At 42.1% G+C, this 144,179-nt stretch overlaps 4 protein-coding genes across 4 annotated transcripts in view; 2 read left to right on the forward strand and 2 right to left on the reverse strand.

Annotated features, from left to right (window-relative positions):
* urod (uroporphyrinogen decarboxylase) overlaps positions 1–6,945 on the forward strand; it is a 10,340-nt gene extending 3,395 nt beyond the window's left edge. The window contains exons 4-10 of the mRNA XM_079648074.1: positions 1,157–1,219; positions 3,391–3,588; positions 3,704–3,865; positions 4,051–4,185; positions 4,613–4,713; positions 5,540–5,606; positions 6,322–6,945. Coding sequence (XP_079504200.1) covers positions 1,157–1,219; positions 3,391–3,588; positions 3,704–3,865; positions 4,051–4,185; positions 4,613–4,713; positions 5,540–5,606; positions 6,322–6,486 — 891 coding nt within the window. The 3' untranslated portion in view covers positions 6,487–6,945. The remainder of the gene's footprint in view (positions 1–1,156; positions 1,220–3,390; positions 3,589–3,703; positions 3,866–4,050; positions 4,186–4,612; positions 4,714–5,539; positions 5,607–6,321) is intronic.
* An 8,407-nt stretch (positions 6,946–15,352) lies between these two features.
* Positions 15,353–81,629, reverse strand: zswim5 (zinc finger, SWIM-type containing 5). Its single transcript, XM_079652085.1, has 17 exons — positions 80,654–81,629; positions 75,242–77,105; positions 33,897–34,084; positions 33,152–33,320; positions 31,972–32,120; positions 30,778–30,928; positions 28,817–28,993; positions 28,526–28,702; positions 27,689–27,835; positions 27,457–27,594; positions 24,619–24,770; positions 23,650–23,752; positions 23,430–23,565; positions 22,432–22,589; positions 22,165–22,328; positions 21,226–21,307; positions 15,353–20,727 (listed from the first exon to the last, which is right to left on the reverse strand). The coding sequence occupies exons 2-17, from the start codon at positions 75,765–75,767 to the stop codon at positions 19,865–19,867; spliced, it is 3,480 nt and encodes a 1,159-aa protein (XP_079508211.1). The 5' UTR covers positions 75,768–77,105; positions 80,654–81,629; the 3' UTR covers positions 15,353–19,864.
* LOC307019914 (general transcription factor II-I repeat domain-containing protein 2-like) lies at positions 77,895–82,017 on the forward strand (the record flags this gene model as incomplete). The annotated part of the gene is made up of 2 exons (XM_079651014.1): positions 77,895–79,540; positions 82,014–82,017. The coding sequence occupies 2 exons, from the start codon at positions 77,895–77,897 to the stop codon at positions 82,015–82,017; spliced, it is 1,650 nt and encodes a 549-aa protein (XP_079507140.1).
* Positions 82,018–128,142: 46,125 nt separating this feature from the next.
* Positions 128,143–129,535, reverse strand: LOC307017547 (gastrotropin-like). The gene is given in 5 exon segments (XM_079647143.1): positions 128,143–128,289; positions 128,814–128,903; positions 129,052–129,227; positions 129,327–129,427; positions 129,429–129,535. Coding segments are annotated over 5 exon segments (510 nt in total). The 5' UTR covers positions 129,521–129,535; the 3' UTR covers positions 128,143–128,238.
* Positions 129,536–144,179: the final 14,644 nt, after the last annotated feature.

A 144,179-nucleotide genomic window follows, 5' to 3' on the forward strand; every position in this document is an offset into this window, starting at 1 on the left:
TTGCCCTTTAAATAAACAGAGAACTGCTTACATTCTTCTGTTGTGCTACATTTCTGCCCATGAACACATTAGGGATGCACGATATTGGGGGAAATATTCTGGGCAATATATGGAAATACGAAAAAAGGACATGTGGCCTGTTTGTTTAAAATCAGTGCATCAATCTAGACAAACGACAAGCGTAAATTGCTACGTTGTTGGCAAACGCATCATCGCCTATTTGGAAAATAAAACGCTGTGCTTTTTAAATCCCAGAGAATGCACCATCCTTACTGAAATACCACCTGGAGAGACATGGCTTTTCACACACCTACTCACAATTTTACACATCATGTGCAAAAATGGGGTCCATCTGTCTTATCGAGCCTAAAACGCTTTAACAGACACATTGGTGTTTTGAAATTGATCAAGTAGTTCTTTAACCAGAAGAATTCACAACAGATGGCTAGCAACAGGAGGGAGCACACTGTTTCTACCGTGTGCAAAACAGGGGTATTTTTGTTGACACATTTGAAAGCCTGATTGTCAATGCAGACCTGCCTCGTGAAACTATTTAACAAACTTTATATCTAGTATCCAAAGTATGTTTGTGTCCATTTTTGTAGCATTTTAAATAGAGACTTTTCCCAGTGAAGTGGACTAACTGACTCTGCCACTGGAGAGACACGGCTATCCACACACATTCTCACCACTGAAATAATTGTCAAACAAGTTGATTTTGTATCCGTATTAAAATCTAAGATTCTACAAAAGTTAAATTTGAGTTTCCAAAAAATGTGATCACTTTACACACATGTGGTAAACACAGAACAACAATATACTGAATTTCAATTAGGACATTTTATTTTCCTGTATCCAAATACTTTTGGTAGTATTTGACAGACTTCTGGAGATATAGATGTTAATTGATTTTGCATATCTAAAAGAATATAGTGACGAATTTCCGAATCAATCATAGGCTGCAGTTATGCAAACTAAGCAATACAATTAACACCCATATTGTTTTTAACTATAGTCCCTGAAAATATACAATCGAAAAACAAAAAAGCAATTCCAGAGGGACAATTATTTTTTTTTTGAAGTCCTTTAGGCAATAAACAACCACATTCTATTGTTTTTTAAATTTAAAACTGTCTTTCTTTTATTCCACTTTCAGCCTCTGAGACGTTTCCCCTTCGATGCTGCCATCATCTTTTCTGACATCCTGGTTATCCCACAGGTAAGGTTATCAGGACTCATTAATTAACATGTTGACATTACATCTATTTCCGTGATGTCAAGAGTAAGTGGCATAATAACATTGAACATTATATTAAGGGGTTATTGCCTTTTGAGAGGTTTTAGCTTTTCTCGTAGACATCAGTGTCTTATATATATATATACATAAATTCCGCCTGTGTGTGTATGTATATATATATATATATATATATATATATATATATATATATATATATATATATATATATATATATACGCTTACATTAAAACGTTTTTAAACATCTTTAAAGATATCCCCCTCAGTAGCACAAGAACAACTCAGGGCAATAGAGGACATTTTAAAGTGGAAAGGCTTCATGAATTTGTGTGTCATCCATGCTAATCTTCTCTATCGATTCCAATTTGTCATATGAGCTGCCTGAGCGAGCACATTGATCCTGAGGCTCTGCCCCTTGCTGGGGGAATGGCCCCTTTACTGCGGTATAGGCTAATAGTCAGGGGTGCACATAACTGGTGCGCAGGTATGCATGCGCGGCAAAAATCTGAATTGCGTAACGTCACTTGTGTCACTACGCGCCTTTGCGTACCTCAAAACAAAACACATATTTCGTCTACACGTGTTTCTTGTCAACACTCAAAGGAGTAAACTACGAGACATTTACAGAAAAAACCAAAGACATTAAGCAGCTACGTTGTTCTTTCCCTCCCTGCAAAAAATCTTCGAACTTTCTGTGACTGACTGAACTGGTGCTGGCCGAGCCGCGCAGGACATAGCCAACGGACCTGTGAAGCTTTACAGGAGGCAGAGGCTTAGATCACTGGACGACAGAGTTGTTCACCGTGTGCACAGACAGGGTTAACGTCGGTATGAACAACATAATTGTGCCAAAACTCCGCCAACTGACTGCAGTGGGAGACTCCCCTGTGCACCGCACACACACTGGAGAACTGCGCAAAATCAGCTGATCACAACGTTCACGCTCTGTGGTCAAGCTGCTGCAGTTTTATTTACACCAAAGTGGAGTGAAACACACAGCTGCAAACTTCCTCAGGCTGTTAATGGAAGAGTTTGAAATCAGACAGAGGTGGAAGAAGTACTCAGATCTTGTACTTGAGTATAAGTAGAAGTACCAGAGTGTTACTCTGTTACAGTAAAAGTCCTGCATTCAAAATGTTACTCAAGTAAAATTAGAAAAGTATTATAATGAAAATATAGTTAAAGTACCAAAAGTAAAAGTAGTCATTGTGCAGATTGGTCCATTTCAGAATAATATATGTGATATGTTTTATTTAGTATTTGATCCTTCAACTTGGCCTCATGAAATGCAAGGACTTCACAGTTTTAGCAACAAGTTTTGGAAAAAAGCTAATCAGAGGCTTAAAAAGAGACAGGGAGGTGCATCTTCATCATCTAGCATGCAAGAAGTGTAAATAGAGGACAGTGAAGGAGACACTGAGGAGGACCACGCTTCGTGTGGGGTGAGTACCAATCGCTGTCTGCTGGTACTCATCTGGGTAACTCACTCAAAAAGTGGGGGGGGGGGGGGGTTCGTGAATTGTTGTTACGGAAACAGAGGGTTTTTAGGTTGCCATAAGGCTGTTGACGGTCTTATTATAGGCTACATCCATTGGTTGGTTTTGTGGCACATTTGTAACGTTGTGCCAACTTGGGCAAGCACGCAGGCAAACTTGAGGAGCGCACACAGGGTGGAGTGAGGTTGAGCGATGGAGAGAAAGGGAGAAAGAGATTGAGCGAGGCAGAGAGCGTGTACAGCAGTCTGCTTGCACACAGAGCCGGAGTTTGTGAGAAAGCCGGCTTGAGTCAATTTCTCTTCAAAATATAATTGATTGCCAGCCTCCCTTGTCCCTGGCTGGCTTGCTAGCTCGTTGGTCCTGTCCTGATTACTTTTGTCTGCACATTTCTGCAATTTGAATTACAACAACAACAAGAAGGCCAAAACTGCTCTAACAGGATTTAAATCCTCATCAGTTACTCAAACAGTGTTACCTGCTCACCTGTGTGCCATTGGCTTGTATAAAGCTTTAGTATGGAATTAGCTAGGTTCAGTAGAAACCCGTAGATGAGGAATATATTTCCAGAGTTCTACATCCATAAAATAAATAGCAGCCATTACTCAAATATCTCTGTCCCATCCATTTTTCCCCTCCCAGGCCTTAGGTATGGATGTCCAGATGGTGCCAGGTAAAGGTCCAACATTCCCAGACCCTCTGAAGGAGCCAGAGGACCTGCAGCGTCTGCAACCTAAAGTGGACGTGGAGAAGGAACTGGGTTATGTCTTCAAAGCCATCACACTGACCAGACACAAGATTGATGGCAAAGTGCCGCTCATTGGGTTCACCGGAGCGCCGGTTAGTGATCATACAGACAAGTTAAAAGCCGGCATAGGTATTTCTGGATGTAAACATGAAAATTACATCAAAAGTATTGTGGTTCTTACTCTCTCTGTGTGGTGTGCCTACACAGTGGACGCTGATGTCCTACATGATAGAAGGCGGAGGCTCCAACACCCACTCGAAGGCGAAGCGCTGGCTGTACCGACACCCTCAGGCCAGCCACATGCTGCTGAAGATGCTGACGGATGTGATAGTGGAGTATCTGCTGGGGCAGGTGGCGGCTGGAGCGCAGGTTAGACCTCCTACCTCTTTATCTCTGGAGCCGTGTTTACAATATGTGCCACTGCCATTACGCATAACTATTTAGGGTGATAACAAAAGGACGCAAACAGATTTTCTTTGTACTTCGTCCAACAAAATCTGTAAATCTAGATTTTTGTAAAACAATACTTCTGTCGTCTGCTGTTTGTTGTGCAGGCTCTGCAGGTGTTCGAGTCTCACGCCGGCATTTTGGGGCCCGTGGAGTTTAATGAGTTCTCTCTGCCTTACCTTCGAGACATTGCTCGCCGCGTCAAAGAGAAACTCAAGGAGACAGCGAAAGACATTCCCATGGTAAGCTGCAAACATTAGCATTCAAATATATCAATATGCCCAAATCCACACCCACACAGAGTAAGGCTCCTGCTGTAATAATATCTCACACATCTGCATGTATTCCTCTGGACAGTGTCAGTAGATAATGATAATGATAAACGCTATAACTGTGACAACTCTATTCTTATATTTATTTTCCTGCTGTATTATTTAGTCTGTTCTCTTTTCATAATAGCTTTTTATATTAGTTGCAATACTCTGTTCTATTCTTACCATAAGTCTGTTGCTTCAACAACACTGTTTCCCAGGAGGCATCATTAACGATTAATCTGCTCTGTAATAAGTGAAATGTCCTGTTCATTACCAGAAGATGGCAGCATTTCACCAAAAATGGAGAATAACGAGTCCTGCAAAAAGTTGTTAGTTGATAATCTCCTCTTTTCAGATTGTGTTTGCAAAGGATGCTCATTACGGTTTGGAGGATCTGTCTCAATCTCATTATGAAGTGGTCGGGCTGGACTGGACCGTTGACCCAAAAGCAGCACGGTACACACATGCACGCACGCACGCACGCACGCACGCGCATGTACGTACGTTAATCTGCGTCTTTTAACTCCAGTGCCCGTTTGCTTTTTCAAACTTGTAAATTCAATCTGAGTTCCAACCAAATGGACTGGGTTCAACCAGTGTAATGAGAACTGTTTTCATTCTTTGTTAGCTTTGGTAGAGAAATAGAGTTAGAAAGTCTAAAGACATATCGATGGAATGTGATCATGAACACGTGTGTCTATGCATGAAGTCTAAATAAATACAGCTCCTGCCTCAAAGTCCTCTGTCATGGTGAGACAGCAAAACACAATCTTAAAGCTGAGTTCATCTCAGCCAGTCTCTGCAGATATCGTAAACCATGCTGGAGTCTTTCCTGAGGAGCAGGTTAACCATTAGTGACCTCTCGCCCGTCCCTGTTTTGTCACCGGTTGCAGGATTTATGTCAACAAACGTCTGTTTCCTGCTCCGCTCATCAAATACTTAACCTGTTGGTTAAAGAGGTGTGTGTGTGTGTGTGTGTGTGTGTGTGTGTGTGTGTGTGTGTGTGTGTGTGTGTGTGTGTGTGTGTGTGTGTGTGTGTGTGTGTGTGTGTGTGTGTGTGTGTGTGTGTGTGTGTGTGTGTGTGTGTGTGTGTGTGTGTGTGTGTGTGTGTGTGTGTGTGTGTGTGTGTGTGTGTGGACCTAAATCTGTTTACACAGTCATGTATGGGGACAAAATGGAGGTAATCATTAATGTTAGGGTTAGGCATGTGTTGGTTAGGATAAGTCTCCAGGAAATGCATGTAAGTCAATGTGATGTATACATGGTGTGTGTGTTCATTCAGGGAGCGCACAGGAGGGAAGGTCAGCCTGCAGGGAAACATGGACCCTTGTGCTCTCTACGCTCCCAAGGTAACCCCCACTCGGTGTCTCATAGACAGAGACCTAACTGTTTTATGACTTTATTTTGAAAAGACAAAACACAGTAACACTGCAGTCACTCTGAAAGGAGATACTTAAAAGGCATTGCATTAAATGAATGTAAGAAATAACAGAGTTAAACACAGATATAAGACATACAGTAAATATACAAATATTACAGTGAATGAATTAGTATAACATATATATTTCAGTAGCAACCCAGAAAAAAAGGGTCAGGTGGTCATCATCCGGCTCTTTCTCCTAATGAATGTATCGTGTTACTCTGGCAAAACACCAATCTTTGGTCCTTATGCAAATACATTTTTAGTTTTTTATAATATGTCATAAAACATGCATAACTGAGGTCTGTCTGTATAGGGTTCAGCGTTAATTGCCCATTTATGGGTCCAGAGTAGAATCATATTGTTTTGTGATAAAACATGAAAATAACAAAACCCTGTTGTCTTCTAAACTTTTCTCCAGTTTCATCTGCTGCTATTGTCAGCACCTGCCAACATGCTGTGAATCCTATTTATATTCACACATAAATGCTGTTATTCATCCTGAAAAACTTCTGTCAACAAATAACTTGTCGCTAGAAGTTCCTAAACTTGCTCCTCTTCCAAAGAATATCTCAACTATTACAGATATTCTCCAGCTGGGGTTGAATAACGCCTGATTTTAAAATCCCCCTTCTCTTCATCAGGAGCACATTTCAAAGATTGTGAAGAAGATGCTGGAGGGTTTCGGGACGAGGGGCTACATCGCCAACCTGGGCCACGGCCTCTACCCCGACATGGACCCCGAGAACGTGGGGGCCTTCGTGGAAGCTGTGCACACACACTCTAAACAGATAAACAAACGGATGTAAAGGTGGATGTGTGTGTGACGAAGTGTGTAAGCCAATACCGCATTACTTCATTAAAAACTGTTTCAGCTTTATCTGTTGAATAATCCATCCCGAGAGACTTTCATGGAGGGGAAATAAAAACAACGATAACCTCAAATGAATAAAATAAACGGGATGTTGGTTTCCTAAAACAAGATGTTCTGTTCTATGTTGATCTGACCAGGAGTGGATTATGTTTTTCTATTTGAAATGGCGGCAATCCATTTTGCAAGTGCATGTACGTTACACATGTCAGTTGTTTGGGATTTGAACTCATATATGATTTATTTAAACATGTTCAAAACGGATTTATGTCCTATATGAAAGCTATTTCTTTGATATGTTTTTTTTACATAATGTCACTCATACAATTTGAGGCTACCCTTTATAACCTTTTTAAAAGCTGTAAACATCTTTAATAAAAAACTGAGTTCTTCATCAGTAACAGTAGCTTCTTTGTCCTTAAAGAAACAAAAAGGGTCCAAACTGAATTTAAAAACAGGAAAGGATTTGGAAGAGTTGTTTCAGCAGGAGATGCTTTATTTCAGTCCTACCATATTTTGTGGGGAGAATGTCAGCGCACAGCGGGTTGATCGTTCCAACATCGAACATCTTAACATTAAACAAAGTGCCCCGCTGGATCCCAGCATGAAAAGCTTTATATTTGCTCCCGCAGATCTTTTAAGAAATGCAAGTTGTGTAAGAAAATGCCTTGCGCTGTCTTTGTTTTTCAGCCAAATCAGTTTTTTTCTCAACTTTTGTCTTCGAAGCCCAGAGGCTGCATGTGATTGTATTTCTCCAGATTATTGAAACCCATAAATGTGTGTCTGGCTGTTTTTCGTTCTGTCCACTTTAATAGAGACTGACGTACATTTTGAGAAATGTATTGTCCTTTTTAAAAGTGATTAGATTTTCTTTCCCCCAGGCTTTGAGAAGGATGGCTGTCGACTCATCTTCCTGAGCTTAAACGGGGACAGATTGATTATGAGGTTTAAATGCTCTGAGTACAACAAGGGTGATGAGTAACATTTGCAAGGACTTTTACTTGTAACAGAGTATTCCTACACTCTGTTACTTCTAATTTTACTCAAGGACAAGATCTGAGTACTTCATCCACCTCTGGTCTGAAATCCTTCAAATGCTTTGTAGTGAAGGTCTTAATAAGTAAAAGCACAAGGTGACAACATTAAATATAGTAACTTGGATTTAAAACGTATTTTCTTTCAAAAACAAAGATTGGAGGTTACTCTGTTACCAACAACAGTGAACTGAACGTTTGTGAGTTGCATTACAGGTTTTGAAAAAAGAAGAATGTATTGAATAATTAAAAAAAAAACACTGTCGGCCATTTCCATTTTTTATCTTTTTTTAACTGTCCATTGTATGTCTGCCTTTAGAGGACTCTCTCAAAAAGATTGTGTGCCCCTTGGAATCAGAGCCGGCCCGACCCATTAAGCGACATAAGCGGCCGCTTAGGGCCCCGCAGCCACTAAGGGGCCCCCTAGCAACAAAAAAAAAAAATTACATTTTTTAATTTTTTTAATTTAAAAAATACAAAAATCTCAGTACATCGTCGCCGTGATAAGTATGTTTAATTAATTGTGTTAATATGCCTAGATTGCCTACTCTCAAAGTCATGTATTATATTATTGAGTCAATAATATAATACATTAACCGTGCTTTACCTGAACCTCATCATGACACAAGAGAGGACGGCAGTATTGTAATTTCCCGTGTTCAGTGAATGCAACAGAGGCAAGACACCAGACCAACCAGAGAGTTGAATGGAAATAAACATCTGTCTTATTGGCTGACAGGTACCTATCATGTGAGCTGTGACAATGTTTAAAATAAACTGTCAGTCAGACTCAGAGTTTTTGAAGATGGACATATGAAAACATTTTCTTAAAAAATACGACAATTCTCAAGTGGTGGCTCACACTTCCCAGAGCCACCACTTGAGCCAGGTAAACAAGGTATGTAAATGTCAGTAAACTTCCAAGTTATGCGAACATGTAAGCAAAGCATAAATTACAGCTACGTTGACGTTACTTTGAATCGCGGGGGTAAGCTAAACCGTTAGCAAGTAGCTATAGCTAGCCAGGTATATTAAATACAGACTTTGTCATACAATCTGAATGTAATGTTTTTTAGCGTTACCTGGTGATTTCAAAGAAAGCTCTCTGGGAAATGTTGACTTACTGTTCGACATGAAGCTAGAAGCTACCTTACAGTAGGCCTACACAGTTGATCCGGAGTCCTGTCAGTTAACGTGTTTCACAGTTAGCTTAGCTAAGCATCAACCTAGCACTGAAATATATGGATGTTATGTGAAAAGGTCAGCTGAAATGGTGGCATAGTTGCCACTGCTTTACATGTCAACAGCATCTTTGAACGTATTTGCAGCAGTAAATGTGGCTGTTTGGCCACTGACGTTGCCATAACAACACCTGAATTTAAATGTGCAACCTCTTTTTGTGACAGATTTTTGCAAAAAATTATAATTCTTCTGAATGATATTCCTATTGACAGCTAGTTTCTATGTGAACATTATGAGATGGACAGCCAGAGAGAATAAAGGAAAAACAGTTATGAAATACTATATGACAAAACAAGAATACAGTTTAAAGTGGACCTATCATGCTATATTTGAAAAATATAGTGTAGGACCATACCTATATAAGGCATATTTATACTTTTTATTTTTCAAAATACCAAACAGATCATGCATTTTAGCCATTCCTCATTTCACTCAATTTAACACTGTCTTTGCATGGGCTGATTCTGTGAGAACAGCACCATCTACAGGCCTGGCATATGTACTACAGTGTCTCCAGCGCTTTCGAACGGCAATGTCCGTGGCTGTCTCCTCCTGATTGGTGGAGTTGGCCCAATAGCCGTAGCGCCACTTCTGTGACGTCATAGAAGTGTTCAAATCTGGATCAGTCTGTATCAGATCCGTTGCAGTCCCTTTTTAAGAGATTTGGGTATGGAGGAAAATAGAGAGGGTTGTGTTTTCTGACACTTGGTGAGTTCCCTGGAACACCGGGGACACATATTCATGAATAAAACATGTACAAAAGTGCATTTTGCATGATAGGTCACCTTTAAGTGATTTGTAAGATATCCATAAAGAAAAATCTGTTTACAGTTCTGTTTCATATGGGTGTTGAGAGATGTATCCATAGATCTCTTAATTTTTCTCTCGAAGTGCACCAGATTCATGCTTTTAACTTCAATATTTAAAAAAAAATCTTCCCGGGGGAACATGCCCCCGGACCCCCCTAGAGGAGGTGAGGACCCCCCTAGAGGAGGTTAGGTCCACGGTGTTTACATGCTTATTTATACAATATGTGTGCTTATGCTAACATCATAAGACAAAAGTTGGTTCCGTGTTGTAGTGAGAACACGCTAGAGTGAGGGGGGCCCCCAAGCCAAAGCTCGCTTAGGGCCCCCAAAAGTCTAGGGCCGGCCCTGCTTGGAATACATGTCTTTTTTTGAAAAAATAGTGTTGAATGAGCAACCACCATCATTTCTCAACGATTCAAGCGGCTATAACCTTGGTCTAAAGTATGTTTGGTATTGTTGATTGTAATGCTATTTCTATAACTAAACCGATTCTCATTCAATCACTTATGTGTGAAAAAAATTATATATATTTTCCCTCTCTGATTTGACCTTCCATCTTCTCTACTAAGTCACTGTTTTCAAATCCAAAAACCAACCTTTTACATTTGAAATATCTTTGCTGAATGAATGTGGAAATCTGAGTTTTTTTTCAACTTGATCATCTGACTAAAACCTCTAAAGTGCTACAGCACCAATGGGTAGCCATTACCTTAAAAAAGAATTACCGGTAAGCACTTGTAAATCTTCAAAGGTCATTTCCGCAAAAGCAGGGGAGTTAAAGTCTTGCATCATCTTCACCAATCACAACTCATTTGACCAAACCATTACCCTACAACCACCAATGAGATCAGTGGCGGATTTAGGATTGTAGGAGATCCGGGGCTTAGCCCAGGAGTTGTTGGGGGATGCAGGGGTAAAGTGCTATTTTTTTACAAGTGGGGGGTGGACCGAACATCCTTTAGGGGGGTCGTCGCCTCCTTTAGGGGGGTCCGGGGGCATGCTCCCCCAGGAAGATTTTTTTTTAAATATTGAAGTTAAAAGCATCAATCTGGTGCACTTTGAGAGCAACATTAAACCTACCTTAATAATACCTTAAAGCGGACAAAAGGCACTGGAGAACACTTATTCAAACACCCTTTAATGAAGCAAACTAATGCCTTAACTCACTCAAATACAGTCGTTTACTTATTTCGGTGAAACGAATGTGCGTAGAGTTTTAAAGGATGCGGATTGTCTCACCTTGATTCTGGTGCATTGCTTATCGTTTTATAGATCTATTCTCATCCACCATCTTTGTTTGTGACGTAAAGAGTGTAAGAGTCACGTTTCTGAATCGGACACTGTGTGGATGCAGTCACAGCCAATCGGAGTCTGACTCAGAGGGTTGCCTGTCAGTTCCGTTGCCTGTCAGTTCATTTGCTATGGGTCCGTTGTTAAGTGTACTGAAACGAGAGCCGGTATAATTCCAAAACAATATAAAAATTGGAATTCGCTATTTTAGTGTCTTAAAGGTAGACTGAGCTATGAAGGGTTAACGTTACATCTTAGGATAATTTTTAGTCATGTTCTGTATACATACTAACATATACGGGTATAATTAGTGTGGTTACTCCATGTTTACTAGCTATAACATTAACGTTACATCACTCTTTTTCACTTCTTACTCAGTCAGTCAGAGTGCAGATATCACCATTAGATTCACAAACCTGAAACATCATCCATTTCTTCACTACTGGTTTTGACATTGTTCTCAGCTGCTGATACTACTGCTGCTGCTGCAGCTTGTGGCGCATTTTTCAATGAAAATAACTTTCTAATATCCATAACTTTATAGACTATTAGCTTAAAACTCGTCAGGCACGCGCAGAGCCATATGACGATGGGCACTAGGAAGGATCACTTCTTCTTCAGGGCAGGGAAGGTTACGCAGTACGCAGGCTACTGTCCCGCAGCGGCTGCCTCTCTGGTGGACTCCGGTACTGCACATTACTCCTGAGACGTTTTTAAACGTAAAAACATCCGGGGCTTTTCAGAAAACATCCGGGCCTTTAGACCTAGTAGCCACCCCCTAGCGCCGCCACTGAATGAGATGCTGGACGAAAGCTGGGCCGGCAGAAACAGCCAATCACAAATGTTTTCAGTCTCAAAGTGGATCTAACAATTTAGTCTATATTGGGTAAATACAAAGCTGCAATTTATTACACAGAATTCGGCTGGCATTATTACTGTAATCATGACGGAAGCTCTTTACACGAGGAACTGGGAGAAAGTAATCAGTTAATCCTAAATTGTGTTTTCTCTGTGAGCAGCTAAGAACCTCAGATAAGCAGATTCCGGTAAATCCGGTTGTTGTTGCGGATGTTGTTTTGAAGGATTCTAGCAAAACTCATAACATCATGTGACCAGGCTGGGGTTTCAGGGGATCCCTCCTCTCTATAGTGAGGAGGTCATGTTGTCACTGCAGAGCTGGATACATGATCACTGTCAATGCCGGTATACATTTGATTTCATTATCATCATTATTTATTATTCAATATTTGATCAAACCTTTTTAGTTACTGAAGGTCTCCTTAGATTTATAAATTTCCTTTCAATTTTCAAACTGCAATATATTCATTATTATCCAAAAACAGTGACAAAAAAGAAGATAATATTGTACACTGGATGCAGTTCTCTGGCTATAACAAACACCTTGATTTAGATCATGAAGTGTTTTTCCTTGATAAGTTAAAGATGGACTTCAATAACTGTCCTTACTTGACAAAGGAGTTCTTCCCTTAAAGTAAAGCTGTTTTGATTTCATACTCCATACTTTTTTTCCCATGAAAATACCAACCCCAACAAAGTCTGTCAATACTGTCAGACGTCACTTTTTAAAGGGATGCCTTTTGTTTGCTCGTCAGCACTGCAGGGACTTTTCTTCCCGATAAGAGGGGGTCCCTCCATGGTATATCCAGAGGTGGAATAAGTACTCAGATATTGTACTTGAGTACAAGTATAAATACCAGAGCGTAGGAATACCATGTTAAAAGTAAAAGTACTGCCTTCAAAATGTTACTCAATTCAAGTAAAAGTTCAAAAATATTGGCATCATAATATACTTAAAGTACCACAAGTACTCATTATGCAGATTGGCCCATTTCAGAATAATAGATATGATATGTTTTATAATGATTGACCATTAAAGTGTTCTCAAAGCTGGTAAAGGTGCAGCTAGTTTGAATGACTTTGTATACTGCAGGGTAGCTTGTGGATTTACTCCAGGTGGAACTAAAGTCTGATTTAACACTTGATTATATTTCACATCATTAATCCAAGTCTGTAAAGTAACTAAATGTAAAAAATAAATGTAGTGGAGTAAAAGTACACAATTTACCTCTGATTTGTAGTGAAGTACAAAGTAGCATAACATGGAGATACTAAAGAAAAGTACAAGTAGCTCAAAATGTTACATAAGTACAGTACTTGAGTAAATGTACTTATTTACTTCCCTCCTCTCTCAAACCGAATGGCAGTACCCAATATGCATCGGGGTATCGGTCGGTGCATTCATAGCTTTTAATAGTTTTTGGTCAACAATGGCGCTTTATGGTACAGAGAAATAAGGATTTTGTTATGTTTTAAATTGCTAGCCTACAACCCTTACCCTACAGTAAAGATGTACAAGGCTAGTATTAGCTGAGATATTCCACAACAGCTGAACAGTGTTTATCTTTATTGATTTGCCTGCTGAATATTTCAATCAAAGGCCTCAAAATAATGAAGACTGAGGAGAAGCAGGTGGGCCTGGGTGTTATTAATAAATACAAAATACACAAAGCAGCTGAATTAATGTCGATGATGGGAGAAGCAGTTCTTCCTCAAATGAAAGCGGCTTTCATTCATCTCTATCCTTTGTGTTGTTGTAGTGCCATAAACACAGATGCACAAAGTGCTCACACACTCACGCAGATACACACACACACACACACAGGCTTTTGTTGTGGCCCCCCTATTGCGTAAATGGCGGAGACAAATGGACAAAAATCACAGCTGATTTTCGACAGGTAAGACTGAAGAGGCTGTGGTGGTGTCAGTGGGCCACCTGGGAACTGTGTGTGTGTGTGTGTGTGTGTGTGTGTGTGTGTGTGTGTGTGTGTGTGTGTGTGTGTGTGTGTGTGTGTGTGTGTGTGTGTGTGTGTGTGTGTGTGTGTGTGTGTGTGTGTGTGTGTGTGTGTGTGAAGACAGAGAGATTGTAACAATGAATATATGCTCTTTAGCAATGGAGATCAATTTCCACATGGATGCCTAAAAGGATTTGGCAGGAGATTGATATTTAAGTGTGTGTTTCTGTTTGTGTGTATATGACTTGAGTACATTCATTGTGTGCACTTCTGTGTGTATATGTGCCTGTTTTTATGTCTGGGCTTTTATGTGCTTATTTTGTGCGCAGAGATTGAACAGGTGGGTGTGTGGTGTGTGGTCTGTGTCTGTCTGGGTGTGTGCGTGTGTGTGTGTTTCTGTGATTGTGTGTGCGTGTGTTTGAGGGAGGTCCAATCTCCATCTCTCAGCAAATCAGCAACCCTGAAAATCCAATCTGCCTGGAGAGACAGCAGGCTGTACATCATCTGCCATGGATGGACACTATCAGCGCTCTATCAGTGAACGCCCCCAAACACACACACACACACACACACACACACACACTTTATCTTTAGATGACCACATGCATGAATGAACACACACAGTTCACTGTGACAGAGACTGATAGGCGTTATTACCATGGTGGTTATTGAGGGGAGAACTGAACACTAGCTTCAGTCTGAAGACCTTGAGATGCTCTCTCTGATGCAGATGCTGATAGCTGTGTCAGTCCCTGTTGCTGAAGAAAGCCTCCCACTTTGTTCAGCCCGGCCCTGAGATGGACCTCTGTGACCCAGATCCCTTCATCCCTCGTTTTTTCCAATATTTTGACACACTATAATTATATTTTTATTTTATTTAACGTCGACATACTATACTTTGTCATTTTTTTCAGATATTCTTTGCATACCATACTGAGTATTTTTTTCCTAACTCATTCGACATAATATACCATTTTTTTTTTACGTCGATCCATTCCAACAATAATGTTGAAAGTCAACTTTATTGTCAATCTTCCAGTCTGATGTTTTTGACATAATATACTATGTACATTTTCCTCATGCTGTTGACATACTATACTGATTTCCCCATCTCATTCCAAACAAATAGATTGTTACTTTTCTCATATTTAACGACATTCTTTAGCATGCCGTCTTTTCTGATATTTTCAACATACTATACGAATTTTTTCTGATGTTTTTACACAATATCATTTATTATTTTTGTATTCAACACACAACTTTTTCATCTTCTTCAGCATACTACACTTTTACTTTGTTGACATATTATACCATGACTTTTTGATAGACATTATACAATAATTATTTTTGATTTACTATATTTTTCAACATACTGAGTTTTCCGTGCCATACTATACAATTATTTATATTAACATACTTACTTTTTTTCCGCATATTATTGTGGGACGTTCGAAAATTAGATGGTTCATCTCAAAGGGGCTATCCTTAAATAAAGCTTAAATATTATACTGTGACTATAAGTAACATACTATACTATGTCTTTTTTGACATGGTTGTTTTTCAAAAGTAATGAAATGCATCTGGGTTTTGAGAAAAAGACAAAATAGAAGTCCATGTAACGTGTTTCACACTTTATTTATAGAAAAGCACTGAGATTCCAACACAAATCAATATAAAATGGTAGTAGCGTTACATAAATAGTAATAAATTCTCGCTTTATAGACAGTAGCTCAAGAAGTGGCGCAAAAAAATTACAAAAAAAACAAACAAGTGTTGATGATAAACTATCATACTTCTGTGGCAACAAATACTGGAAATACCTTTTCATAATCAGTAGCACAAAGAGGCAAGAAACACTTTTCCATATTCCCTTAAATTAGAAATAATCCAAAACAAAACAAACTGGGAAACAGTGGGTGAACTAGATTAATAACAGCTAAAGAAAAGAAAGAAAGAAAGAAGGAAAGAAAGAATAAGAACTGGCAGACAAAGTTAACAAAGACTGAAAAACACAGATCAAGTCAGAGGGAAGGACTTATTTGCAGTAATGCTGTCAGTAAATGTATCACAAAGCAGCTGGATGGAACTTTAAAGTTAAGAAAGTAGTAATAATATCCCTCTGATTTAAGAAGATAACCGTCTCATGCTAATGTAGTAACAAGAACATTAAATCAACCTTTTTGTATCCTCATCTATATAACATTTGCAACAGCAGAAGATGGAAACCCACTAACTTGAGTAAATTTTTGACTCAACAGGATAAAAAAAGGAAGTGGTTACCCTGAACGCTGCTCACTGACCATGCATTGCTCCACCCTGTGAGAGGGGGTAAGGAGATGAACAAGTGAAGATGAAATAACAAAATAACTATAGCAATGAGAAAGAAGTCGTGAAAGAAAAAAAAGAAAAACACAAGGTCATCCACAGGCCGTCTTCTTTGTTCAAACAATTGCCGTTTCTGACTCTGACATTTGTGTGTTGTTCCGTCTCACTGCGGCGCCGCCACACGACACCTCCGAGAAGACACTAAAGGCATGAGTCCTGATTAAATAAAACCAACAAAGAAGTAAAGCAAAAATAAACTTTGTACATTGATCCGTCACAAAAGGCATTATTCCACCTTTGTCTTTTTTCCCCTCTCTTTATGTTGCAGCGTATGCAGGCCGGCTACTGCGCATTGTCCAAACACAAGCATGCTGAGTCTTGTCTTAGTCTGTCCCCCCTCTCTTTAATAGTGGTTCAGTCCACTGAGTCTCTTCTTTCACACGTTTTAAGTTTGGAGGGGGGGCATCTTTAAGAGGTGACAAGACCTTCAAAGTGGTTCTGCATAGTCAGGTTTAGAACGTATCTTTACAAATGAATGCCTTCCTCATTATCCTCAACGCTTCCTTTTGGAAAACAGACTTTTTTTTTTGTCTTTGCAAATCAAAGAAAATGACAAATAATAATAGTTATTATAGCAAAACTGAAAGAAATGTACACAGGAGCACCTGAGAAATGCCTTTAAGTGTTTGCTCTTACAAAAAATGCTGTCAAATTCCCAGTCCAAACAATTCAAGTAAACCCCTGCTAAAACTAAAAAACATAAAAGTAAAAACAAACACGTAACATACTTATCATAAATAATTATAACTTTACAATTTTCTGAATTGACACTTTAATATTTACAATATCTTAAATGCTTAATGCTACTACTTTTTTGTTTTGTTTCTTTAAGTGATGTCCCTGAGAACTGAGTTTAGCCTCTCATACGCGTTCTTTTGCTCAGTTTTCCTTTTTTTGTTTCATTCTTCTTTCTTCAGATCGAAAGGCCCAGAGTTGTGACTGACTACGAGGGTAGTGGGTGAAGGTAGCTCTCATGGAATGTAAAAAGCAGACAAGAAAATGTTCCCCTATTCTCCTGCCATCAACAGGCTGAACAACTAGCTGTGTGTGTGTGTGTGTGTGTGTGTGTGTGTGTGTGTGTGTGTGTGTGTGTGTGTGTGTGTGTGTGTGTGTGTGTGTGTGTGTGTGTGTGTGTGTGTGTGTGTGTGTGTGTGTGTGTGTGTGTGTGTGTGTTATATGCAGTCAAACAAAGTGACCAAACAATCAATAAATAAATGCTGAAGCAGGCAGGAACATACTGAAGAGGTATTTGTGTGAAGTGCTTATAAGATGACATTTTCTCCGACCATTAAAGATTCAAACTCTTGCCGTTCTGTATACTGCCATTAACACTTTGCCACTGGGTAAGAAACAGGAGTGTGGGCATCGAATCATTCAGATTTTTTTTTTGCACTGTGTATCTATGTCTCTTTGACAGTTCAGAAAAACTAAATCCAGTAGCATTTACAAGTTAATGGCTTTAGCAAGTTTAGACCCTTTTACATAACAAAACCAGGGAACTGACGGAATTAAATAGAACTTCAGGATCAACCAAAATCGGCATAGTTTGCTTTAGCCATGATGGAACCAGTGTGATTACTGTGTTTTTTGATGTTTTAGATATATCATTTTTTAAATGTATTTAGTAAGCCCAAACAATAATAAAACCAAAATGAACAGATGTTTTAGCCAAGTGGGGGCATTAGAACAAGCGAGCACAACATTATCACCTAACCAAGTTACTCATACGTTAGCAAACAGTTGCTAATGTACTGTTATGCACACTGAGCAGCGATTGAGCGACGTTGGTGTTCGTTTGGATTCATGTTCAGGTGACTGAACCTAATAGTCACTCTCATTTGAGCTCAGTTTTGGTCTCCACCAGCTAGCATGTGTTTGGTATAAGATAGCATTTATGCTAACAACCCGCTGCTGTTGGACACAAGGACGATGTCCCAGCGAGACCAAACATTTAGCTACATGACTACAAGCTAAGGCAAAGGCAAAATAGAAACAAGTAATAATTCTCTGTGGGGTTGTTACTAGAAGCCCATTTTTTTATTACACGGTTGATCTATTTTCACATGACAATATTAATTAGTGCAGAAGTGGTATAAGCCTAATTCTATTTTACATTTTATAAAAAAATATTTTTCTCTAGATACAATTGTTATTATCTGTCCACAATGGTTGAATGGTTTAGCACTGAATCGCTCTAACCTAATTTTAGATAAGTATATTTTTCAAGGATTTCTTTTAATTTCCATTCCATTTATTCTGTCAGTTTGAGAGAAATTACGGAAAACTACTGAGAGGAAATGTTTTGAAACTTGGTGAAAGGAAAGATCCCATTAGCTCCTGGAGGGGTTCCCAATCTTGGGTTGATACAAGCATTACTTCTCATTAATCGGAGGTCTGCACTCTCCGAGTTCCCATTTATTTTAAGATAATAATGGCTATTATATTTTAATAGTGCTTGTTTGACTAACCAGGAATGGGAAGCACCGCACAGGTCAGGCCAAGAACCCAAGAGCATTGGTAAAAAGTACTTTATGGAATGTCGGGGCTTTAGGGGTTGGAAGTAAAAGATCAAACGTTGGAACCAGATTTCCGCTCTTAGTCATGCTCTAGGTTCATGAAAAAAGTCCAGGAAACAACTCTTAAAAGGTTCCTGAGTTCCCGGAAAATGTTTATGAGACGGAAAAGGGGATTTTGGCTTTGGTTAAGTCACTAAAATCAATAAGGTCCAAGCATGTTCCAAAGCTTTCTAACAGAATAGATATGGTCAAATAAACGCTGCAAGCTGATGAGAATGATGCGCAGACTTGACTTATCTTTCTCATTGATGTAAAGGTGGCCTTTTGGGTCTTCTAGGTTTAAAGGTTTTGGCCACAAATAGCTGTACAGCAGTGCAGTGGTGCCTCTAAAGATTGGAATTTGAACCCATTGTTTGTCACAGTTGTGTATTATCACTGTCTATAAGCCTATAGGATGACATATATCTGTATATATATGTGCACGTGGAGCCTCAACTACTCTACCTTAGCTAGAACAGCCTGAATAATGTAACTTTCAGGCTTCTGGATTTGAAACATGCACTCTGGTAAGTAACATGGTTGCTCCTCACACATGTAGCTCTGTTTTCTACCCTTTCTACTCCAACATGCCCTGAAGGAAATGGGCCATTTCTGATAGAGAAGTTAAAGCTGGCAAATAATACAGCCGAGGTATGAGAGTAACACCAAGTGTATTTTTTTTGACCTCAGTATGTTTTCTTTTCTGTTTTGAAATTACTTTCAAAAGTTCCTTCCACTTTGAAAACCACTTCCTCTTCTTTTTCTCCTTGAACCCAGCTGAAAGCATCGTCTGGCTCAAAGTAAGAACCCTATCCAACTAAATCTTTTGGTTTTTGATATCTTCATGTGCCACGGAAAAACTAAAGTTTTCTTTTCACAATCTTTTTAGTTTTTCATACTAAATTTAACATTAGTTGCAGGGGGGGAAAACGCTTTGTTTTTATTTGTTGTTTCTCTGACATTTCAAGTCATTTTCTCCCTTTTTGCACTCTCAATGAAGTAGAGAGTGCAAACACTTTCTGGTTCACATTCAAGAAACAAAACAACAAAACAGGACAAAAACGTAAGACTTAGTCAACAAATGGCTCAACTCAAGAAGTAAAAACACATGGAATTAAAAAAACCTTAAATAGAAAAAAATAAGTTTAACTACTTCTCAAGGAGTGGGGGGGGGGGGGGGGTCAAAGATCAGCCGAAGCGCTCCCTGACCAACATCATCAGTTTCTTCTTGCCCTTGTAGATCTGTTTCAGGTTGTCTATGAACTGGGCTAACTGGATGTGTCCGTCCTGTGCCAGCAGGAAAGTCACCCGTGCTTTGCTCAGGAACTCTATGAACTCTCCGTAGTGCCGCGGGCTGATGTGCGTCAGTCGAGAGTGCGTGGTGTTGATGTACGCCGAGATTGTGGCGTCTAGGAGCTGCCGCAATGGCGCTTTGTCCGTTGACATTAGCTTCCCAGAGTTCCTTCTCCCGGGAATGCCGGCGAGGCCCGGTGCGGTCATGGTGCACCGCCGCAGGATGTCGGACAGCACCGTGGCGCAGTGCACGCTCTTTACCACCAGGGGGATGATGGCGGCGAGTTCGTTTTTACCCAGGGAGTGGCTGAGCGCGCAAGCCCAGAGCACGTCGTTAATGGCTGGGTGCGTGTCCTGGTTGTAGGCTAGGTTGAGGTGGGTCATGGCGAGGGAGGCCAGCTTGAAGGACCGCAAAGGGTACCCCCGGTGCTCCATGTACCTCGCGATGGTGAACAGCTGGGAGTAGGTCATTCCCGTGGACGCCGCGTCGATCACGATCTGGTAGGCCGTCTCGAAGGCGATGTGGTCCTTCTCGCAGAGCGTCAGGGCGGACAGGGCACAGTTCTGGGGGTCTTTCATGGCGCACTGCAGGGCGAGGGTCCTGGCACAGCTGGCCAGCTCCTCGCGCTGGGGGTAGTCCAGGCTGAGGCGCAGGATGGTGTTGTGGGACATGACGGTGGCCGCCACGATGCTGGTGGCCTCGGTCGGCGTGAAGAGAGTGTACCAGCTCTGGAGGATGCTCACTAACGCCCGCAGACCTGAGGAGGAGAGGGGGTCCAGATTAAACATTTGTTGTTGTAAAGATTATACGATACTGGTTTGATTTAGTACTTTTAAGAGCTATTTGAAGTTTATTTCCCAATGGCTCAGTCATTAGGGGCTTGGACTGGGAGCTGTAGGGTCGACGGTTCAAGTTCTCGACCAGACCTAAATATGGAGTGTGGACTGCTACTTGGAGAGGTCCCAGTTCACCTCCTGCCCTGCCGTGGTGCCCTTGAGCAAGGCACTGGAAACCCCCCTTCCCCCCTCACTCCCATTGCTCCCCGGGCGCTGTACAATAGCTGCCCACTGCTCCTAGAACTAGACTCCTGGTACTAGGATGGGTTAAATGCAGAGAACACATTTTGCTGTGTGCTGTGCATGTGTGACCATTAAAGAGGGTTTCATCCCTCCGATTCTATTTCATTCTATTAAAAAAAAAAAGAAGTATTTTTGAATTCAAGTGCCAGTGTGTGTGTAGTAGAGGCATCACTTACCGACTTCAGTAGCACAGGTTACTAGCCATCGAACCATCTCTCTCCTTCTCCAGTTCAGTGTGGACAGAGTCATCCTCATCACCTGCGAGGCAAACATGAAGAACGTTATGTATTTTCAGCTACTTTGTACAGAGGGACAAAAGCATCTATTAAACACATATTAATAAATCCAGTTATTTCCCTCGAATTCATTGAGTTTTTGACAAAACACCTCAAAATATATTTATAATTAAATAATAGTACAACACCACATGTCTTCAGTGATGATAGATGGATCCAAAAAAGTGTTAGGATTACACAGGTGTCTAAATGTGACCCTTCCATTTTCTTTATTACCAGTGTTGCTGTTAGGACTTCAGCTGATACAGTTAAATGCCAGGAGGAGGAGGAAGAGGCGGTTGAAGCCACAGCTATGCCGCAGCCTTGATGATCTGAAGCTTTCTTTTTTCCTATGTTTACCGTAAAACCCAAAAGGCTTAATTATGTGGTTTCTTCTCATCAACAATGGAGAGGCGCTGTGTGATGTTTTTTCTGCTAATTTGTAGTGAGACTGAGGAGGCCTGCACAAATTACAAGTTCAAGGAAGCCGTAGCATGTTTCAACGAGTGACCAAATGATTTATGAAAACCGCTGACTCGCCCTCAAACACTTGCGCTCCACACACACACACACACACACACACACACACACACACACACACACACACACACACACACACACACACACACACACACACACACACACACACACACACACACACACACACACACACACACACACACACACACACACACACACACACACACACACACACACACACACACACACACACACACACACACACACACACACACACACACACACACACACACACACACACACACACACACACACACACACACACACACACACACACACACACACACACACACACAGTACCTGAAGGCCTAGCTCCAGTGCCACGTTGAGCAGAGTTATATCGGGCGGGTTGTCTGCGGGGGTGGCGATTTTAAAGGCATCCTGGGCCAGTTTGAAGATTAAGGAAGAGGAGTGGATGTTCTTTTGGATCGCCTCCAGCACCGTGCGCAACCTCAACATGTCACCTGCGGGGAAATAAAAAGGTTATTAACAGCCACAGTGTTTGAGAGACACCTGACGGGGACATCTCTCCACTGAGACCACAGCTATGGGTGAAGTGATGAGTACCTTTAGCAGCAGTGAGCATGGTGGAGGCCAGCTCACACTGCTGGGACTCCAGGTGACCCAGAGTGAACCAGCGCGGGTATCTACTGGGAACGATGGAGATGCCGTGGTGAGGGTGCCCCCCGTCCCCGGAGCCTGCGGAGGACTCCAGCACCGGCAGCCTGATGGAAACACACAACATTAGGTATTTTTAGTTCAAATTAAACATCTAGGATGGATTTCAGCATTAGAATTTGAAAAACACCCATGTGTAATCTAGTTTATAGATTAAATACATTTACTTATGACCACTACATTCAATGCAGATAAAACAATACACCATCAAAAACACACAGATATACAATGGTGCAAAAGGGCAGGTAGCAGCAAAGAAGTCATATAAATAATAAAAGAGCACATGATATAAAATAATCATGTGCTCAGATGCAGTCATTTTGTATTTGATGCCTGAAAGACTTCTTGTGTATTAGATATATAAATATATATTGATGTATGTTCTACCTTAAAGGTGGCATTTTAACGTACAATAATAAAAGGTGTAGTGCTTTAAATAAAAATGCAGATAGTTGGACATACGTTTGGTCCATCACCACAAATGATTGACAGCACACTAAGCCATAATGAATGAAGTCTGTTTTAGAGCCGTGCTGATAAGTTGATTGGCAGAAAGGAAATATCCAACTACCGTATTTTAATCATTGATTGAAGTATTTCTTAAGCAGAAATTGCCTTTCATAGATCAAACCAATTGATACATCTAGAAAATGATCAGCAAATTAATGCATAATGACACATCCGTATAATGCACTCATAATCCCTTGCTACAGGCTCGAAAATGACCAAAAAGCTGAATCATCTCTGCTCTTAAACAACTTAAATAAAGCGGAATATCTCAACAGGTTTCAGGCTGTGTTTAAACTCCTTTGGACCTCATGAACTCAATATCCTATATAATTCGGTTTGACATTGGCTGAAATTATTCATGGTGTTGGGAAACTGACCTCATGGCGCGCAGAGCCACCTTGTATGCCATGTCTGCGTCGTGTGGCAGCAGGGCGGTGAAGAGGTACTTAGCAAAGGTGTGCATGGGAACACTCTCCCTGTGGATGACCTCACCTAGACCGCTGAACGGACCAGCTGGATCAAGAGAAAGAATGAATTATGTTTAGTTTAGCTTCTCAACAATGGTGAAAGACCAGGTGGCACACAAAGATGTCATACCTTCTAGTAGCTGGACGGACTGTTTCCGAAGAGTCTGAACCAGGAGGTCGTCTAGCTCGAGTTCTTGAAGTTTCAAGACAATCTGCTCCTCGTTACGACACACCTAACATATCAATTCAAGATTTAAGTTTCAAGGCTTTATTGCTACAGTGTAGATATGGCAATGACACACTTAAGTCACAGGATATATAGGACATAAAACAAATAAAACAATAGAATAGAGATAAAACATAGTCACAAATTGCATTTTATTCACTGTGATCAGACAGTAAATGTTCAATTTAAAAATGATGGAAAATGGGCCCAAATGCTCCCTTGAAACATAAATAAAACCTCTGGGAGAGATGCAAAGAGATTGATATTTTCAGAATTCAAGGATGTAGAGTTCAGATTTGTGATTTATAACTGTTAAGCGGGAGGAACCAGTGCAGAGAGGGGATTTTGAGTTTGTGGTATTAAAGCACCAGCAGGGTTCTTTAATACCACTGACTCTCACATCTGTGTGTATCTACAGTCACAGTGAATATGTGATTTAATTTCACTATCAAGAATTCCTTTACGAAATGCGAGTGCTTACATTTTGCAACCCCTATGTGTGTCTTCTTTTCCATGTTTTTCAAAGCACTTTGCCTTGCTGTTAAAATTGTTACACAAATAAACTGACCTTGTCTAAAACATTCATATTTCTGCTGATTGCACCTGACATTAAGAGCCATTTTTGCACTCCAAATCAGATTTACATAAAACAACTTAATAGCGACAACATGACCTTTTCTCCCTTTTTTTGCATAGCAAATGCTTCACACAGATGTTCAATGAAAGTGTTTTTCTAACGTTGTCTACATCATGCAAATTCAAACAGCTTGTTTTAATATGCAACAAACCATTTATGTTTTCTTACATGAGGAGGTACAGTCTGTTTTTGGATTAGGTTAAAATGTATATTGTGTATTTTCAGGATTACTGTACCTTATCCTGAGCGTAGAGACCCTCGGGCATTATCCTCTGCTGGCCCATGCCCATCAGAGCTACCTCTAAGGCCAAAGTCAGGTAGGACTCCCCTCCATCAGAGCTGCCCCACACGGGAACATGGTTGTAGACCGGAGGCCTGAGGTCACCATCTGAGAGGAAGGAAGATAGAAAGAAAGAAAGGTATTTAGTTAACAAAAGGAGATGTGTTTAAATATCAAGATAAATACTAGTGTTATTACAATGAACTGATTGTGTTTCAAGATGAGCCTACTGCTCTCTCAATCTCATACCCAAAAGATCACAACAAAGATAATAGTTCCTGTACTTGAGTGACAGTCATCATTTCTGGAAAGAGACCTTGCTCTACAGTTTTTCAAATGGTTTGTGTTGCTCAAAGTTCCCCAAAATAAATATATGAAAGCCATATAATTCCAATATATTGAAGAAAAGGCACACATCTCTAGTGTTATGTTTACGAAAGACTCAAATGTTGATTTATTGATTAAAAAAAAACAATGGGAAAGAGGGAAAATATGTATTTTTGAATTTGGGCTGAACCTCCCATTACATTTTCAGAGAAAATTATGCTTGGTATGACCGGTGTATATATAGCTATAACGCTTTCTTTACATATGAACACAGTATCCATGTTGAACAGATCACCAATTTACAGTAAATGGACACTAACCCTACAGCAATGCTTGGCTGCTCTAAGTGAGAACAGATGCCACGAGAGTCTCAGCTGTTGATTGGTGCCCATTTGTTCTCTCTGTCTCCCCCACCCCATAATTCTGTTTAAATCCCCTGTGAGCAATAGATCCCCCTCAATCCAGCTTATTCCACGAATGTGTGTGCAAGTGCGTGTGTCAGTGAAGAAATCCAGGGAAAAGTGGAAACTGATTTTACAGGCTTAACCCCAGCGCTATCAGTTTTTGTTGTTTTGTATGTGGGCTGACGTGTGATTGGTTGATTTGAACTGATCAGAGAGTGAAGTGCATTTTCATTGGTCGACACATAGTCGTGTGGCCCAGCCTCTTTTAACAGATGTTCCCAGCTGTCTTCCAGAGGGAAATAAAGCATGGTGACCGGGCTAAGCCAACACTCAGAAAATAGCCATATACATTCTAAAATTCCCAAAACAACATAAGACAATCATTCACTCTATCCCCACAACGCACACACATTCACACACACACACTTGCACCAATGAGTGTGCCAGCATTGTTTGGGTTGACAATAGTTCCCTGTAGCCTGCTAACAATGGGAAAACCCAACCCCTATTCTGCTCTGTTGCATAGCCACTGGTGAAAAAAGGGTGGGAAATGCAAATGGTGATAGATCCTATACATACCCCCCACACACACACACACACACACACACACACACACACACACACACACACACACACACACACACACACACACACACACACACACACACACACACACACACACACACACACACACACACACACACACACACACACACACACACACACACACACACACACACACACACACACACACACACACACACACAACAGGAGTGTGGTCTAAATGATCAGGGTGTTTCAGCACGATCCATTCATGCTCTGCTGGTTTATGGCCTGTCTGCAGCACAATAGCGCCCGCTCCTGATATAAGAACATGGAGTCTGTTGTCTAATGAGTCACTGCTGGTGTACCCGCTCACCTCTGGATTACACCGCATCAGCTGGTGAAGTGGTGAGGAATTATACCCTGTGTTTTGGCAAATTAAGCTCTTTGACCTATGTATTGTGAGGGAGGTCGAGTATGTGTTTGGCTGAAGTACATGTACATGGCTTTCGCTTAGTGGACAGCAGGTTACCATACTAATGGCAGTACAAAAGTGGACATTCAGAGAGGGAATGATTCTGATCTTACTGTGTGCATTAAGGTGGCTATAACTAACAATACTTGGAACATAAAAGGTAATTTGACATGTCTGAATTATATTGAAACCTTTACATCTGGCTGTGTCTACCTTTAATTTCCTGTCTCTAGAAATGGTTAGGTTGCTGCAGCTCTGACTAGCACTCAATACTAATGGCTGCTCATAATGGAGGCGACGTGGGAGGTGAAGCTTATTCTCAGCTCACCAGGTCACCATGGTAAAAATCCCTGTTAAAATGGCTCTTTCAATGTGAAATAAAATATGAACCTAAAGACACACTAAAGATGTATGCACGAGCCTTAAATTATAAAAAGCCTTCTCATAATCTTCTATTAAGATCCGAAGCACATTAGAAAACAACACATCTCAGTTTGACAGACTTATTTTGTGTTTCTGGAATTTAAATGTTCTAAGAAATAAGAATAGAAAAATATAAATAAGAAAACCTAAGCCAATCAATAATAATATAAAGTACAACATTTTTATTTGTTTTGAATAGTTAGAATTCTTGAGCTCACTGAGCATTCAGAAAGTATTAGCGTTTGTCTTTTTATGTAATCAATATTTTATCAGTAGATAATATTTTCAAATATTAAAACTCCAATCTTATTCACACTTTACTTTTACGTTTTCATGCCATCATTTGACACACAGCCCACTGGAGTAGATCCTGACATTTGCATCCCTTATGAATTGAATTGATATCATTTAATAATTTAATTTATATATATTTAATTTATATACATTTAATAAAAATGTAATGGAATATTGAGTTACCGAAAGACCTAAACATGTCCGCCTTTTTCCCTTTTATTATGTTGAATCGAACCGTAGGACGATTCTCTGAGTTGTTATGATTTGCAATAACAAATCCTATAGAGAGAACTATTTCAAAAGTAGAAACCATTTCTTGTTTTCCTACCTCCCGTATCCATGGTGCTGTCGTCGTCCACACGGCAGGTTTCGGTGAGGGTGACGAACAGACAGCCAATCGGGTCTAAGGGATGACCCACCCAGCCCTCCAGGTTGGTGGTGGAGGTCACGCCCCTCTGGAGGAGATCTGAGAGTGGAGGATAAATGTTAAAAAAACATTAAACTAACTCCGGAAAACAAACAACAGCATATATTTAAATACAAATGTGTTTGTGGCGTACCTTTCTTTTGGTGTTTGTAGATGTCCATCTGTCTGTGCTGCTGTAGGCGGAGTGTGTTGATGATGGCGACGGCCAATCGTAATGCCTCCCTGGAGTAGCCGTGGGAACGCAGGGCGTCGACGCGAGCGCAAGCCGTCGGGACGTGGTCTGTGTGTGAGATGAAGGAGAGTCAGCACAGCTTTACACACACACGAACAGAGTCACACACACACGAACAGAGTGACAGACACACGAACAGAGTGACACACACACACACACACACACACAGAGTGACACACACACACACACACACACACAGAGTGACACACACACACACACACACACACACACACAGAGTGACACACACACACACACACACACAGAGTGACACACACACACACACACACACACACAAACACACACACACACACACACAAACAGAGTGACACACACACACAAACAGAGTGACACACACACACACACACACACACACACACACACACACACACACACACACACACACACACACACACACACACACACACACACACACACACACACACACACACACACACACACACACACACACACACACACACACACACACACACACACACACACACACACACACACACACACACACACACACACACACACACACACACAAACACACACACACAAACACACACACACCAGAGTGTGTCTGATAGCTGGCTTAAGTTGCAGAATCCGACAGATCTTAGCTGGAAGCTGCTTACTGCAGATACTGGCCTTAATATCAGCAGAATGTGTGTGTGTGTGTGTGTGTGTGTGTGTGTGGGTGTGGGTGTGGGTGTGTGTGTGGGTGTGGTTGCTCACCGAGCCACAACGGCAGGCCCTGGGGGTTGAACAGCAGGCTCTCCCCCTCCCTCTGGTAGGATGGAGACATGTAGTGGTCGCTGCTGATGATCCTCTGGAGGTGGCTGTCCTGCCAGTGGAGGTCACACGCCTCCACGGCCCGGCTGAACACCGACCTCCTCGGCCTGGTCAGAGAATCTGGGAAAAACAGCACACACACAGGGTCAGTAAAAGCGCCATGTGGTCCATCATATCTGTCCAGGCAGTGTATTCATATTTTGATTACAGAGTAGAATGTGTGTTTGTGCTGACCCTGTGCCAGGCTGCTCTGCGGCAGAGCGTTGGTAATGTTTGGAAGCTCGCTGCCGTAGTTGCCATCCTCCAGCGGGCAGATGTCCATGTCGCCCCATTTCTTCAGCTGCTTCAGCCAGCCGGTCTTCTCCTCGCTCTTACAGTGGGGGTTAAGCACCACACACACCCACAATGCACCTGGGGGGTTAGAGAGGCAGTCAGAGGTTAGGAAGGAAGGTTTTGTAGTACTGTCTAATATTGGACCAGGGAAGTGTCCAAGCTGGCGGAATTCTACTAATACTAAAAAAAACGCTTTTCCTTAATGTTCCTCAAAACTTACAAACATTATGAAGCTTTTTTCTTTTTATGAAAGTAATCAATTTGCCATTACAATTCCTTGATCACAATAGAAACCTCAATGCTGTCACTCCTGACCAACTGATTCCAGTTTTTAAATGTAAGGATAAACGGTTCATTCTTTCTTCATACTAGTTTTTTGCGGTTATAAGACTGAGTCCATACAATAATCTGTATATTTTTGTGGTTTTAAAAAAAAACAAGATTGTACAAGATTGTGTACTATTATTATTTGAAATGAATAAATAAACAAATTAAAAGCATATAGGCATTTTTACTATTTTTCGATATCTCATTGACAAACAATGTATCTATTAATTCAGAAAGCTCGCCAAAGCTAAATCAGAAGCCTTGTGAAATGCAAATAATAAGGCAAAAAACTCAAATAAGTGGTTTTAAAATATTAATTTAGTCATGTTATTATGCCTGAAAAGCTGAAGAATGTGCTGCTTTTTGTTTCTCCCATTGACTCTGCCATGGCCGTTTATTAAAGCTAGAGTCAAAAGCTTGCTGGCCTTCTTCATTAACTTCACTACACTTTAAGTACCTGCTCTCCATACACAGGCCTGGAGCGGGGTCAACTGTCAGATGTCTGCATCTCTGAGGAAAAATTATCAGGCGGCAAACCCTGAGTGTCTGGCTGTTATTTCTGTCTGTGTCATGATCTCCCTCGCTCACCCAGGAAGTGTTCTCATTGACCTCCTAAATGCTGGGATTGATTGCAGAAAAGCTGAGCAGCCCTATTGATCGGCAGCCTTTATTATTCAGTCTGTGAGAGGAGCGAGAGGAGAGCAGGAGGAGAAGCTGCTGACTGGAGGACCTAATAGCTCACTGACTGGATGAACAAGGTGACTGTCCATTTGTCTGAGTACCTGACAGGCCGGACACTTCTGTGGGCCTGGCTGTCTGACCAGCAACATAGCTGAGTGGCCAACTCGTAAACAAACTGGGAAAGCACACTAAGTAGAGTCTAGATCTCTGGTGTGTCCACCTCCTTTATTACATTTAGCTGATGCTTTTACCCAAGCAACTGTTAAGCATTTAAACATGAAGATGCAAACAAAAGAAACTGTTGGTGAGAATATCCTTGTCCAAATGACGGGCCAAACTTGGACTTTCTGACCCCATACACGATTCCCTTGCAGGTAAGATTGTAACAAAGCAAACAAAAACATGGATTTATTTATCCCATGTTGTGCCTAACATAAGTGGATCTGAGCATATCAAGTTTGAAATGAATCAGAAGGTTTTAAATTATATCACATTATCTATGGAGTTTAGTATTAATCAACAAAAAATGTTAATGTGGCGTGTAACAGACTAGGTACCATGTATTAGTTATGGTTAGATTAGTACCCCTAGTAAGGGGTATTTGCTCTTGATTTTGTCTTATGATTGTTCTTGTATTTTATGTGTTTGTAAATTAAATTAATTGAGTAGGTAAAGTCTGTTTTTAGCCTATTGATAGCTGGAAATGCCTTTTGCTACTGAGGAGTAAGAGAAAATTGAGGCTGATGGGTTCATCCGTTTTTGACATTAGCTGTGGACAGACACACACTGGTGAAGATAATAACACATTTTTACAATGTGTTTTCTTTCTGACATTTTTCTACGACTGTTCTTACCAAGTTCATCCCATAGCTGCCGACACTTGTCTGTCATGCCCGTGCCTTGCTGTCTCCATAGCGACAATCGAGGGTCTGCCATAAACTGTTCCGTTATGAGCGTCAGCATTCGGGCTCCGTTGGAGTCTCGCATTCGTAGCATCTCTCTCACCTGTAAAGACCCGGAAAGAGAAATATGTCTGTTTAGCACTGAACTGGAGTCAGTGTGATATGCTTGTAAACAGCCAGAAAAGGATAGCTAACAAAAAGACCCTTTAAATATTGTATATGGTATTGGCTTGCATCTACTTATTTGACTTCAGAGTGAATTGAACATATAAAGCATTATGTCTCGACAGTCCCATCATAGAGGGTCTTTTAGGGTCAACATGAGGTTACACTCCAGATATTATAAACCCCTGTGAATACCACTTAGACATAGATCTTGAGCACTTTCTTATTCTGAGTAAAGTGAGCTTGTTGGACTCAGACAAAGACTAAGAAAAGGACATTTATGAATCCTCAATCAACTTGCAAAACCATATTCAAGACTTGTTAATGCCTTGAGTTTGAATATTACAGTTAAAGAGATCTTAAGATGTTCTTGTGCAATTCTCCCGGTGGGAAACCATACTTTTAAAAAGAGACGCGAAGTTGAATGGATGCCAAGGGAAGAGTGTCTCAATTTAAAAGTCTGTGAATCACTGCATTCTCTGAAAGAAGTGAATAAGTGGTGGGTTCAAGAGGAAGTAAGAAAGAAGTCAGAAGAAATTCTGAAAGAAGGATATAATATGATAGATTGATTTTAAACAACTTCATGAAATGACTTCATTATTTTAAAAGGGGCATTTAACTGATTTAGAGGAAGGTGAAGATATATTTTCATGTATATACGATACATTCATCGTTTTTCAATAGCCACTATGGAGTATGGGAAATGTAGAATTTAGCTAGAGCCATACTAGTGTCTACAAGTCAGGACATAGATTTTGACTACTGTCTTTTCTTAAGTCTCCTGTGAGTCCCCAAAGTTTTAACTAAGTCCAGTACTAAATCACGTAGAAGAAGTAAGAAATGTCAACAAGAAATCCTCAAGACAATATTCTTTAGAGTTAAACAATTATTTTACTCATTTGTGTCATGATTGATGATTTTGACAATAGTAATGAAATAAAAAGATCTATTGTGACAGAGACAGGAAGAGGCGGTGCTTACCTTCGCGAACATGGAGTTGAGTTGCTTCCCAGAGCCATAGTATCCTCCCTGTGACAGAAACTGTTTGACTTGCTCCCTGACTTGATCCTCATCCAGATGCCAGCAGTTGTCATCATCAATGCTGGCGCCTGCAGTCGGGTCCGGAGCGCCTGGAAATACACACACAAATTAAACTACAGGCACAAACAGTGACGCAACAACAGATCTTATAGCAGTCCAATCTAAAGTTGTTACTCGGATAATGTTCTCATACCAATTTGTTTTACATTGAAGTTGCAGTGCGCCTGTATTTGAGAAAAGCTGCTTCTTTTATGCTCATCATGCCCTAAGAAATATTTTAGGGCATATTTATTTTTCTTCAGTTCTGCACTGTGTGCCTGAGTTATACTTCGGGGAAATGCAGATATGCTCAGAAGGGGGAAGCTGCTTTGATCTAGCAGGAAGCGAGCTGAGGAAGGCCCAGAGATGTGTTTCCAACCGGCTAAGAGTACGCAACAGCAAACGGTAACATTATTCCCCCATCAAAGCAAGCCTCGCTCCTGGAACGACTGAACTTCAACCCCCATGATCCCCCTTGTCAAACAGAGACAGGAAACACGGCGTGGGGCTTCCTGGACAGGAGAGCTGGAGAATGTCAACATTTAGCGCGGAGGATGAAATAGAGACGCAGAAGTAAAGTTTTGTTTGGTGAAAGGATGTGTATGCTTTGTCATTTTCCCCGACGCGGGTCTGTTGAGGTTCTCCTGTTTTTCATCTCGGTAAATTTCCCGGTTCTTTCATCTTTCCTCTCCTTCCCGTGTCCCAGAGAGCCATTTCTCCCCGTCTCTTCATCTCAGTGTCCCTTTTCCTTTTCACACATCTATCTCTAACTTCTCCTGCATCCATTTCATCCTTGACCTCTTTTCCCCCCTGCTTTCTTCAATGCCACTGGAAGGAGGTAGTCACGGGAGAGGAGCAACTAAGAAATCAAACAAGTCATTTGAAGCCTGACTTGCTGCTTTCACGAAGAAATCAGGACTCTGACACATAATGTAGCATGTTTAAAGTCTTAAGCTTTTAAGTCTGGCCTGTTGCTGTGAAGATATCACTGCCGTGGGATGGACAGCACATCAACTTTTCAAACGTGGACTTGGTGGATAAAGTTGTCATGAGCTCAGTTTGCCACAATGTTTCCTCTCACCGTGGACCTGGTTGATCTCAGAGTTGGAGGAGAGGATCTCGTCTGCCAGTTTCTGAGCGGTGGGCAGCACCTCGGTGTGGTGCGCCGTGATCAAGTACTGCACCAGCTTCTGCAGCTGATCTCTGTTCATCTGGAACAACGTCTCTGAGATAGGCAACCGCAGCTTCACCTGTATCAGACACACACATGGAGATGTTGATGTATGAAGTTTCAACTAAAAACCTATTGTTATTTTAAGTTGGTCTATGACATTTTCAGAAGAGTAAGTAGCCCTCTCCTGCAGTATGTGACATTTGTGTGACTTTTTATTGAGTGTGTTCACATCAACAGCAAGTTTATGACCAGTTTTTTGGAATATTCTTATATGTGTGTACATGTAAACATCACTTATCCAGTGAATTAAAAAATATATATATGCACTCCAAAGTACCCCAAAAGAAACCTGATTCCGTTTCATGTATAAACCTGAGCCAAGGGCCGTATCACACAAGCATTTAAGATCTGGAGCGTTAAATAAACATAGGTTTGTCTTTTGGTAATAAAAGAGACGTTGTTGTCTCCCACTGTTCTGCGTGGTTGTCATGACAATAGTATAATAAAGGGATAAATATGAATAACCAAATGTATCTACGCTCAAAAACACAATATCCCAAATACAAATTGGAACCAGGATTAGCCTCATAAACAGGTTATTCATATCCTTGCAAATGCACTTGTAGACATATAGATATATTTTGTACATTACCTGTTCAGGCTTGCGAATCCTGTAAAGAGAGAGCGCCACCACATGGGCGCAGTAGAAAATGTCTCTGTTCCCGCAACCACAGGTGACGGAGGTGATCTTGCATCGGTCGAAGCTGATGGCCACCTTGTGGGTGACCTCTGGATCTGATGATGTGGCGGGTTCAGTTACTGTGCCACTGAGGTGAAACCCTGGGGAGGAAGAAGGAGAAGATGAGTGAGCTTCAACATTCAATCACAAAGAAAAGTCTTGTTGGATTCACATTTAATCATCCTGACTTTTTATAGTTGATAATGCAACAGGTAACTGCACAGTTAATGTTTAAGCTAAGTTTAAATGAGTTCCCATCGTTATGAATAATTATTTGCAAGAGCTCAAATGATGATCTCAACACGTATCATGTTCCTTGGTTTCCTAAAGTTAACATCAACGCTTCCCGTTTCCTTTATATTAGCTTCTACCCAGATCTTGTGAATGGACTACCAATAGAATAAGAAACAAAAGAGAAGGAGCATCTGTGGTAATCTGAGCCTCTTCAAACCTACAGAATGAACCTTTGGTACAGAACACACACATCTTAATGAGACATCTCCAGTAAGACACTGTGCCATCTGATACTCCCTCTACCTTTCTCTCCTATGTCTCTATGCATTTGTGTGTATGCAGTGAATGGGGGGTTGCTAGGGTGTGATCATTTCCTTCCTGCCCACACACTCATCCCCGAGGATTGAAGGATAGTAGCCTGGAGAGATGAACTCTGCTTTGCCTAGTTCATATTTAGGGCCTCCGGCGCAAACTGAGCTGACCACTGGCCGTTGGCAGCTGTTGGGCTGTTGTTGAGAGTCTGTGATCAACCATTGCTTGTACATTTAAATGGTACATCAGGCATTACTGGCTTCTGTTTGCCCTAATAAACCACACGTTGGCCTTTTGGCATGTTGAATTGGCTGGATAGACTATTGGCGCATTCAATTCCCTTACGCGTGATTATCTTGGCCATCCGCAGACCAACAGCTGTAGTTTTTGTAGTCGGAAGGGCACTTATGGCCTTTCAAAGGGTTTCCAAATTAAACTCACCAACAGGTCGTTTCAAGTTGCAGGAGAAAATAAATACTCAACTGTGGAGTACCCCATGGCTTTGACCTAGGGCCACAATGCTTTGCTGATGACACGAAACTTAATGATTCTGTAAAATTAGGAGCAATAGAGCAGAAGTCGGATGTCCTTAAAGACATTTAAGAACATCTTAACATTCAGATATCAAATAACTTCTTAAAGCTCAATGGAAAAATAAATCAGCTTGATCCTGTTTGTGTTATACTTATCAGCATTTGACACATTTTATAACCTGGCAGCCTCAATTAAGCCTAGTTCCAGAAATGTGGGGTCATTTATTCTTATCCTACCTTAATTTCCTAACATTTAAATAGTACAGTCCAGTATTTTGTTGGTTGATGCTAACCTGAAATAAAGTCACATTGAGTTTTAACTACATTAAATGAAGCAAACGATTCAAGCCCTTTCATTGCAATCTACTGCAGTGTGTTGTATTGCCAAGACACTAAAATAAATGGTGTGACAAGATAATAATAAAAAAAAAAGGTAAAATCATATTAAAGTGGAACAAAACAAATAGCATAAGTTAAAGAATGGTGAGGAAACGGAGAGTATTGAGGCTGAGATGGGGGAGAAATGAGAGAGGAGAACAGAGAATAGATGAGCGGAGAGTGCATCTGGTCTGTCCTGCCGTCTCACTGTGACAGGTCAATTATTTATGCAGTGAGGTGTGCATGTGTGTATGTGTACACATTGGATTACTGTATCTAACCAAACCATGGCAACCCGACTGCTGCTTTCAAGCCAGAAATGACAGAGGAGAAAGAGAGACATAGAGGAAGGACAGGCCATCTAACAGGGAAGCGATGATATGGTTATTCTGGGCTTGGGCTGAAAAAAAAAAAAAGTACATGTCTGTCTGATGCTAAAGATAACAAACACCAACATACACACACTAGTGTGGTATAGCAGCCCAGATACCCCCATAAAGACACTCACACACACCAACAGGCACACAAAGGTTGAGATCCTATCAACTGCAAACTGCTTTTACTATGATGAACGAAGAAAAATAAAGAGCAGCAGGAGTACAAGGGAGGGAACTGACCAGAACATGGAGGGTTATCCAGGGCTGATGGGTGGGTTTTTCACACACTGTTGAACTAAAATATATTCTGGAACCAGACCAAATATGTTACTTCTCACCAGCACAGTAGCCACCCACTATTTCCACCTAAATACCAGATTGCAAACATGAAAGTACCAAAACGGCATATAGCAGACACTTCAGAAAGACTGAGTTCAGACAAAAATAGCATTGCCTTGAAAAATGGAAGTGCCTATTTTGGTGTGGGTGTGCTGCTACGTGTACAACTTTGGGTGATACTTATTATCAAAACTGGAATTTCAGGATCATATGTATGGTATTTTTCACACTTTGCTGTCAACTATGCCAATGAGGAGGGCATCTGACTATGACATGAGATATGCATCTTCCAGACAGAAAATAAAACATCCAAAATGGTTGAAATCTCCCCCTCCCACTGAGTCAAATAGTCAACCAATCTTTGTGTCTAGCTGTGAGGGGTAATATCAGTAAAAATGTAAAAAAAAAAAAAAGACTTTCCATTCCTTCCCAATGTCTTCATAATGGATATACCTTTAGGAGGCAATTTTCACTAAACACAGCATGGTGTAAAATAGTCCAAATGTGATCTTCCAGAGCTGAAATCATCACAGCGGAGAGCACAGGATTAGGCAAAAATCGGGGGAGCGCAATTCTTAAATGCATCAGGGGAACATTTGAGAGCTACCTTCCCTCCAAGCTGTCTAAATAATGTTTCGCCAGTCATCATTCATCGCTACACTATTCTCCAGAAAAAGTTCTTATGTCAGATGATATTGGGTATAAAGCATTTCCCACAGCTGGGAATGCTGCTCTCTCTTTCTGTCTTGGCTTTGGACCTAGACCACCCCCCCTTCTCTCTCTCTGTCTGCGTCTGTTAGGTTAAAGCCTATTGTTACTCAGACCACAGGGATGAATGTGATGGTGACACCATTGCTCTTTTCACTTTCAATCAAGTCTAAAATGGCGCACACACAAAGTTCGTCTGTCTGGCACCCCTCCCCTTTTTCCTGTTTCACACACAAAATCTGCAACAAAGATGGGTTTCATTATCTGTAAGTTAGCTGTTTTTGGCATTCATGCCTCAGTTAAGTCGTTTCCCACACAAGATGGCCATTCCTAAAAGATTAGGTTAAACTCATGCAAGACTTAATGTCTGACTCATGAGACTAAGTATTTCTGGTATTTTAAACACGTTGAATGAATGAGCCAACATGTTTGATATATGTTGTGATATAGATGGAGACCTAGATAAGAACCTTGAGGTACTCCACAGATGAGTATATTTCAATCGATAATTCATATAGCCCAATATCACAAATTACACATTTGCCTCAGTGGTTTTGCAGATTATACAGCATATGCAACTTTCCATCCCTATTGATATGATATGGATGATAATATTTGATATTCCTTTCCATGAAATCTGTATCCGAAAGCTTAATACTCAATGTATTTTTTAAAAACTAAATCCATTCTTTTTCTTTTTCCACTCTCACATAAAGAGTGCTTCTGCCTGTGTGTATGTGTGTTTATGTAAAGGCTGAGGGAGACAGTGTGTCTTTAGCAGATGGGGATGCAATGGCACTTGATGAAAAAGACACTGCATCAGACAGTCTGCAAGCACACATACACACAGTGAAGAAACAACCTTTTCAGAGCCCATCTGCTTTTCTTCTTAATACCAGTGACGAAACGACACTAACTAGTCAGTGATATTCAAAGCAGATATCACTAATCTCTCTCTTTTCTGTCATACACTCACACACACTCTCCTTGCTGTTCTACTCCAGGCCATTGAACGCATTCGGCAAAACAGATGAATTTCAAACAAAGGTGAATTAGCGTGTGATGTATGTAAACTGGGAGTGTTGCCAAGCACAATGATCTGGTCTGATCCTTAGGGGAAATCACATGGCCATGTGTGTGTCAAGTCTTTTTGTCTGTTCTGATGCAGGTATGTAGGCTGGCCCTGAAAACCAACCCCCACACACATTATGTTGAAGAGATAGCAAATGTATATGTCATTTATGATTATTAACAATGGTACTTTCATTGTGTATGACACAAATTGAGAGATGCATTTAGAGCAATGTGCATAAAAACTCCCAGCTACAATCAATGAACCACATGCTTGCCTACCTCATAAAGAGAATTTAGCTTTTTCTCAAGGATTTGTTTTTATACTGTATAATTTTCATTTCAATACAAATAAATGAGAATGTGGGTAGGAATTGACAGCGTAAAATGTTTATTTATGGAGGCATCAACAAATAAAGTCAGTTGCATTGATGTGTGTGAAAAAACAGAAAAAGCAAGGAGACAATCAAAAGAGGAGAAAAGACGACTGGAGAGACCACCATTGTACATCTCTCTTTTGTAATTAGAGATGGACCCCCCTTGCTCAGATGTAAACACACACACCGCCCTCCCTCCCTGTTGAAGACCATCTGTCACTCGATGGCAACCCCGCCCACACAATCCAGTCGGCCAATGGGGAAGCAGAGAGCTCCCCACACTCATAGGCCATTAACCCCTAATCAGCTGGGGAGATTGAGCTGGGCAGTGAGCCAGAGAGAACGAGAACGAGAACGAGAACGAGAACACACACACACACACACACACACACACACACACACACACACACACACACACACACACACACACACACACACACACACACACACACACACACACACACACACACACACACACACACACACACACACACACACACACACACACACACACACACACACACACACACACACACACACACACACACACACACACACACACAACTAAAGCCTCACCACTGGCATCGCAGACAGACAGGGAGACAGACAAACCCCACCCACCCTTTAGAGTGGATTTTAAAGTTAAAGAAGTGATCATTGGTTCCATTCAACTACTTGTCCCACAGTGCAGCGCCTGCACCGCACACTCTTTGCCAAAAAGCCACTCCTTCCTTTTGCCGCCCACAAGGGATCAGTGCAACCCCAGTTTGGTAAAGCAAGATAGATGGGTGGCAAATTAAAGGAACAACATCAAGCGTCTAAGTGAGATGTAAGATCACCACAAGCTTAGAACAGATTCCTTCAAAACTATGTTCCCTCATTTGTGTTTTAATGATTATACTTCAGAACATGTCTCTCCAAAAATCTCACAGGTTTTCAGTTGGCTAGACATCTGGTATCCGTGACAGCCAAAGCATCTGATTTACGTCATCAGTACACTCATTGAACTCAGGGACCCCTAGTTCTGTGTTAGAAACCATATCCATTTATGATGTTTCTCCACTCATTTATTGGAGACGTTGGATCCAGTCAGCAGTGGTAGTTTGGAGGTATTGACCAGAACTGACAAAAGGGAAGCAAAACACAGAAATGTGTTTGGCATTATAGTTAGTATTTTGTTTCTTTTTTGTAATGCAAAAAACAATGTTCGATTTTAACAGAACTTCCAAAGATAGATTTGAAAGTTACTCTTGTTGGACTTTGTTTGCAGCTACCCTCACTCCCCTCTCGCTTTATCTACGTCAAAGATACATTACTATTTACTTCCATAAAGACAATGCATCTTCAGCAGAAATATAATACAACCCGATTCCCCTTTTTTCCCTCCATGCCCCTTTCATGCAGGACTCATCCTCCTCCAGCAGCCGACACATCCTCGCAGCCTGCGGCCCTTCCCATCTCCCATCTGTTCTGACAGCTCCAAGGTTTGCAGCACCCCCTTGCCCGCTCTCATTCACACACACAGACACCCACATGGCCCTGTATTCAATCAGCCATCTATCCACACACACACACACACACACACACACACACACACACACACACACACACACACACACACACACACACACACACACACACACACACACACACACACACACACACACACACACACACACACACACACACACACACACACACACACACACACACACACACACACACACACACACACACACACACACACACACACACACACACACACACACACACACACACACACACACACACACCAATCTTGTCCTCCCCTCTGAGTATCCATCCATCATTCATCCATCCATCATTCATCCACCCATCATTCATTCATCCATCCCTCCCTCCCTCCCTTCCTCCCTCCCGCGGTGTTTGCTGATGCGATAACAGCTGATTGATTCATTTGTGATTTCCCAGCAGCCCTGTCCCAAACACACACTCGCACACATAAAAAATCCTTGCTAACCACCGGGACTCATTTGTCATGATTACATCAAATTGATTCCCTGATTTTGTTCCATTCTGTTGCGACGGGGGAGGAGAGTCCGAGAAGACAGGAAAGAGGGCGGGGGGGGGGGGGGAAGAAAGATGAGAGAGACAGGTTTGATCAAGTCCTTTTCAGCTGATGTGTCATTGTATAAATGGCGAGAAAGGGGGAAAACTGCAGATCTGACAGAGCTGACACGGGTGAAAATCAGCAAAAGGCTGACGTCTTGGCCCCAACCTGAATGAGCAAAGAGCAACATCAAATAGAAAAATGGAGGAAGTGGAGGGGAGAAATTCAGAAAGAGGGAAGGTAACACTTGACATAAACCAGATTACACTGAAAGGAAGATCGTGTTCAGCTAAATGCCAGTCAGAAAGATAAATAGACGAACAAAGATCGATCAAAATCATCAGAATGAGGAAGAACATAAGGGCCTGTAAGTCCTGTTTCTGACACTCAGACACAGGTAACTTGATTGAAATAAAAGCTATAACCCTCTGAACAGTATTGAATAATGGATGTATTGAGGGTAGCATTCTTTTCCTCGATGGAGTCAGACATTCAAAATGAAGAACTTAATCTGCGTAATCTAAAAGCAATCTATACAACCTGAAGGCCAAAGTGGTCCAATTCAGGACTTGCATACATTCAGCTGTTAATGGAGTGTCGCCTTGTTGATTGATGCCATTTTGAGTTTGTGCGACCCTAGAAGGTTACCAGGTGAGGAGAAAAGCCAAATATATGCTTTCAGTTTGGCAGCAGAATACAGGACTGCAAAAAAACAGAGAAAAACCCGAGAAGTACATTACAAAGCTGAAGCTGGGTGAGGCAGAGTTAAAAGGAGCTTGGTATGTGCATGTGTGTGTGTGTGTGTGTGTGTGTGTGTGTGTGTGTGTGTGTGTGTGTGTGTGTGTGTGTGTGTGTGTGTGTGTGTGTGTGTGTGTGTGTGTGTGTGTGTGTGTGTCATACACAGAAGGTGTACGTGTACACCCTGTTCACCCAAGGCTAAATTAGAGATAAGAAGGCGGTGTTTTCGGTTCCGGCCCGTTGTTTGCGGTGTAGAGGCATTATGTGCTGCGGCCTTGTCTGGCCACATTCACAAAGAAACGAGCAGAAGCAATTTATCAAGCTGCAAACACTCGGAGAAAGACTCCCGTCAATTCCATGCAGGTGATAAAGCCGGCATTCATTTTCTGCTATAAAACGTCCAGTTTTTTCCCTCTTTTTTATGTGGTTAAGACTTGATATTATTTCTCATGCAGTGGTGGGATGAAAGACTGGTTGAGAGAACAATTGGGGGACCTAATTGTTTCGAACAAGCTTATGTGACTATGGAGTAACACTAACCAAATTGCATTGCATCGGCGGCTAATTATACCAAAACACAACGGTTGCTGTACACTTTATGAACTGACAGAAAAATGTCACAAAGATATATGAAATCATCCCACAAAATCCATTTTAAATTGAGGCAACAACTGGTTTGCTATTTGGCTGTATATTAATTTAAACAGGGTTTCTATGGGAAGGCAATATTGTAAAAGCGGATGGAAAAAAACAGTAGCCGAAAAAAAGCTTAAAAGGCTAAGGCTGAGTAACTGTCGGAAAATCATTTGAAATTAAAACACTCTACTGTATAAAACTTTGACTGGCGGAAGAGCACAAGTAAATGTTAAGGAAACATTAACAAAATGAATTGACAGATATTACAGTAACGTTGGTATTGCTTTTGTATTAGTTGAGTTTAACTTTAACCATATATTTATTTGTTGTTCCTTTCTTTTCTCTATATCTGTAAAGTGTCTTTGAGCACCTGTAAAAGCACTAACAAAATACATCTATTATTATTATTATGTCCTATAACTCTGGATGTGTCTTGCATTTTTCTCTTCTCTATGACTGACGGAGAATTGGCATGACATTTGGTTGCCATAGCAGTTTTTATAAGCTAGATGTTACCATAGCAAAGACATAATGTTTGGCTAAAACCTTACAATTGCGCTAAACACAGCAAGATTTTATATGATCACCGTCTTCAACTGTTGTTGGTAGCCCTATACTGTTTTTCATCCTTGCTTTACCACTGAATATTCTCAAATTATATATTTTCGTTCATGGATATGCAATTAACTCTTGCTGTCAAAGCCAGAAGCATAACTGGGCCAAAAGCAGAAGACAAAGTAAAAGGACCCCTGAATGTCGGTGTATCACAACGAGAATACAATGTGGCCGCACTAACAAGGAACCCACCTACATGTAAGCATATGAAAGAAGACGACAGCTGTAAAAAGGTCACCGCGCTGGATTTACCCTCCAATTACCGATACACCAGTTTACCACCGACATGCACACATATTTTCACATGCGACACAATTTTTTTTCACTTAGTGTAACCACCCATACACATGAAAACACACACTCCCTTATTCTGTGCTTTGTATGGATCCTTCCCTGCAGCAGTGCATTCATCTGGAATGTATGTCTACTCTGGTTATCTTTGTGTGTCAATTTAGGAGGATGTGAGTGTCCGTACGCATTTGTGTAAGCAATGCATGCAATGTTAATGTGGTTATTCACACACATATGCACATTTACACACATGGATTTCCTGCTTGCATTTGTGTACGCCAAGCCTGTTGTCCCCGTCTCTCCCTCTGTTGCTCTTTTGTCTCTTCTTTTTGAGTCTCTCTCGCACTTTGCCCTTTCCCTAAACCAGCCGTGGCCTTAGCCATGGTTTTTGTTTAATATGGCGGCATGCAAAGCAAAGGAACAACCATCTGCCACATGCATGCAGCCGCTGTCTTTGGAACAACAAGGGCTGGCATCACAATGCCTCTTTAGTTGGTGTGTGTGTGTGTGTGTGTGTGTGTGTGTGTGTGTGTGTGTGTGTGTGTGTGTGTGTGTGTGCGCACGCACATGCAGCCATGTATGTTTGTTCTTCAAGCGCAGTCTGCAGGGTAAGATAAGTATGCATTTAAGAGGCTTATATTTCATTTCAGGAACTGAAGGAGACAAAATGGCTCCATTCTGAGTTGGCGGACACAACACAAGGAATGGCGAGTTCCATGGAAAAACATAGGAGAAGAAAAAGGCTCGCTCTGACGCCGTTTGTGTACACACACAGAGGAAGGAGGCACAAAGCCGAGCATTTGTAGTTAGTGCACAAACACAATTGGGCACAAAGAGGAACATTTGAAATACAAATCCAGCTTTTATTAATCAGAGGTTTGTTTACTGTACTGCTAAAAAGCGAATATCCGATGAAAGCAGCCAAATCAATGCCTTGAGGCTGAACAAAAGTCACTTCAGAGATATTTTGGGATAAGGGAATATTGACCGAGGCTTGTCAAGCACATGACAAGCTCTCATGGAGCCTCTGAAGGCAGACATTCTGCATACGCACACTCAATTAGCAGAAATACACAATGCGAATAATAAAGCAACGTTTTGATGTTTTGCAGAGACTTATAGTGGAGGAAGTTCAGTATGTCAACAATATTTCATGGTGCACCCTGACGGCTTCAGCTTAATTTCTCATACAAAAAATACTTTCTGACTTGCAACTCATTTTCATATATTATTATTACATTTTAGATCTCCGTTTGGACTCTCAGCGTACCCTGGGACATACATATTGTTCATATTGAAAACACAAGGAGCAGAAATTTCAGACACGGACTAAGGTCAATCCCCGCTGGCACACATCTATGCGATTCTGAAAAATAAGCACTGACTGTAGGCTTTCTGTGATGTTATGGTTTAGCTTCCACAAGATATTTTCTTTTTTTATGTGAAATATGCAAAGGTCGTGACATTTGTGGTTTTGTTGGACCGTCTGCAAGTCTGAGTTTAGAAACCTTTTCCACCCGCTGATTAGCCTCCACCCCTACAGAGCTGATCACTGCTCGCCTTGCACAATCATGCATGAAACATGAATAATGAAATATAATGAAAACAGCTTGCAAGCCAATATACAAGCTGACGATCCACACATGCCCCTTCTCTCTCTCTCACACACGTTTGCACAATAGCTCTGCAAGGGTGACACACACACACACACACACACACACACACACACACACACACACACACACACACACACACACACACACACACACACACACACACACACACACACACACACACACACACACACACACACACACACACACACACACACACACACACACACACACACACACACACACACACACTTCTGGTTGACTTCATCAAGCTCTCATCAAGCCAAGCTACCATATGGGGATGGGGCCCAAAACAGAGGGGATTGGATTGTATATGTGTGAGTGCATGTGTGTATTTTAGAGACCCCCCCCCCCCCGTCACCCAAATGCAACACAAACACAAAGGAACCATGCATCACCAAATCAGCTTTGTCTTGCATGCATTATGATGCTACTGCTGCCCCATTAAGAAGACCCCCCAATAGTCACACACACCCTGAAGGTGTGCTGAGCTCAGAGCAGCTGAAGTAAAGTAATGAAGAGGACCAGACACTGATTACTACCTCCTCCTTCCTCCTATCAACACAAAAATGTCTCCTCACTCCCCCATTGTGTCTTTATTCCTGTGACTCTTATATTTAATTTTGTCTTCCTCTCTCTCACAAGTGAGCAGCAGCAAAGCACCCTGGAAATCCTAAGAATCCCTGGCTAACCCCCCCAGCCCCACCCCCTTCCAAACCCACCGTATACCAAGGCCAGCTTGCTGACGTAGGCAGACAGTGGTACGTGGGGCATACATTGAATTTTAATCTGGGCGTGACCTGCTTTTTCTTGGCTTCCACCTCAGATACCCTCCCCTACTGGCTGCCCCCACAGAGTCAGCCTTTCACACCACTCTTCACCGAGCACTGCCTAACCCGACACCCCCCTGGAAGACCCAGGCTGTAGGCCTCCAGGCTGGGGCCTCGCCTGCCATTGTTAGCCCACAATGGGTGAGAGGCGGCTGGCTGGCAGGCAGCAGCCAGGAGGCCTTGTGGAGGAAGCCAGAGGAGCGGGAAGAGAGTAGATACTGGAGGGGGAGGACGGATAGTGGGGGTCTGGCTGCCCTGCACAGGCAGACACACATGGTAAACCTATTAGTTGAAATGAAAAGACATAAGACTGGAGATTTAATTTCATAAACGGATCTGATCAAATTAGAAAAAAGCAATATAACTAAGAGGAAGGAGTAGCACACTCATCAAAGACACTATAGCATAACAACAGAATGCTGTCTACTCCATCGAATCTGACGAATAGCCACAAAGTGAGCTTTATTTTCTGATGGATGTTTTTTTCCCCAAAGAATTCAGACTGCACTGTAAGCTTTATTTAGCGAAAAGCGTTGCACAGGAACAAACATGTTTAAACTTGGTCAACATTGCTTTAATTCCACATTTTTCGACATCGTAACATAAACGCTGTGTTCATACTCTTCATACTATAATTGCCATGACGTTTGGTAACACTGTTAATAACAACCAAGGGTTAAAGTCATGGATAGTGGTATAGCATCAGATAAGCCTTCAAACTAATAGCATAAACATTATATCAAGTTCAAATATAATACATGTCTTCTGTGTACACATTTAAACATGTTTCTTTCTTTCTTTTTGTTTAGATGGTGCACTGCATGAGTTGAAACCTCTTTAATTCAATTTCCAAACAACAAAAAAGTTGTTGGGAAATTGAATTGTTGAATTACAGGAATCATAATGCTGTGTGGACTGTTTCTCCGTTAAAAATATAAATTAGATTTTTTTCAGAATAGCCACACGTTTTTACCAGTTTTAAAATGGGTAAAAACAAGTCAAGCAGCCTTATCAACAAAGACACACATATTCAAATGTCAATTGTAAAACTAAATTGATTGACCTGCAGTATGAGAATAGGCAAGAGAATATGTTTCGATTATTTAAAAACATGTTGCAAAAGGTAATTTCTGGGAAACAGTTGCTCAGCAATGTTGAGTTGAATAAATTGGAGCATCACAGCCCAGGTATGGAAGACACACACACACACACACACACACACTAATGTCAACTGCCACCCTCACACTCGCAGCAGGGATACACACCCACATACGCAAAAGTTGCAAACCAATAATGTCAGCTGTCGTGTTCACAATCACACACTGGCATGCGTGTGCGCGTGCACACACACAGCGACTAGTCATGGGGGCAATCATCTGATAATGTCAACTGTCACACAAGGACACACATAATGCGTGCACAAACACACACACACACACGGGCAGAACAAAGGAGGGCAGGCTGGTAAACAATGCTCCACAATGCTCTCTGCCAGAGACTTGAGTTTAGAAAAGGAAAAGGTTTCCAATCGCTAGACATTCATTCAGTCTCATACACACACACTGCCGGGGTGAGAAAGAGGGAGAGAGACCTTTACGAAAGGCACTAGGGGACACACAATGCCAAGCAGACCATTCTCTTATTTGCTCTATTCAGTCATTCAATTGCTCTTTTTCCCCCTCTCTCCGCTCATCTTTAAAAAAAAAAAAAAAGATTCTGGATTAATTTTTCTTTCTGTGTGATGCTTTATTTGTCACGAGTATCTGTTTCAATTATCACCGAGTTGGTAATATAGGACGGATAGCGCTGCACTCTTTGCCCCTGCTCAATAACACACACACACACACACACACACACACACACACACACACACACACACACACACACACACACACACACACACACACACACACACACACACACACACACACACACACACACACACACACACACACACACACACACACACACACACACACACACACACACACACACACACACACACACACACACACACACACACACACACACACACACACTAGCCTGGATTCACACAGAGCAGGGATGGCTTGAGATTGAACCAACAGTGATGCAAGCTTCCCAATCCCCTCTGAGTGAACAATGAAAAGCTAGTAACAACAACCCTAGGGCTACAGTTGAATGTGTTTTTGTGTGAGTGTGTGTGTGTTTGCACTATATTTATGTGTGGGGAAGATTTGCAAGGTTTAATCTTATAGCAAACAATTGTGAAACTTGTGTTTCCTGAAAATAAGTTGCACTGATAAGTAAAATGCACAAATCAATATTTTTATGAAACAACTGCTATTTTAAAACCAAGAAAAATCACATGCAAACAAGTTTATATTCGCCTGAAACAAGTATGAACCTGTCTTAATTCCTTAACATGCTCATTTGACCCCAAACAGGGAAACTTCTTGAAGAGTTTCAGAGTAGTTATTTGTCGGTTTTTCTCTACTTCCTGGTATTTTCCTCTGGCACTGAAAACTGCTATTGTGAAGCCTCATTTAAAGAAAAGCAGCATAGACCTGCATTGTTTTACGACCCAGCGAATCCTTTCAGCAAAATTGCTGAAAAACTAGTCTTTAAAATAACTAAGCCATAGCTAAATGTGTACCTGTGCTTTGAATGTTCACCACCCCAACAGGATAGTCCTAGTTAAGGTTGTACAGAAAATGATCTGAATGAGAACATGAATGATAAGAAAACAAAAATAAAAGACGTTTAAAGTTAAAAAGGTGCCATAGATGTTGTTGCTACGAGATCTACTTTGTGACCAACATGTCATGTGGCGTCCACCAGGGCTCCATTGTGGGTCATTTATTGTTTAAGGGGTCCTTGCTTACCATAACACAACAATACGGCCAACTTTAAGAAGTGATAGGCCTGGTGTGTGAAATTGCACAATTAAACCAAATTTGAACCTCAATCTCTTTTTTCATTCTTGATGAAATACATTTTTGTAAATACTAAAAGGCCTTTGAAAAGATGCACCGCCATCCCAGTTTAAGCGTTTATTGCGTCTCGCCCTTGGTTCTCCACGTTCCAAATACATGCTTGATTACATCGACAACACTGTTTGATTTGATTGGACATGATTTCTATCCAACCGCCATGACCCTCATTTATTCACTACTGTTGGTGAATGGGGTCTGATGAGGTATTCAGATCCTCTGGAGGTGTCCCATGGAGCTGTTGGATGACCCCCCATCCAGATCGTTTCTGGCTGTGACATGTTTTTATCAATATGGCTGCAAAAAAAGGAGAGCCAAGGAGAGAGGGGACCAGAAGAATCGGATAACTTAGGAAACATAACAGGGAGTCATATGCTCAAGATTCGTAATTTTTTCAAGAAAAGAGGAAATCAATGAATGATGTTTCACCTTGGCCAGGTTCATTGGCAAAATGGCATGGGTAAGAACATGAACTCTCTACATAGCATCCTGACGAACGTGTAGCTTATTCCAGAGCAGGTTAAGCTTGCAAACTCTCTTTGGCAGCGGTTTAACAGGAACACATGCTTTTATTTCATGGCTGTAGTGAAATAGTCAAACATCTTGTTTTTCTCAACCACTACTGCAGTTTGCTGTTGTGGTTAACCAACATCTCACTATGCCAACTGGCTTTGCTTTTTTAAGCCACAATTGGATTACAGCATGAATTCACCTCATCCCGTTTAGTTTGTTTCATTCCCACATACACTTCCTTTAACTTCCTTATCTTTCTTGCAAAATCTGTCTATCCATCTCATGTTTCTTTTCGGCGGTGGATGTTTCTCTGCAGCCATTTATCTCCGTTTGTCTGTCTCCATCACACACACTGTCCTACTCACAATAAGAGCCTGATTAATAAGTGTGTCTCTGCCTTGTTTCCAGAAAGTGTCAGAAGAGGAAAGGCCATTTGAAAGGCACTTCAACCCAAATTATGTAGATTTAAAAACAGCTTTGGACACATAAGGCAGCAGGAGGTGGTAGAGTGAAGGGGGGCTGAGGGCTTGTACTTTGTTCATGAATATTCATGAATAGACACTTTAAACATCTCCTCTCATGGGTCACCACAGCAGGAGAACCAGCCAATCAACTTCTTTTGAGACATTCTCTGTCTGCTGCTGCTGCCGCCAGTCATGTCGGTATGTATTAAGATGCATTAATGTTGAGAGAGCAGTGCCAAATAATTACAAAACTTTGTGAAAACAATTACGAAGTATGAATGTTACACACACAAAAATACCCAAGGACCGGTTTCTTTTCATTACGTTCCCCTGTCCTGGGAAAGAGATTGCAACTGAATTACATACAAGACTGTCTGTGAGACTATAGTACAGACAAAAAAGACAGAAGTTGAGAGAGCTATTGGGATTGATGTTGTCCCCATTGTCAGGGATACCCTTTCTAGCTAATTTAATCAGTACAGGTGCATCTCCAATTCAAACAGACCAGGAGTTAAAGATGTTCATATACTGGTCCTACAAGGCAGGGCAAGATAACATGTACAAATGGCGATAACCCTAGCATCTTTTGAACAGTTGTACAGGTGTACTCGGGAAAGTCAGGAATCACGCTTACAATCTTGCGTTTGTCGAAAGGTCAGTTAAAGAAAACAGAAAAAATGTTGTGTTCAATAACATCAACTTATTTTGAAAATAAATGGTGCACCATCTGCTTACAAATCATTCTTATAACCAGCTCCTTTCTGTATTCTTACACTGTACACAGTCTCATACGGGATGCCAGGCAACAGTAGTCATAAACAGGATCTGACCACAAAGCCAAGCAGCTGCCCTTCACCTCTACGGTGTAACAACAGGCGAACGCCACAGTTGCGGTAAGTCCAAAGTCCAACACCAGTGAATATTTAGTAGGTAATTACATGCATCCACATTTAATTTCAAATGTTCTCTATTGCTCTCCATAGGCCCACTCGTGTTTCTAGTTTTCTCCCCACATCAAGGTCACTACCATAAAAGACACACACACATACATACAAGGCCGAGGGAGGGATATGGAGTGAATGGCTCTTCACAACAATGTGTGTCGTGGGCTGAATACACAAAACGCACAAAACAAAAGCACGAGCGACAGCCAGCTGGCTTGGTACCACTTGGCACGGGACAAGCCTGCTTGTCCTTGGCATGACAATGAAACACACACAAATGCACAAACAGACGTGAAGACATACAGATATCAACACACACAATGTCTTACTCTCTTCTCAGGTATAAAGAAAACGGAGCTACAGAGAGGCCAGGACACTTAAAACAAGTTGTGTTCGACAGATCCAGTGAAGAGAGGCAGTACAGGGATGCACCACAGAAAAGCAACAGGATCGTCTTTTCATCTTGGAAACAAGATTGGGAAAAGAAACAAAGAGGGAATTGAACGTGACTCAGCTGGCAGCCTTGCATGGCGCTTGAGGAATATCTGGGACAGTCTTATACCTCAAGTGTAGTGCCGGTTAGTAAGTGTTAGAAGACTGATTTGAACTTGTGAATCGAGTCCTGACAAGTTCATACTTCATGAAGATTAAACACCACACAATAAGGCAAACACTTTCTATTATCACCAACCATTATCCAGCATGGTTCCAAGTCTCAAGTGGTATCCTATGAAATAGCTTTAATGTCGTCATCACTTCTAACATCCACAACAGTGTATTTATTAACAAAATGTTGGCTATATCTTGAAAGCATGGCCTTACGTAAAATCGATTGAGGAGAAAGGCTGAACAACTTAATCAGCTTGCTGTACATCTTGACGTACATATTTCCGACAGCAAAACTCCAAACTGCCCCCCATTGTGAAGCGGATAAAGCATTATCAAGGACATTGTTACTGAACAAAAGAACATTGTTCCGTGTGATCAGCTGCTGATTAAAAGTGTTGGCCACAAAGATCAGAAGCCAAGGAGCCACGGACAATCAGAGTGACTGCATAGGGCAGGGGTGGCCAACCAGTCAGAGGTTAAGAGCCACATTTGTTCTATGTTACTGCAAAGAGCCACATCAAACAGTCACTGATACCACTTGTTTTAGTTTTTTGTTTTCTGGAGACAAGATTTCAACCACGTCGCGGATGCATTTTTGTAGCATTGGGATATATATTTTTTAAATCCTCTGGAGCAGAGAGGAGCTGTGGATTATTGTTATTGATTAATGCATCAGTGTTTCTTTGGGTCAAAAACACTAAACTCACAACTTAAAATGAAAGCGTTTAGTTTATTTAATAAAAGAGCACATGTTCAATGTGAAAAGTGACAGTAGTTATAGATTATTTGCAATTTGGTGCTATATATATATTTAAAAAAAAAAATTATATATACAACTTGAATTTTTCGGGGAGGTGCGGGGCTCCGTTGGCCGGGCGCAGCGCCCCTCCAAGACAATGGTAGGGGAAACACTGGATAATGTTTAATCAACGATAGGTTTTCCCCCCCTCAAAGGTGACTGGTTCACTGCATCGCAGGTATTATTGTGATTGGCTCTTGGGCCACATCAAAATTAGACGCGCTGTCATCCTCTCATACTGACACCTGACACCACACATACACACGTAGGGAGTTCCGGGACGAAAGTAACACGGGACGAAAGTAACGGAGCGATTTTATCCGAGCCCAAACAACTTTGACCGGCCAAATTAGTCAGAATTATCAGCATTCAATACTTAACAGACCTACTAAATATCAGGTTTAACTGACAGGAGTAGTGTTGTCACGATACCAACATTTTGGTTTCGATACCAAGTCAAGAATTGCGATTCCGATTCTTTTTCGATACATTTCTTAAAAAAAGGGAAACAGTCTTAAATGTAATTATTGTGCTTTATTTCACACCAGAACCATAACACAAACTTTTAAACAATGAGAACAATAAATAAAATAAATGACAAGAATTCGTATTAAATACTATTAATACATTTTTTACAGACAGGCCTCGTGGTGTCCGTAGGCTTGCCCTCACTGTCAGAGATATAGGTAAAATACATCAAATTTTCGCTTCTGGTGTCTTTTTTGTCAACAAGCCGAGGCGCAGCGGCAGTTGCACTCCCACTTGCAGCCATGCTTCTCGTTTTCTCACATGCTCTGGCAGCTAGCGTGTGCACGAGAGAGGGGAGGGGCTTAGAGCGTGCTTGAGAGGGGAAGGCCTGCAGGCACGGCTGCAGTGCACGGAGTGGAAGCAGAGCGCCGAACACACACGGCTCTTATTAAAACGGCGCTTTCTCACCGGATTACTTTCCCCCGTCATTCTTAAAAGTACCGATACTAATGAAACGGGGGAATTGTAACGTTTTTAACGGCAGGGTATCGCGGTATACCTTTCAAGTATCGGTAAACCGTGCAACACTAGTCAGGAGTCAGTGTCTCTCCCCCGAACTCACACATATAAAATTCGATATGAACTGACGAGCCGCATGAAACTTAAGCAAAGAGCCGCATGCGGCTCGAGAGCCGTGGGTTGGCCACCCCTGGCATAGGGCAAGGAGTCAGCGATGGTATGATTTTGAAATTGCGCCCTAGGGCACCTGGCAGGGTCTATTGATCTGTAGTGTAAATCCCCTTTGGTATTGCAATCTAATTTTCTGCACTTACACAATCAGGAGTTTAGCCTTATTCAACCATGTGCGGCTGCATGTCCATAAGGAAAGAAAAAAAGAAAAAGAAAAAGAACTTGGAAGATCTAAATACCAAAAGGGAGTTAGAGGTGTTAGTTAGCCCATAAATATGAAATACTTCCTCCTCCTTCATTCCAAAATCTGTGTTGAAGAATTAGCCAGAGGGAGTGTGTCCATACTTCTCATACCAAGTGCATCGCCTCACAGAGAATAGGGAAGTAGTAAGGAACTCACTGCCTGTCCCTTTTCACTATGCCTTAAATACTGTTATTATCTATATGGCTTACAGAATAGTAGCCATTGCACGGTTTCAGTAAGCAAACAGCTTAACACCTGTCCAAAGGGACTCAGACGTTATTCAATGTATGTTTCCCTTAATCAACAGCCAGCATGCTTAGGGTGTATGAGTTCGAACAACAGTCAAAGTAGTGAAGCTTAAACAGTAACCAAGCTAAGTCTATGCGTAACACCCTGGTTTATCTACGGTTATACTTTTGTTTGTACAGCCGTCTTCTTCAGTAATTAATATGATTCACTGCGAGGGGATTTGGGCAAGCAATACACTACCCACCATTGTTGAACATCGTCTATATCTCGAGGCTAAATGTAGTTGCTTGAATCCCTGATGCCCCACCTCTCATTCTTAGCTGTTGAAACATTGCTGCCAGCAGGAGAATAAAGACATGACTAATGGCCAAAGGTAAATCTTCACATCCAGTTGCAACGTGTCAATTCAAAAGCAGGCAATGCTGCAATACCGCTGACTGTAAAAACCTTTTGAAGTATTTGATAGGACAGGGACTGGCGTCAAGAAAACGGGTGTAATGGGAGTGCCTTCATTGTACTTATTCTCCGAAGGTTTAGGACGCATTAAATGTGTGAGAAAAAAAGAAATGAGACTACTGTGTGAACCTAAAGGGAACACAGACGGAGAGAAGGCTGTTCTGAAAAGAAACTCGAGGTACAAAAAGAGAGCAAGTCAGAAAAAAAAAAAAAAAGAGAGAGGGCCTCCTTACTCAGCAGGAGCTGTCTGCCAAGGCAGGAGTCAGGCAAGGGACGAGCGTGTGTGTGTGTGTGTGTGTGTGTGTGTGTGTGTGTGTGTGTGTGTGTGTGTGTGTGTGTGTGTGTGTGTGTGTGTGTGTGTGTGTGTGTGTGTGTGTGCTATGTAGGAGAGATAGTGGCCACGTGCCAAATACAATGACCCGCAAAGCTGGCAGGGCACCGGCTGGTTGAGAGTGTGTGTGTGTGCGTAGGAATCTGTGTATGCTCGCATTCCTGGGACGCATGCTGCAGGTTTCTCCACAGTAACAGTGAGAGGAGGCAATAGACATTCTGAACACAGGGAGGGTGGGAGGGAACGCAGGGCGAGTACGACGGGGAGGAGGCACTGCTTTTTAAAGTGGAGCGATGAAGAGCAAGTCGAAGATCAAAAAGGGAGACGGGAAAGTCTTAAGAGCGAAGACTTTTCCACCATTCTTTACACTCTTTATCGAGTACCGCTGTGTCGTATTTAGTTTGACAGCGGATAGCAGGAAGAGGACATGGTTCTAAGAGATTGAGATGTGGCTCAGCAGGTAGAAGGAGTTGTTCACTAATCTCAAGGCTGTCAATCAAAGTGTCCTTGAACAAGACCAGAAGAATAGGTTTGCTAGTGCCTTGCATGGTGGATCACTGCCAGTATACCTATTGGTATTTGCTGAAAGTAGACAATAGAGAGAAGTGGATGATTGGACACCAACCAGAAGCAGGATGAGAGCTGGAAAATGTGTGAGTGTTTTTGCTTTTCTGTGCATGCAAAGAGATTTTCTTAGTTGAAAGAAGCGCTGGCCCCATCTGGCAAGGGATGCAAACACACACCCAGAAAATCACTAAGTCACACAATCACACACACAGCTATTGTCTGCAGGAGGGAAGGGGGTTAAAGGGTCCCCTCCCTCCCTGCTGACTCCTGGATGCTTGGAGCACTAATCCTGTTATCTCCGTCCCAATAAGAAATGAATTAATGAATAGAGCTTGGGAAGACAGGGCAGAGTGCGTGGAGACAGCCCTGCATGGAGGCTAGAGCTCACAGGCCGTCTCGCTCTTGCTTAAAGTAGCAGGAAAAATGTGAAGGATTCTCCATGCGTAGATTTGTCTCGTCTCCTTGACAGCAACATACTAGTTACCCTGTTTTAGATGTTCCCGGATAAGAGCCTCAACTAAATGGTATAAGTAATGTGATGTACGTTAGTGCGGAGGGTAAATCTGTGATCAGACGCACTTTCCCCACATGGCCCATTAAAGTTTCATCCTTTGAGACTCCCAGTGGACATTTTATAGAGAATGTAGAAAGGCAAATGTCCACAGAGAACTAATTTTTTAGAGCAAAACATTTTTCATGGATTTTGTGCAGATGAATATCCTATTTAATTTGTATATGACTTTCATCTTATTGCAACTAACCCGACTAAGACACCTGAGAAATATCAGTAACACGATACAGGTTTCCGTTTCAGAGCTGGTACACCCACAAGATAATATAAACGTAATTTGACATGTCTAAGGCGATGTTCAGACTAAGTCGTCAACAGAATCAATAAGATAGGAGCTGTGCTTCTGCAGTCTCACTACAAATAAAAACGCAATGTCATCTTCAGAGCTAACTTAACTCTCGTTGTAAAACAGTGCACTGGCTTAATGCAAATAGAGGGTTGGCCAATAAGCACATATACCAAGTACATTAACTTGTATCAGTGTGCTAACTGTACAACTATTTTGCCCAAGCTTTTCATTCTACTGAGTGGCATCTCTGTGATAAGCATTCAAACTGGTATTCCTGGTGTACATTTCATTTTCTCACCAGTACTTTGTTACAACACACACCAACACTGCAGGTCTTTGTTGTCACCTCAAGGCATTATTCAAGTTCTTTGTCCATACAATGAGAAAAATAAGAATTGGTAAAGTTTTAATTCAAACGGTTTACACAAAAGGCAGTGTTGTTTTGCATTAAATTACCAATAATGTGATATAAAAGGTATAATGAGGTTTTCGACCTTCAACAGTAAGCCATTGGCTAGCAAAGTAGATATTAACACAAATAGTGACCTACAAGACTTCAGTGTGTTTTCATAAACCTAATACACGTGCATTTTTTTTTATATATCACATAAAAAGCCTGATCTGGCTTAAAACACACAGGAAAGAAATGCCTGGTCATTTATAAGGATACCTTCTAAGTGTTGCTTGAAAGTGTTAGTGTATGTATGTATGTATGTATGTATGTATGTATGTATGTATGTATGTATGTATGTATGTATGTATGTATGTATGTATGTATGTATGTATGTGTGTGTGTGTGTGTGTGTGTGTGTGTGATATGTAGCTCAAATATCTTTTGTTGCATGTTTTAGAGAAAAAAAAGGCCAATGACTGCATCTAGGATAGTAAATCAATGCAGTCATCATTAGCTAGGAATGAAATACCATACAAGGATGGGCCGTTGGGATGAACCACAAAGGAAAGCTCTAAGTTTTCAAGTTCAGGGGTGAGTCAGGTTCACCAAGTGTGTGTGTATGTGTGTGTGAAAGAGTGTCCGACTCAGACACTTAGATCTTAGTTGCTTTCTAGTGTCATAAACACTCCCTCTCTCTCTGCTTTGAACTCAATAGAAATGTCACAGCAGCCTGTCCTTGCACACTCACACACACAGTATTTATGACAAAAGAAGAGGCCCTTTCAGTGTGAGGACCTGAGGGAGAAGAGGCAGACGAATGGAGGGGAACTCCCCCTGAAGTTAGCAGACAATCATGACACAAATCTGCAGAGAGCGGAGAGGGAGAATCAACCACAAAGACGGAAAGAGGCGGAGGAAAGAAAATAAAAATGTCTAATACATTGCATTTAACATTCTGGACGGCTTTCAAATAATCTGACTTGTGCTATGTTTGGATGCAAGGTTAAACTATGGACACATCCAAAAACTGTTTTGATTGATCTAACAAGCAAAGACACCCAGAGATTGGAAATAAGTAAGCAAAACTATGTTAATGCAGATCATGGGATTAAGAAACTAACCGGCAAAGGCATTTCCATAACAATTCCCAATGTCAAGTGTTTTTGTTAATCTGATTACTGTAAAATTATTCAAGGTGGTAAAGTTCTGAATGCGTCTACAAAAAGTTGTAAGAGTCGCAAAAAAATGAGGTCACCCATTGCCTTTAAGCCCTGATGGCTGCGCCTCTGGACTTCCGAGGCTTTGACGTCATTTACGGGATTCATTTTAGTATCTTGTTTCCACGGAACAGGTATCTCCCCATAATGATAAAGTAGCAGGTTTTCACCAAGAGCCAGCAGCATTTAGAGCTGGTCCCAGCATGCCCTGCACGGCCTTTGGAAAAAGCTTGACTCTTTCCATTACTGGCTTTGTGGTGTTTGATATCAGAAGCATTCTCCAGCATTCTCCTCGGCAGTCGGCTACCGTTGTGCCACCGTCTATTGAGCCTATTGAATCGCTCACCTGGCAACACACTTAAACCAGAGCTTGGTTTCACCTCAGAGATCCAATACGAGGAGTCAGACTACCAAGGGTTCTCCTCACTAGCCTACATAGCAACCCCATTTCTAAACCCCACAGTGGGTTGCTTTTTTATATCTATTTGTTGATTCATGTACATTCAGGCAACAGTAACAGCCTTAGCTGTGAGGGGGATACAAGATGGACTCTGCCACAGGCTAAGCTAAAGGGCGCTTTGACTGGAATTAGTTTTGAAGGTGGAGATAGGAATTGGGAATAAAAGAGCAGGAACTGGATAGCTGAGAAAGGTCTGATCATAGTCTTTTGGTTTTCCCACCATGAGACACACAGACCCAGTGACCCCAGGCCTCAGTAACCATTGGCTTCCAACTGAAATGGGCTTTGTAAGTTAAAAGGTGTGCCAGGCTGGGCTATAGACCCCTGCAACAAAAGCAGTGGTTAAATAGCATGGGAACCCCCTAGGGATGTAGGACAGGGTCAGCCAGTACATGCAGTGTGTGGATAAATACTGTTAGTTTAGTCTGCATGGGAACAGTTTTCAGACTGTATCAAATCCACCGAGTAGTGTGTTGTGTGCTCGGTGCATGAGCTGATATCTGGATTGAGTGGCAGCCACAGGGGAAGCAGCCAATAGTCCTGAATGTGAACACGCATCTGTTTACTGTTGTTTTCTTTCACATGACCCCAAAAAAAGGGAACCAAAACAGCCGCGACACATGGTTAATCAGAACAATCCACCATACTTTATATATGTATTCAAAATGATTGGAAATATCTGTTTTCTAGTTTCCCATAATAGCCACATTCAAAGACCAATATGTTGATGATAACAATCTGTCGCTTTTTGCTTTAAAATATATGAATCAGGATAGCATCTGGTCTGTGGGCACTCAAAAAATAGATGTCTATCAATAAATGATGACACGTAGTGAGTGATGAATGAATCTAACTTGCCACATTTGTAAAGGAACTGGTCAAAACAGCAATGCTTCAGAGAAAAAAAGATTTGTAAAAAGGTACGACAGCTGGAGTCAAATTAGATTGAATAACTTCTTTCACCAAAAGCCCATCAGCTGAGGAGCAGCTGGGTCAGGTCAGTGAAACACAATCTGCACGCCCCTAGAGACGCTGCGACTGAAAACACACTGCAGCCTCAACTTAGCTCAGTCATCACATTCAGTCAGATGGAAAATTCTCTCCAAAACACCTTTAAGGAGTTTTTACTCTTTTGAAAAGTACGTACTACCTTACATAAAAGTATTTCTGGATCCAAACTTTAAAGAAAAAGTTTGATAATGCCACGTTTCTCGTTCAGTCAGACACCATCATCCTGGAAATGTTAGCTACATTCTATGATGGACAGAAGCAGGAAAGGAGGGAAGGAGAGGACAGAGGATAAAGAGGCTAAGTCAAGGGTGAGTAGCAGCTCTAGATCTCACTACGACAGAAAGAGGAGACAGAGACTCCAATTGGAGAGAATTATCTTGACAAAACCCTCTTCAGCCCCCTGCCCACTGCTAAATCTCTGTGCTTGTCTCTCTTGACCATTCTGATTAAATGAAAGGGCTGTGAAGATTCTGTTATGGTGAAAGGGAAAAGACAGAATGGAGGAGAGGTGAGGAGTAGTGTTCATTTAGTGCTGGATAATGCAGATTTAAACAGCCATGAAATCAGCTGTGATCTGTTGCATCGCCATCGGAAAAAACTCCTGTAATTAATATGAACAATGTTTCCACTAGATGCAACTATCAGCCAAGTAGAACCATTTTGTTTATTCATTTTACATTAAGGGCGAAACGAGTCATAACTATCTTCTATATTGTAGGTTGGGGTTTTATCTTTGGTGTTATGACTTGACTACATTTCCCAGCATACAACTGTCAATTAAAGTACATTCTTATGCAACGCAAGTGCTGAAAGATACATCTTCTTTCAATAAAATGTTCATAAGCAAAGAAAGACGTGTAAAGTGTAACAGATTCATGTTGAGCCAATCAAAATAAACCAATCAGATGAAAGGACGGTTTAACCATCTACCAATCAGCAGTGTCTTCCGGGAACCTGCCAATGCCTCTAGAGGAAAGGAGGAGGAGGAAAAACTTGACAAAATGAAAGTGCTTTTTGGTGCTAGAAGCAGATGAGATAAGATAGCATTTAATTGCTTCCTTTATAAGCACAGCTTTAATCCCATTGTCACAGCAGTGGTGTTTCATCCCACTGATAACTCAAAACACTTTGAACACATACACACACAGTATATGCACACAAAGATTTCCATTCTGCTGCCATGGCAGAAAAAGTGCTTAGCCCGCCACATGCTCCCTTTTTTTAGGCAAAATGTAACTAGGTGAAAATTTGAAATAAAAATAAAAATATGCAGATCACACATGGCGTGGCTGTTACAGAAAAACAGAGTGTTAAAAAAGGGGAAAAGTGTGCATGTATTTCTACATTCGACTCTAGGGCTGCAACAAACAACTAATTGGATAATCGATTAATGAAGCGATTAATCGACTATTTGGACTATTATGCCTTGCACAATTTCTCAAACGCTCTTATTTAGCCATCAACTTTTAGATGTAGCCTGAGGTTGTTTTAGGCATGTGGAAACTATCAATGAAGACAATAAAGATGAATAGTTGATTCAAAAATACATATATTATAAAATTAACTAAACACATTTTGAACAAAATTACCATTGCTTTTTATTTAAATCTAATAAATAATATTTCACATCAAAAGAAACAACAGTGTTTTAACAAATCGTATTAAATAATGTGATGACAGAACTGTAAAACAGAATAGCTGAAACTTTAACAAAATAAATAACTCAGTTACCTCTAATCATTAACCCATGTTTGTATAATTGAGTTAACTCCGTGTGTTGCTGCTAGCATACTTAACACCTGACGTGGAAACGTTGCTCGTGGACGGGGCTACAGAGCTGCTAGAAAGACAGTCGAACTCGGTGCATTCCTCCGTCTGAATGTGGTGCACTTTTGCTAAATGTTTAGACAAATTGCTAGTCTTACCGCCCTTACATGATAAACTCTTATTGCACTTTTGGCAACGAGCATTGTCCACATCGAGACGGGTAAAGTTTAACCACACCTCGGAGCGCGTTCTCTCCGCCATCTCCTCAGTGTGTTGCTGCATGTAGCAGCTGCGTCTGTGTAAACTGCCCCGCCCCCTCGGTTATGGCTAGAAACGATCCGTCTTGTGTAAATATGACGTCACTTTCTCGTTGTAACTCTCGTTGGAGCGGCTCGGATACACACCTACAGCTGTAACACGATGCAAAATACACATTAATGCAGCAGCAATATTAATAGAGAAACATCAGACATAATAGTAAAACACTGAAAGGGAACATTGTATTGCACCAGGAGCTATATTCGGACTTTTACTGCGACAACGTTGACTTGCCTGTGAATAAAAAATAAACCATAGTGTTGGTGATCTACAGTGTTGTCATTCTTCTTTGAACAGCAAGACCGCTAACACCCTATTTCAACAATCACACTCCCTGTCATTGACATAATTAATAGATAGTTTAGCTTCTCACCATCATTTGAAGTGGCCAACTGATGTTAACGATCGTAACTTAAAGGCTGCCTGCCAAACGTAAACATTCAGCCACGTGACTTGCAAACTCTCCCGAGAGTTTTACACTAGACGGATCCTTTCTAGCCATAACCCGCCCCCTCCCACACAGACGGGGGAGAGAGATCTCGTCTGATCGAAAATACATTATAGACACATTTGTTTGTCTTTTTGCATTTTAGAAACGAGTTGGCGACACTAAGACTGCGATATAATGTTTTTGTAGCACTAATACATGACATATATTTTTTAAATGTCTCCAGTACCGATAAAAAGACCAATAACGTTGGAGCTTAACGGCGCGTAAAACACACGTGATGACGTCACCAACGAATCGACGACTGAATTAGTTGGCAACTAATTTGGTAATTAAGTCGATTAGTTGTTACTACAAAGTTAAGAAAAATCAAAAATAAATGTATTAAAATGCAACTGTAGGTGTAACGCTACATAACATACACAAATGTTCACACACACACACACACCGGGCCCCACTTGGCTTACAGGACAGCGAAATACTCCTAGAGACATATGTTCACCAATGGACCCCAGCACTCACAGACACTCCCAAGCACGCGCACACTCCCAAACACACACACTACAATGGTCCTGTGATGTCAGGCACTAGAGAAAGCATCTAATCCTGTTAAAGCATGACATCTACTAGAAACCCTTAATTCACTGATATATGCCCACCGTGGGTGGACACACACACACACACACACACACACACACACACACACACACACACACACACACACACACACACACACACACACACACACACACACACACACACACACACACACACACACACACACACACACACACACACACACACACACACACACACACACACACACACACACACAAAATAATTCACAGCCTTAAAGTGGACATTTAGTAACCCATTACGTGCTTCCATTGATGGACAGTTTACTGGCCTCAACTGAACTGACAGTTTAAGTGGTTTGGGTTCAAACGTCTTCAGGCCATCTTAGAAAGGTAATGTTTCAAACCGCTGCATTAGCAAGAGGGTTCTTACCCAGGATCCATTTGTTCATCATGTTATCTGTGGACATGTATTTACAGCTGTACACAGTGGTGATTCGGTCTGTCTGCTAATGTGTGCTCAGTATATTGTAGAGTCCAGGAACTGGCAAGAGCATTGTCAATTACAGGAAGTTCTATGGAGACAATTCCCCTAACAATGATACATGAATGCACTTTTAGGTCAGTCACCCTACTTTCTCTTATCTTTGGAGTTTCTACACATTTTACAAATGTAATATTGCAGTTTTTTGTTACTAAAGACTTAACATTTTATGAGTAAAATTGAACATATGGGTATTTAAGATAATCTCTGGTGAGAGGCTGGATAACATGCTAAACCTTCCAACAGAAACAAATATATGTTTTGGAATACAACTTTTTTTAAAGCAGATATTCTGTCGTGTCAAAGCAAGACATTTTTGCTCAGGCTACAGGCTGCATGGTAGGGCTGCTTGATTATGGCAAAAATCATAATCTCGATTATTTGGGTCAATAATTGATATTACGATTATTAAAAACGATTATCCATTTACTTTGAAAACATCAATTTATTGGAGAAAAAAAATGTGAACAGTGTGTTTTTAACAGTCGATTACCCTGAACTGTAGGTATAATTCAACTGAAAACCAATAAAAAATATATATAATTTGAAAAAAAGAAAATAATAATTGAAAAAATAATCACGTTGTTTTTTCGTAATCGTTGCAAGCCATAATCTTAATTGCGATTAAAATATGATTAATTGAGCAGCCCTACTACATAACCCCATTACTTTTTATGTTAGCAATTACGCATTCAGGAAACACTGCAGACCCCGTTTCAGTAGACCCAGAATTGTGTTTTAGTTTTGTTGAGGGGAAATGTAGTTTTTGTAAAATATGAGGGAGCCAACGCTGTGTGGTTACAAATTGCGTCTTAGTCACGACATGTCCTTCGCAGTCTTGTTGCCCCCCCTATCAAGTGACCCTTTTCCAGAAGAGAATAAATGACATCAGCCTCAAGTGTTAGTGGTAATTCCACATGGAAAATTAAATGAATTTCGCTGATGTTCTCTATGCTTGTAGCTGTTGCAGTTTGTTACAGGAGGCAAGCTTTTATTGAAGCGTTGCGACAACTGTGCAGTTGTATTGACAATCTGCTTCCTGTTTACACCAGCAAGAGCATGGAGGTGTATGTCACGTGATGTGTGTTTTCAGACGTGTTGGCATGGGTAGGGATTATTTTTGAAACCTGAAATTATTATTGTTGAGTGCAGTCATCATTAATGCTTGTAATACACCTTTGATTTTCCTATCATGACATATAAAAGATGCTGAACAAAGTTTTTAATGGAACAACTGCTAGACTCCTACCAGTCTAATATAACGCTGGACAAAGACAAAAAAACACCCGCGTCTGTCTGTTTGTCTCCTCCATCTTTGTTTGGGTGCGAGGAGGGAAGAGAGGGCCAGTTGGGGTGGGGTGTGAATAGACGAGCCAAAAAAGGGCATAAGGACATTGAAAGAGGGCAAGGGCAACATTAATGTGTGAGTGTGTGTGTGTATGCATGTGTGCGTGTTAAAGGGTGAGAGGTCTCGACCAGACTGATGCTCACGGCTGTTGACCACATTAATCATGTTGCATTCAAGGGAGCTGTGTGTGCGCGTGTGTGTGTGTGTGTGTGTGTGTGTGTGTGTGTGTGTGTGTGTGTGTGTGGGGTGGGAGCTTGTCCTCATCTGTCCTCTGTGGTGTGTGTGTGTGTGTGTGTGTGTGTGTGTGTGTGTGTGTGTGTGTGTGTGTGTGTGTGTGTGTGTGTGTGTGTGTGTGTGTGTGTGTGTGTGTGTGTGTGTGTGTGTGTGTGTGTGTGTGTGTGTGTGTGTGTGTGTGTTGCTGCACTTGACTGCTCCTATCAATTTAATTTCATTCCTCCCTATGCTCCCTTCTTTTCTCAGGGAATCCCCATCCCCCACTATAGAGCCGAGTGGTCTCTCTCTCTCTTACTGTGTGTGATGGACTGCTGAGAGCCTAATGAGGTCCCACCCTCCCCTTTGGCTTTTTTTTGTGACTGTGCACTGTGTGTGAGAGTGAAGGGGGAAGGGAGAGCCAGAGGTGACAGGTTGGTTATATACTTCTACATTTGCCTTTTAGCTCACCTCTTCCTCCCTCCTTCCTTGCTTGCTTCACACCTCCCCTCACTCTCCCCCCTCCAGTCCTCCTTCCTTTACACCCCAATTCTCCTTCTCTCCCATTCCCATTCTCTAACCCCAGCCTTTTTCTCTACCTCTCCTCCTGTCCTCCTCTACCACCTCCTCTCTCTGCAGTCTCACCATTCATTTGTCGGTGAGACTGCAGCCTAATGGGCCGTGGCAGGCCTTCCACTAAAGAAACCCACACAGAGTGCTGTTATTAGCAGGCAGGGAGATAAAGAGGAGAGGGAGGAAGGCAGACAGGCAGAGAAAGGAGGAGGGGAAATAAAGCAGAATAATGTACAAAAGGTAAAAACGGGTGACTTATATTAACCCAGCATTTAATTAACAAGTGCTGAGAAGGCAGCTTTTCCCCTCCGGCCTGATACAATTATGTATCTGTCCTAACAGTTAGCAGCCTGGTTTGTTCATAGAGGAAAAGGCCAACAATAAATCTGCATCTAAAGCCTCTTCTCGAAGGTGAGAAGCAGTGGGACCAAGGCGTCAGAGATGCTACATGTAACACTTTCTCACGATTTTAATAAAGGGGGTGATGCTTGTTGAACATATACCCGCCCACATTTGTATTTATTTAACCATAACATGTTAAGTACGGCCCTATAAATGGATATGAATTGTCAGGTTTTGACCATTTGACCATCATTTTCATGAATATAATCAGAGAAATAAAGTACTTATTACATTTTTGGGGGTTTTATAATTCTTTATATTATATTTTAATCCCACAGGCTGTTTGAACAGTTGCAGCTGTATGTTAACATAGCTATAGTGTCGGCCTGATAAAGTGGCACCGACTACTTGCTCAAAGGGAAATGGGAGTGGTTGAGACTTTTTTTTTTTTAGGACCTTTAGGGGGTTACTGCTGGTCATGTTTTAGATTCACACAGCACACATCTCAGAATAATTCAGCCACACAGGAGGCCCTGGCCCATTTGCTAATGCACACTGACAGTCTGAATCACCATAATAGGGGACTTGGTCTCTAAGTGATATAATTATAAGTAGTTTAAGCACTAAGTGCTTCCTTTAAAAACCTTATCCACACATTAAGGGGAGAGGAGGACAGTGATGAAAAGCAGATGACCATGGAGACGCAAACGTTGGCAATCAGAAAATATCAAATGACTCGAAAAGGTCATGCTGATGAATCGCAATTGAATTGTTAAATACCAAAACTGTTTGAAGAGCTTCCAAAGACAAAGCACATCTGCAAGCACATGCTAATGTAAAAAGAAAAAAGAATGGCTGTTGATTTCCATTTCCTTAGATCAAAGTCAACCAAATGTATGGAAATAGTTTTGTAATCCAACTATAAGGGTTGTCTCGCACACAATGAGCTCCTATGGGCCCTCGCATGTCTCGTTGGTAGTAATAGCACTATTATGAGGGGGCTTTGAGTGCTGCTGGGATTGGGAAAGCATATAGGATACAGGCACTCACTGCAATACACAACTGTGTGTGTGTGTTCAAAAGAAGAGTGAAGAAAAAGATTGATGACTATCTGTGCCTGATATCTATGATCTACAACTGCCCATTGCAAGTGGAGATGGGCAACACAATAAAGCACCCCATTTCCTGTGTTCAAAGGAAAGATGGAAAGCATAAGAGTGGCTAACACAAAGCAGGGTATTATGGGAACAGAGCTGGAGTGCTGTGCTCAAATGTTGCACATGTGAGAGAAAAAAAAGAAGATAATCCCATTATGTTAAATTATTTCCATTCGGTTCCATCCTGTGTTTTGTGTACATCTGTAACACAAGGCCCGCAGTGTTCTCATCGCAGTATCCCCAAAACTGCTTTAACTTATAGCCGCAAAGCAGATGGACCCCAGAAACCCAGGGCAGAGGATCATATGCGGTGTAAAAAGGTCAAATGAAATCTAATTGGCTTAGAAGATTCCCAATCGTTTCATTGTTATGGTTTAGTCCGTGCTGCAGCTCTTTAAGCGTACAAAGAAAGAGAGACTGAAAGCGCTGTGTAAGGCAGAAAGAAAGAAGAAATTACCATACATTCAAATTAGGTTGGATTTAAGGCTATTACTCTATAGAAAAACGTGTCATGTTTGCTGGCCCATGCTGCTTATTTCTGTCTGGAAAGTGGAGACATTTTGACATAATGCACCTTATGTCAAAAAAAAAAACTATCCCTTTGAGCTTTTTGAACTCTTCCAAAATTGCCTGCAGCTAATAAAAACAAGAGAGGATAGGATACCTATAAACATCTGGAAACACGACGTGAAGGAGAGTTCTGCCTGAATGAGTTCTATCCAACCATCAAGTAATCAATAGCACTGTAGAGATGAAGAGAGTAATGCGGCCTTTCCCCCTTCAACAAGGGAAACGGAGAGGAAGGAAAAGGGTCTGGGGTCAATAAAATGAAGACAGGATTAAAGTTTTAATTTGGGGTAAGAATAAAACTATTGGCAAGAATGTTGAGGCCTTGAGGAACTTCATCGTCTTTCATGTGACTGGTGAAGGGTCCAAATAAAGACAAATCACACCCTCCACAAATAGGTCTACCCTCGAGAGATTCACCTTTAGTTTCTTTCCAAACAATGCTACTTGTCACTGCTTTCCTCCCCCACTTAAATCATCCTGGATTTCCCCTTCTGTTGTGCCACAGGCATTGCTTTTATTTATTTGGATAAGCGTCACTTAACCTCACGTGGGATGAGTTACAAGATGATGGCAAAGTTACATAGAGAATATAGTATTTCTATCCAGCCATATAATTCCCATGCTAACAACCTGGACACAAGGCAGAGTTTAATTTGGGTCTGTTTTGCATTTCAAAAACCCCCTTCCCGTCCATGTTGGTCCATTTTCTCTCCTTTCTCCCCAACATTTGTTAGGCAATTACAACCAAACGAGGACATAATGGTCGAGCCAGCGAGCCTCAGCTTTCTCTTTCAAGTCCAGCCTCTCACTGAGACATGAGCAGGAGCCAAATGTGTACAACGACCACGGTAAACACACTTGCACACACACACAGAAAGCCAATAAAAGGCAGGTGTGGAACAGTGCAATAACTGAATACAGCAGGCTGTCAGCTTCAAAAGCTAAAAGGACAAGGCCAGCATTGATAGCGGTTGATAATTGCACACCCACCAGCCAAGGTAAAAGCACTAAAGGTGGTGGACACACACCGACAAACAGACCGGGGGGTTATAAAAACAGGACAGGAGTAGTAAAAAATGTGTTGTCTCTGTTTTTATCTCATCACATGTGGACATACACACCACCTCCATACACACATGTTGTGCTGACAACTGTAAGAAAGAAGGGAAGGGGCTGAGCAAACAGAACCAAAGGCAAAGAATGTCCTTTTTTTTGCTCTCTTCTGCAAACAAGTCCGGAGTGGAAATGGCATCGTTTGAAATTGCTGCAGAAATGTGGCTGAAACACCCGAGGCCAGCGTTAAACAGAAAGCACATAAGGGAAATAAACACAGGGAGGGAGAACATGGGGGCATTGCTTGAAATACTAAAGCCAGCAGTGAGAAAAGAGATATGATTTATTTTACAGGTGGGAGTGCTGTGTGGGTAGTATTTAGTTACAATCCAAGCGCTTTCACTTGAATCCAATGGTTCTTTGTATTGGTATCAGTAACCGTTCTGATAATGTCCATGCCAAGTCCATACATGAAATCTGTCCCATTTGCTCTTCTGAGAATAATTGAAACGTCGCAGAAGAAATGCTCTTTCGCAAAGTGATGCTATTTACCTCAAAGGTTTAGCATAAGCTATATGATGAATAAAGCCCTACGTTTTGTTGTTTTGATTCCTGGGTTAAGTGAACGTGCTTGAAGCCGGAGGAACTTTTACCAACTTCTGTTCATTTTCTGCTACGAGTTTCGCTTTGATGTGTTGCCTTAATGACAGATCATGTGAGAACACAGCATAATGGTACTCTCAAAACATGGACATTTAAGATTTCAATCCACTTTCAATGGGAACACATGTAAACAGCACTGTGCATCGAAGAAGCCAGTTTAACCCAGGCATTTATTACCAGTCACCTCTACGTACTTTGTCCATTCGAGGACTTAAACAATGGACTCTGGTTCAAAAGCCAAGTTCCCTTGGACTGTGCTACTGCCTACATATCAGAACTTTGTGTTAATCAATGAAAACTAAGAGGAAGTCCTGGGCAAGACGGTGTGCAGATTTCCTATTACTTCATCATGCTTTTTTGTTACTCGTGAGGAACGTAAAAATGGCCGCCTTAGTGTCTGCTAGGTGAAGTCCCCAAACTACAACCTCTGATGAATGATTTTAGATAGTCAGCCCTCATGTGCCGACAGGTGCCTGTTCCTTTGATGAATTCAACAACAGAGCAACTTCCTAATGGCCTCATCTTTCACAAGCCTTTCCCAGAGCTAATAAGAGAGCGGGGACGATTTGTTTTACCGATTTTCTCTTTTTGAGTGTGGCGGGCATGGAATTAATTACACTGATTAAATATTGTCTGTCTGCTTTGCGAGCTGGGGAAAGGGTTGAAGACAGACTATGTGAGTGTTTGTTTGTGTGTTTGTGTGTTAAGTGGCTTAAGTTGTGGCTCAAAATGGGCTCTGCTGTGAATATACATGGATAAATGGATATACAAGAAGAAATGCACTTAAGAAGAAAAAGGAGATGTGGTTTTGCCAATTAATTTTCAAGCATCCAGCTTCAATAGCAGCCGCGTTTAAGGTTAAAGCACTTACGAGTTGAAAATGTACAATTTCTGTACATGAAAGTAATGATGAATATTTAAATAATATAGAGCACTTTTTTAAGCAAAGTCAAAGGGCTTTACGACATACAGCCAGGCACAAGAATAAATTACACTGGTATAATCATAATAGTCTTAGATAATAGAGCATACAGAAAGCATAACATTAAAATCAGGGAATCTGTTTCAATTAAACATGACTTGCAAAAAGTGCAGCAAGCTTTTTGATTTTAAATCTGCAATTAAATCTAAACAAGGGCAACAGTTTGAATAAAAATGCCTAATATGGGAACATAAACTATTGAAAAACATAAGTGTAAGTTGATATTCCCTGACATCACGCAATCGCCAGAACTAAAAAGGTAATGGGCGGCGGCTATAAACTAACTACACCACCATGAGACAAGATGGCCTTTTTTAAGAAACATAAAACGTACAACTTGTGGTATTAACTGGTGTGTTTTATTTCAAAGAAAAGTATGTTAAAATCGTTGAAGCTTGTGTTAACCACAGAACTTATGTCGGGTTCTAACAAGCTCAAATATCCCATTGATTTTGAAACGAGGGAACTGAAAGTACAAAAATGCTAACTCAATGCCGCTTTCAGCACTCATTCCTCTAAACTTCTAGATTAGAACAAGAGAAAGTCAGTGATGAGGATCGATCAAACCCTCCAACACATACAGTATGTGAATGTCGGCCCTAACTCATATACTATCAGTAGTCATACAATAATCTGTTCTCTGTGAAGTTAGTCATGATTACCCAGAAAAGCATGAGCCAATACCCCGACAGGGTGGAAACACTGCAGAGGCACGTGCACTGTCAACTCTCTGACCTCTTTCTCACTCAAAAGTCATGACTGACTCTTTCCAACTTCCCCCAGTCCTCCTGTCAAAACCACCGACACTTGCTCAACCAGCAGCAGCCTCCCGCATCAAAGCGGAGACGGTGAGGGGAAAGTAAAGAAAAAACGTTAAGATCTCGCCTTGGCGGAGTAAAAACCCTTTACTATGCTGGAGTCTACAGACAGAATAAGATTAAAGTGTGAGTCGTCTTTAACTGATGTAAGTTACAGAAATGGGGAGCTTGTGAAGAACATTAAAGACAGAGTTACATATAGTTTTGCTTTGATGAATGGTAGATGGAGAAATATGGAAGGAAAACCGACCGATGAAAACTAAGCTGTGTCAGTGGACTCGGTCCTGAGAGTTGAGTCAGGAAGAGAGATTGCAGATGAAGCAAGCGAGGGTGATCTCACCGCACTCCTTCTGTCTTTAATCGCAACACTCTTGAGCAACCAAAGAGCAGATTTACACCAGAGGCTCAACAGATTTTCCACAACAAGGAAGCCCGCGGCCATTCTGCCAGCAAATTACATCTGAGGAATTACTGGCAAGAACAACCACCAACACCTCCCTCCACACACTGAAAACTGAAAATCATACATGAACTGAAACTGACTTAATACACTGATAACAAGCAGAAACTCAAGAAATCTATTCTAAATGTTTAGAAGTGATACAATACAATCAACAGTTGCTCTTTTACACACTTCAATTTTGGAATGTTGGGTTCATCAGAAAAACTTACATATGCATTCCCCAAGATGTGCCAGAATGGTGTCTGGAGTATATGTACTGCTCAAATTAAATATTGCCCACAATTTTGCTACTTAATTAATCATTTCATGTATGTATCATCATTGCCAAGCATTCACTGTTTTTAGCTTTTTGAATGTGTTGCTTTTCTCAGTTTTACATAATTGCAAAAACTTAATTCAAGGTGAATAATCAAAAAGGTTAATCAACAGAATGATTGATAAGGAAATGACCGATAGTTGTAAATACAATGCAATATACTTGTATTTCCCCTGTAAAGAGATGTGAACTGGATCCTAGTAAACATTACATCAAATGGTTTGGTTGGGCTCTTTCAAATTCCTTCACAGGGGAAATCATTTGCCACTTTTATACATGTTTATCTATTTTTCGCACTGTAGATGAAGTGAAACTTCATATTACGGCAGTTGCTTAAAAGATGATACTAGTGCAATCTGTGCAAATGACTCCTTCCTGGTCCTGATTGAGAAATATGTTGTCTTGGAAAAACAAACGGCAGTTGCTTAAAAGATGATACTAGTGCAATCTGTGCAAATGACTCTTTCCTGGTCCTGATTGAGAAATATGTTGTCTTGGAAAAACCCTTCATTGCATTTAAAAGGAAGCCTATTTGATGGAATGCTAGCTACAGATGTACAGGAGCTTCGATTGAATCAAATCTAAAGTTGGCAAATCTTTTGTGAATGTTATCCAATACTGCATAGCCAAGGATTAAGTTAATTACAGGTGTGAAACTGACCACATATTCTGTAAGTTCCACCATTTTTAGGAGCTTTTAGACATTTCAGGACCTAACATATTTGCAGTTAAGAAGCCCCCCAGTGTTTCCAGCCCACTGACTGACTCTCCCATACAGTTTAATCCTGTTCAATTTTGCTGCCTCGCTTTGTCAGAGTCACCGGTGCTTCAAAAGGCGTCAGGGACCCATTACAGCTTTATGTAACGTTGCGTAGACAGGGACGTGCACACACACACACACATACACAGACAGACAGACCCCCTTCCCTAGCCCCCCCTTTCTGTGAACAAGGGGTTTTTCTACAGCTGGGTAACAAAGCATGACCCAATAATCCCAAAGCTTGACTCAAAGCTTAAGAAACCCCCCCCTCCCTCCTCTAATATCCCTTCCTCCCGCTCTCTGAGGACTTTATAAGGCTCTGGCAAGGGGGCTCCTGGGCGCACATGTGTGTGTATGTGCCGCGAATAAGGGGGGTTTTACAAACACAAGCACGCTTAGCTTTGATTATTCTAATTATGACTTGGAGCGAGGAGTAGATTATTATGAACACATGGGCCGATGAGTTGCTGATGAGCTCACGTCTCTTCAATCCGTCAGTATTATGGTTAAAAGAGGCTGACAGACAAAGGCCTCTAATGTACGGGGTGAAGGGCATCTACGGGACGTACCAGTACTCATTATTTAATCGTTGATGCGTACACAGAGTCTTCTATGGTAAACATCATCAATTCCTATAGAAATAACCCAAAACAATTTCATTATAATCTGCTTTTTCAAGTTTGTTTTTTTTCTTTCTTGAAAGATTTTCAAGCCAGCAGCAAACAAGCATCTCTGGTCTTATTATTTCAATTAGATTTAGTTTGGCTTATACTTGTATTGGGCCAATAGTGCTGCTCCTCTCACACGCTCCTAGTCTGGTCTTAAACTTTCTGTGACCCGGACCTTGAAGTCCTGCACAGTAGAAAGGCAGATCACAGACCCCCTCCCCCATCTCTAACACCAGATCTCATTAGTAATTACCTGAAAAAACAAGCGCAATTCCAGACTAGGCTCTAAGGCACACCGATTTGAAGCAACGGGGACAAAAGCAAGTCTAAAGACGACGATGAAGTCATAGAAATAAGATCTCCTGCTCTGCTAGTGATAACTATGAGGAATAATAAACTATATCTAATGATAGCGTAGCTTGTGGGCTCATTGCTTCAGTGTTTCTGTATGTGTGCTTGGTGGATGTCCTTAAATATTGCGGAAGCGAGTGGTAAACAGCAGTTTTAGCTCGCCTTAAGTCACAAACACAGACGAGAGAGCTGCATCACCCACCTCATCTTGGGACTGATATCATTTTATTTATGTAACCGGCAGCTATTTCTTTATGTATAACTTTAAGTTGTTATAATTGATGTCCTTGAAAGCAACTTTTGGGTAAAAAGTGTTCATTTGTGAACTTTAACATAAATACATTTAAGCTTTTCGGCCTTTAGTTTGTCTTTGAGTGTTTAAATAAATAGCAAACTACTGTTATCACTTTTTCAAATAGCTATAAATCCTTCATAATCCTATAAACACTTTGTGATCTTACGATCTTAGATCCCTGGATCTAAAATTATTTTTAAACGAGAGTTGATTTTGAATCGTGACCCCAAGAATCAAAAATGAATTGACATATTCCCACGAATGTAGTTTACGGCTCAATCTATCTTTAACATGCATATCATGTGGCTGAAAAGTTCAATACCCTTTTTCCAGACTACAGTTTCCGGAGATGCCCTATTTTAAACCATGCACCATCCACATTCATGTGTCAGCACGCTACCTTGTCTCATTCCTAATCACTCCCCAGTAAGTTCCTATTACAGAGTACATGAGGCACGTCCATCTCACTTTTCAAAAAACAAGTACAGCCACTATTTTAAGTGGCGATTATATTATGCCATGTCAGGGAAAAGCCATCTTAAGACTGTCTATTACAGGTGTGTAACACAACACTTAATGAGTGCATTGTGTGTGAGGTGAGCATGCTCTGTTGCCCAACCTCTCTAAATCCAGCTGTGAACAAAACAATTGTTCTGCTTGTTAAGTCAGTCAGTAAACCTTCCACCAGTGACTGGTTCTCATGGTGTGCAGAGTGAAGAACAAGCCAAATCTTATCTTGATGTCTCACAGCTATTTAACCTGTTCTATGTTTTGTTGACAGAAAGACAAAACCATGTGCCTGCCTGTTATGACTGACCTTGAGGGAGATTGTCGCGATTTGCCGGTGAGGCAGGTAAGAGTGGGAGTGTTTGCTTAAGGGTGCACAACTTGTTTTGAAAGTTTGCATTTAAACCAAAAACATTTCAAAGTTTAAAATGGTTTTTAAAAGTGACATTTTGCCATTATTTGCTACAAATGTTATTTTTTTATGAAATTCTTTACACGAGCACACCCTTATTAATCCTTTAGTTCTGCTTCACCTATGTACAAATACCAGGTTGGTGTGTTAGTAATGACAGGAAGTTTTAAAAGTAGGTCATCACTTCAAACTTGCTCGAGCGACCTTCAACAAAGTTATGGTTAACAAACAATCCAGGCATACAAGCCTTGAGGCAATCAACAAAACTAAAGCCAGATAAAATCTGGCTCCAATAACTAATGTCAACTCACACTCTCTCAGACTCTCAAAACTTATCAACTAATCTAACTGAGAGCAAATCTGACTTTCATATTCACAATTCTTCAATTTCATTTAATTATGGGGTGCAATCGATGAGCATTTATAAGATGCAATTAGATATAGCAGTGAGAGAGAAAAGCAGCAGCCACAGTTTGCAGCTCTCTCCCCAGATACCTTGGAGCAGCAACATGAAACCCCAGACAGGCTCCAGTGGCTCTCACACCATATGGCCAAAGAAAAATCCTCCTGGTATCCATAAAAGGCTGTTTGTCTTTTTACAATCTATAGGTTACATCTCATCAATTTCCCTGTTGTCTGAGCTCGTTTTGTGGCTGTGTAGCCGGGGGTATGAAGCTAATGAGAGTGTGAGTGGAGATGGAGCTTTGCGGAATGGCCCTTTGTTTGGAAACAGCCTCTCTGCAGCGCAGGAAATGCGAGACGCTTATCGATCATTTCAACTGGAAGTCTTTTGTGTAGCAAGCGACAGAGGCTGCGGGCAAACGTACTAATAAAAGGCAGCTTGACGTTGCACACGTTACTTAGGGGTTAACTTTAATATTAAAAACAAAACAAACACTCCCAGCATGTATTTTCCACGTTGGTGGCGAATGTGCTCTTTGTCCGGTCCGAACAGCAGCGGCAAATAAACAAAAAAAAGCTGTGGGGGGATTCTTTCGGATTAACGTTGGATTAATCATAATAAGAGACCCAATAACAGCCTTTGTTCCTTGCCTAAGCCACCCTCAATCGAAGGCGGGTTGAGAAAAAAAACGACTTTTGCAAAGAGGAGTTCGCGCGAACAAAAATAAAGCCCCGACGCTAAAACGCTTTTGTATCCGCGTCTGTCAGCCCTCCTCCTCCGCGACTCCCCCGGTCCGGGTTTACGGACGGCTTCAGTCAGCCCCGACCGTCGACGAGGAGCCCCAGAGAGGGAGAAAAGTGTGCATATAATTCCCGAAACATCGCTGAATTTGTTTGAAACCCCTAACACACAGCAAAACAAGGTTTCAACGTGAAAGCAAAACTGGGCAAAGACGCAGCGGCACAGTAATGAGAAGCCACGATAGGAAGCCCTTTAATTTTTTAACAGCAGCTGGTCGGCTAAGCTAGCAGCGACCGTATCATAGCTTCCCCTTTCATGGAAAAGACGATAAAAGCTCAACATTTGACAATAAATGTTACCTGGTATGCCTTCTAAATTATAAACCAACACATAGACCCATGGTTGGCTATATATGCGAGGAAATAGACGCTTTGCATACTTCCCACCAGGGCAAACTTCCATCAATCATCCCCAGTAAAGATCCAGCAGCAGATACTTGGAAAAGGTCCACAATGTTTGAGCCAAAAAAGCTTTGCCTCGGTTATAGCGATATTTCCCACTTACCGACTTGTAAAACGTTTTCCACACAGCCTGTCTCTAGTAGCCTGATACCCCGGCGGAAAGGCAGCCCGTCTCCCGTTCCCACAGCTCCGGCTGCCCCCACGGTAGCTGTCGTACCGGTAGATCCTCCGCCACCGCCGGCGGTTGTAGCTCCGGACCCTGCACCCCCAGCCCCGCCGGTAGCCGCCGACGGACCCTCCTCGCCGGCTACTCGGCACTGAAACGAAGAGTACATGCATATCTCCTTTTCGTTACGGGGAAAAGACCAGTAGACGATGCGGCGCTGGACGGGCTCCGGGATCCGCTCGAAGCGCTCCTCTACTCTCTCGAAGGCCCACTTTTCCGCTACTGCCTTCGCCGCGCAGTCCAGAAGAGACTCCGGGGAACGAAGCCGGGAGCTGGGCCACCCGCTGCCGTGCCCAGGCCCCGGACCGGGACCTCGGGGAGCAGGGCGCAGGCAGGGTCGCTTGCTGGCCGGTGGTAAGGAGAGGAGAGGATGGGGCGGCTGTTCTCTGCGTCCTTCCGCCATGGCGAGCCGATCTACACTGAAGAGACGGACGGTGTGCGGACACAGAGCAGCAGCAGGAAGCCGAGTACACACACTCACAACACAAAACACACACACACTGAGCAGCGGGTGTCAAACCAGACAGGATCTCAGGCAGGGCTTCCGATCACAACCTTCAAAATAAAAGTGCTATTTGAATATTAGCTTTTTACACAAACATAAAAAGTTCAAACTTCTCAAGTGGGGCGTCGTCGGGTGTATAGTTAAATATTGTCAATGAATATTGTTAAATGATGCACATAATGCTGCTCTAATAATTATCTAATCATGAATTAGTCACTTTAATTTAACTTTTTAATATCCAATTTGGGATCATATTTTAAAATGTGATGTATCATCATGTCCCACAAATTACATAATGTATTTGACCCATACATCAAATTACTATATTAAGTAGTTTTCCCTCAAATAAAAGCCTGGTCAATACTTCAATTTGATTACATTATTTCAGATAAATTGATTTAATTAATTGTAATTATTTCATTTTGTAGTTTTTAACAACTTCCCAAAAACCCCAGCAAAGTCATAGTTTATTTTTGAATATAAATTATAAATTTCAAGTAAAACATAATTTCGAATGTACACCGGATATATAACTCCCTAATAGTGACTATTTAACACACATATATTAATTTTGTATCATTCATGTTGAACTTATAGTCAATGTATTGCCCCCTTCCATTAGGTTTCCTCCTTCCTCCCCTTGGAGAAACTAAAACAAGTTTTCTGAATCGAAAATAATTATAAGAAAGAAACTTTTTAATTTTTGTCGGGTTTGTTTGGATCCTATTCAGCTTCTGTGGCTAATTGGTTTTAAGCTATGGTTTTAAGGCTGCAAGCAGTCTTTCAAATCCTAAATGTTTACTGTCGACTTCTACGTCGTATTATTCTTATTCTTCTAATCTTTCCCCACAGCAGCAGAAGATACAGCCGACCTGCAATGTTGTCAGGGTAGTAGTTGGTTAAATGTCATCTGGTAAGGGAGTCTTTTATTTTGAAAAAGCCCAATCTCTCAATTTCCTGTATTAGGCGATATTTCTGTGTGACTCGATACCACTGAGCTGACAGAGAGAGCAACACAGTGAAAGGTGGGGGAGCGAGAAAGAGAGAAGCAGAGGGGGTGAGTAGATTGATGGGAGGTGGAGTATGTCACACATCACTAACCTGCACAATAACAAAACACTCTAGTCTCCTAACAGCACAGCTACAGCTCCCAGATCTGATCTCCAGGGGCGGTTCTATGGGTTGGGATGGGGGGGGGGGGGCTAACACTGACTTTGGACCCCCCCTGTGGCCCCCCTGAAAATGAAAGAAGAACAAAAAAATAGTAAGTAAAAGTGGCTAACCACTTGTTTTATTTTTTGAAAGCTCTCATCCTAAAAAAGGTTGGAGACCCCTGCATTAGAGGGTAAAAACTGTAGCTATAAGTATCTGAAATAAATATGTGTACTGAAACAAATACCAATCACTGTATTGCATTGTTTTCTTATGCGCAATTACTTCATACTGTCTTTGTCTTTTTCATCCTGCATTTATTGTGACCCCCTCAGAAAATAACTGGCCCCAGCCTGGCCCCCCCAGTCAAATTGGTCTAGAACCGCCACTGCTGTTCTCTAATATTGAAATGTGCTTTATTATTTATATGAATGGGTGGAAACCAGTGACGCAAAAGCAAGCATCTTATACAATGTAAACAACTATGTGACAATAACAAAAACCAAGAAAAACCAAACATAATTTTACTTTATAATAATACATAATAAGTACAATTAAATGAATGACATACATGTGAGATTCCTGTTGCAGCTTTTTTGTATTGCTCTAAAACAGGGGTGTCAAAGTCAAGGCCCGCGGGCCAGATCCGGCCCGCGAATGAATTATCTTGGCCCCCGGGATGATATTTGATTAGTATTAGAACCGGCCCGCAGGCCACAGCCGCCTGCTTGTGTTTTGCACGCACCAAGACTACATTTCCCACAATGCAACGGTAGCCCGCGAACTCACTGCAGCGCCGCAAGTGGGCCTCGGCTTCGTTAGTCATCAGCATTCAGGGCAGATGTCAACTTTCAGCAACCCCGCTCCCCAATAATGGCTAAACGGAAGGTGGACGGTGAGAACAGGGGGTTTAATGCCAGGTGGGAGGCAGAGTACATGTTCACGGAGGTAAAAGGCAAAGCTGTGTGTCTTCTGTGTGGAGAAAGTGTGGCCGTAATGAAAGAATATAATCTAAGAAGGCACCATGAAACGTCTAAGAAACACAAAGACAAAGACAAGAATATGGACATGGAACAAAGGCTACAGAAGGTGGAAGAATTAAAACGAGGTCTTAAGTCCCGGCAGGCTCTGTTCACAAAAGCCAAATCACAAAGCGAGGCTGCTGTCAAGGCTAGTTTTATTGTGGCAGAAGAAGTTGCAAAATCAGCCCGGCCGTTTACAGAGGGAGAGTTTATCAAAAACTGTATGCTTAAAGTTTGTGACACGGTGTGCCCAGACAAAAGGCAGCTATTTTCAAACGTGAGCCTGAGCAGAAACACCGTTGCTGAACGTGTAGACCAGCTTTCCACCAATCTAAAAGAACAGCTTGTGGAAAAGGGAAAAGATTTCATCGCACATTCACTTGCTGCGGATGAGAGCACCGACACAAGTGACATTGCCCAGCTGTCAATTTTCATTCGTGGAGTTGACTCCAGCCTGGGCATAACAGAAGAGTTTTTGGCATTACGTCCTATGCATGGCACAACTACAGGACAAGATCTGTATGAAGAGGTATCCGGATGTGTAAATGACATGGGGCTGCCTTGGGGAAAACTCGTGGGATTGACAACAGACGGAGCACCCGCGATGTGTGGACATAGGAGTGGATTGGTGGCAAGCATACGTGAGAGGATGCGGGACGAAAACGTCACAGGTGAGCTGACAGCTTATCACTGCGTAATACACCAGGAGTCGTTATGTGGCAAAGCCTTGAAAATGGATCATGTAATGAGCATCATAACGCGTGCAGTTAACTTCATTAGGGCCAAAGGTTTAAATCACCGCCAGTTCAAGGCATTTCTGGGCGAGTTAGATACAGAGTATGGTGACTTGCCCTATCACACGGCTGTGCGATGGCTAAGCCAAGGAAAAGTGCTGCAAAGATGTTTCGAGCTGCATGAGGAGATCTGTCTGTTCATGGAAAGCAAAGGGAAAGACACAACAGAGCTCCGAGATGAAACATTTATGTGTGAAATGGCGTTTCTGTGCGACATCACAAGCCATCTGAATGCGATGAACCTGCAGCTGCAGGGACGGGGGCGTGTCATCTCTGATATGTACAGTACAGTGAAGGCGTTTAAAACCAAGCTGATCCTGTGGGAGACACAGATGCGGAAAGAAAACTTGAGCCACTTTCCCAGCTGCCAGACAATGAAAGAGAAGCTCTCTACCGCTGTGTTCCCGAGTGCACAGTTTGCTGATAAACTCAACATACTTGCCGCCGACTTCCGACGCCGATTTGCTGACTTTGAAGCTCAAAAAAGCAGGTTTGAACTGCTCGCCAATCCTTTTGGAGTTGACGTGGAAAGCGCACCAACAAACCTGCAAATGGAGTTGATTGAGCTCCAGTGCAATGACACACTGAGGGAAAAATATGAGAGAGTGGGTGCTGCTGAGTTTGCACGTTTCATCCCCGACACATTGCCTCAGCTGCGCATCCAAGCTGCTCAGACGCTCTCTATGTTTGGCAGCACATACCTGTATGAACAAATGTTCTCTTTGATGAAGCTAAACAAAACATCACACAGGAGCCGTCTTACTGATACACACCTTGAGTCAATCCTGAGGATTTCCTCAGCTCAGAGCCTGACCCCGAACATTGATGAACTTGTACAAAAGATGGGACACCACCAAGTATCAGGCTCAGCCTCAGACAAGTGAGCATCACAGAGCATTAACTTATTTTTAGTTTTTAATTCAGTTAAATTTTTATTTATTTTTATTTTTTGTTTCTACAAGACATGATTTTTCTTTGAAAGAAGTATTGTTTTGTCTGTGTGCCATAGATTTTTGTATTTTATTTATTTATATTTATTTTTCAGTTAATGGATTGCAGATAAGAGCCATGAGAAAGAATACAACTGATTTTATTTTTATTTTTTTATTTTCTCATTTTACTATTTGAAAGCATGGGAGCAGCACAATATTGCATTTTCAGTTTATAATGCATGCAATTTCATTTATGCATTTATCTCGATATTAAGGAGCATATTTTATTTTTGAAGGACATTAACTTTTTTGCTGTTTGCCTGTTGAAAATGTTTTCCCTTTAAATAAATGACAGAGCCATAAGAAAATATTGCTTCATTCATTTAATCATTAAATAATATACGATGCACTGTGTTAGGTCTTGGTTCAATAGGTTATGTGCAATCATTTTAATATGTTTTAATAAAAATTGAACCAGTCCGGCCCTCGGCTTGTAGCAAATTTGTTTTTTTGGCCCTCTGATGCATTTGACTTTGACACCCCTGCTCTAAAAGGATCATTACCTTCACTTATCACACCTGCTCGCTTCCTCTGACATGAAAGTAGAGTCACTGACATGTGCACATTTTAAATTAAAACAGATAACGATCCCTCTTCATGAATAACGAAGTTACTGTTTTGCAAATTAAATTCACACCATTATGAGTCCTATACACATCAATGACCTCAGGTCAGAGAATACACAATCATTTGAATGGGTGCAGCACACAGTTCTCTGACTGTTTCCCACAAAGGGACATAGTATGTCTAACGCCAAATTAAAACTCATTACAATGCTTACTTCACAAAAAAGTTGAGTAAATATCTCATATCAGCAGCTTTACCTGAATGATAAGGACTATACTTTTCCCGGGTCGCCGAGGATGCTGGCGTTGTTTGTTCGCCGCTCCTCCGCCCCAAATATTGTTCTTTAATCCAGATCAGAACCTCTCCTGTCTGGCTCTCTACTTTTGAAATGTCAGTCATCAGCAAAAATAGCAGCATCTCTATATCGAATCGACACAGATCTTTGTGTTGTCATCTCCTACATGCTGGCTCTTTCCTGCTCACCGGTCCCTAGCCCGCTAGCTAGCTAGCATTATCGGACCTAGCAGGCTGCTACCCAGATGCTCCTCGGCTCCCTGAAGTCTGCTGAGCTAACAATTCTGTCTCCACCCCAACTCCACCCTAAATCCACCCTAACTCCGCGGCTCGTGTGGGTCTTCCCATCCCGCTGCGATCAGCCGGCTTCCCCGCTGACATCGTCTCTCACTTCCGCCTACAGCCGGTGGCTACCAAGCTAGCTAACAAGCTAGTAGGCTGGTCACCCGGCTCCCACTCTGCACCAGGCTGTCAGCCCCTCCTACGATTCTCCTCCGGAAACCACTGGAATCATTCTCCTGATATGCTGTGGATTATCAGTCTCATTTTATCTGGACTCACACCGCTCCTTCTTCCACGGTCATCCGGCTCCTGGTCTCTGCTGCCCGGGTCCCCAGCATTAGCTAGCTCCGTGCTAGCGCCACTTCACGGGATCATGCCGCCGCTCTACTCTCTGTCAGATCTCCACTCCTTTAATAACCGCCTGCCTCCGGACTGCATGGAAATCCTCGCAGATAATGAAATACTCCGCAAACGCCGTCCTCCACACAGAGGCTCTGCCCGTAAGTTTTTATTTCATTCCACGTCTCCACACTCCATCCCGTCCATTCGGTCCTGTCACACGCCCACACTACGCCATCACAACAAAAAACACGTGAATCTGACCAATCTCCTTCCACTCCCCCGGTCCACACAACCCCTCCCCCCCCCAATGCAACGTCACCTCAGACCAGACCCGCTCAACACACGCTCCATCCACAATAAAAGCCACATTCTGAATGAATTCATGAAAGACAATAACTTGGACTTTCTGTATCTGACCGAAACATGGCAAAAATCCCTGGACTATTTTTCTTTAAATCAAATCACTCCAGCAGGATTCACATACATTGACAAACCTCACCCACAAGGGCGGGGTGGTGGTATAGCTGCTATTATCAGAAAGGAAATAAAAGCTACCATAATCCCCATCCCTGATGCTTCTTCATTTGAACGCCTGATCTTTAAACTCTCTGGTCCCACTCCCCTGGTCACCCTTTCTCTCCGACCTCTCTGACATTCTCACTCAGCTTTCTGCCATATCCCCATCTGTTCTCCTCTTAGGTGATTTTAACATTTATGTTGACGACCCGACCTGCAAATATGCCTCTGAATTTAAGGAAACCCTTCACTGCTGCAACTTCTCTCAACACATCAACTTCCCAACACACAGCCGTGGTCACATCCTGGACTTGGTCTGCTCCACTGGTCTCACCATCCATCATCTGTCCAGCCTAAATCTCCACGTCTCTGATCACCTGGCCATCATCATGGACAGCAACATCCCCATCCCCGCCCAAAAGCAAAAACGCACAATAACCTAGAAACCTCAAATCCATCTCACCTTCAGCAATCACTGCCTCCATTACCTGCAAGATGTCTGTCTCCCCCCCCCCCCACACTTTCTGAAAACCCATCTGAACTTGTGGACTATTATAACAGCACCCTCTCCTTCTGTCTCAATGAACTGGCCCCCACAAAAACTAAAAATGTCTCTTTCATACACTCCGCTCCCTGGTATACCCCCGAACTCCGCCAAATGAAATCAAGGAAACGTCAACTTGAACGCCAACACAAGAAAACCACACAAACAGTCCATCTTCAAATCTACAAAGACTATCTCCAGAAGTACAGTAATGCACTCAAAGCAGGCGGTGCAATTACTACTCACAACTCATTCAGTCTGGCTTCAGCAACCCCAAGCGTCACTTCTCCACCATCAGCAAACTTCTCAACCCTGTGACAACGCCACCTCGTCCTTCACCACCGAACAGTGCAACTCCTTCCTTTCGTTTTTCCAAACCAAAATCAGCAACATTTACAGCAATCTGACACCCTCATCAGCACCCCCCACCTCCCCTCCTGACTCCCCCCATTCACCTCACAGCCCCTGTTCCACTTCTCCCCTGTGACCCCCATGCAACTGTCCCACTTCATGACTGGAATTAACTCCCCCTGCACACTTGACCCAATGCCCTCCAAATTTGTTAAAGAGAGCCTCCCTGCCATCTCCCAACTCATCGCCACCATCATTAAATCCTCCCTCAGATCTGGATCAGTTCTCCACTCTCTCAAACTGGCTGCTGTCACACCCATTCTCAAAAGACCTGGACTCAAACCTGACATCATGTCCAACTTCCGGCCCATCTCAAATCTCCCCTTTCTGTCAAAAATACTTGAACATGTCATTGCCTCACAACTAAAATCCCACCTCAGCTCCAATGACCTCTTTGAGCCATTTCAATCCGGTTTTCCGATCAAAACACAGCACAGAAAAAGCTCTTCTGAAAATCACAAACGACCTCCTCCTCTCCTCTGGCTCCGGCAACCTGAACAACCTCCTCGACCTCACCCCAGCATTCGACACCATCAACCACACCATCCTGCTGTCCCTCCTCAAATCATCACTCAACATCACTGACACTGCACTCTCCTGGCTGAAATCCTACCTCACCGACAGACATCAGTTTATCAACCATCAACAACTGCACCTCCTCCACTGCTCCTCTGTCCCAAGGCGTCCCCCAGGGTTCGGTGCTTGGCCCCCTCCTCTTCATCCTTTACATGCTCCGCCTTGGCAAAATAATTCGTCGCCACAACCTTCAATTTCACTGCTACGCCGATGACATCCAACTTTATCTCAACAAAAACCATCACCCCCACAACACACTCCACTCTCACCAACTGTCTCTCAGAAATAAAAGCATGGATGCAAACAAACTATCTCCAACTGAACAGTGCCAAATCAGACATCATCATCATCGGCCCCCCATCCCGTATCAAAGACATCCAGAATTTCAACTTCACCATTGACAGCCAAATTCTATCTCCCCCCCTCACATCCGCAACCTCGGAGTCATTTTCGACAGTCAGCTCAAATTCAACCACCATATAAATCACATCACCAGGACCGCCTTTTTCCACCTCAAAAACATTGCCCGTCTCCGCCCATCACTCTCCTCCTCTGCTGCTGAAACCCTGATTCATGCATTCATTACTTCACGACTCGACTACTGCAATAGCATCCTCTATGGCATACTATCCAACCTCCTCAATAAACTCCAACATATCCAGAACTCTGCTGCCTGCCTCCTCACCCACACCCGCTCCCGAGACCACATCACTCCCATCCTCCAGAACCTCCACTGGCTCCCCGTCCGTCAAAGAATCCACTTCAAAGTCCTCCTCATTACTCACAAAGCCCTCAACAATCAGGCCCCCCCCTACCTCACAGACCTGCTGCACCACCACACCCCTTCCCGCTGCCTCCGCTCATCAGAAGCCAACCTCCTATCCATCCCCACCCGCACCAAGACTGTTTTTAATGAGACTTGCTCATGACTTGCACATATAGGACTTTCTCCCACCTCTGGAGATTGGAGATTGCTTGTGTCATACATGTTCTCTTTTACTAGAAAAAATCAGTTTTTACCTTGGACATTTGCACATATAAACATACTAAGACGTGGCTTGACAAACTATTGTGTTTTAAGCATACTAAATTGTAACAGCTAATGGGTGGATGGATTGGGTCTATGAGCTACCTATGGACAACATGCAGTGTGTGCATATTATAACACAACAAAAATACACAGTGGATCACAATCTTTGACTCCTGAAAACACAGAAAAAGGAAAACTTAAAACTTAAATTAAGAAGATACCTACTCAAAAGATTAAACCCATGTTGAAAGATTATTCAGGTGACCATGAGGCGCTTTCACATCGGAGTACTTTTCCCAGGAATAGTTCCGATAGTTCTTGGGATTTTGCTTTCACACCAAAAAGATCTGGAACTAGAACCTAGTTCATGCAAACATTTTCACCCCTTTTCAGTCCCTGCTAGAGAGGTGGTACTTTCCTGGGGAGGAAAAGGTTCCAATTTCCGATTGGCTGTGCGAATTGCAAACCAAGCCCCGTAAAACTCCAAAATGTTTTGTGAAGCCGTCATTTTATTTGCTCGCATTAGCATTAGCCCAGTGCACCAACGGAGAGAGACTAACTTATCAATATCACCATATACCGGTGCATTTGAGACTTCCCCATTTCCAAAAAAAGAATCTGAGATTTTCCATTAAACTTCATATTCATTGTAGCCTATTAAGTATACGTTATGCTGTTAGAAATGGATGTTGGTCAAGCTCCCACACTTTTTATAAATGTACTGCAAGTACATGCAAACAGCAAAATGTATCCTGTCATGGACACTATTCAAATAATACACACATTGTAATTACATAATGATTATAAAATGTACATTTTCAGAAAGCTATAGTCCCTTTCTCAACAACATATTTCAGTTAAAGGTGGGCTAGGTAAGTTTCAGAAACCAGAAATCGAGATACACTTTTTGTTATATTCCATGGAATGCTCTTAAAATCCCGATAGCAATGAATATCTTAAGTGCTTTGACAAAAAATCCATAAATAAATGTCATCTGTGGAACCCGTAATACTGTAAAAACTACAACCAATCCGTTTAAACGGATTGGATTGCCACCCTGTCTGTCAACCTTCCATCTCGTGCACGCTAGGGCTGCAACGATTAGTCGACATAATCGACGACGTCGATCATAAAAATTCGTCGACGCGGAATTTTAGTGTCGACGCGTCGTATAAAAACAATCAGAGAGCCGGTAACGTTAATTCAAAACTGCGCAAATGTTCATTTGTAACTGCAATGCATTACAGGAAGTGCTGGGGGCAGTATACTCTCCATTGTCTGCCATGACTGCATTCTGTACTAACAACAAAGAAGAAAGAATACGAACGATGGCGGAAAGGAGAGAGAATGAGGGTGATGAAGAGCTCAAAAAAGCGAGACCGAGAGTTTCGAAAGTGTGGGAGTATTTCACAGACGAGAAGCCAAAGAAGTCAGTGAAATGCAGAATTTGTAAAGGGGAATTGGCATTCCACGGCAGCACTACAGTGATGCACGAGCATTTAAAACGCAAGCACCCTGGAACCGTGAGGACTGCTACTTTGGATCATGGGTAAGTTTGAGCAAGTTAGCCATAGTCATGTTTACGTTAGCTTACATGTTGGAAAACAGAACGTCTCATGGTTAATGCTTGCTAAGCAAACGCTATTTCAGTTATGTTGAGGCTGCGTGTCCACCAACGAGCTGCTAAACAGCGCCAAGCTTACAGCGTAGTAGAGCACACTAGAGCTTTATGGACGCTGTAATTAATTCCAAACTTAAAATAATAATTAACAAGGGTCTGCGAAATGACAAGAATAAAATGCGATTGAATTGATCCTGGGACTGGACAACAGGGTGACATTCACAGGTGTGCAGACTTGAGGTAAAACATGCACTGGAGCCCGGAAAAGGAGCCGTGCCCACAGGAAGCAGAGATGGAGGGTGTGACAGAAATAATCGTTAGATTAGTCGACTAATCGAAAAAATAATCGACCGATTAGTCGACTACCAAAATAATCGTTAGTTGCAGCCCTAGTGCACGCACAAATGTATGTATGTATGTATGACTGACAAAGACATTAAGAGTCCTGTGGGAGGCAAAGAGGAGGCAAATCGTACTCTGATTGCGCCAAGTATCGCTGGTGTTATTTAGTTTTATTCAATTCTCTTGGGTTCTCTAGCCCCTCATGCTATAATCATGTGTATTTTCTGCATTCCTGTTCATGTGTCTTCTCGCAATTATCACTGGCCCCGTGTTTCTCCTAATCGATCTCACCGGCCTGCTCTCGTCTATCCCACATGCTCCACTGAGATCCAACATCTCGTTTCAGGGGGCCTGTGGAACTGCCAGTCAGCTGTCCCTAAGGCTGACTTCATCTCTGGCTACGCTTCCCTGCAGTCTCTGGATTTCCTTGCTCTCACGGAGACCTGGATCACTCCATCCAACACATCCACCCCAGCAGCTCTCTCTACAGCATATTCCTTCTCCCATACACCCAGACCCTCTGGCAGAGGAGGTGGCACTGGTCTCCTGCTCTCTCCCAAATGGAGCTTTTCCCTCTTCAAGCTACCTAATTTCACTCCTTCCACCTTTGAATTCCATGCCGTCACAGTAACCCATCCTATACAATTAACCATTGTTGTTCTCTACCGTCCACCAGGCGCCTTGGGGGACTTCTTGGAGGAGTTAGATAATCTCCTCTCACACATCCCTGAAACTGGCCCTCCCGCTGTACTTCTCGGAGATTTCAACCTCCAGACAGGGAAGATATCTGAACTAACATCTCTGTTAACCACCTTTGCTTTCTCACTGTCTCCATCCCCACCAACTCATAAAGCTGGCAATGTCCTTGATCTCATATTCTCAAGGAACTGCTCTACTTCTAACCTCTCTGTAAACCCGCTCCACACATCCAATCACTTCTTCATTTCATTCTCTCTACCCCTTTCCAAACATAACAACCTAATCTCTTCTAACTCTGCTCCTGTCCGCCGTAACCTCCGTTCCCTCTCCCCCTCTACCTTTGCCTCATCGGTGCTCTCAGCCCTCCCTTCCTCTGACTCGTTCCAACTCTTGCCTCCAAACACTGCTGCAAAAACTCTCCTCTCGACTCTCTCATCCTCTCTGGACTTTCTCTGTCCTCTCACATCGCGGCCGGCTCGTCAGTCCCCTCCTGCTCCCTGGCTAAATGATGCAATGCGTGCTAATAGAACCATCCTTCGGGCAGCAGAGCGGAAATGGTGGAAATCCAAACACCATGACGACCTCCTAACCTATCAGGCTCTCCTCTCCTCTTTCTCTGCTTCCATCTCTCAGGCAAAAAGCACTTTCTTTCAAGATAAGATCCAATCTTCCTATTCCAATCCCAAAAAACTATTTTCTATCTTCTCCACCCTCTTGGACCCCCCCAAAGCACCTCCCCCCTCCTCCCTTCTGTCAAGCGACTTTGTTAACCATTTTGAAAAAAAGGTTGATGATATTCGCTCTTCTTTTTCTGACTCACCTTTACTCACCGCTGGGTCACCAGACCCTCCCTTCACCCACACACTGACCTCCTTCACCTCTGGGTCACCAGACCCTCCCTTCACCCACACACTGACCTCCTTCTCCCCTCTCTCTCCAAGTGAGGTTCTTACCCTCGTTACCTCTGCCCGTCCTACCACCTGTTCTCTGGACCCTATCCCCTCAAACCTCCTTCAGACTATCGCTCCTGATATTCTACCATTTCTCACCCATTTCATCAACACTTCTCTAACTTCTGGTCACTTTCCAAACAGTCTCAAGGAGGCAAGAGTAAACCCTCTCCTTAAGAAACCCACTCTCAACCCGTCTGATGTTATTAACTACAGGCCCGTCTCTCTCCTCCCGTTCCTGTCTAAAACACTTGAACGCGCTGTCTTTAAACAACTCTCCTCTTATCTCCATCAGAACAACCTTCTGGATCCGCACCAGTCTGGTTTCAAGGCAGGTCACTCAACAGAAACTGCTCTCCTTGCTGTCTCTGACAAACTGCACACTGCTAAAGCAGCCTCCCTCTCCTCTGTCATCATCCTTCTGGACCTGTCTGCTGCATTCGACACGGTGAACCATCGGATCCTCCTTCGCACTGTCCAAGAACTTGGAGTTTCAGGCACTGCACTTTCCCTCCTCACCTCATACCTCAACGACCGCACCTACAGGGTTACTTGGAGAGGGTCCGAGTCCGACCCTTGTCAATTAACTACAGGGGTCCCTCAGGGCTCGGTTCTTGGTCCCCTCCTCTTCTCCCTGTACACAAACTCGCTCGGGTCTGTCATTAGCCCGCATGGTTTTTCATACCACTGCTACGCTGACGACACCCAACTAATTCTGTCCTTTCCCCGCTCAGAGACCCAGGTCGTCGCACGCATCTCTGCTTGCCTAGCAGACATCTCTCGGTGGATGTCTGCTCATCACCTCAAGCTCAACCTTGACAAGACTGAACTGCTCTTCCTTCCGGGAAAAGATTGTCCCACTCTTGACCTAACAATCAACATCGGCACCTCTGTTGTTTCCCCGACTCAGACTGCAAGGAATCTGGGTGTGGTCCTAGATAACAAACTGTCCTTCACTGCAAACATCGCTGCTACAACCCGCTGCTGCAGATACACGCTTTACAACATCAGGAGGATACGTCCCCAGCTGACCCAGACATCAGCGCAGATTCTGGTCCAGGCTCTCGTCATCTCACGCCTAGACTACTGCAACTCCCTCCTGGCTGGTCTACCTGCATGTGCCATCCGACCTCTGCAGCTCATCCAGAATGCAGCGGCTCGTCTGGTCTTCAACCTTCCCAAATTCTCCCACACCACACCGCTCCTCCGCTCCCTTCACTGGCTTCCAGTAACTGCTAGAATCCACTTCAAGACACTGGTACTTGCGTACCATGCTGCGAATGGATCTGGCCCTTCCTACATCCAGGACATGGTTAAACCGTACACCCCAGCACGTGCACTCCGCTCTGCATCAGCCAAACAGCTCGCTGCACCCGCACTGCGAGGGGGACCCAAGTTCCCGTCAGCAAAAACACGTGGGTTTGCTATCCTGGCTCCAAAATGGTGGAATGAGCTCCCCATTGAAATCAGGACAGCAGACAGCTTACACATCTTCCGACGCAAACTGAAAACTCATCTCTTTAGACTCCACTTCGAGCGATAGAATTACTAACAAAGCACTTATATACTAATAAAGGGCTGGCTTTCTAAATGCCAGTTGAGTAGCACTTGAAATGTTTGGCTCTATGAAACCTGATGTACTTATATGATTCTGTTTTCTTAAAGGTTGTATCTTCCTGGTCGAATGCACTTATTGTAAGTCGCTTTGGATAAAAGCGTCAGCTAAATGCAATGTAATGTAATGTAATGTAATGTAATGTATCTCGTGCCCTCATTGGGCGTCCCGTCATTGGGCGTGCATTGCAGCAGTACTTCAATGACTCGCCAGCAACAGGCGGCCACTTTCACCATGGCAGAGTTAGGTTCAACATCGTCTACTGGTCGCAAAAGAATAAATGTAACGGAGCAAATTAAGAACAAAAAGAAAGTGTAAACTAGGAGAAGTCAAACCAGAGTCAATATCGGAGTTGCTTTGGCTGTGTAGTATTGCTAACCTAGATGTGTTTAGCTTTGCCTGATATGTAACGTTACTGCAGCCTGCTCTCGCGGAGGAGGTGCTATGTAAGGAAGTCTGAAGGAAGGGGCGGATTCTTTTTGGCTGTGTACTTTCAAATTTTAGTGCACTCGAGCCGGTTTCTGAAACTTACCTACCCCACCTTTAATGGAAAAAGTATTTCGATAATAAGGAAATTATGGCAAACTATTTGTACCATGTCCACCCTGTCATGGGAAGGCTTGCTGACAGAGTGGACAATGGTACAAATAGTTTGCCATAATTTCAGCGCTTCTGGCGATTTACTCGGAAGACGCTAACCAGCAGCTTCTACTGAAGCCAGTCCCCAACTCCGGGGGGACTCCGGGACTTCGGGTGGCAGTATACGCCGTTCAGTTGTTTGTGGCCTGCCAGTAAACCCAAAGCAGAAGAAGAAGTAGTGACGTCAGCGGCTTCATTTGCGTAATCTTCCCTCAGGGACTTATTCCGGTGTGAACACGATTTACTAGGATAGTTCCAAGACTAAAGAGTTCGGCGGGACTAAGTACTGGGAACTAAGTACGGCAAAGTACCTGGCGTGAAAGCGGCTCATGTGGACATTTATCCCTCCTTATACTGACCATTACGAGACTCCTCCTTCTCTCAATGTAAGTGATGGGGGACAAAATCAAAAAAGGTATATCAGAAGGTAATGAGATTCAACAATAGGCAGGGCCGTAGGAAGTAGGGGTGCTAAGGGTTCTGCAGCACCCCCTGGTGGAGGACAGGGGATCTGCACTTCCACAAGATTAAATACAAATATAATACAAAAAGAATACCAAAAAAAAAACGAATTTTCAGCCTTGATGTAACAACATTCATAATTAAGTAAAGATAACACCCTTTTCACCCCATGCTTTCACACATTCTGCTTCCACATTGAAAAAGAGCAGCTCAAAATGTTCGTTATGTGGAAACAAAGAGAAGGCTCCGTAACACATTACTCTAAGGATCGAGTTCAGACATATAGGCTGTCTTGAACACTATCATCAGAGTAACGTGATCTAATCAATAAATAAAGATTCAGCCGATAACATGAAAGCACATGGCTACCTAACATACAGAATGACGTAATTGTGCATGCTAAGTAGCCATGTGCTTTCTGGGGCTAAATCTTTATCGGTAAACCGATTTAACCGTAAAAGTTCCTTCAAAATAAGAGTCCCGATCACTATCAAAATAAAAGTGCAAAACGAAAACTTTACCATAGGAAAATATTGGCATAAAAATATAATCACTTCTCTAAAAGGTAACTCATTTTAAACATAGTTTATTTATATATAATAATAATATTAATATTAGTAATAAGCTTTGTATTTGTATAGCACCTATTACAATAATTGTAGCCAAACTCGCTTCACAGCAGTTCAATATACAGATTACTATAACATGACAGGATAAAAGCAATGTAGAGGAGCAGCTACATTTCAAAACATATATCCACGAAGGTTAATACATGAAGACTTGTGACTCGGACTTGACTTGGACTCTTCTTAGGTGACTCGGACTTGGACTCTGACTCGAACACAGTTAATGATGACTCGACTCGGACACTCCTTGGGTGACTTGGACTTGGACTCGGACTCGAACACAGGTAGTGATGACTTGGACTCGACTCGGACACTCCTTGGGTGACTCGGACTTGGACTCTGACATGACTATGACTCTCCCTTGGTGACTTGGACTCGAAGAGTGGTGACTCGAGAGTGACTTGGACTCGTGAATTGGTGACTTGACCACAACACTGCTCTGAGGGTTTAGATAGTTCACTTTAGTCTAAATTATCTCAGTGAGTCTCAAAAGTTTTGATCACAATTTATGTAAACAAACATTTCCAAGGCACACCTTTATAATTATTAGGATAAATAAAAACAGGTTTGAAATCATTCCAATGTATACTATAAGGCAGTAAACCAAAAAATATCGTTTAAAACTGGAGAGATTTAAAAATATGCATAAATAAATAAATGTTAACTGGTAAAATAAGATATGAATGAACAACAAAAATAAAATAAGTTACATGTATTTGTTATTGGCTATGGTAGGTTATTGGTTATGTTCACACTTATTTGATTAATAAAATGCAAACCGATCTTTTCATATGGGTGTTTTAGAGTTGTATCCCTGAGATCAGTCTCTAGTAATTGGGCGCTCAAAGTGCACCAGATTGAAGCATTTTACTTTAAAATGTTAAAAATATCTTCCCGGGGGAGCACCCCCGGACCCCCCTAGAGGATGTGAAGTCCACCCCCCAATTAAAACATGTTATAATACTAAATACACTTGAAGCCTTTTTATATAAGCTGTCCACCATGTCAATATGTTCATCTTTTTGGAGTGTATTGGTCTTTTGTAAAGGTTTATCATTGCCAGCTAAAATTTTGCCTATAGGGCAGCACATTGGTCAGAACCAGCCCTGGTGTCATCCCCACAGCACCCCCCGTTTGAAACATGTTCCCACGGCTATGACAATAGGCCACTTCTTTTTGATATATTATCACTTACATGCTTGAATACAGCAAGGACTTATGTCTCCCATCATTGAAATATGTTTGTCCAGTATGAGCAGACTCATTACAACAAGTAAAACACAGTTTCAGTGTTGTGTGGTTTTACAGACTTAAAATATTGTGAATCCAGCCTTTAATTGTGTTACCACAAGAGCTATCATCAGGTGTTCACATTTGGAGAAAAAAAGCCAACAATCTCCTGGGGACATACAGATAATTTCGGCGTTGATGTCAGTAGACTAATCATATTACCTCAAAGGCTGGGTTAGGTTTAAGTGAAAAAGGGTTCTTTGGTAATTATGTTGAGAAAACGGAGACCAGATGCTCTCTTAACATATCTCTTCATTAACTTACAATTATGACTAACCTAATAAAATTAAATACAAACATTGCCTACTTTTTTTCCGAACAATTGCTTATCATTTTGTTCTTCACTGACCTTGTACGGGCAATTGTACTTTCTCATTTTCACAATAATTGACAGTAACAGGCGGAGGAGGTGTTTCATCACTCTGCGATAAAGCCAATCTGCGCACAATGGCTAATAAAATGTCTGATGAATGGACGTCATGGTTGGAATTAAGCAGACTATCTCCTCTGAAGTGAACTCTTCAGAGTCGTCGGAGAGACATTAGTCGCTGAACACAGAAACAATATCCTGATCTGTGTCGCTCTGCGAATCCCCTTCCCTCGTCTAAAGACTGCTTTTTGGTGTGCAATTATATTGAACAATAGGCCAAAGCCAATGGAGGATGCAACCCGTAACCATGGAAATGATTATGGTAGATTTGTGGATAGACAGAGCAGGTAATTGGAAAAAGATTGATGGGTGACAGGGTGAAAGAGGGAGATAGAAAAAGGATGGAAAGAGAGAGGGATACATTACCAAAGCAGCAGTGGGAGGAGAGTAAGCTCTATTACACCCTATCTTTCTGGGATTTACAATTATATAATGATGCATCCTCTCTCTCATCAAGTCAATATGCAATCACTCTTTCTGGCTTTTAAGTCACACCCTCTTCTCTATTTCTTCCCTCTGTTAAACCTTATTTTTTCCTATATCCTGTTATCTTCCCTTCTCCCCCCGGCATTCAACGAGAAAAGTGGTTCCATTGTGTACATTTCCTCTCATTATCACTCAGTGCAGGGAGGGTAGAGGGTACACATGCCCATGTGAAGCACACGCAATTCCGAACAGGCAGTGTCCAGGGGTTGTAAACATGTTGTGTGTCTGCATTGTCGGATTCCCAGGTTGTGGAGGAGCCTTGAGGCTAGAGAGGCTGGTTTTATTCACACACCAGATCACACATTCTGGTGAAGAGGATGCAAATGGGATTCTCTTTTCAACCGATGCTATCAACTCGCCCTTGAGCAAGGCAAAGGACTCCCAGTTGCAGCAGTTAGTCAGCTCAGTGGGCAAAGAGTGTACACTGTTTTTGTAATGGGTAGCTTACAAAGGAAATGAGCAGAAACAATTTAATGTGAAAAATACAGCAGTAGCGCAGTGCATTTCAGATAAGCTCATACACTAAAATAATATTCCTGTTAATGAGAAGCATCTCGCTGTAATTTAGTTGTCTGAGAGTACTGGTTCTTGGAAGGAACATATTTATCGACTAAATACATCTACAATCCGCATGGAATTGGACAACAAGCTGGAACAAAACAGCATGTTAGCTTATTATTTCATACTTAACTAACACAGTGAACAGTATTTTAGTAAATATCAGATTTTGAATTATTTGCTGCTCTTCAGTGTACAACACAGGAAGCTAATGCTTATAGATAAGCAGCGGCGAGAAATAGAGAGAGAAGTTCTGTTTGAACATCCACATTTTGGGAATGACTACTGAATACAGTGAGAAGGGGCAGTCTGGATTCGGTTAGATTACTGCAGAGTCACGTTAACACTGTATGTTTTAACAAGTACATGGTGCCATTCCACTGACCTCACCTATGACGGTAACGGTACACAACAATTGTTTCCACTCAACCCAGTCTCACAACATTTCGTGTTATAGTCACAACATTTAATCTATTGATTCGTGTTCACCAACACGATTTTCCCTTTTTTTCGTGTCACAGAATGATTTTAAAAGCAATGTATTTCCATTGGTAGTACATTTCGTGCCTGCACCACGTCTTCTTGTCCGGTCGGATCTTGGAAGACCGTAAGCTGTGGGGTTCATAAAAACGTGTTCTTACTCAATATCAAGCCACGATTATTATTTTAATTTTAAATCGTATAATGTCGGACTTTTTTTGCCGTCCGTGAGGAAAATAAATGGGGCCTCAGTATATGGAAATCTCTCTGTATTTAAAAAATCTTTTTTTCCTTCTAATTTGTTATTCTTTTCTAAATAACACACTGTTATTTACTCAACATTCAGTAACACACAATTATCCTTGTTTTTATTTATTTGTTCAATTCTATAATCTCTGGCTTTTTTTTTCTTCAGATATGCAACACTAAGCTGTCTGTGGCTCTTTCCTGCTGTAACGCTGCAAATTTCCCCTCTGTGGGACTAATAAAGGTATTCTGATTCTGATTCTGATTTTTAGCCATCCGTCAGGAACTGAATTTCAAAATAAAATAACCGGAAATAAATATATCAGCAATTTAACAACATCTATTTCTCTTCACACAATACGTCTCCTTGCAATATCAATACTAATTTGGCTGACTTTTATATTTGATCCAATCGGTAGATAGGCTATACTTACCACATAATGGTCGCACAGCTGATAGAAAAGGACTTGTAGTTTTTAAAGATATTACTGATTTTCTTTGAATTAAAGAATGTAAATACTGAGTTGAGAGAATAGTCAGGGGTTTTGGGTGACGGGAGACACATCTATGGATTCAGAATTTCAATAGCTTACCATCAAATGACGGATGTACCTTTCTGTCTGTGATGTTTTACAAAACAGATATTAATGTGTAGAAGTAAAACATCTGAAATAATATAGCAATATCCTGTAAAATTATGTGAAAACGTGAATAAAACTACACATCTTCAGATGTTATACATACATAAGTGTCCTACACTAATAATACAAAGTTATTATGGCATTGTATGCTGTGTGTACCTTATTTGTAACATCTTCAGACCTTTCCAACTCCTCAACAGTTGCCTGTCTTTGACTGTTGCAGGTGTAGGTTCAAATATCAAAAAAATATATATGTGGATAACAAAATACATCCGTCATGAACTAAGCTGGAAACTTATAGCGGAAAGTATAATTTATTGTTTTAACACTGTAAACTTGCCAGTTGTTTAACTCGCACCGCCTTGTGGTGAAAGCACGTTATTGATTTTGTTATATTTGATGAAAAAAATATTAAGAGTACATACAAAATAGAGGGAAAGTAGAAAGTCAATGATAGAAATATAGAATATAAAAAATCAAGAAGATACTGTAGTGATCTCTACAATAAAACAGTTTAGTGCCTGTGACGGCTGTTGCCTCTCCGGTCCTGCTAATACTGTTTTGATATCCTTTGATGTAAATAAGCTGTGTGATTGCTTCAAGGTGATTGGCCACCAACTCCTGGTTCGGCCCTGAAGACACTGATTGGAGCACACCGGGCCCGATGCGCTCCAATCCCCGGGCCATCTCAGCCAACACAACACTCCATAATCGTTCAGACGTTTGGTCAGGGTCCCGTGGCGTGCAGTTGTGACGCTCCTAGGCTCCTTCAGCTTCATAAAGGGACGCAAATAGCTTTCAACTGATTACAATGTATTCCCATCTGCGGCGGGATTTGACGCTCATGGAAGCACGGCATTCGTTTGTGTCGGCTGCCCTTAAAGGCAATGTGAGCGTCCATTCCCATTGCATAACGGAGAATTGTACACCCGGAAGTAAGTATTCCCCTTACTGTCGATTGATCTTACAGTGATATCTGCACTACTCATCGACTAAAAAACAAAAGATTATCCTTGTTAATTACACAACATTGATTGGTTTAAATTGTGTGCAATGCTTTTGTATTTTTCCCCTTCGATTCAGAGAAACAAATATTTTTTCGGAGTAAAGGATGGCAGAAGACACTACACTACCTAGAATCCCCAGCTATCGTTTAGGACTACACCATGTGCTCTGTTTGACAAACCCCGTGATTAGTTCTCAAGCTCTGTGATTGGTTGACCTCCATCTGCATTCCATATGTAAAAAAACGTTTCGTAAAAGATAAAATCATACTTTATTCAGCAGTGCTTGCTTTACTCTTTGAAAGTCATCACATGAATGCATTGTAATAAATGGTTCGGCTGCATTAAATATATTACACATCTGTCGTAGTTCTTTATTTTTATTTATCTACAGAGATCGGGCTCAGAATAGACCGGAATCTATTCATTTACCGTTCAGTTTGAATTTCACAATAAAGTTATTAGTAATATTTTGTTTTGATATTATTGTTTTTTACTAGACCGCTGGGTCATGTTAAGACCATCTTTTCTGTGTTGCTGCGGGGTTTTTCCATCGCTTTTGTGTTACAAACATCAAAACAATAACTAAATATATCCGTCGTAAACTAAACCAGAAACAGCAGTATATTTTATTTTGTTAACACCTTAAACTTGACAGCTTTTTAACCCAAACCACCTACTGGTTAAAGCACGTTATTACACGTTTAGAGTAATGCAATGCAGGTAGATTGTGTTGCTTTTTAATGACTGTTTAAAAAGCCTTTTTCTTAATGTCTTTTATTATTATTAACTACTTGTTACTTGTTGCTAGGGACGCTACTATGGATATTGTGTTTCGCAACATGTTCTCTATCTATGGCACGTATCTACTGGGAGTTGTAGTTTTAAAAGACGTTTTCGTATTTCCCATAATAAGAAGTTGCCAGTATTAAACTGTGTACATCCCTGGAGGTTTAGGGGATAGGAAACACTCAAATTTAAAACATATAATTAATGAATGGGTGAAAATTGCTTGTGGCCATAATGGGCAGCATTAATATATATACCCACATGCCAGCTAAGGTCAGAAGAGCTTTATTTAACAGCTGGTCTTATGTTTTTGACCCCTCCTGTTGTTAACTGATAACATTACATTACATTAATTGATAAGCCTAAAACATGCACTTGTCAAGGTTCAGAGGCAAATTTTGCAAATATGGCAGTAGCCATCGATCATCTTAAGATAAGATATACTTTATTGATCCTAAGTTGGAAACATTTGCGTTACATCAGCATGTGTAACAGTTGTAAATATGCAGTGGTGTTTATTTGTAAATCATTTAGTATAATTACACAAATTCTGTGTTTTATATTTAATAACTCTGTGTTCTTTATTTATTGATTGTTCAATACTTGACAAGGTCAGAGATGAAAAACCTGGTTCGCAGGTTCCTCAACAGTGCATTACAAGACATCTATCAATATTTGTGTATATTCTGCACATTTCTTATACTATCTACACATACATCTTATAAGAGTATACTACATATGTATAATATCAGTTAAAATAAGTGCTTAAACATACAGTAGTTAGCATTGCAGGAAAGCAATATATTAGTACTTTGTCAGGCTTGTATACCCCCAAAGCTTTCTTCTTATTCAAAATAAGACCTTAACTTAAAGTATTCTTTAATGTTTAAATAAAGCCTTATTAGTTTGTCTGTCTGTGTCTCCTATTAATATCTAATAATACAAATAATACATTTCAATAATGTGCTTTAACCATCAGGTGTCCCTTTCTATCAGCTGTGCACCGTTATGGTGTACATACAGGGGCGGTGACAAGTTAGGACGATTCTAAGGGCCCGTGACTGACGGGGGCCCCACAATGTTTAGAACATTAAGGGAAAAAAAGTAAGTAACCTTTCATCAATCCTCAATAATTAACATTAATATAACGGTATATTGATAAAGTAATGACTAAACTTACGATTCATTTAACTTATTTTCTTCCAAATGTTAATTATCCAAAGCCTCTGTAAACCCCCTTCTATTTACATGTAATGGTTTGGTCCTGCCTCCAAACGCAGTGGCACTTGCAGAGAGTGAAAACATGTGAGGAGGGATGCTAGTACTTACCCCCAGTTCCCACCGGGTCCGTCTGCGCCGCGCTGCGCCGCGTTATGGCTGTGCCGCAGCGGTCGTAAGGATCGCGGCCCCTCTAGTCAATGGGTGCTATTCCACCACATGCGCCGCGTTACGGCTCAGACGCGTCCCAGAAGCGTCCCAGAAGCAGCTTGGCGCAGTGCTTCTCTAAAATTAGGATGAATCCTATTTTTGCCGCGGCGCAGCCGTAATGTAAGATCGGGCAGGCAGCCCCCCCTCGCAGTACCTCCACTACGATACGCACAATGGACGACGAGGTTTTCATCATAGAAGTGGAAAAACACACTATTTTATATGATGTAACCAATGCTTACTACAAGGACAACATCAGAAAGGACAAGGCCTGGTTTTTAGTCGTTGCAGTTTGTGGAGTGGAAGGTAATAACTACATATTAATGTTTTAAAGTTAATTAATACCCGAATTAAACCCGAATCAATAACAAAACTGCGAGCCTGCACGCACGACGCTACGCTTCTGAAACGCTTCTGGGACGCGTCCGGTGGGTTATGGCGCTAGACCAAAACCGCGGCGCAGCCGTGACGCGGCGCAGACGGACCCAGTGGAAACTGGGAGTTAGCCTACGTATGTGTGTTGTACCATGTCTCAACGACTCAAAAAGTCAGGCTCTAAGAAAATAAGAGAAAGGAGAGAAAGACAAGAGAGAGGGACTAACGGCCCGTCCACACAGCGGCGTGCGTTGACGCTTGCCGGCGGGCGTGTCTGAAACTCGACCAACAACCAACCACATGAATCACCCGCCCCTGACACACAAGCAGCGGTTTGATTGGCTAGAGCTTGTACTGGCATATGATTCGATTGGCTGACGCTTCTGCCGAGGCATCAAAAGTTGAACATTGCTCAACTTTTGCAGCGAGCCACGACAGTAACGCTCCACATCGCTTCCCACGATGCAGTTCAGCGAAAAGTGACGTCACCCCATTCAAAGTGAACGGTGAAGCGTCAACGCACGCCACTGTGTGGACGGGCCGTGAAGGGCGAAAGTATGTCACCCAGTTTTTCACAAGAAAAGGTGTTGTCCATGAGTGGGAGAAATTAGTCTCTTAGCTAATGTTTTTTTTTTACTAAGCTGAAATTAAGTACTGTTAATATCTTTACTGACAATTCAATGGTTTTTCATTTCACTGCTCTTTTAGCTGACATTTAAAGGTAGGATAGGTATATTCACTTCAGAAACACTTTTTGTTATATTCCATGGAATGCTCTTAACATCCCGATAACAATGAATATATTAAATGCTTTCACAATAAATAAATACAAAAATGTCATCTGTGGAAGCCGTGGAGCTGTAAAAAGCACGACCAATCATCTGAGCCGGCCCGGTTAAAATAATTGGATGGCCTACCTGCCTGTCAGCCTTCCAACTGCGCACAAACTTATCTCGTGCCCTCATTGGTCATGTGCTTGTTTGTGTGTGTTTGAGGAGGGGCTCTGTAATGAAGTCTGAAGGAAGGGGCAGATTTTTTTTGGTTGTGTACTTTCAGATTCTAGCGCACTCGAGCTGGTTTCACTATTCTTACCTACCTACCTTTAATAAATGCAGGCACATTTTTAGCGCCTATTCATACTAAATCAGTTGTCCCTCCCCCTGGTGCCAGGACCAACAGATCCATCTCTAGGCTCAGCAGCCCTGTCACCCCATAATGCTGAACCTGAACCAGCTTTTCTCCCAACTGAAGGAGGTGAGCAGCATTGTGTTGAATGACATGCCAATTAACATATTTGAAGGGAGACTGGAATACAATATATATATATATATATATATATATATATATATATATATATATATATATATCAAAACAAAAAGCTAACATCTAATTTTAATTATACATTTCAAACACAGTATTTTCCCACATAGCCAATGATCTACATAAAAAAACAAAACTTTTTTTAATCTATTTGGATGATGAGCAGTTTGAAGCGTTGAGTGATCAGTCAGTATTAGGTAAACAAAATGTTAATCACTGACATTTTGTTTATGATATTAATACTAATGTTATTATATTAAAGCAGGGGTGGGGAACCTCCGGCCCCCGGGCCGTATACGGACCCCTAGACCATTTGGTACGGCCCTCGAGGTAATTTATAAACAAAGTGGCCTGTGCCTGGTGGTGGGGCCCAATGTGATATATTGTCATGGGGCCCAAAATCCCTGGCGGCGCCCCTGTGTACATATACCAATATACCGATTGGATCAAATATAAAAGTCAGCCGAATTAGTATTGATACTGCAAGGAGACGTATATTGTGTGAAGAGAAATCGAAGATTTTGTTTGATTGCTGATATATTTATGATCTACATATTCAGTTCCGGCGGAAGTTATTCCTGTTTGTCTAGAAGTCCTCTCATCAGGGCTCTATAAATAGCGAACTACGGCAGATATGTAATATTTAATGCAGCCGAACCGTGTATTACAATGCCGTTATGTGATGACCTTCAAAGAGAAAAGCAAGCAAACTCGGAATAAAGTATTATTATTATTTTTTTATGTTTTCGGATTTCACATCAACAGTAACTATAATGTCCGTGCGCAACAATACCCCAACCCATAGATCCGCGGGTGAATAATAATCACCACATTACACATATCCCTTCACATTTAAATTTAAATTTACATTAAAGTATTTTGTGAGGCCTTCTAAAATGTTTTTAAATATAATTGGGGTTGTAGTTGAAGAGTTTGCAAATTATTGCGTTGCGCAATCGCACAACGGCACTTCCATTAATTCCACAACCACACACATGGATTAACATTGATTTAATACATTAATGTAGCCTTTGTTTCTGCTAAAAGGGGTGTCGACCAGCTGGGGCAACAAGAAAATCGGCGAAATCGAGTGTGACTATTAAAAAATAAATAATTATTATATTAATATTGACAATAACAACCGACCGTCTGGGTAGCATTTGCCGGGGAGCGTTCTCATGACGTCTATTATCAACGCTATGGGAGGTCTATGAAGTTCTATGGGACGCTCTGCCCGTTGAAAACTGACTTCCAAGGGGTACCCTGTACGTAATAGAGTGACGGGGAGGGGCCCTGACGGTCCGTCAATATGTGACGGGTTTGGAGTGAGAACGTGTTGGATAATGTGAAAGTGATTTGTTGTACTGATGAGGCCAGAGCATTGTTTTGGTTTAACAGCATGACTTCACGTTGTGGTTCAAAATCACTTTCATGTTCAAGTGTTTTATTTGAGCAGATGAATTATCAGAAATATAACCTCCAATACCTGCCAAGGCTCTCTGAATTAACAAAGATATGTAGAAGAAAAAGCCAGCAACTTGCGATAGACATGAGTAAAATAACCAGAGTTCTACAGTATGCCCGAGATCAACATCTGTAGATCGAGTTTTCCTTGATCACCTATCCCTGTTAAGGAAACCAGGTCTCTATTCACAATACATCTAGACATTAGTTTTCTGCCTTAAACTGAGGATAATCGGATTCCCTAAGTGAATTCAAACACAGCGAATGTGTGACAGACGCAGATCAGAGCAGAATATGTTGTCAGCCTGACACAGAGGTGATGATTAAGACTGAGGTGTCAACAGGCTGTGGATTGACCAGAGTGTGTGTGTGTGTGGGGGGGGGGGGGGGGGGGGGGGTGCGCGCGTTTCAAGGGGGATGGGAAGTGTGCAATCACCTAACCTATGGCAAACTCATGAGTGTGCTGTTGAAGACAATTCCTCTCCAAATTGCACGCTGAAACACGCACGCACGCACACACACTCACTCACACACACACACATTAAGCTGATGAGATTTTTTCTGAAGGACTCCTTCTCAGCAGAGGTGGCACAAGCCTTTTAGCAGCTACTTATGACCCTCCATCCCCTTTACAATACACTCTCACACACAGCCTCCAGGCAACCGACTCTCTCCCTCCCTCTTTTGTTCAAAGCTTGATTTCTTTTCATCAAGTCTGTCTCTTCCCCTTTTCTCATCCCCACCTTTCTACTCCACTGGATACTCTTGTTTGTGTCAAATCCAATCCCCTTTTTCCTTCCAGCTTCTATGTATTTCCCTCTGCTCCTCCTCACATCTTTGTCTCCATTACATTATCTTCTCTCCTCTTTCACCGTTGACTATCTCTGTCCCTATCCCTCTTTTATTTGCCTCTTTTTTCTAAATATCCCTCTTAAGTCTTCCCCTTGCTCTTTCTTCATCCTCTATTCTCCACTGTCTTTACAGCTCTACACTGTGCTTGGTCTCTTCTTCTTCTTCTCTTCTTTTCTGTGACCTCTTACCCTCTATTTTCCCCTTGCCTTTCTCTCTCCCCTTTTCTCCTTTCGCTGCCCTTTTCTCCTTCACTCTGGGTGTCGGGGCTTTGTGGAGATTCTCAGCCCCCAGGGGGACATCCAGCGAGAGAAAGAACTGAAACGCAAACTGTGGTGCAATAGAAGGAGGGGAGATGAACGACAGAAACGCGAGAACAAAGGTTGGAAGAAAAGGATTGGATAGGTCTATATGGAGATAGACCAAATGTCTGTGTGGTCATGTTATGCAATAAAGTGTGGGCAGCAGGTTTTTGCTGGACCCCTATATTAAACTCATGCATTCTCCTAAACACATTAAGACTTTTCATTGGCTTCAGGGCATCATTTAATCTCAGTATCCCTTCGTTGCATTTGGAGTGATTTCATTCTTGCCAATTGGACATATTTGATAGTTTCCATTAAGCTATTGGTGATGCATCCAAATGAATGCAATGGACCCTGTCGGGGGGGTGAATTTTCTTTGCCCATGAGAGGCCCATATAGTCCGCCTTTATACATGCCATGTGGGACCCATTGGGCCCATATGGACACCACATTGTGAATCCAGAATCCAGCCCGTTCTTATAGGCCTCATTTATAGGGCCCGATAGTTTCACTGGAAATCTGCCAAATGTGGACACTAATGGTGAAAACATAAACCTACACACAGATATATATTATATATCTGTGTGTAGGTTTATGTATCTCTTTGAATGTATGTGATTTATTAAATCACATACATTCAAAGAGATAATACCATGACACACAGTGTGGATAGATTTATAGTGTTCCTTTTTTATTTGTGTAAATACAGACAGAATTCTTTATGGAAAAGGGTCTGCATGTCGGGACAATTCAGCAAATCAGGGTTGGACCTGTTATAAATCACCAATAAAGGTTTGATTAATCATAACCTTAGACAAGTGCTTTAGTTCTCTTGACCCATTACTGCACAAATCAATATCTTTAAATTAGATCAAATGATGTGTGTGAGGTGAATACGTTTAGAATTGGTAGCTATGGAGAAGAACAAGCCTTGTCAGTCAACCTGTATTTTATAACTAGCTATTAGCATCATAATCCAATATAACTTGTTAATGTTTGATGCCTGTTGATTTACGGACAATATGGGGGAACAAAAAGTAAAAGTGAAGCTGAAGTTCTCCAAGAAAACATAAAATGAAACACCAAGCATGTCTAACCTCTAATTTCAGCTCCTCCTCTTCCTTTCAGACCAACTAAATGGGGACCCATCAAATGAGTTATATTTGAAATTGCTAAAATGACATCAAAGCAACAGAAATCAGTGTGTCTACTATCCTGTCTTTCTTCTCGCAATCCCCCTACTCTCTCTTTGCTGCCCATTTTTCTCCCTGTATGGGCTCATTGGGCTCTGATTGGTGTGTGTGTGTGTGTGTGTGTGTGTGTGTGTGTGTGTGTGTGTGTGTGTGTGTGTGTGTGTGTGTGTGTGTGTGTGTGTGTGTGTGTGTGTGTGTGTGTGTGTGTGTGTGTGTGTGTGTGTGTGTGTATTAGTGTGTTTGTGTGTGTGCTCATTTTTCTCCAGTGATGTCTCTAATGGTGATATGGGGGTGATTTGAAGTGTGTGTGTTTGTGTGCGTGTGTGTGTGTGTGTGTGTGTGTGTGTGTGTGTGTGTGTGTGTGCGTGCGTGCGTGCGTGTGTTTGTGTGTCCCTCGCTGTCTCATTTGCATGTTCAAACAGGATTAAGTGTATTGAGAGAATCAGCAATAAACAGCTCTTTGACAGGAGACAAATAAAGCAGATTAGCATTGCAGATCAGATAACGCCAGGAGGGGAAGCTATCTCTCACCCTTAATGTCTTTGTTGTTTGTGTCCGTGTGCATGTGTGTGTGTGTGTGTGTGTGTGTGTGTGTGTGTGTGTGTGTGTGTGTGTGTGTGTGTGTGTGTGTGTGTGTGTGTGTGTGTGTGTGTGTGTGTGTTGTTTGTGTGCGCGTTTGTTTGACCAGTAAAGCTGGAGGTTTGCTAAATAAAGGTGAATGAAGGTGACGTGAATCTCCTCAAATCTAGCTACAGATTGCAACAGTAACACCGACAGACGCACTGCGACCACTTGTCCAGCGTGAGCTCTTTCAGTTTTTCTTATTTTGCTGATGGGGGGTGATTGTTGATGTAAAATGCAACATTGACAAAGTTGAATAGAGGCTTAGTAATTAAGCAATTGTATGTTAACCTCCCAATCGTTGATCTTAATCATTAAGCAACATTTAAGAATTTACACAACTATGGATAAAATAGCTGCATTCCTGATCATTTAAACGTATATCCATGGATCTTGGTGGGCAAATCTAACTTGGAATATCAATGAGTTTGTTTTGTCGAGATCAGTTTTTCCTTTGTAAAGGTTAAAAACAGAGGATAAGACTTGTTGTCTTTATTATGTGTCATCTGCAAAAACACAGCATCCTAGTTTCCCAAAACGACCTTTCATCCTCATGAGGCTTCAGAACTTCCTTTAATTGGTTTGAAGGTCTAAACCATCCAACATGTTTTCACGATACACCAGGACACCAAACCAATGCCTGGGTTTTTGTAATTCATTTTCATCTCAAACCCATACAGAGTTAACACGGATGACATCATCAAGGCCATTCGGGCTGCCTTCACAACCACAGAATACACTGCACAATTGCCCCCACAGGCCAAGTAGCGCTCCTCCAGACACGTAAAATCGGTTGAGTGCCGTTTTAATCATTTTTAGCCATTACTATAAGTGGCAGAAGACAAGCATTGTGGCATCTCATTGCTGGTCAGTGCACAATCCACTCTGCCACAAGATGATGTGGGCTTTTTAAAGACAGACAAATGACCACATACAAACAAAGAGTAATTATCCAATCAGAGCTGTGAAATTATCTTTTTCTGTTTGCTCATCTGGAAAAAGTAATCTGACAAGCAGTGACATTGTGTGTGTGCTTCATTGTGTACAGTATATGCATCGAAACAAGGAAAGTTGCCTCTGCTTGCAAATGTGTGCATATGCAAAATACTTAGCGTTTATGTATTTATACATGGGGGATCTCTTAGGTTTACCAAGGGAGTTTCATCACTGTGGAGCAGAGATAGTAAGAGAACAGGCTTGTGCACCTTCTACTCTTCTACTTTTGCTTTAACAAACACATACACTTTTGGTTTTAATATAAGATCTATGTAAGCTTTCAATTGCATGGTGCAAAGTAAGTTTCTCTGTATCAATGAAACATTTCCCTCAATCACACCTGTGTGAGCAAGGCACCGTCCCTTTTGTAAATGTCCCCACTGTGGGATAATTAAGGCTTTCTTTCTGATTCTGAAATTCAAACAAACATTTTTTTAAAGATCCATAACACAGTTCACACATTAAGTTTAAGATAAGAGCAACTTAACTCAGAAATGTAGTTCTTTACTCTGGTGTTATTTGACAATTACACACACATCGGCCCAACAACACATGAACAACCAGGACCTACAGTTTTTTATGGATTATGCTCGCTTTTTGTTCAAGCTACTTGACCTTTTGTTTTGTACTGTGATTGGGTCACCTGCTGAGTGCCTTCTCATTCTCTACTGCTCAGCATACATTGGGGAAAAAGCTCAACTTTAAGCAAATGTCCTCTGACGTAACAGCAACAGCAAAGGGAGGGCCAATTATGCTTGTCTTGATTCCGACAGAAACTAAAGGCTCAAGTTGTGTTAAATAGTGGAATTGGGTTAGCTTAAAGCACAGATGCATCTATTCTGTACTAAGATAGGGTTAAAACAGGAAATTAATAACTGTTCAGTCTTAGCAGAGTATGTAATTAATATGCTCAATGCAACACATCCACAGAATGATTTGCCCTTTGAGCTTTTTTTTTTACAAAAAACAGCTGAACACTGCAGTTTTGAAACAAAGTTGAATAGAGTGGAGTTTGTGAGCTGGAAACCAAAATAATGAGCGGAAAGCTATGTAGATTTTAGGAAGCCAACAGAGTCCAACAATGATAATTCTCTGTGACACCGTTCACATTGGTCATTTTATCTTTTGTTGATAGTAAAATAGTGATTAATGTTGCCTTTAAAACACAATTGGAAATATCCAAAAGTTACTTTGAATGTCATTCTCTGGCGTGATGGGCCCCTAATAGATGAAGTTAGCTTTGTTATCTTTAATTGATGAAAACAAACACAAAACATCTCATCACTGACTTTCTGTAAATAGTAACCTAGCCCTCCACAGAAAACAAATGGGACATCTTCTGTGAATACGCACCCCATATTATTTAATGTTACCAAGAAACAAACTGAAAACATCTAAGACTATCCAAAACCTTCTTTCTGCTGTCAGTGTGCCCACGCTTGGGACTTCTTGAAAGATTAAGTCATCACAAGCAACAGGCAGCCTACAATGAAATTACTTGAGCTTTTGGTACGCAGCCCATGTTTGGAGGTTACCAAGCATATCATAAGAAAATCCAGATCTATACTCTGTGTCATTGCCTGGCTGCACTCTTCACCTCTGCCACCGCTTCCATCTTCATTGCCCTGAGCCATCATTTCACCCTCAGTCACCCTCCTCTCCCTGCTCCACATCACCACTTTTATCATCTCCACCCATCCTCCTCCCATCCACCCCGAGACCCCTTACCATCCTCTTAACGCAGCTAGCCATCACACTCTCCAAAAAGGGTCTTGAGTTCTCTTCCAATGAGCGTGTTTGCATATGTGTGTATGACAGTAGGGGTGTGTGGGGATGCGGTGATCCATAGGTTCCAGACCGTTGCACGCCATGATGGTACCCTGGGTTGGGCCACATCCTCTATGCCCTACCCCCCACTAAACAATATGTGTTCATATGTGTGTGTTTGTGTGTGTGAGGGACCTACAGCAGTGTCACGTTAAAAAGTAATTGGTGGTGTGCACCAAAGCATTTTGTGTAGTACTATGTTCGTTGGAGTGTCCAAAAGACAATTTGAAAGACAACAATGCTTATAGTGAGGGTATGTTGCTGCTTTAAGCATGCAGGCAATCTCCAGGAAGACGTGGTAATGTTTTGCATTGAAAGTTTGAAGAAAATAAATGCAAACAAACCATGTTTTGATAAACTGCTTATACAGTTCTGAGAAGTACATATTTAAAAAAGCGAATTGGCTATGAAAGCCACAGGAAATATGATCAGCTGTAAAAGTGACCCAAAAAGTGTTAAAAACTGATTTAATGTTTAGATTTTAGTTGTAGTTTAACTCTCTGTGTTCATCATCAGATCAAATTACTCACCAGATTTTGACACCTCGTTTTAGTTCTGGGAATGTGCTTCATGGCCAACTGCAAGACAAAGGTGCAAATCTTTTGGTTGGTACTTCCTGAACAACATTGAATGGCATAAGAAATGTAAGCATTTGTTTGTAAGACCTACAGGTAAATTGTTGTCTTTACGGAAGCTGCAAAACACAGAGCCGAAGCCTCCTTTGCCAATTGGATCAAGCTCCTTGTATTTCTACTCAAAAGCATCTAAACAAACACAAACAGACGTTTTGTTATTTTAAAAACATTTCTTGCTTTAAATCTATATTTCTCAAAATCTCTCAGGTTGCTAAATCTGTCCATATCACTCTTTTTGCCACTTTAAGCTCAACTTGGGAAATGATGGCCGAGAAGGCCATTTGGTGGATTTTAAAGCTCTCCTGTAGTCTTCATCGTTGGACACAGTGGTGGTGGATTTAGCGCTGGTGGATTTAGCAGTGTCGGAGGAGTTGCGAGACCTCAGCCTCTTTTTAGGGGCCTTAACATCACTACTGGCCTTTCTTTTTCTCACCTCTGACCTCAAACAGGGCTCAGGGGTCTCGCTCTTGTACTGATACCTGGTATACTTATTTTGAGGTTTTCTGGCCATTTGCCTGCCCCTCTTGAAACAATTGTAATCCACGGACACTTCACTGTGTTCAATGGAGTTGCAGAGTTTGCCACTCCTTGTCCTGTTCCCAGCCAACTTTCTAGTATCAACCGCCCATGTCTGTACCCTGACAGTCCTCTGCGCATTGATGCAGGGCCGAGCGGAGTGGTTGTCACCTCCATCTTTTACGATTTCTCTCCTCTGTGCCTTGAGATCCATCAGATTTGTTTCATTAAATGAGAAGGAAAAAAAAGCAGCAGCGCCTAATGAATCATGATCTGTCTGTCTATGATGTTCATGTAATCAGATTCACATAAGAAAACAACACATATCACATTCAAGCGATGAAAGAATGTAGTATTGACTGAAAGGAGGTACATTCAGGTGAAGTAAGCAAAGAGTAAGCATATTGAAGGACCTAAGGTGACACACCACAGACATAAATACAATTGTACATTTTGCAAAGTTTGTCCTACTTAGTTTCCATAAAATGTCTTTTTCAAACAAGTTGAAAGAAAACATCAAATGAGATGTTCATTTTACTGTATGTTGTCTATTTGCATTTGAAGATTATTCTTACATTCACAATAATGTAGAATATGATAATACCTTATTTACAAGTTTAACGTTTCCAACTTGTAATATAAAAAATGATTGTCATTAACAGATAGATGAAGCCACCTGCTGCATACAAACAAACAAACAACCAAACGGGTTGAAGATCATTTAAAGTTAAACTTACAAAGTTCTTGATAACATTACAGTGTTAGAAGTACAATGTTGTGCATAATTCAAATAATCTAGTCATTTTTCACAGTAAGTGCGCCTCAATTATGTTGCATATTTGCCTAAACTTTCTTGAACATCATCTGAAACCATTGTAGGACTATTTATGTCCTGACACAACCATATGAAAATAATAATGTGGACACTATTTGTTTCTTAAGGTTAGTACATGTTTATGTAATATTTCTGGTTCATACATTCAGTGCATTTTGCATCACTCTACCTTATAGCAGTTACATTCTGTTTATATCCATGTTTTCATTTTTTCTTTGCATTAACTTTTCAATTTCAGCAGAAAAACAGGCACATGGAAACGTACAGACACCAGTCCAACTCGGCTAGGATTTTGGTGACCTTCTGACATTTAAAATAGTACCATTATCAGCCTGATGTTTTCAATTCCCCAAATAAGGAATAAACTCGGGGGAAAAATACATATTGTCCTGCATTTCCCCCCATATAAACAGCTTCTCTCTTTGTTTATTTGAACTATATCACATACACTTGAGCTTTTGGCTGCGTGTTTACATCCATGTGATATGCAAAACCAAACTAATAAACAAACAATATCCAATCAGGCACAGCTGTGAAATTGGGTTTAAATGTTTCCCTTTCTCTTGTCAACAATGGATAAATGGATGAGATGTGACAGGCAGGGCTCCATTTTCGATTTTGTGTGTGTGAGCGTGCGTGCGTGAGGCGTGCGTGTGTGCGTGCGTGTGTGCGTGAGTGTAGGGGGGTTACAACACTCATATTGCTCTGCACTCTCACTAATGACTGATAACATGAAAAGTGCAAGGTGTCAGCTCCAATCGCTCACTGCAATTATCAGATTGGTTCACTAAACACACGCACAGACGAGCACAGTGCATGTGCAGAGTATTGACTTATGATCACATCATTATATATGTACATGTGCAACTGTGCAGAAATACAGCATGGTTTACATATGCACATACTGCGAGTGATAGGAGCAAGTGTGTCTCTGTCATATCTACAGGTCATCTTAAGGCATGACAAACTACATTTTCACAGCTCTGTCTATAAATCCAGTGTTTGAATGTCCCACAATAATGAGAACATTTGAATGCATTGTTTGTAATCTATTGTAAAATGATTGCACCTTTAAAGGCCAGATCTGGTAACCAAGTTGCAAATATGTTATTTTTGTGGTCCCCTCTTGGGTGAAATTTCTCGTTTCCCCCTGCGGTTGCAATCAGTTTATCAACCACACAACTGTACTTCTTAGGATCTGTGCAGTTATTGAATGTGAATTCAATTCAATATGCTTTATTGGCATGAGGCTAAAAAGGTAATGTTTCCAAAGAGTCAACAAAAAGAAAAAAGTGATCTAAAGTAAAAAGGTACAATTCCTGAAATCAATATAATTGTATGAAGGTCTTTAAGCAAGGAATTAAGGAAGGAACAAATTATTTCTTTAAGTCTTTAAATAACTATTATATCAAAAATAATGTACAACAACATACATAATACTCAGGGATTGATAACTGTAACCATAGAGTATCTTCAAAACGAATATGGTACCCACAATATGATTGCAGTATGCAAAAATTATCTGCAATATTATAAAAGTATTTTCACAGTATCTTCAATACTTATGCAGAATCTCCAATAACGAATACAAAACCTTTATCTGCAATATTAATATAGAATACGTGTAATACTTGTGCAATACTTGTAATATTAGTACAGTATTCAATAATACTTTGTCCTACGATACCAACACAGTCTCTGCACAGTATCAACAATACCATAACAGAATCCACAGTACTAATACTGCATCCTGCAATGTTAATACACTATGCGTAAAGTATTTACAATATAGTATCCTCAAAGTATCCGCAAATGCAATACCAATAAAGTATTCACAAATGACACATTTGAGAAGTATGACACCTCCAAAACCAAAAACACAAGACTACTCAGCGCTAACTAGCCATTTTGCTAGCATAGCAAGCTAGTGGTTGACCAGCTCAGACCATGGACATAACGGTCCATATTCAGTCCCTAATATTACATGTCAAAGTTTAGTGAGGATCACCCATACCAACTGCTTACAACTGTTACGGTTGAGTGAAAGAAGCAGGACCCAAATGCAGATAACTCTGATTAACCTTTATTTCAAGGATAAAAAGAAAATAACTTGGACAAAAAACAGAACACTCACCGGTGAACTCATTCACAAACAAAAGACGAACCAACACTGAACACAGGAAGAGACAAGACTAAATACAGGGAGGGGTAATCACAAGACGAGAAACAGCCGGGCAGGGGAGGAGAAACACAAGGGCCACAGGTGAACACAATCAGACAACTAGACACACCAGGGAAACTAACGACAGGAGGAAAAACACAGGGAAAAGGACCAGACAATATACCCAGAGGAAAACATGACAGGGAGAACTGGAGTTACCTACTGTAACTCCAGCTTCTATGAGTATTGGCAAAGCCCTCTAAGGCTATCGCTATTGGGTAATCCCCTGCGCACCCGCGCAGCACTGAAACACTTGTAGTCCACGCCCACCCGCAAGGTGGGCCCCACCCTCGGGCTGCCTTCCGGTATAAATAGGAAAGAGGCCCGACAATCTGCTCCCATACAAAATAACTTTTCTTCAGCTATTCGTGGAGCCAGTGGGGCCCAGCACTTAGAGGGCTTCGCCAATACTCATAGAAGCTGGACTTACAGTAGGTAACCTCAGTTCTACTTCGTATATGGCTTCGCCCTCTAAGGCTATCGCTATTGGGTTAAGGGCGAAGCATGATGTAGTCTGCGCCCCACTGGGTCCGCCCGGTACTAGAAGCACAGACACACCCGCTCAATAACAACCCATGCCTATTGCGCCATGCGTAATGGCGCATCACCGTCCCTGGAATATAGCATAACATGAATATTTTCCATGAGGGGACGAAGGCTGGGAACAATACATACCTGCCGCTGTGAAAAGTAGAGACGAACGTTATACTTTGCCCAGTGACAAAAAGAGGGGGAACAGCAGCTCTCTGCGTGCAGACAGGCAGGAGAGCGCACGGCTGGATCCCTGACGTCACTCACTCTGACGAGACACTCCGTACAAAATGTGTCAGAGGAAAAAAAGGAAACATCCCTCTCATAAGAGGGAAAAAGGGGCCGCTCCCCGCGTGCCGAGAGGCAGGAGAGAGGCGCACAGCTGGATCCCGGACGTCACTCACTCTGACAAGACACTCCGTACAGGGTGTGCCAGAGAGGAACGGGAGACATCCCTCAAATACAATTGAATAAATGAACAGGGGGAAGACCAAGATGCAGCAGTGCAAATGTCTTCCACTGACATTCCTCCGTGCAAAGCCATGGAGGAGGACATTCCTCTGGTGGAGTGTCCGGGGGGATCCACCCCAGAGGAGACATACGCCTGTGACACAGCCTCACACAGCCTCACACAACCAGTGTGACAGCCGTTGTGCAGACAGAGGCTGCCCGATCGAGCGCTCTCTATAATGCACAAACAGGCGCTGAGAATGGCACAAGGCAGCCGCGCGCGCCACTAGCAGGACAGCGCGCGCACAGGACAGAGGAGATGAGACGTGGCTTCTTCCTACGACCTGTGAGGAGGGGGAAAGAAGCCATCCAAGGTGATCACTCTCGACTCTAACGAGCTTGTGATGACCTTTGGCATAAAAGCCGGGTTAGGGCGTAAAACAGCTGAACTGCCATCTCCTTGGATCCGGAGGCATGACGGAGCCACAGAGAGAGCAGACAAATCACTCACCCTTTTCGCTGATAGAGCCAAAAGTAATACTACTTTGGCTGACAACAGTTTAAGGGGAACCTGGTCTAAAGGTTCAAATGGGGCTTTGCTTAGTGCGCGTAACACCAAAGCCCACTGAGGCGCCAGTGCGCGTGACACAGGTCTGAGTCTCCGTACTCCTCACATAACACAGCTGCTGCGCTTTGCGAGCCCCTCTGTTCAATTCGCCGGGAATATATATTGCTCTGATGGAGAGCAACGTGTGCACGCCCAGAACAGCAGCCGCCTGGCTGCTTTCAGAAGCTGCGCAGATCGTACTCCTCCCTGACGATTGAAATCAATCCATAGCCGTGGCCTGTTGTCTGTGCGAATCCACACATTGATTGTACAGCAACGGGGCGACTCCCCCATTTTTTTCCCAGAGATTTTGAAAAAACACCGCGCAAGACACTGTTCCTGGGATGACAGGAGTGTTTCTTGTATCCCATGGAACTGCTGGGGGGAGAGGCTTCTCTGTGATGCGCCGTAATGGTCGTCATGGTGACGAGCCACGCCACCCGCCGCCGCTGCCCGTGAGGCAAAAGGGCTGTGAGGGAGTTTCCACACGCTGCATTTCACTCCGTCTCTCATCATGAGGCGCGTACACGCCCAGGGGATGAGAGGTGTGTGCATGCTGTCCACACGAGGCGTTATAACGGTGCTCGTGGTTATTATGACCGTGTGTAGGAGGCATATCTGGGACAGAGGAATGCCGCGAGCTCTGCAGTTTATAAACCAATAGGTTAAAAATAGCAGGCTTCTGCAGCAAATGAACCACCTCTGGAGTGTCCCCCTGTTGGAAGAGACCCAGGGGTATCATCACGTGACCAGCTGATGCCAACGCCGAGCAGCTGCGTCACGGAGAGGGCTGTGTGAGTTGTGACACGCCGGAGGAGAGCTGTCAGTTCCTCCACTCGCTGCCGCGAGAGCCGCGCTCTCATGCTGGCTGAGTTTAATTGCACTCCCAGATAAACGATTGTCTGAGAGGGAAGAGGATAGCTCTCCTTCCAATTTATTATGAAACCTAGGCTTTGACAGATGCGATACGAGATGTACCGTCTGTAAAGCGACTTCCTCTCTGGAGCGAGCCAGCAAATAGCAGGTCATCCAGAGAAAACCACACTCTCATCCCTCCTCTGTGTAGTGGCTCCAGCCTTACACAAAAATGCGAGGAGCCAGGAAATATCCGAACGGCAGACTATTGTCTGGTCTGATATTCCCTGAAATGAGAAAACGCAGGAATTTCCTGTGTTTTGGGATGATGGGTACGTGGAAGTATGCATCCTTCAGGTGGAAGTGAACCAGTCGTCCTGGTGAACACATTCCAGCACCTGTTTGATCGTCAGCATGTGGAATACTGACAGATCGAGGATGTCTCATTCCCCCAGTCTTTTTCAGGATTAGAAAAATAACGGGAGTCAAAAAAAACCTGATTTTCCTCCCTTTGAGGAACCCTGGAAATATCCTCTTTCAACAGGAGTTCCAGCAGCTCGGATTGGAGCGCAAGACATAGCTTCTGGGAGGACAGGAGTGTTTCCTGTATCCCATTGAACTGTGGGGGGGGGGGGAGAGGCGAACTGCAGGGCATATCCTCTGCTGATCAGCCTGCTCATCCATCTGTCCATCAGACACACGCGCTGCCACTCTGAGAAAAACTCTGAGAGCGGGCGCACGTGCTCGAGATGTGTTTTTGGTCGTCATGGTGACGAGCCACGTCACAGCCCCTGCCGACACTGCCCGTAAGGCAACCCAAGGTGTGCTTGGACCGAAAGGGCTGCGCGGGGGCCTCCACACGCTGCGTCTCACTCCAACTCTCATCATGAGGCGCGTACACACTCAGGGGATGGATGGAGGTGTGTGCAGTGCTGCCCACATGAGGCGTTATAACGGCGCTCATGGGTTTATTAAGGCCGTGTGTACGAGACGTATCTCGGACAGAGGAATGCCGCGAGCTCTGTAGTTTATTAACCAACAGGTTAAAACCAGGCTTCTGCAGCGAGCCCCGCTGTCTACTAATCAACAGATTAGTGGCAGCCGGCTTAATTAGCGCGCTCTGAAATGTATTAACCGACAGGTTAAAACCAGGCTTTAGCAACGAGCCCTGCTGGCTATTAACCGACAGGTTATAGGCAGCTGGTTTACACAGGGCGTGAGGCAACCCAAGGTGGGCTTGGACCGAAAGGGCTGCGCGGGGGCCTCCACACGCTGCGTCTCACTCCGACTCTCATCATGAGGCGCGTACACGCTCAGGGGATGGATGGAGATGTGTGCAGTGCTGCCCACATGAGGCGTTATATAACGGCGCTCATGGGTTATTGTGACAGTGTGTAGGAGGCGTATCTCGTACAGAGGAATGCCGCGAGCTCTGCAGGTTATTAACCGATAGGTTAAAACCAGCAGGCTTCTGCAGGGAGCCCTGCTATCTACTTAATCAACAGATTAGTGGCAGCCGGCTTAATTACCGGCTCTGCTTCCTCAGAGGCTCTCGCAGAGCAGACCAGGAGCGGGGGAGCCTCACTCCCCTTTGACTCGCCGCCGGGAGACCCTGTCTCTGGGGTAGTGGGGGAGCGGAGATGTGGGACGGAGCCCCTGCAGCCCCCGAAGGGCGAGTCTGACGCTGAGGTGGTTGCTGTGGGCGTCTCTCCGCTTGCGGCCTCCTGTGGCCGGCGTGGACGCCGCGGCTGCTGCGGGCGTTGGTGCCGCTGTGGGCGCTCAGCAGGCTGGAGTTAGCTATACATGCTGGCGAATGCCGTCCGCCTGTTCCGCGGCCGTCATGGACTCCACCATGGCGTGGAACTGGGGTCCGAACAGCCCGTCCGGGCTGATTGGAGCGTCCAGCAGCACTTTTCTGGCCGTCTCCGTAACAGACGCCTGCTTCAGCCAGAGGTGGCGCTGGATCTGTGTCACCCATGCGGAAATCCTCGCCTGGGAGACAGCGACGGACGCGCACAGAGTGAGCGCCGTGCTGGCCACCTTGCTGATTTCCTCTGCCTTGGTGGTGGACCGCTCTACCAGTGTCACCACCGAGTTGGAGAGCAGCGCCATGTTATTTGCCGCCGCGTTGTGGTAACGGAGAGGGGGAAAGCATGTTTGGCCGCCAAGATGGCACCCTGCTCCGACTCTGTCTCCCCCGTCCGGGGGAGAGGAGGGAGGGGAGAACCGAACGGTGAACCGTGGAGGGAGGCGGGGCTCGTAAGTCTGGACGGGCCAATTGTCCTCCTCGGCCACAGCAGCACTAGGCCACCAGGGTGGGTGGAGGGGGTCCGGAGGACGGGATTTTGGGCCTCCAACGGAACAGGAAAAGGGGTTGGCAGGACCCCCAGCAGAAGAGTTGTCAGCGGGACCCCCAGAGGAACAGGACATAGGATTGGCAGGACCCCCGGCAGGAGAGTAGTCGGCGGGACCTCCAACGGGACTGGACATGGAGCTGGCAGGACCTCCAGCGGAACCTCCAACGGCACAGGAGATAGGGTTGGCAGGACCCCCGGCAGAAGAGTAGTCGGCGGGACCCCCAACGGACAGGACATAGGGTTGGCAGGACCCCCGGCAGGAGAGTAGTCGGCGGGACCCCCAACGGGACAGGACATGGAGTTGGCAGGACCCCCGGCAGGAGAGTAGTCGGTGGGACCCCCAACGGGACAGGACATAGGGTTGGCAGGACCCCCGGCAGGACCTCCAACGGCACGGGACATAGGGTTGGCAGGACCCCCGGCAGAGGAGCAGTCGACGGGACCCCCAACGGGACAGGACATAGGGTTGGCAGGAACCCCGGCAGAAGAGTAGTCAGCGGGACCCCCAACGGGACAGGGCATGGAGTTGGCAGGACCCCCAGCGGAACCTCCAACGGCACTTCAGTAGGGACTTGAGTTGGGACTTGAGTAGGAACTTGAGTAGGAACTCGAGAGGGGACTCGAGAGGGGACTCGAGAGAGGGCTTGAGAGAGGGCTTGAGAGGGGACTTGAGAGGGAACTAAAGAGGTGACTTGAGAGGGAACTCGAGAGGGAACTCGAGAGGGGACTTGAGAGGGGACTTGAGAGCAAACTGGAGAGGGGACTCAAGAGGGAACTTGAGATGGGACTAGAGAAGGGACTAGAGAAGTGACTAAAGGAGGGACTGGAGAAGGGACTAGAGATGGGACTAGAGAAGGGACTAGAGGAGGGACTTGAGAAAGGACTTGAGAAAGGAATTGAGTAGGGACTAGATAAGGGACTAGAGAAGGGACTTGAGATGGGACCAGAGTTGGTACTTGAGAAGTGACTAGAGGTCGGCCTGGAGAAGGGACTAGAGAAGGGACTCGGGAAGTGACCTGAGGAGGGACAAGGGAAGGGACTAGAGAAGGGACTAGAGGAGGGACTTGGGAAGGGACTAGAGGAGGGACTGGAGAGGGGACTCGAGAAGAGACTAGAGAGGGGACCAGAGAAGGGACTAGAGTTAGGACTCGAGAAGAGACTAGAGAAGGGACCAGAGATGGGACTAGAGATGGGACTGTGGCAGCTGGGGCCGGAGCTGGGTCTGGTACCATGGCTGCTGGGGCCGGTACTGGTTCTGGAACCATGGCTGCTGGGGCCAGAACTGGGGCCGGAACCATGGCTCTTGGGGCTCGGGCTGCTAGCCTGGCCTTGCGACTCCTTCTTTTAGGAGCCGTTTGGAGGCTTCGTGGACCTCCAAAAGCCAGACGAGTTCCAGAGAACGGCTCCTGGACAGGAGCAGGAGCTGGGGCAGAAGCAAGGGTCGACTCCAAACGGACCACACCGATGCGTGTGGTGTCATAAAGGGAATTGGGAGGCAGAGAGCTAGCATGCCTGAGGCTAGCAGGCAGGGGATAACACACCGAGAGGAACTCCAAAATCCAGCCAGGGAAGAATCTCACCAAGCCTGGTTTCTCCATAGTTATCTGGTGCGCCTCTGCCAGAGCAGCCTCTCGCTGCTGAACCCCGGACGCTCCGATCCATCGATCAGAGCAGGTAGCCAAAGAAAAGGTAAAATCCAACAATTCCTGCTAAAAAGGATCTGCTGGGCCCATATTTGGCTGGTTCGTACTGTTACGGTTGAGTGAAAGAAGCAGGACCCAAATGCAGATAACTCTGATTAACCTTTATTTCAAGGATAAAAAGAAAATAACTTGGACAAAAAACAGAACACTCACCGGTGAACTCATTCACAAACAAAAGACAAACCAACACTGAACACAGGAAGAGACAAGACTAAATACAGGGAGGGGTGATCACAAGACGAGAAACAACCAGGCAGGGGAGGAGAAACACAAGGGCCACAGGTGAACACAATCAGACAACTAGACACACCAGGGAAACTAATGACAGGACGAAAAACACAGGGAAAAGGACCAGACAATATACCCAGAGGAAAACATGACAGGGAGAACAGCAAAACACCCAAAACAAGACATACAAAACGTGACATAACACAATAATCGTAACAACAACTAGCAGTTATGCAAGCAAGCTTTTCCTTCATTTTAAGCAAAATTGTGCGTGTTAGAACCTAGTATATGATTCAGAATCTGAACAGGCATTGTTTTGTTCCCTCCTTGCCACCATCTCCTCTTTCTGCTGATAATCTCCAGTTTTAGTTCACAGTGTATTTAAGCATGGTTGCAATACCTGAGAGAATTCTTTAATAGCATTTCAAAAGAATGCATTTACAGGTTATGAGCTGTGCTCTATTGATTTGTTGTCAGCCCACACAAGCACTTTTATTTAGAGACTGAACACAAGATGCATCATACACACACTCCTTGATAGAAGAAGATTATGTTTCTGGTCTTTAGCTCATTGTATTACTTCTCTATATGCCACCACCCCCTTCTTCCTAATCCCTTTACATTATTCAGTGTGTGGGTGACACATGTGTACATTCGATCCATGTTCATAAGCAGAAACGTATGATGTTTAGGGTCAGGTGTGTGTGTGTTTGCTGACATTTGGAATACATTACAGAGATGTTTGTTTGTGTTTGAATGGGTAAGTGTGTTTTCCCGTGTTGTTGTTCTAGGTATTAGAGTGAAATTAAGTGTGAAATAAGCTTTTCAGTCTCTGGAGTGTAGCTGTGGGAAGTCCCCCTCAACACATCACGCATGTTTACCACCCATCCCTTCATGTGTATACCATCCCACCTTGCCCATTAGGCCTCCACTAAAGCTCACATTTGATAGCAACAAGGTGAGCATATTGTGATGGATACACTGCTAATGAATAGGCTCACCGAAGAGAACGTGGGGGTATTATAGAATCGTAAACCCTCTGATTTATATGGTAATCTGCTCATAAGACCAAAACAGTATATGCTGAGGATTTACAAATGACAAGATATTCCTGTATGTAAAGATTGTGTATACCCGAAGAAATATCCAATACTATATGAGGAGGGAAAAAGGGCTGCAGGGCTGACACAAGTATGGGATGCAGGCAAATGTATGTGTGAGGAAAGTCAGGTTATTGCTGGGTTGTAGTTGGAACAGGTGTGAAGAAGGGCAGGGAGGTCAGGTGGTGAGGAATGTTGGGAAAGTCTGAGGGCATCTGGTAGGGTTGGGCGATTGGATTAGGGTTAAGAGGTCAACGATTGGCTAAGAGCATCGAAGATTGATTTATCTTTTTTTATATCACTAATTGAACTGTCTTCCTTCAAAGAAGAGCAGAGAACCTGCCCAGTGGTCAGAGGGACAAACAGACAGACAGACAGACAGACAGACAGACAGACTGTAGAACAGTGTGTAGAGCCATCTTATTTTCACGTTTAACCCAGTGAATTAGGTTGAAATTTCTGAATAAATGTGGTGGTTTATTAAATGGATTTGCACTCTTATCAGTCATGGTATAATCAGGGCTTTTATAAAAAGCCCTGTTATATCTTCCGTGGCAAATTATTTCACAGGGTTGGTTGGCTCATTTGAAATGAACAGATGCAACCACATACACAACAATGTTGGTTGAATGTCAAGGACAGAAAAAGACACTTGGATGTAAAACAAAGATTTACAAGATTGAAGCCAAAGACAAAAATAATAATTTTGAATGAACTGCTGTTGGCTATCTGCCGTCAACCATAAAATAAGATTGCAGATTGCAAAGAATGAAAGAACCAGTAACATGAAAACACGAAGCTACTGTGGAAAATGGTGATGCAATTAATCTAAATTAATTTCTGTCTATCTCTATTATAAAAATAACAATAAAATACTAGTTATAAAAGCATCAATATTTGAGTTTTCTGAAGGAAATGGTCAGTTATGACAATATATGTTTCACCTTCAAAACCCCTGCCTGTAAATAGTTGACTGGCCATTGTACGCTTTACATTTGATTTGCTCAATAAAATGTGCTGTAACTAATTCAGATTTATTTTGGAGTATGCACCTGTTGTGATACTTAGGGGTTTAGTGCTTGTTCTTATGTTTAGTCACAGGGATGTAAAAATGTACTTGGCACTCATATAAAAGTAAAAGAGGTTTATGGATAATATTTTTGGTCTCTAAACATGTCTCATCAAATGAAACAGCAACATTAGGAGAATGTTCCAATAACAACATTGGGGTGATGCAAAATGAGGGGGGGAGGTTAAAGTACAGGACTGAGGCCACTTACACCTCAGAATGCAATTTCCAGCCTGTTCTAGGTAATGTGTGCAGTGGATTACATTTTTAATCCACAACCGTGCCCTTAAGGGCCAGTTCTCCATCCCAACAGTGGATCTCCATTAGTTGAAACCTCCAGAGGAACGTCACAGCCTCACCTTGCCCCTAGGCCCTGCTCCAGTTCTCATTTGTTGGCAGAGGACAGACAAAGACACTTGTCAGCATCCGCATTCACCCAAGCATAAACACACACACACACACACACACACACACACACACACACACACACACACACACACACACACACACACACACACACACACACACACACACACACACACACACACACACACACACACACACACACACACACACACACACACACACACACACAAAAATCTGTCTGCCACTGATACATTTATCAACATCAGAGACGACAAATTTAAAATCCTGGTGACACACACTTTTCTTCCATGTCTTTGTTTCCTTTCCTCAATTGGACCCCCCCCCCCCCCCCCCCCCTCTCTCTTCTCCAGCTGTTAAACCAATTAAATGCTCAAAGAGGGTAGACTGCCCACTCTCCTGTTGAGAAAAATACATGCAATAAAAGCCTTCTCTGTGCGGAGCCATTGTGCCGCGGCGGCAAGGACGCCATCTTTAATTATGGCCTACGCCCCCACCCTTCTCCTCGCTGAATAGAAGTGGGCTCTAGGTACAGACAGCCACTGGCACTGGATCAGGTTTTTTGTGATTTGTGTTTTGAGCGTGCAGCTAAAAGGTGAACTGGTGGTTGGCGCTGAGATAGCATTACAGAATGATTTGGAAAAGTTGGGTATTAGTATGTTTTAGAGGAAGAGCAAAGCTGAAAAAGAGAGGATAAGGCGAGGAATATATAGGTATGATATTTGATGTACAGTCAGTTTGATAATTCCGAACCATCAAATCTGAATCACAGAGGAGAGGGATTTGGAAAGAACATTGATACAGATTGTGTGGGAGGAAAATAGATAGACAAGGTTGTAAACTGTCCATTTTATGGGGTTTTGTGAGACAGAAAAGACACAAGAAAGGGCATCAGTGAAAGCTTAAAGCTGGAGAAAGAAAAAAAGATGTGGTGTCAGTGGTGGTGATGTGGTGGAGATGGAGGGAGTAGGGGTTAAAGAGCGATAATATCAGAAAGAGAAAGGGAAATGGGGGCGTACAGAGGCCTGTGCCCCTCATAGTGCCCTGTGCCTTGAGGGGGGACCGAGGGCAGAACTTGGGAATGTGAGGCATGAGGGGGGGGAACAAAGCCGACTACTGTCCCCCAGAGAGAAGCCTTGTTCTGGGCCAGGGGGGTACATAAGTCAGCTGCTCAAATGTATGAATGTAGGGCTGGATGGCCGACCGGCTGTCTGGGCTGGATGCTGGTTCCCTGGCTGGCAGGCTGCTTGCCCACAGAGCAGGCATGTCAGGGAACCAGGGCAGGTCTGGGGAATGCGAGGCATGATGGGGGAACAAAGCTGGCTACTGTCCCCCGGAGAGAGGCCCTGTCCTGGGTTACAGGGCACGAGGAGTCAGCCTCTCTGGATGGATGGACAGAGGGATGCATAGATGGCTGCCGACAAAAAAACAGACTAAAAGTATGAGTTAATACCAAGTACACACTCTTCCACTAAAATATTGAAGAGTCTACTCGTAAATGAATGATTATTCTTAATAAATCTGTAATGCACACCAAAGGATAAATGTGATTATATCCGATACAGGGTTTGACCCTGAGTCGCCAATGCAGCAGTGACCCCTTTAATGGCTAAATTGTCCTCCACTCGAGGATAAAATCAAGGGCAGAATCAATGGTGTTTTTGGTTTTGATCAACCTTACTCAATTACGATGAATTGAAAACGTGTTTTAAAATAAAACAGTATTCACTTTTCTTGTAAATGTGAAAGTCAAGTATATTGCCAAAGATTAATTTTAACCAAAAATGTCAGCGAAGATGGGTGAAGTTTGCCATTTAAACTCCTACTGTTTACTGCTACTACTTGCTCCCACTTCTTGTCTCTAACTCTCCTCTTTTAAAGCTTTGTGAAGGAATATATACAACAAGAATATACTGTGTATAGGACTAGCTGTATGAGTGAATACTACGACTGAAAGCCTGAGTGAAAGTCGATCTCAATGTAAGTTTTAATAATGTAAGGAAAGACTGAATAGCTCAATCATTTTAACAGTACACTCCTTTATTCCAGATGCACCCCCACACCACTGCCAACCTACTGTTATGTACCACACTGTTGCATTTAATGATTGAAAAAAGCCTTTGGAATATTATTTGTATCTTTAATTGATAAAGTCATATGGATGAAAAATAGGGTGAGGCAATACAAGACATGACACGACTTTGTTCCATCAGTCTAACTAAAATGCTGTTAAGGATTGCAGGCTTTATCCTACCATAAGGTTCTCTCGTGGGATAAAAGCATGCTATACTAACATATATATACTATATATAGTATATATACTATAGTATACTATACTAATCCATCATGTGTTAAATGAAGTGAAGCAATAAGCTATTTAAAAGCATCACAAGCTGACCAAAGTGTTACACCAATTCAAAAAATGAAATGCCTTCAACACTACTTCCACTGGTATTAAGTGGGAGGGGGGTTGAAAAAACAACTAGGGTTGGAAAATGCAGCCTTGGATTAACAGTAGTGCGGTGTACATTAGGTTGGGTGGCTTGAACTGACCCATTTAAAAAAAAATTATGTTCATAAACTTTGATAATTACTATGTGTTGACCTTCCTCTCTTCCACACCAGCTGAAAATGATCTTTGATAAAACGTTTTAGGTGTTTATTGGAATAAAAAGTGCCTTTTCAATAAAAGACAAACAGAATTCTCTTGTGATAGAATTTGCAAATGACCAAATACATGTGAATTCCTGCAGCTTTAAGAAATCCACATTGTGTTGTAAGTTTTATAAAGTTACTTAAATTGTTGTACATAGTTCCTAATGGAAAAAAACAGTTATTGTTAGGCTGTTTGAGACGAGCACTTCATTAGCAGTATTCCCACACCTGTCACAATGCTTGTGAAGACGGCGAACATGAACTATAAACTGTGCTTTATTAATTATCTTCAATTGTGCGGTCATGGGCTAAGAAAGGTATCTGAAAGTAATGAACTCATTATGCACTTTTGAGTTGGTTTTGCTCAGGTATCCACTTTGCGGTGGAGTTCATTGTGATAGAACAGTTACAATGAAACAATGGAAGCACGATGAGAGAAAAACAGTAGGTTCTTTGTCTCAGACTATAGCTATAGGCTGAAAATGGACATAATTATTAGTGAATTGAGCAGTGCACCCACAACTTTCTTCTCCATCCAGTTGGACCAACCACCTGTCACCAAAACAGGAGAACTCAAGCAAATTGCCAGTGTTACCATGGTTATCACAGGTAATTCCAGGTTATTAATGTCTAATGTGCCGTCACCCTTTCATTATCCCATCCAGAGTCAGGAAAGTGGCACAGATTTCTAGGCCCTGTACAGAGGCAGTCTCTGAGGGCCCCTCCCCTTCGACATATTTTTTTACAAATACAGTGATTTACATAAGTGAAGGCTTTAGACAAACAGCCAATTTTCATTTAAAGGACCAGTGTTTAATATAGACGGGGGATTTTTGGAAAAAATGTAAAGGCCACTCTTTAATCAACCATCACTTTTTATTCATGTCTTATTTGATTTTGGGTTATTTAGTTGTTTTGCTAAACACAATTTTAGTGGAGCCCTTCAAATCTCTGAACCCTGTAAATTATACGCTGTCCTTTGCCACTGACCAGTATTTTCTTTATTTGGCCTTTTGTAGTTTTTATTTTATTTTTGTCTCATGCCACACTCGTCCCCACTAGATCACTTACGTTTAGAATCCTTAGGTGCTTTCACACCGGAGTACTTTTCCCAGGAATAGTTCCAATAGTTCTTGGGATTTTGTGTTCACACCAAAAAGATCTGGAACTACAACTTAGTTTGCGCAAACCTTTTCACCCCCAGATAGTTCCTGCTAGAGAGCAGGGACTTTCCTGGGGAGAAAAAGGTTTGTGGGTGTGTCGGCCACACAAACAATTTCTGATTGGCTGGGCGAATTGCAAACCACGCCCCGTATAACTCAGAAAAGTTTTGTGAAGCCGCCATTTTATTTGCTCACATTAGCATTATTAGCATTAGCATTAGCCCAGCGCACCAACGGAGAGAGACTAACTTATGACAACACAAAAAAAACATGGGAGCGGTGGAGTGATGAGGAGGCGTCGGCACTTCTGGCGATTTACTCGGAAGACGCTAACCAGCAGCTTCTACTGAAGCCAGTCCCCAACTCCGGGACTTCGGGTGGCAGTATACGCTGTGAAGTTGTTTGCGGCCTGCCAGTAAACCCAAAGCAGAAGAAGAAGTGACGTCAGCGGCTTCATTTGTGTAATCCTCCCTCAGGGACTTATTCCGGTGTGAATGCGATCTACTCGTTTGAGGGAGCTAAGTACCGGGAACTAAGTACCGCAAAGTACTTCGTGTGAAAGCTCCTCTTGTGTCTCTTTTTCAGTATGGGTTAGGGTTTCTCCAAAACACTGAGATTTAAATTGCTGTGATGGAGATGGACAATTGGAGCTTGGGAAATACAGAGGTACTTGGATATCAAGATATTTGAGGCCAAAAGAGAGCTTGACTGGGTCCATTACATTAATTCAAATTAAGTTGACTTGTCGCAGTTTAGAATGTGATATGGAAATCGGTGTCAGGCATTTGTGAAATTAACAGAAACTCCTAACACAGGTTTTATGCATTGGCTGAGTAAAAAGTAAGCACATATTTTAAAAGATTTGTGTAATAAAACAACAACAAGTATGATTTCATAGCAACCAGTAATATTTATAAGTATGAACAATTCATTTACTCTGTCTTTATTTGAAGGTGAAATTTATATTTTTCTTTACTATCCTGCAAGCTAACGTCACTTTCAGTTTTATTAAATAAGCAATTTCATAATGGCAAATGATAGGAATGTTCTGTGACGATTCCCTCTGCTCGTATCCTTGACCAAGATAGTCCCAGTAAAATGAACACTTTCCACAACTTTTGGCAAAACAACAAAAATGTGGTTCCAAGCAAGCTGTGCCTTTTTTTAGGTGGAATCAGCAGGATAAATATGTTGCAATCTTAGGTGTTGTGATGTAAAATTATTGAAAATAATAATCTTAATATTGATATAATGGCAACATACTGGAACTCAAAATGTAGTTTCTCTGGAATGCAAGTTTAAATTGTGGCTTTGCCCCAAGCCTGCTTTAAAAACATGATTACAAAAACAACATGGAGATGTTAACAAGCCATTTTCTCTCCACTTCTGGTCGCCAAGATGGAGACCAATCAGAAAGAGGCAGAATGGCCAATCAGAAACAGTAGCCTTGGAAATAGCCAATTAGGCCTGTTTGTCTGCGAGGACAAAGCAAGTGATATTGCAGAGTGATTGCACCAGCGCCTGGCTACACAAACATGCTCAAATGACACCTCGCTTGTTGCCTTTCAACTCTAATTTTCCAGGAGTGTAAGATCTTGATTGCATCGGTGGCAGGAAGAGATGATGTCTCATTATTGCACCAAAACAATCGCCACCTCAGAGGCCAAAAACAGAGATTTTGTTTTCATTAAGGAATTATTGGGTCTCGGGCTCTCAAGTCAAGGCCAGCACACATGCACAACCACACACATGCATGACTCTACTCTGGCAATTTTATTTAAAAGATTTGTACCTTACTCCAGTCCACTTAATGAAGCTGTAAATGTAAAGACATGAGAGCCTTTACAGTGCTCCTCTGAGAGCTGCTACAATGATCCTGGGACTGAGCTGGTTAATTAACTGATTATTTGCTTGGCTGGAAGCCATGGAGAAATTAGGTGAATGCGAAGAGAGACAGGAAGGAGAGGAAAAAAGAGGACATAGGGGGAGAGGACAGAAGAGAATGGGAAGCAAGTGGGAAAAGAGCCCATAGATGAGGATCATTGGGCAGACAAAGGTAAGGCATAGAAGAGAGAAAATAAAGAGGACAGGAAAAAATTACATTAAAAGCATGGTAGGGTAATAAAGGAGAAGAAATTGGGAGTGAAAAGGAGGAAATTATGTCAAGAAGAGTAGGCAAAGATCTGGCATCAACACGTTTCAGTTATCTGTAGTATTGCTGCATTATGACTTCCATCCACTTGTGGCAGCACTGAGTACACTGCAGAAGATCAGCAGAGCAATTTTTACATCCACATAGACATGGTAGATTGTAGGAAATCCTCCTCATGATTAAACTTCTCCTATTTGTAGAGTTGCCAAGAAGACATTTTTATTTTAACTTTATTCCTCAAATGAAGTGGATTACACAGTATCTGAAATGCTCGTGGTCTGTAAGATGTCCATGAGAATGTGTGGGGTTAGAGTCAGACTGACATTAGAACAACCATCATGTGATCCAAGAGAGCAGCTGGAAAACTCCAACTGAAAGATGCCTTTTTTTAATTTTTCTTCCAAACTCAAACACTTACATCTCATATTTCCTTCCATAGAAGGAAGCAAAGAAGGAGGATCTACTTTAGGTTTCTAACCATTATTTATCAAAACGTATTAACCAAAAAATGTGTCTAAACACATCCTTTGCCACGGAGCACTGACGGTTTTGCTACTGTTTGAGTGTAGACTATTATGTACACTCGCTGTTTTGCAACATTTTCTATATTGCGTGCGAACACATTGAGTTTTTGGTTTTTGTGAACCAAAGAAATTAAAGACCATCCTATCAAACAGATCCGTGAAGAGAGTTCAACCAGGTCAGCTTTTGTACAAAATGTTACAGTAAATATTGCTGCTATAAAGTGACATATGCTCTTTTAAATAGGATATGTGATTCAGTTATAGCTCTTAAAAGAGATCAAATGTGCACATGTAAAGAACAGAGAGGGATGAACTTTCTTTAAATAACTTTTTAAAACCTTCACAATATGGCTGTGTATATGCTGTCTGCAAATTAAACTCCAGGCGGCTTTATGGTATATTGGAGACTTTCCAGGGAGTATGTGTATTTTGTGTCTGATACTATCTTTAAAAAAGGAAATACAATCGAATACACACAAACACACGCTCAAGAAAGCAAAGAAACACAGGTTTATGTTTGTATCATATTCTTAGTTTATTGAACGCATTAGTAGCTGAGGTCTCCGTTGTAACTGTTTAAGAGGTCATAGGTCAGTCACCAGTCAGTTAGATCTTCTTGCTGGTTCTCTTAAACACTACAGCGCCAGATGTGGAGATCTAGAGAGAGACAGAGGAAGAGGAAAATAAATAAAACAAGGAGTAAGTTATTGCATTGTCTTGTTATTTTTCAATGGATTTGATCAAACAAAGCTACTCACATGTTTTCAACTGAGAGCTGTAGATATAACTACCCAACAGTATATAGAGTAGTAGTGCAACATACACATTAAAGCAGCAGTAATATCAATTCCAAAACATCTTATATAATAGTAAACCACTGTCAGAGAACATTTGACTGCACAATGAGTACTTTACCTCAAGTCAGGCTTTGAAAATAGGACTGTAGGGGAGTTTTTTAACTGTGTGTTGTTAATACTTTTACTTGAGTAGAGAATCTAAATACTTCTTCTTCCATCACTGAATGACAGAATTAACTTTTTGGCAAAACTCTTGACAGTTTTCCACATTAGCAAACACCTATAGAACTGCAGCGTTAATGACTCTAATGATCCCTGCGGGGTGCAGGAGTATAATAACGGCTGTCACTCCTCAGCACTCAAAGCCTCAGCAAGTGTGTTTACCTCGATGAGCTTGCCCCCGACGATCTCAGAGGTGTGGTGGTAGTTGGGGAAGTTCACGCTCAGCTTGCCTCCATCCATGTGCACTGTAGCCTGAAAACACACAAGTTATAATCAGTCAGGGAACCAGGATACATCCATGCACCCCACCCTTTCTTCTTGCTTTATAAACAATAGCATGCTTCCATTTTAACAACAACTGGAGCTAAAGAAGGATTGAGTATGAGTCTTTGCCTCCTACCTTGAATTTCTTTCCTCCGATGGTCTCCATGTCGGCCTCCTTGTCGACGCTGAACGTGTTGGCGACCTTGGCGTTGGCGGGGTACAGCTGGGTCCAGGAGAAGGTGTTGCCGTCCTGGGTGATCTCTGTGACCATCTTGTAGTCACGGCCCTTTGCAATCACGTCATCGGGGATACCTGGAATGGAAAAATAAGAGAAGTGTGAGCCCAAGGCAGTCCATAAACACACAGTGAAGTATAATGCATGAGTTGTTTGGCTGAGAAAAGTTTTCTCACTAAGAAGCTTGCAGAAAGCGTCATATCCCTCCTGGCTCTCAGTTTCCCATTTTCCAGCGAAGGCCATTTTGGTGGTGTTGGTGTGAGGAGGCGTGAGAGATGCTGAGGTAAGCTGAGGGAAAAGCAAGGTACTGAGACCAAGACTGCTCCCTGGTTATATACCGTACGCCTCTCGCCACCTCCCTCATCTTCATGTGATGACACCAGAGTGTAATTACAGCTGAATGTGATGACTACAATGGAGGGCAATAACCTGTGCAAACGGCCGTTTATGGAGTTCCCCAGCACTGAGCAGAATGCTGACGGCTCAGCAGGTCAACGAACTCTCCACCAACGGCCCTGCGGTCGCGCCCTACCCTTTTACTGCCCAAGACTCGTCAAAAATCAAATAAAAATTATTGTTTGAAAGTATAATCCTTTTATTGGAAGTAGTTTATTGTCTTGGATTGTGAATGGTCCGCAAAGAGATCACCATTTACTTGTTCAAGGTCTTTCTTTACAAGCTTGCATTAAAAAAAAACTCTAGAATATGATGAGAAGTGATAGGAGTAATTCCCGTGTTTTATAACTTATAACATTGTATAAGGAGTGACAGTTAATTGTTAAGTTGGTATACAAAATAGTTTTGTCCTTTTTACTTGATTATTTGCATTTTGAAATTGGCACATATAAAGTCAACTTCAACCAGGTTATGCATTATCATGGCAATTTGTCCTGTCTGGTAGAGTGACCTGGTGACACAATCAAGTTTCTCTACCTTAATTGTTTGTCTGTGGTGTGTAAACATTGTATGTATTCCTAAATACAACTGTGTGATCATTTACATTTAAAATGGTCAACAAATGCCATGAAAAGACCAAATCCAAATGTTAATACTGTCTGACTTCCCCATTTTGTCTGACGCATTCAGCACTATTCCCATGTCTTCCAACCAAAGACACATCATTATATATATACTTCATTTTGAAGAATACATTTCCAAAGCAGCTGGGCATTGTAGTTATAATCCACTGTTACCCAAATGGTAATTTTAGGGCATGAATTGAGGACTGTTTGCAGTGGATATGTTTTCTATGGTAAGTATTTAAGGCATAAAGATACTGTCTGGAATAAACTACAGAACCAAATGATTGTGCATTTTTGTGCAAAATATACTGAAGCTGCCAGCAAAGTGTTCAGTGAACTCTGTACTAGGGTTTAATAGGAGATATATATGATTACTTATGGCACATTTCCACTGCAGCGGGGTAGCCCCGTTTAAGCGTCCCTAAGCGTCCTCGCTCAGGCCTCGGGCTGCCTCGCTGGCTGTCCGAGGCCGTGGCGCATTCCCATTACAGTTTAGGACCTGGGGTAGCAACGCAGTGTAGGCGGGGGATGTGTGCAGAGACATCCTGGAACACTTTCACATTTTGAGTTGTTCCGTCGAGCTCCCGCTATATTTTATCATCCCCAATGACTTGTAGGAACGTCGTCACCTCCTCGGTCGACCACGGTGTGCTTGTCTTTGACATTGCCATTTTTGTACCTCCTCTGTTTACAAAAATGCTGTGTATAAAAATGCTGCAACCTTGCTTCTAGATATATGCAACGCTAGGGATGATCTTGCGCGCGATCTTGTGAGGATTCTCTCTGACCAATCAGCACTCGAGAGTGTTGACGTCACTAGTTCAGCCCTGGCCCTGGCCTGATAGAACCACGATTTTATGGGGCCGGAAAAAGAGGGAAAAAGTAGCCGCTAGCCGGTGCTACGCTATATGGAAAGGCCACCAAAAACTGGCCTGGCCGCTTGAGGACGATTGAGGACGCTTAAACGGGGTTACCCGCTGCAGTGGAAATGCGCCATTAGTGGACAAGAACCTGATGTTCATTTTTTCCGATCTTTTTTGGTCTATTAGATAGGAGGTGTGTGTGAATGAATTAGATTTAATTGAAAGAGTATAATAACTATTATAATTGAATATCTATATAGATGTACTACAGAATATAATTTGCTTTATCTAGTAGTTATAATTTGCATGTATGTTCTTTTAATCCAGTTGTATAAATAAACATTTGGAAAATTGTGTGTGCAATCAGAAAACCAAATAAAAACGTTTGTTTTAGAAATACTTCTAATACTATCAATGATTTCTAAGATATGTTTCAATATTAATGACTTAATTCAGTACCACAAAATATATGCATCAATTATACTATGAGCAGATCATTAAAGGTTTTCAAGGGGGAATGATTGCAGCAAATTGAATAAAACAGCAAACTTTAGACAAAAAACAGCAATTCACAAATTCTCCCTTTTAAGGGAAACAGCGCGTGGTGGTTTGGGAAAATGACTGCAGCGAGTGAAATCAAAGTTAAGTGCAGCATCATAAAGCTTTTACCTCTTTACACTTTGTCAGAACTGAAAGGCCGAGGTGCTTCAGTCATGTAGTCACTTCATATTAATGGACAATTTTCTGCCTCCAGTGTGTCCAATAAATATGATCCTGTAATTCTGTTTGCAGTGTTTCGAAACCACCAACAGTCAACATGGCCTTGAAGCTCTTTATAGATACATAAAACATCATATTGGCCAATATCCCATAAAAGACTCACGCTGTCAAACTCCCTTTTTACTGTCTCTTTATCAAACAAACTCACACCAGGGGTCAGGGGGCTGAAGTTTACAAATGCTGTACCTCATCAAATTTAACATGCTATCCCGCCACTTTTTTTTTTACAGCTAGGGGAATTGTGTTCTGTATGATGTGATATTGAGTTCAGGTTGACATTAACACTCTTTTATTTGACCTTCCCGAATATTCTTCATGATGAAGCATTATTCACATACATTCGAGCACAGAATATGCTGTGCACATTTCCACAGATATGGTTCTATTTAAAGGAGTGTTTTAAATGTTCCTTTCTCTGTTGTAAATTAATAGCTGAAACAACTTTCATATTGATGAAAATCAGTTATCTACAGTAAAGTATGACGTAGGAATGTTACTAAGTACCGTATAATATTGGGACTACTTGAATTTGACCTTTTTAATAATATCATACATATCATTTTAGCAATAATGTGCTGTATTTTGATGTTAATACAATTTGGATATTGGGCTTTTGAATGACTTATTTAGACTTCAAATTTTACAATGTGGTGTTCTTTTAATGAAATAGATCAGAAGTAGTTTATTGAAAAACCTCCTTCACCTGGTGTGAGTGGGTCTGCCAGTAAAGTTTCAATACTACCAGAGGGGGGGAAAGTACTCAGATCTTGTACTTGAGTAAAAGTAGAAGTACCAGAGTGCATAAATACTCTGTTACAAGCAAAAGTCCTGCATTGCAAATGTTACTCAAGTAAAAGTGCAAACGTATTGGAATACAAAAATATCAAAAGTAAAAGTCCTCATTATGCGGATTGGTTATTTTTATTGATTTGAATTATTGATCATTAAAGTGTTATCCAAGCTGGTAAAGGTGCAGCTAGTTTTAATGACCAAATACTGCAGGGTAGATTGTGAATTTAAGTGTAATTAAAGTCTTATTTAAGAATTGATTATATTTCACATCATTAATCCAAATCTGTAGAGTAACTAAAGGTAGTAAATAAATGCAGTGGAGTAAAAGTACACAATTGAACTCTGAATTGTAGTGGAATAGAAGTACAAAGTAGCACAAAATTGTACTCAAGTACAGCACTTGAGTAAATCTACTTGGTTACTTTCGCCACTGAATATTACCAATACCAAGTCCATCTCCATAGGCCCCCATGTTAAAAGGCCCAACTTAACAGCAATCATGTTTACAGCTTGGTACAAAATACGGTTTTGGTCTCTTAAGGTAATCCCATGTTCCTGACAACTGTACGAGGGGTACCTTTGTATACAATGTACCTGATTCATTTATATTAGGGCTTAAAGTTAATTATAATTCAAACATGGCCGCTTTGAGTGACAGGTGGTAGCCATCCAAGGTCACTAGCAGCTAATTGTCTGCTCTGCTGCATCACCTGGGCCTGCCTCAGCGTCACTGACTCTCCACCTCTTCGCCCATTTTTCAGAGTTTTAAAAATACCCTGAATCAGGAACAGATCAAAAAGAAATAAGAACCTTAACATTTCCTCCGTGTTTCTTTCTGCTAACTCTGCTTTCCCGGGTGTTCCAGACTTCGATTGTGACAACAACCAATGAAAGAAAGTCCTGCTCATCTTCTGGCAATTGGAACGAAGCATATCGCCTATTTTAGAGTTAACTGAATAGAGTACAAACCTTTTCCTTTACTACATTTAAGCTAATTCTGGCCCATGTGGAAATTGTAACTTGTTGGTGAGAGTCATCTCAATGGTTTACAGAGCATTCTCCATACGTCAAATGTAATGGTGCAGTTGTTGAGGTACTTCTGCCACCATAATTAGATTGTTTGCACAATGTCTTGAAATGGAAAAACACCAGATTTTTTATCTCAAGGTAAAACCAAATCCATTCAGAGCAGAGAATAGTTAGCAAAGTGCAGTTGTTAAGAGTTAATTGCCCATGTTGTAAAATTGTAGTTATACTTTAATAGTAGGCTGTATTTGAAACTTTCGATGAAACATTTACTTTTCTCTGATCTCTTGGTTCCTCAGGTGTGTATCCTACTGGCCAATGAGTAACCAGGATAACTGGCTAATATACCCAGCCACATCTCGATGAAGTCATGCTTTACTCCTGCCTTTTGTCTTATTTTATAGGCATCTTTCCATACATGTGAACAAGGAGAGAAATAAAGGCTGAGCTGATGATGAGTACAGAAATGGAAAAAATAGAATATGAACAAATGAAAAGGAGTTAATGAAAAACAAAAGAGGGAGGGGGGAAGGAAGAAAAGATTCTAAAGAAAGATACATATAGATAGATTCCTTTTATCTCAAGCTATAAAGAGGGGATTTGCGATGAAGGAATTAAAGGAAGGGAAGCCTTGATATGCAAATGAAGCTGCTGCTAATCAAAGCAATAAGATTAGCCTTCCAAATTGAGATGAAGAAAGGCTCCATTATCTGGGCCGAGTGTCATGTTTAATAACGCGGAACGGCATGGTAATTCACCAGTGATGCAACTGCAGCCCATGTGGGTGTGCATGTGTGTGTGTGTTAAAGAGATGTGTCTGTGTGAAAGAAAAAGTGAAGGAGAACAAAACTGCATATGAGAATTAAACATGTGAAAGACAAATTGTGACCTTGTCTGTGTTAGCACGTAAAATTTCACCCAGCGTGAGTGTGTGATCGCGCTTGTGTGTAGTTAAAGAGAGGGAAAGATAGCGTACAGAAAAGTGGTTCCCATGGGAAAGAAGGGTGTGTGTGTGTGTGTGTGTGTGTGTGTGTGTGTGTGTGTGTGTGTGTGTGTGTGTGTGTGTGTGTGTGTGTGTGTGTGTGTGTGTGTGTGTGTGTGTGTGTGTGTGTGTGTGTGTGTGTGTGTTTCTGCTTAGCTTTGATGCTTAACTTTTTTTGCTATGCTGGAAGGATGAACACATTGGTAATGGTACATTACGTTTAGGCAAACAGACAGGAACTCCTGTATGCTCACTCAGATATTACAGATTAGCCGGGTTGGATTAGGTACATTAAAATTCCTCAGATGGTCCTTGTTTAACTTGCTAGTTTTTGCTACTTGTTAAATCTTGGGTTTGTAAAAAGATGGTTTAAAAGAGGCCAGGTTTGCAGTTGAATTTAAACTTCTCTTAACGTATTATGCACAGAGGACTCATAGCAAAGTTAGCAACTAGCATTATAATGAGATTTTTCTCAGAAGTTGGTTAGAGTTTAAGGTGCATTTTCTTTCGTGGGAACAATTTGCATATTGATATATATTTTTTTCCAACTTTTGTTTTTGTCACAGGCACACAAAGTAAATATTAGACCCTATAGAGTAATTCTATGATTTAGATTTTTTTTTTAAATGTCTGAGCTTCAACCAAAAATGTTTTGCGTAGTTCAAAGCTAGAAGTAAAACTTTATTACTCCTTTCAATCTAGACAAATTAATCTCCTTCAAGGTCCACTCCTTTTTTTCCCACATAAATTATTTTATTTGCTTGCAAGTATTTTCCATTTTCATGTATTTGTCCCAGCCCCTGTATGTGAAGCCTTTGCAGCAATAAAAGAAGAGTGGTTATTGGATCTATTCATCTGTCAGAGGAGAAAAATATGACTGGATGAATGCAGTGTTCCTCTGGGTCTGCTAAGGTGATATAATGTCAATGGTGCCTTTCAAGCATGTTCTGCTCTTTAAGCAACAGACATTTAAGTACTCCAAATGCAGAAAGACCCATTTGAGAGTGATGCAAGCATTATATAATATATATATTTTTAAAATAATAAATTCTTTCTGTGTGATTGCGTATTTGTCCGTGTATACCATAAAAGAAAATGAACACATTAATTGTATTATTGGATTATTATGAAATATGCTTACATTGAAAGCATCGTTCTAATATTATAGCTGGTCAAGGTTGTGCTATACTTTATATACTGCTGCATGGTTTTTGAAATATAACAAGATAAAGCACAGCTGAGCAAATGACAGAGAAGCTATTGTTTATGGTAATTGTACCAGTCGATCATAACTAATTTGACGATGGCTGTTGACACGTTCGAAAAATGCTGCACAGAGCACCTTTAAATTTGAAGAGCCTGACAGTCAGAGCTGCCTCAGTAACTTGGGCAATGAGCCAATCTAACCATTAAACACCGAGACAGAAATAGGCCACGGTAGCCGCCAACAGTAAGCATTCTGTTGTTGTTATCTTTCCTGTTTCTCAATCCATCCTGACAGCATTACCACCCTTTGGGGAAGGAAACGGCAGTCACTGGTGATTAAAAAGCCGCCACCACCCCCACTTCATCCAGGGAGCCAAATTATGCCTGCATTAATATTTCATATTACACAGGACTTGCAGAGAAACCACATGTGTACTCAGCCCTTTGTCTTCATGTCAAATGAAATGTGCTTGGCAATCATCAGAGGGTGAAGAGTGGGTGAGAGGAGGGGTAACTGGCAGGAGGGGAGGAGGAGAAAGGAAGGGGTTGGGGGAGATGAGAGGGAAGGAAAGAATGGCAAGGGACGACAACAGGAAGTTGAGGAAAAAAGGAACGGTGGTACCAGGTGGGACTAGTAAAGGGATGTGGAAAAGAGAATATATGAGTGAGTGGATGGGACAATAGGAGGCTGGAAAGTCAGGAGATATCAAATCTGAAGCGGGGAGTAAAGTGATTAGAGATCAGCAGAGTAGATGAAAGGTAAGTAGAGCAAAGAAGAAAATAAAGGGGGAGAGGAGAATAAAGTGGGAGTCGGGAAATACCTTTGTGCTCTACTTTAAACAATTTAAAGAGGTGAAGGCATACAGAGGACAGAGATGTTTGTTGTATTTTAGTTAGCTGTTAATGATCAGCTTATCTATATAATATATTATCAAGAGACATTGCAATAATACTGCCAGATGCTAGATGTAGAGTAAGAGAGCTGAAAGAAGAATAACAACCAAAATATTGAACTGAAAGAATAAACAAACATCCTATGAGATAACCCATCAACACAGAGGCTAACAAGAAGAGCAGGTGCCCAGGTCTCTCTTTAGCTCCAATGCTAAATTCACCCATTTTGAATCTTATCATTACTGTTATAATTCCCCAGAAAGGGGAAACTACTATACTTCCTTCGGTTGTGAAAACATTGCCGTTTTAAACTCATACAGTAAAGGCCATTTAAATGACTGATACAATTCACAGCGGCCAGTTAATTCCAATGTCTCCTGCATACAGTATGTGAACACAGAAGATACAATGTGTTTTTATGACAATTTAAAAATGTTAAAGGACATTTTTGATGTTGCTGAGGTAGCTGTTTTTAAGCTTGGTGCAACACAAGTTGAACATATTGTATCTCTTAAAAGGTTATCAATGAAAATGGGTACTTTCTTTAAGAGTCAACATGTGAAATGCTTTGATACACTGGTGTTAAAAGTGCTACAACATCACAGAATATTTTTCTTTTCTAGCCTGGCTGTCACAAGTTCGACACATTTATAGTTGTTTTTGGTTTTGCATATAACTCTCCTATCATTTCAGATCCTGCCTTCCTCCAGGCTCTTGCAATCAGCTGATTCCCCTCACCTGGTCTCCTCAGCCCATCCCCTCACCTGCTACTCATTCCCTCATTAGCTCAACAGTATTAATACCACCTCACTCTCACTTGTCCTCTGCAAGATTGTCTGTTTTGCCAAGTGCTCCAGTGTTTCCTTTCAGATTGGCCAGTTACTAGTGATGGCGAGATGAAGCCTTATGAAGCTTTGAAGCTTTCCAGCCTTCCAGCCAATTGGTTCGCAAAAGGGTTCATCTCATGAGGCTTCATTTGAACACAAACCCCCCTGCTGGTCAGAGAGTGTAGAACAGGCAGATTTGACATCTCAACAGTGTGCTCAATCTCACACCGAGTTCCCAATGAGTAAAGCCTTAGAATAACTCTAAACAACAAAAATAAAATGATATTTTCATTTTAACAATATTGTATTTATTCCAGTTTAATGATTGTGATTGAAAAGCCTAAGGAGGCTGGTAAACATTGCAAAGAGGGATTTGTATTCCTTAATAATATTCGTAAACTTAAAGGTGGGGTATGTAATTTATTTCAGAAACACTTTTTGTTATATTCCATGGAATGCTCTTAACATCCCGATAGAAATGAATACATGAAATGCTTTGACAATAAATACATTTTAAAAAATCCTCTGTGGAAGCCGTAGCGCTGTAAAAAGCACGACCAATCATTTTAGCTGGCCCGGCTAAAATAACTGGATGGCCTACCTGCCTGTAAGCCTTCCATCAGTGCACAAACTTATCTCGTGCCCTCATTGGTCATGTGCACGTTCGTGTGTGTTGGAGGAGGGGCTCTGTAAGGAAGCTTGAAGGAAGAGATAGATTTTTTCCGGTTGTGTACTTTCAAATTCTAGCGCACTCGAGCTGGTTTCTCCAAAATGACATACCCCACCTTTAACCATGTTGTAGCCTGAGAAAGGCTAAACCATATCAAAGACCACATTATTAACTACATTATCTCATTTAGCTGTAGCTTTTATAAACAACAAAAAAGACGTATTGACCAGTCGTTGATCCAGGGACCCTGCGGTTGTGAGTCAGCTGCTTTCCAGCTGAGCCACAGCCCACACACATAATCCACCTGAAAACACTGTATTCTATGTATTCCTGTATTTATTCATGTTTTTATTCCTAAATTTTTTAATGCTTTTATTTATTTATACTTATGACATGTTCCGACCTGTCACCGGGCCCGGGTACAGGAGGGGTAATATCGTTCTTATTATACATCCATGGGTAATATGAGCGTTGTGGTTCAACCGATCTAAAGCACTTTCTGAAGCAGTCACGTGGTATTGAGGGGCAGCGAGGCTTCGTTTGTCATCGGTGACATCACTGGCCCAAAACAATACAAGCCTCGGCTCGATACAAGCTTCCCAAAACAATTCCGGGATTACTCGACACAAGCTCCGAAGCCTCGGCGCAATACGTGACATCACTACCAGTTACCTGTTCTGCCCGATTTGACCCCTGCCTTTCTGATTTTGGCCCTCGAGTTTCCTGCCTGCCCCTTTTATTAGATGTGTTTGCCTGACTGCTGGATTTCCTGGTTTTGACCCTGCCTGTACCTGGCTGACTTGAATAAACCAAACCTTTTGAACATTGGATGTATCTGAGTCGTGCTCTTGGGTTCAAATCCGTACCGGAGAACGTGACACTGGCACAAAGGTTGAAGGAGGAGCACCCTAATGTACTGTAGGAGGCAGCAGGAACTTTAACAGCAAAAACAAGTACATTTTTGTTTGGTGCAGGCCATTCAAAACAGAACTTCCATTTCACAACATACAGATACAAACACAAGGATCTAACGATAACCAAAAAGAAAACTATGGCTTAAATACAAATGAGATGAGGGGAAGAGCAGGTGCGCATGTAGAGCTCTGCAGGTAATGAGAGACATGTAAAATGAATTAGGCCAAGTCAGACAATTAGAACGTAGAAGAAGAAGAAGAATTTGAGAAAACACAAAAGCAGGAAGTGAAAAGCAGACATCAAACAAAAATAAAACAGGAAACAGATCATCAAAAGCCATGATGATGACATGCATTAGACAAAACATCTAACTGTCTGGCAGTGTATTGAACTGAATTAGACTACTTGCTGTTCATATGGATCAAGGAAAATGCAAGAAATGTTTCAAGGGAATGCCAAAACTGAATGTGAGGGAAAACAGAAGGATTATTAGTTATTAGAAAGTAGTTTGGAAAACTAAATCCCCAACAGGATCTTTCAGGGGCTCCATTTCTCCTTCCTCGTGCCCTTTAAAAGTCTGATGTCCCTTCCAGTCCCTCCTAGACAATGTCTGGGTTTTACACTTTGTCAATGTGACCTACCAAGTCTCACTGAACACTAAGAACAAAAGGTTAACCAATAGACGTGGAAAAAAAAGAGAGGAAATTAAGCTTTAGTCCTTCCCACTGCATTTCATATATTGACAGCCTATTGTATGTGACTGTGTGTGCAATACAGCTAAAACTGCTAACTAAAAACCTAATTATTGCGAAAAAGCATGAAGAGAGTTAAGTGTATCTCAAAGATCTGCTCTGCTTTGTAGCTGGTCGAGATACAGTTTGATCAGCATTAATTTAGTCTTTGTTCAATTTAAGGTTAAAGGCTTTAGAGGCAAGATACACTTCTTTGTTTTACCTGGCTATTGATAGGATCATAGTTACATTGAGTTAACTTTGCTGATGATATTATGTGTCACTCACGCTTCTCAAAGAGAAAACTCATTCACGTTGTAGTTGTGAATAATAGGATGTGATAGAAAAGAGGATCACAGTTTAGTGGTTGGTTTAAGGTTGTAAAGTGTTGTGTAATTGTGGGTTTGTGGTACTAGTTTTCATTGTGAAGTCTGTTATTTGACCTGCTTTGTATGCTGGTAATACTGCAACATCAGCAACCCAGAGCATCAGTGAAAATGTGTGATCATCTGTTATTGTTTTTAATATTCCATCAAACTACTCACACCTCTAGCCTTAATGTCCTCTTTCAATTTGTGGGAGTGATGAAGACGAATGATTGTGATTTGTCATTGAACAAAAATGATTTTATTTTTTCAGATTGGACTGGCATTGAGATCCCCGGAGCCATATTGCTAACAGGCCTTTAAGTGACAGCCGTACCAAAAAATCAATTTGGGCCAACAACAGGGCAAATTTCCAGGTTTGTGTTAATGCAAGATGTATCAAATCAAGTAACACCCTGTGGGCCTGAACCCCGCTGAAGCAAATCTCTTTATCCCTGAGATTGTCTGACCCACAGAAAACAATAAAAGCCATAAATCAAGCCTGTCAAGACAAATGGCGCATCCCCCTTATATCTTTGATAAAACAGATACAGGTGGCATTGGGTTCATCCTATTGTCAATTAAGAAAGACGTTGTTACCAACAGATGGGGCTTCTATGGTTGAAAACAAAGAAACACATTGATAGGCACACTCGCATTGACACAAGTGATGACAAACTGACTGACTGATGGGGTTTAATGTGATTATTCCAAATGTGTTTTACACTTGAGGTTCACAAATGTAAAGAGAGGGAAAAAATACGTACCTTATATTCTTCAAGAGTCTAGGGGCCTATGATTTTACTCAATGAAGAAAACACAGATGGGGAGTATCAAATTGATAGCTGTAATCTGCAGAAACAACTGGAATATAGCAACCCAGTCTCACGGCATTTCGTGTTATAGTCACAACATTTAATCTATTGATTTGTGTTCACCAACACGATTTTCCCCTTTTTTTCGTGTCACACAGAACGATTTTAAAAGCAATTTATTTCTATTGGTAGTATGTTTCGTTCCTGCACAACGTCTTTTTGTCCGGTCAGGTCTTGGAAGACCGGAAGCTGTGTGGCTCATAAAAACATGGTCTTACTCAATATCAAGCCACGATTATTGTTTTTATTTTAAATCGTATAATGTCTGACTTTTTTGCCGTCCGCGAGGAAAATAGATGGGGCTCAGAGCCTCAGAATACTGAAATCTGTATTTTTTTAATCCTTTTTTCCTTCTAATTTGATATTATTTTCTAAATAACACACTGTTATTTACTCAACAATAACACACAATTATCCTTGTTTTTATTTATTTGTTTAATTCTATAATCTCTGGCTTTTTGGCCGTCCGTCAGGAACTGAATTTCAAAATAAGGGACATTTCGAGCATAATTGCAATACACATCCACTGAACTGATTATCCAAGATCCTCAGCTATGGTTGAAGCTTGGTCATTGGATGTTTTAGCCGCAATTCACGTTGGAATTGCGTTTCCAGGCAACAGCTTGGGGTGAAAACAGTATTTCCGGTCTCGTAGTTTGCATAGTAATCTGCAGTACTCATCAAAAACATCCGTTTATCCTTATTAATTACTCTACATGGATTAGTACTACTACACTACCCATAATCCTCAGCTATCGTTTGGGACTACAGTCCCGTTACTTAACAAACCCCGTGATTACTCTTCTAGCCAGAGCCCTAGAGAGATAAGAGTTAAAATGGAAATGGCGGCGCCTACTTTCGGGGTATGGACATCGAAATAGTTCCAAATATCGTCATTTGGGCATTGGACCTCATTCACTTATATTACGGCGCGTCGATTAGTTCCAGAGGTAAGTTGCTGAAATATCGAACTCTTTTGAATTGTCAACTGTCTATATTGTATCAGAGGCCCTTTATGATGCTTATACTGGTCTTCATTTGTATATGCACAGCGCAATTATCTATATTTTATCTTGGTTGTTACAACCAATTTTGCTAGCATTGCCTGCTAGTTAGCTAGTGCGACTTCGTCAGCTTTGAAGGTAAGATTTCAGTAATGAATCGCTAGCAGCTTATATATCAATGATGCTGGGTAACTAACAAGCAGGATTTAGATTGATTATGTTTTTTTGTTGTTATTTTGGTTTTTATCTGCTGAACCTGACCGTGTCAGCCATCCTTAGTCGCCTTTTTCTGTATGATATGACTTAACTGCTAGCACTAGTAGAAATGAGGTGGCGTTTGTGATAAATATTTCATTTAATATTTCATTGAATTTTGGGATACTAACATTTCATTATGTGACATGTTGACTGTACTTAGTTTTTTTTTGGTACTGTTCCGTGTTAACTCAACTGTACTGTACAACTAGCCTAGCTCTACTTTTTAATGCTTGATGGCATGCTAGGATAGATTCCTTTGTATTGTAATATACACACTAGTTTAATGATTGTTCTTCAAAGGTATTATTCAGTCTTAAAAAAATAATAGCCTACTGAAAAGGCTACTCTACAGCCGTGAATGAAGGATGAGCCTAAAACATGGTCATGCATCCAAAATGTTTATTTTGAACAAAATAAACACTTAATAAAAAAATAATAATAATAAGCACTTTTTGTTATTCAGCCTCATATGTCAGCCATGGCTGTTGCTGCTGCTGCTGCTGGAGGAGGCTGCTGCTGCTGAAGGAGGGTGCTGCTGCTGGAGGAGGAGGGTGCTGCTGCTGAAGGAGGGTGCTGCTGCTGGAGGAGGGTGCTGCTGCTGGAGGAGGGTGCTGCTGCTGAAGGAGGGTGCTGCTGCTGGAGGAGGGTGCTGCTGCTGGAGGAGGGTGCTGCTGCTGGAGGAGGGTGCTGCTGCTGGAGGAGGAGGATGCTGCTGCTGAAGGAGGGTGCTGCTGCTGGAGGAGGGTGCTGCTGCTGGAGGAGGGTGCTGCTGCTGAAGGAGGGTGCTGCTGCTGGAGGAGGGTGCTGCTGCTGGAGGAGGTTGCTGCTGCTGGAGGGTGCTGCTGGAGGAGGGTGCTGCTGCTGGAGGAGGGTGCTGCTGCTGGAGGGTGCTGCTGCTGGAGGAGGGTGCTGCTGGAGGAGGGTGCTGCTGCTGAAGGAGGCTGGTGCTGGCAACGGCTGCAGGTGATGACTGCTGAAAGAAGAGGAGACTGGAGGCTGCTGACAGTGGACCGGGAATGGAGATGCCAAGTACATCGATGGCAACGAGTAAGGTGTTTGGCAGTGGCCTAGATGTTATGACCTTCGGTGCAGAGGTCTGTTGGGTCTTCTTTGCCTTCTTACTCTGACTCTTGCTGCCAAGATACCCTTTATGTTTATCCTTCCTCTCAGCCCTGATGCACTTTGATGCAATCCTTAACCTCAGCCTGATGTATGTTGAGAGGATTTTTTTCTTCAGGTCATGGCATGAGGGAAGGTTGCTGTCCAGCAACATGGCTTCTTGTTCCAACTGTGACACTGTATTTGAGGACTCCGTGACGGAATCGCTCGTCCTCACACGGAACAGCTGCTCCACGATCTGAACAAGGGTGAAAACCTCATCAGATGGACGGTAAAGTGCACCCCTTTTAAACTATTTTAATACCAGCATACCAGCTCTCTCATTTACACCATCACTGACATTTTTCACTAGGGCACACTGGCATTTGTCACAAAGTGAGAAGCTGATGACCCTTTTCACGATGTATCCTGCAAGGTTGACTCGGACACAGGACACAGGACTCGGTTTTAGTGATGTCAGGTGGTGTTGTCAGGTCTACCAGCTGCTCCACTCTCAGAACGTCAGGAGGACTGCAGCTGCTGTTCTGCGTGTCCAGGAAGTCTGCCAAGTGGTTTGATCCATCCTCCACGTAACTGCCAGTATGCACTGGCGATAGGAACTGGCCCACGGTGACAGCTCGCAGTGCATATTGGAACTCTACAGGTGATGGGACAGAGTTCCTCAGATGAATGGACGAAAATGGGTTTTCCAGGCAATCTT

Source organism: Notothenia rossii (genome assembly GCF_949606895.1).
Source record: "Notothenia rossii genome assembly, chromosome: 9".
NCBI classification, from domain to species: Eukaryota; Metazoa; Chordata; class Actinopteri; order Perciformes; family Nototheniidae; genus Notothenia; species Notothenia rossii.

What these genes read in the sequence shown, in the direction of transcription:
- zswim5 (XM_079652085.1), bottom strand. Translation starts at nt 75,767, where the DNA reads ATGGCGGAAGGACGCAGAGAACAGCCGCCCCATCCTCTCCTCTCCTTA. An exon ending in CACTGGAGCTAGGCCTTCAG is followed by an intron (nt 21,308 to 22,164) that starts GTACTGTGTGTG and finishes TTTGCCTCGCAG; the next exon opens with GTGATGAGGATGACTCTGTC. An exon ending in AACCTGTGCTACTGAAGTCG is followed by an intron (nt 20,728 to 21,225) that starts GTAAGTGATGCC and finishes TCTCCTCCTCAG; the next exon opens with GTCTGCGGGCGTTAGTGAGC.